We start from the raw sequence: 144,179 nt of genomic DNA, 5'->3' as shown, positions 1-144,179 counted from the left end.
GATTGACTCATTCCATGTATCAAGCATGAGCTGGGAAAAAAGAAGAAATACATAATCCATCTTGATCGTTAATATACAAAGTACCATAAATACACATATTTAAAAAATTTTTTGCAGGGGGCAATGGAGAACTTTCTTTTATTTGGGGGATGAATCTGGAGTTTGGAGTTCAGATGATTTAAGACTGAAATGAGTGTGAGTCTTGGAAAGATAGGGGTAGGCATTTTGAGAGCTGACCTAGGGTAAAAAAAATTTAAGTACAAACACTAAAAAAAAAAAAGTCAAATTCTTAGGCCTACATTCACTTGAATTCTTCAAGGAAGCAGTGTTATTAAATGTGGTAAAGAATACATGGTAAATAATAGTAAAGAATATGTGTTTCAGAATCAAACATCAAAACATCAAAATTTAGGTATGTGAATAAAAATGAACAAATAAGTGAAATTTGTGGGCTATTTTAAAAAGTTACAATTTAGCCAGCTGGTGTGGCTCCATGGTTGAGCGTCAACCCATACACCAAGAGGCAGCTGGTCAATTCCTGGTCACGGCAAATACCCAGGTTGTGGGCCAAATCCTCAGTGGGGGGCATGCAGAAGGTGGCCAATCAATGTTCTCTCCCATAATGTTTCTATCTCTCCCTTCCTCTCTCTATAAAAATCAATCAATAAAAACTTAAAAACAAAAAAAAGTTACAATTTATATATATTGATTATCACTAATAGTGATATTCTTCTGTTTGAAATCACTACTTTTGTTTATGACAAAGTTTGGTGTAGTGTGCAGTATTTAGTTCTAGAGTGACCTTATTCTTAATCAGAAACTGATTAAAATATGCATAACCAAAATAAAAAAAAATCAAACATGATTGGATTTGAATTACAGCTGTTACTATTTACTTGCTTTTCCATCTCTAAAATAGTGAAAATGATAGTATAAATTTCAAGAGGTTGTAAAAATTAAATATGGTAATACATGGAAAATGTTATTTCCCCTATAGTTCCAGGGTTGAATTTCAGAAACACTGGTATGGCCCTGGCCGAGTAGCTCAGTTGGTTAAAGCATCGTCCCAATAAGCCAGGTTTTCAGGTTTGATCCCAGGTCAGGGCACATATACCAATCAACCAATGAATGCATAAATAAGTGGAACAATAAAGGGATGTCCCCTGGCCCCCTGCATCCCCTCTCTCTCTCAAATCAATCAATAAAAACCCAGCAAGAGGCCCTGGCTGGTCTGGTTCAGCAGATAGAGCATCTGCCCGCACACCAAAGGGTCTCAGGTTCGATTTCCAGTCAAGAGCATGTATCTGGGTTGCAGGTTTGATCACAGGTCCTGGTCGGGGTCATCTGGGAGGCAACCAATTGATGTGTCCTTCTTGCATCAATGTTTCTCTCTCTCTTTCTCCCTCCCTCCCCTCCACTCCATTTAAAATTCAATGGAGTCTGGCCAGTGTGGCTCAGTGGTTGAGCGTCGACCCATGTACCAAGAAGTTGCCAGTTGGATTCCTGGTCAGGGCACATGCCCAGGTTGTGGGCCTGATCCTTAGTGGGGGGCATGCAGGAGGCAACCAATCGATGTTCCCTCTCACTGATGTTTCTATCTCTCTCTCCCTCTCCCACTAAAGTCAATAAAGAAAAAATAAAATAAAATTCAATGGAAAAATATTGTTGGGTGAGGATTAAAAAAAAAGAAAAAGAAAAAAATCCAGCAAGAGCTGTATATGTGAAGTAGAAAAACTCACTTAGTATCTAAATTACATTTAAAAATCTTCAAATCATCCTTTCTAAAGAATATTAGGGAAAACTTACCTTTCGAACAATACCGTCTTCTACATTTGATTTTTTATTGCCGCCCTGTTTACCCAATAAAGTAATCTCTAGTTGACAAAAAGGCTTCGGTAAAATATCACACTGTGTAAAGAATTTTCTCCATTCAACAATATATGCTTTTAGCAAAGCTGTATCATCTTGATGGCTTAGTACTCGCTGAAAAAAAAAAAGAATTGTACCAATATGAAATACAGGTGCTTTAAAGATTACTAGAAAATTTTTATGCTATAAATTTAAAATATTTTGTTTATTGTATAAACTACCTTATACCCAAAAGAAATCAAAACATACGTATATACCCAAGAGAAAATTAAAATATGTTCACATATCATTATAATCATTTCATGATAAATATATATATCTAATCATTGTGTTATATACCTGAAACTAATAAAAATGTTCCCTGTCAATAACACGTCAATTAAAAAAAGTGTATTCATTAGCTATCACCTTATCTTCCCTTCTCTCTGTCCTTTCTGCCACTCCTCAGCCCTAAGCAACCACTAATTTACTTCCTGTGCCAATATACATGCATCTGTATTTTATTCCTTTTTATGGCTAAATATTGTTTCATTTTATGGATGTACCATATTTTATGTCTGTCCACTGACAGACATTTGGGCTGTTTTCACCTTTTGGCTATCATGAATAATGCTGCTATACATATTTGTGAACAAAAAATGTTCACAAAAACTTGTGCAGTCACCAAGAACAAAGGAGAGAGGACTCAAACAAATAAAATAAGAAATGAAAGAGGAGACATTACAACTTATACCACAGAAATACAAAGAATCATGAGACTACTATGAACATTATATGCCAACAAACTTGGTAACCTAGAAGAGATGATTATTAGAAACATACAATCTATCAAGAGTGAATCATAAAGAAACAGAAAATCTGAACAGATTACTAGTAAGGAGATTCAATTAATAACAAAAACTTCAACAAGCAAAAACAAAAGTCCAGGACTAAATGGCTTCACTGGTGAATTGTATCAAGCATTTAAAGTAGAATTAATACCAATCCTTCCCAAACTTTTACAAAAAATAGAAGAGAAAGTACTTCTAAACTCATTTTACAAGGCCAGCATTTCCTCGATTCCAAAACCAGACAAGAACGTCACAAGAGAAAAATATCACAAGCCAATATCCCTGATACATGTAGGTCAAAAATCCTGAAAATATCAGCAAACTAAACTCTATAATTAAAAGGCTCACATATCATGATGAAGTGAATTTATTCCGGTGATGCAAGGATGGGTAAACATTGGCAAATCAATCCAAGTGTTTAACACCACATGGACAAAATGGACAAAAATCATATGATCATTTTGATAGATGCTAAAAAAGCATTTGACAAAATTCAACATCTTTTTATGAGTATAGTGAAAACATACCTCAGCATAATAAAGGCCATGTGTGACAAGTCCACACCTAATGTCATATTCAACGGTAAAAGCTGAAAGCCTTCCCTCTAAGGTCAGGAATAAGAAAGGATGTTCACTCTCACTAATGCCACCCAACACAACATTGGAAGTCTCACCCAGAGCAATTAGGCAAGAAAAAGAAATACAAGGCATCCAAATTAGAAAGGAAGGAGAACTCACCATTTCAAGATATGTAATTATATATAGAAAATCCTAACACCTCCACAAAAAACTATTACAATAAACAAATTTAGTAAAGTTGCAAGATATAAAATAAAACACCCCCAAATCTGTTGTGTTTCTATACTGTTTGTGGTTTTTTTTTTAAATAATATTTTTTCTTTTTTATTGATTTTAGAGAGAAAGGAAGGGAGAGATACAAACATTGATGAGTGAGAACATCAATTGGGATCAGGCCCATAATCTGGGCATGTGACCTGACTGGAAATTGAACTGGAGACCTCTTGGTGCATGGGTCAACACTCAATCATTGAGCCACATCAGCCAGGCCTGTTTGTGTTTCATAGCAAACTACCAGAAAGAGAAATTAAGAAAACAATCCCATTTACAATGTATCAAAAAGAATAAAATACCTAGGAATAAATTTAACCAGCAAGGTGAAAGACCTACACTGAAAATTATAAGACATAGATGAAAGAAATTAAAGACACAAGAATGAAAAGACAGTCTGTCCTCATGAATTGGAAGAATTAATATTGTTAAAATGACCCTGGCCGGTTTGGCTCAGTGGTTAGAGCGTTGACCTGCGGTCCAGAGAGACCCAGGTCCAGTTTCTGCTAAGGGCACGTACCTTGGTTGCAGTTTGTCCCTGGCCAAGGTTGGTCGTGCGGGTGGCAGCCACTCGATGTATCCCTTTCACGTCAATGTTTCTCTCTCTCTCTCTCTCTCTCTCTCTCTTTTCCTCTCTCTCCTTCCCATTCTACCTGAACAAAAAATGAAAAAATGTCCTCGAGTGAGGATAAAAAAAAAAAATTATAATTGTTAAAATGTCCATAAACTCAAAGTAATCTACAATGGGGAAAAGACAGTCTCTTCAATAAATGGTGTTTGGAAAATTGGACAGCCACATTCAAAAGAATAAAATTTGACCACCATACATAAAAATTAATTTAAATGGATTAAAGACTGAAATTTAAGACCTGAGACTATAAAACTCCTAAAAGAAACATAGGTGGTAAGCTCCTTTACATTAGTGTCGGTAGTGATTTTTTGCATTTGATACCAAAAGCAAAAATAAACAAGTAGGACTACATCAAACTTAAAAGCTTCTACACATCAAAGGAAAGTATCAACAAAATAAAAAGGCAATCTATTGAATGGGAGAGAATATTTGCAAATCATATCTGATAAGGTTCGATATCTAAAATAGATTAAAAACTCATACAACTTAGTAGCAAACAAAACAAAAACCCAATTAAAAAATGAGCAGAGGCCCTGTAGGTATGGCTCAGTGGTTGAGTGTTGACCCATAGACTAAGAGGTTGCCAGTTCAATTCCCAGTCAGGGCACATTACCAGGTTGTGGGCCAAATCCCCAGTGTGGGGCATGCAGGAGGCGGCCAATCAATGTTTTCTCTCATAGATGTTTCTTTCTCTCTTTCCCTCTCCCTTCCTCTCTCTCTAAAATCAATAAAGAAAAAAAAAATAAAAAAAAATAAAAAATGGGCAGAGGATCTGAATAGACCTTTTCCCAAAGAAGACATGCAGATGACCAAGGGGTACATGAAAAGATGCCCAATATCACTGATCATCAGGGAAATGATAACTCAAATCATAGTAGATACCCCTTCACACCTGGCTGAATGGCTATTATCAATACAAAAAAATAAGTGCTAAAGAGAATGTGGAGAAAAGGGAACCCTTGTGCACTGTTGGTAGGAATGTAAATTGGTGCTGGCACTACGGAAAATAGTATGGAGGTTCCCCAAAACATAAAAATAGAACTGCCATATGATCCAGGAACTCTACCTCTAGCTATCTATCCAAAGAAAATAAAAACACGAATTTGAAAAAATATATGGTCAGCCCCATCCGTATTCATGGGTTCTGCATCTGCAGTTGGTTGAATCTGTAGATGCAGAACCCACAGATACAAAGGACTGACTAAGGAACTTGAGCATCCATGAATTCTGGTATCTACTGCGAGGTCCTTGAATCAAACCCCCGTGGAAACTGAGAGAGGCCTAAATGCACCCCACGTTCATTGCAGTATTATTTACAATAGTCAAGATATGAAAACAACCTAAATGTCCATAGATAGATGAATGGGTAAAGAAAATGTGGTATGTATAAACAATGAAATATTATTCACCCATAAAAAAAAAAGTCTTGCCATTTGAAACATGCATGGAATCTGAAGAAAACGAGTGTCAGCTTGAAAAGAGGTAGTAGTCGTGAGGAAAAACAAAAATGATTTATGTGCCCTGGCAGGTTTGGCTCAGCGGTTAGAGCGTTCGGCCTGCGGTCCGGAGAGACCCAGGTTCGGTTCCCGCTAAGGGCATGTACCTCGGTTGCAGTTTGTCCCCGGCCCTGGTTGGTCATGTGGGTGGCAGCCACACAATGTGTCCCTTTCACGTCGATGTTTCTCTATTTCTCTCTCTTCCTCTCTCTCCCTCTCACTCTATCTGAAAAAAAAAAAATGAAAAAACTGTCCTCGGGTAAGGATAAAAAATAAATAAATAAATAAAAGATTTATGTGGGTGGGCTGACATATCGCCAAAAATAAATGGTAGGGGGGACATCTAAAGGACCTATTAAAAACTGAATTTGTTGCCCTGGCTGGTTTGGCTCAGCAGTTTGAGCGTCGGCCTGCGGACCAGAGAGTCCCCGGTATGGTTTCCGCTAGTGGCATGTACCAAAACAAACAAAAAACTGAATTCTTTTTTTTTCAAAATGTAAATTTACTGGGGTGACATTGGTTAATCTTTATATAAGTTTCAAATGTACAATTCTATAATACATTATCTGTCTATTGCATTGTGTGCTCACCACCCAAAGTTTAGTCTCCTTCTGTCAGCATATACTTGACCCGCTTTACCATTTTCAACCTTCCCCACCCACCTTTCCCTCTGGTAACCACCATACTGTTGTCTGTGTCTATGACTTTGTTTTGTTTATGTGTTGTTTTATTATCCTCTTTTAATTGAGGATAATAATGTACTGTCTTAAAAAAAATGTCACTGAGGGGGGGGAAAATAAATGGTAATCATTTCATTAAAAAATTTATCAAAATGTCAAGAGTCAATGTAATAATTAAGATTACTTCAGAATGTCCTACAATTAAAAAATATTTCTTATAACATTCTTTGAGTAAAACCTTAAAACAAATGTAATATAAAGATGCAGAACTTACTGCCTGTGCTTGCTTAATAAACTCAAGAATATCTTCTTTTAAAGCTTGATGAATTTTTGCTGGGCCTTTATCATCCCAGAGACAGACTGCATGCACATCCCTATAGAAACAAAGCGGGTAAACAAACATTAAGACTGGAACAAGAACAAAGACAAAACTCTTATTAAGTTCTGTTTTAATACAGTTTCCACGGACCATGCTAGACCAAGCTAAAAGTGCTTGAATCCATTCATATGAACCAAGCATTTTTTGGTACATTGTCTCACACATTCATTTGTTTATATTTTTATTTCTTTGTCATTCACTGTTTTCTTTAAATCTTTGCTAATTATTGCATAATATATATATATTTTTATCCTCCCTGAGGACACCTTTACTGATTTTCTTATAGAGAGAAGAAAAGGGAGGGGGGGGTGAAAGAGAGAGGGAGGGAGAAACATTGATGTGAGAGAGAAATATCAATGGGTTGCCTCCTGTAGATGCCCAGACTGGGGATTGAACTGAAACCTATGTGTGTACCCTGATTGGGAAGTGAACCTGAAACCTTTTGATGTATGAGATGATGCTCCAACTAACTGAGCAACCCAGCCAGGGCTGCATAAATATTTTTAACTATAAAAGTATAATCACATTCCCCAAAGTGAACTACTATTAATATTTTCTTGTACAAACCAAGTATAAATCCTATTAATTCCTGCTCTGGCTGGTTTGGTGTGGCTCAGTTATCTGAGCGTCATCCCATGCATCAAAAGGTTGCCGGTTCAATTCCCAGTCAGGGCACATGCCGGGGTTGCAGGCTCAATCCCCTGTAGGGAGTGTGCAAGAGGCAGTTGATCAATGTTTCTCTCTCTTTCTTCCTCTCTCTAAAATCAGTATAAACATTTTAAAAAATCTTAGTAATTCTTTAACATAATATATGTAAACTAGTCCATCTTTTAGAAAAAAGTAGTAATTTAAATCCCATTACAGAAAATCTCCTATACATTCATTACATTTACACATTAATTAGTCTCCTTTATTTAAAAAATACAAAACAAAAGCTCTCATAAACTGGCATATAAAAACTCTAAACTTATAAAGTTGACATATTTTACCCCAAGGACATTCATTACAGAAATATATTTAATATTAAATTTATTAATATTTAATAATGCAGATCAGGGAAACATAACACAAGGGTAGTCTTATATTGAGAATGCTTTTATTCAAAAAACACTCCCCAGTGACTCATTCAGTACCTTCTGGAGTCCCTGCTATAATAAATGTCAAAGAAATCTAAATATAACATCTCAGAAACTGTAACATTATAACAATGACCAAATTAGTTTGTTTTACAGTCAGATTCTTAGGAATATCATTATAACCCAAAGCTTTGTCTGCATATTAATTTGAACTTGCTTTTGTCATTTGTTAAATTCAGCTAATAGTGGCATCTGGCCCAGTGCCTGGGATGCAGTAAGCACATAAACATTTGCTAAATTACAACATAATAGTTAACATCTGACTGCTTAATATGTGCCACATTCTATTCTAAGCTGTTTTAACTCATTTATCCTTCACAGCAACTCTGAAGCAGTACTACTGTTATCGTCATTTTACAGATATGGAAACTGAGGCAATGAAAGATTAAAGAACATTCCCAAGTAATAGTCCCAAGATTACACAGCCAGTATATGGTAGAACCAGGCAACTGAGCTCCAAGGTTCACACCAAAGCACCTCCCCAAATTTACCCTTGTACTCCTCCAATCCACCCAACAAACAATACTTGAAGCAATCTTTATAAAATTAAAAAATCACATCATATTACCTCCACATTTAAAATCCTCCAACTGTTTTCCACTGCTCTTTAAAGGATTAAAGTACAAAATGGTTAATTGACCCCTATATATACATGGCTGCAATCTCACCTCATGACTAAAGGAATCTAGAGTTGAAAAAAGAAACTGATACAAAAAGATTGATTATAATTCAATACGTTTACAACTACTATGCATATAAACACAAGGTGTAAGAGGGTGGTAGAAGAATATTTTATGAAGAAATAACAATGAATAAAGAATTATGGATTATTATGGTGTTTGCAGTGAACTATAAACAAATCAATGTGGTCAGTGTGTTAAGTGGGGAGTGATAAGCAAGAAATTAGGCAAACTAACCTTATTTTAGGTCCCACGTTCAATCACAGTCCTATTGTACCCATTACTTAAATGTCGCTCTAATTTGGATACTTCCATCCGTTACCACTACCATATTCAAAATCACCATCATCCCGCCCAGGCCAGTTTGGCTCAGCGGTTAGAGCGTCGGCCTGCGGTCCGGAGAGACCCGGGCTCGGTTCCCGCTAAGGGCACGTACTTCGGTTGCAGTTTGTCCCCGGCCCTGGTTGGTCGTGCGGGTGGCAGCCACTCGATGTGTCCTTTTACGTCGATGTTTCTCTCTCTCTCTCCCTTCCTCTCTCTCCCTCCCACTCTATCTGTACAAAAAATGGAAAAATATCCTCGGGTGAGGATAAAAAAAAAAAAAAAAATCACCATCATCCCTTGTTTACTATAACAAAAACCAATATAAATTGACTGCTTACTATGTACCAGACACTTTACATATACTGACTCATGTTAGTGTAGGTTTTCCAAGAAGCAGATGGAATTAGAAGAACAGCAAGAGATTTATTGAAGTAAATGCTTATGAGGGAAAATGAGAAGTGAGCTACAGGAAGCTGGGAAGGGATAAGCCTACAATGCTGATCTTTTTTTTTTTTTTATCCTCACCCGAGGACATTTTTCCATTTTTTGTTCAGAGGGAGTGGGAGGAAGAGGAAGAGAGAGAGAGAAACATCGACGTGAAAGAGACCCATCGAGTGGCTGCCACCCGCACGACCAACCAGGGCTGGGGACAAACTGCAAACGAAGTACGTGCCCTTAACGGGAACCGAACCCAGGCCTCTCAGGACCACAGGCCGACGCTCTAACCGCTGAGCCAAACTGGCCAGGGCTACAATGCTGTTCTGATCCTCGCAGAGAAGAGTAGAAAGGAAGGTTGTGTAGTAAGAATTTCAGATTGCAGTGCAGTCCTAAGGAAGTTTGACAAAGTTGTTGGACAGTTTTGGAGCAAAAGTCACTCATCAGAGGAGATCCAGGCCTCTCTGAAGTAGGACTACTTTAGTATCCTTGCACATTCAGACCACTGCTGGGTACATGTCAGAAGGGCTTAAATGTGATTTGCATCTCATAAGGCAAGAGGGAATGGTGTGGTGAAGGATATAGGGTTGAGTAGCTCCAAAAACATCCTACCCAAAAAAGAATCAAACTTGATAATGATTTAGTACAAATTCCCTAGCTCCCTTTTCTCAACTTCCATGTATTTCATGTGTTGCTGTATAAGAGAAAAATGTCCTCAATATACTTTCTTACTCAAAACACAACACTACACACACAATAGAACATGTCAAGTCTCCTGGTCAATTTTCAAACACATTTTTTTTTTTTATCCTCACCCGAGGATATTTTTCCATTTTTTTGTACAGATAGAGTGGGAGGGACAGAGAGGAAGGGAGAGAGAGAAACATCGATGTGAAGGGACACATCGAGTGGCTGCCACCCACACGACCAACCAGGGCCGGGGACAAACTGCAACCGAAGTACGTGCCCTTAGCGGGAACCAAACCGGGGTCTCTCCAGACCGCAGGCCGACGCTCTAACCACTGAGCCAAACTGGCCAGGGCCAAACACATTTTAAGGAACATATTATAATATTCTTGAAGAATGTATTATGATAATATCCTTCAAGCCCTCCAGGTTCTACTTCCTAATCCATCCCTCCCTAGAAGTAACCAACCTGAATTTATTTTTTCCAAGTTTTACAACATGTTATGAGGATTTCTAAACTTTATAGAATTTTTTTATCCTCACCCAAGTACATTTTAGCATTTATCTTCTGATAGAGTTGGAGGGAGAGAGTGAGGAAAAGAGACAGAGAGAGAAACATCGATGTGAGAGAGACACATCGACTGGCTGCCACCCATACGACCCCAACCAGGGCTGGGGACAAACTGCAACTGAGGTACGTGCTGTTAGTGGGAACTGAACCTGGGTCTCTCTGGTCCGCGGGCCGATGCTCTAACTGCTGAGCCAAACCAGCCAGGGCCCAAATAGTAAGTTTTTCACTCAACATTACTTCTGATATTGACCCATTTATAGGTGCATATATAGTTCATGTACTTTATCTGTTATATCAAATGACGCTTCAACATAAAAAGAAAAAAGCAATAGTGAGCAATATACATATGAAGTTAAGTCTGAATGGTAATAAAACACTCTCTTGGAATATATAACCAAAGTACTTTTAAAATGGGACATGCTATAAGAGAAATTCTTTTTAAATACTTACTATATTAGAAAAATCAGGGAGTTGAGAAGTGAAAGAATAAAGAAGTGAAAGCTTTTCTCTTTTTTTTTCCTTTATTGATTTTTAGAGAGAAAGGGAGAGGGAGAGAGAGAAACATCAATGAGAGAGAACATTTGGCTGCCTCCTGCATGCACCCCAGTGGAGATTGGGCCCACAACCTAGGCATGTGCCCTGACTGGGAATCGAATTGTTGACCTCTTGATGCATGGGTCCACACTCAACCACTGAGCCACACCCACTGGGCAAGAAGGGAAAGCTTTCCAAAAGTTTCATGGGGACAGAGAAGGGATGGGAGAAGCAGCAAGTACAAAATATTCTAAAGATTTCAACTTCTTAGGCAGAATGAAAGTAAAAGGAAAATAGTATGACCTTGGTTTAAAAAAAGGTATTTTGCTTTTAATTAATAGTAATACCATATGCCTTTGACTGAGAGAGAGAAATAAGGAAGTAACCACTAAAGGAAGTAAACTTTCAAATTAACAAAAAGAAAAAGGAAAAAGTAGTATATAGTAAGTGATAAATGTACAGAAGTAGTAAAAATATCAGTTATAACATTAAACATAAACTAAATAAATTATGCCTTTCAAAAGGGCAAATATTATGATTCCACTTATGAGACACCTAGAATAGGCAAATTCATACAGACAAAAAGTTGAATGGAGGATACCAGGGGCTGGGAGGGGGCGGTGTAGGGAATTACAGTTCAATGGGTATGGGATAATGAAGAAGTTCAAAAATGGATATTTTTGATGATTATACAACATTGTAAGTGTACTCAATGCCACTGAACTGCACACTTTAAATATGTTTTTATTATTTTTTTAGAGTGAGAGGGAGGGAGAGATAGAAACATGGATGTGAGAAACATTGATCAGCTGTCTCCTGTACATCCCCCACAGGGGATCAAACCCGAAACCCAGGCATGTGCTCTGACTGGGAATCAAACTGGGACCTCACCAGTCAGGCCAGTTTTGTCTTTTTCTATTTGTTTCTGAGTTCAATATTCATTCCTTTTTTTTTAAAAAGATTTTTTAAAATTGATTTTTTAGAGTGAGGGGAAGCAAGAGGGAGAAAGAGAAATATTGATATGAGAGGAAAACATTGATGGGCTGCTCCAGGTGTGTGTGGGAGGCAGTCAATCAATGTTTGTCTCTCACATTAATGTTTCTCTCTGAAATCAATTAGAAAAAAGAGAAAGAAAAAGATTTTAATAATGCCAAATGATTGTGTAAGCAACTAAATTCTGTTTGGAGTACTGTGTTTGTGTTCTTCAGCTTCATAGTTGGTTTCTGTGGGACAATTTTTATCAGCTAAAACATGTTCTGATTTCCACTTTTTTGTAATTATTTTTGTATAGTTTTTGTATAGGAGAATATTTTCCCATTTATCATCAGAGTGGGAGGGAGGGAGGGAAAGAGAGAGAGACATTGATGTGAGAGACACACATCGAATGGTTGCCTCCCGCACAACCTGACCAGGGCTGGGGACAAACCAAAAATGAGGTATGTGCCCTTGACTGGATCAAAAACGTGACTCATTGGTTCCTGGGCTGCCGCTCTAACTGCTGAGCCCAAACAGCAGAGACACTTTTTAGTTTAAAAATTTTTTTTAATTGATTTTATTTATTTTTGTTACAGATGTTTCTCCTTTCCCCCCAATGACACCCTCCCCCTGATCCCGTCCCTGCCATAGCATTGTTGTCTACGTTCATTGGTTATGTATATATATATGCATATAAGTTCTTTGTTTTATCTCTTTCCATCCCCCTACTCACCTCCTCTGAGGTTTGTCAGTCTGGATCTATATTGTTCTTCCACTTATTGTGTTCATTATAGTCCAGAAATAAGTGAGATCATGTGATATTTGTCTTCCTCTGATTGGCTTATTTTTTCGCTTAGCATAATACTCTCCAGGTCCCTTTATGTTGTCTCAAAGGATAAGAGATCTTTCTTTCTTACAGCTGCAAAGTATTTCATTTTTATTGCTTTTACAGAGAGAGGAAGGGAGAGGGAGAGAGACAGAAACACCGATGAGACAGAACATCGACTGGCTGCCTTCTGCATGCCCCCCACTGGGGATCTTTCAAATCGATGTTTCTCTCTCTCTCTCTCCCCCTCTATCTGAAGATAAGTGGAAAAATGTCCTCAGATGAGGATTAAAAAACAAACAAACAAAAAAAGACTTTACTAGGTATAGGATACTAGGTTCAAAATAATTTCCCTTCAAATATTTAAAGAAAAAATTCCTTTTAACCTCCTGCATCCCATTTGTCCGATAAAATGAGTGGGGATAATCTGTTTTGTTTGGAAGATAACATTTTTTGTCTGCAAGAAGTAGGATTATTTTCTTTATCCTTGAAATTCTGAAATTCCTTGAGGATGTGTCTAAGCATGTTTAATTTAGCACATTCAATATGAATTCCTGTGCCCGGCTGGTGTGGCTCAGTTGACTGAACGTCGTCCTGTGCATTGAGAGGTCACTGGTTCTATTCCCAGTTAGGGCACATGCCCAGATGGCAGGCTTGATCCGAGAGTGCAGGAGGCAGCCAAATGATGTTTCTCTCTCATTGATGTTTCTATCTCCCTCCCTCTTCTCTAAAAATCAGTAAAAATGTATTTTTAAAAATATGAAGACTTGTAGGAATGGGTGTGAAGTGACAAGAATTTTAGTCCTGGGAAACATTCTTCTTACAGTTTGACTATCTACTATTTTTTTTTTTTTTTATCCTCACCCGAGGGTATTTTTCCATTTTTTGTACAGATAGAGTGGGAGGGAGAGAGAGGAAGGGAGAGAGAGAGAGAAACATCGACGTGAAGGGACACATCGAGTGGCTGCCACCCGCACGACCAACCAGGGCCGGGGACAAACTGCAACCGAAGTACGTGCCCTTAGCGGGAACCGAACCCGGGTCTCTCCAGACCGCAGGCCGACGCTCTAACCGCTGAGCCAAACTGGCCAGGGCTGACTATCTACTATTTATATCCTCTCCTTTTGAAATTCCTTTTTCATCCCCCCCAATGAAAAAGGAATTTCATACATACAGTGGGAGGGAGGAAGGGAGAAACACTGATGTGGAGAGACACATCAATTAATTGCCTCTTGCACGACCCCAGATGGGGCCAGGGATTGAACCCGAAACCCAGGTATGTGCCCCTGACCGGGAATCAAACCTGTGACCCTTTGGTCGGCAGACTGACAATCTATGACACTCTAGCTACTTAGCCAACCTGGCCACAGCTCTGGAACTCTTTTTAACAGAAGTTACCCTAATTCTAGATCTAGCTTCCATATTTATTAGTATTCCATAATTTGTCTTTGCTCTACATTCAAGGAGAACTCCTTGGTTTTATTTTTCAAATTACTAATTTGGTTTTTTGTTTTTATTAGTTAGCGGTTTTATTTTTTATTCATAAATCTCTATTTTGACTATTTCATTTTAGAAGTAATCTTTCATTTTATTCCTCTCTAATGATATAAACTGGATTTTAAAATTTTATTTATTGATTTTAGAAAGAGGAATGAATGGGGGAAAGGGGGGGAGAGAAAAAGAGAGAGGAAGAAACACTGACTTCTTGTTCCACTTATTTATGCATTCATTGGTTGATTCTTGTATGTACCCTGACCAGGGATTGAACTGGCATATTGGGATGATACTCTAACCAACTGAGCCATCCAGCCAGGACCTTGAGTTTTTTCCTAAACCTTGTATCATCTATTTGCTCTAACTCTGAAGAACAGCCTCTAAGATGATCCCCAATGATCCCTGTGTCCTGGTATTCATATCTGTGTACAGTTCCCTCCTATAGTGTATAAAGCATTTGTCTTTATGACCAAAAGCATATGGCAGAAGTTAAGATTTGTCACTTCCAAATTATGTTATAAAACACCACGACATCTATCTTGGGAGCTCTGTCTCTCTGGGGAAAACACACTGCTGCACTGGAAATGGTCTTATGAAAGGTTCCACATGGTGAGGAACTGAACAGCTAGTGAAGAATTGAGAGCTGCCGACAATCATGTAAGCCTGGGAGAAGACCAATCAGCCCTAGTTGAATGCAGGTCTAGATCTTTTGTCAAGAACTTGATTGCAACATCATGAGACACCGAAATAGAACCATGCAATTAAGCTGTTATTAGATTCCTGACCCTCAGAAACTATAACATAATAAATGTGGGTTTTTTGTTTTGTTTTAAGCTGCTAAGTTTTAGAGCAATCTGTTATGCAGCAACAGATAATAAACACAGACATAACAAAGAAGGCAGGGAGATGTGGGGCTATTATAATCATTCAGACAAAGACAGGGAAAAAGATAGCTGGGATGGAATGAAGTTCAAGAGATATTTAATAAAAATCTATGAAACCTAGTAATCAACTGGATATGAAGAAGTAAACACACACACACACACACACACACACACACACACACACACACACACAGGAGGTCCACAGTAGCTGATAGATTTTTGTCTTGAGACTATAAATAACACATTTTTATGACTCCAAATTTGGAGTACTTATGGAACTTAGAAGACAGACATATGCAGGAAACAAAAGGCCACATGAGTGTAGAAGTTTAACTCAGAAGAATAATCTGAATTGCTTATATAGAAATGAAAATTCAAGTAAAAGAAAATGAAAAAATGGAACTTTGGAGGGCACAAAGGATGAGTTAGCTGATATGACTGAGATGAAGCAGACAGGAGAAAAACCAGGAGAAAGTGTTGCCATAAAAACCAACTCACGGGGGACTCTGTAATACTTTCAACAATAAAGATAAACTAAAAAATAACAACTCAGTAACAACAAAAAAAAATCTTTTAAAAAATCATTTGTAGTAATGAGAAATTTTCTAAAAAAAAAGGTCTCACACATTGAAAATAATTTTAATTCTGGCTTCAATGTTACACCAGAGTCAAACCAAACAACATGTATCTAAAGCAGCAATTCTCAACTGAGGGAGGTACTGCCCCCACGAGACATCTGGAAACATATGAGTGTTTTTGTGTTTCAATAATGAGGGATGGGGTGGGAAGTACACAGGGAGTGTCCACTACTAGACTTCATGAGGGTGAAGGCTGAGTGCTAAACAACCCACCACATGCAGGACCATCTTTTATAACCACCCAAAACATCAACAGCACTCCTACTGAAAACAAGGATACAGATTATAAAAAAAGGGAGCAAATAGTCAGTGTAGTTTAATATCAATATATTGAATACATCAGATTTAGATATAAGCAATCTGTTATTAATATGGTTAAATAGTTTAAAATTTGGAAAGGTTTTAATTTATGTAGGTCTTGCAGTTTTGGTGATGGCATAAGATATCCAAGAATCCTAAAAGGACAACATGTAGAACAACCCTGGGTTAACTCCAAGGAGATCAAGAATTTTTAAAAACAGTATGTTGAACCATGATGGTGTGGCTCAGTGGTTAGAATGTCGGCCCACACAGTGAAGGGTCGCAGATTTGATCCCCAGCCTCTGTAGGGGTGTGTGTAGGAGGCAACCAATCCATGTGTCTCTCTCTCATCTATGTTTGTCTCTCTCCCCCTACCTTCTTCCCACTCTCTAAAAATCAATGGGGAACAAAATATATATATATATATATCCTCAGGTGAGGATTAATAAAAAACAAACAAAACACAGAAAACACCCTCAATATGTTGAGGTCACTGGCTGTGGCAAGTAAAAGGTTATTGACTACTTCTGCTTAGAAGTACACTTTAAACAAGGAACAGCATCACACTATGTACCTGTTCCCAGTCAAGAGTGCACACAGAACAAGCATTATTCTAGATGATAAACCATATTATCAACACATGGTTGCAAAGTTGACCCTTGGCTGGCATCTGAGAACTTGGATTTTAAGAATGTTATCACTATTTCCCGATAAGGGCTGTACCTATACTGTTTACATAAAAAATCTGATTTATGTTAAACACTTGCTTTTCGTCTAGGAGTCTGGAACTTTGATTCATGTCAGGCAGAGGCTGCCTATGTGACTAGCCCTCAGTAAAACCCCTGGGAAGAGTCATTAATAAGCTTCCATCGTAGAGAGAATTTCACAGGTGTTGTAACAATTAGTTGCTGAAGGAATTAAGTATGTATCCTATGTGATTTCACTGGGAGAAGATACTTGGTTTCCCCTGGACTTTACCACATGCATCTTGTTGGCATTTTGTTATGTCTTTTCCATTGTAATAAATCATAGCCATGAATACAACTATATGCTGAGTCCTATGAGTCTTCTGAGCTCAGCATTCCTGGAACCTGGGGTGGTCTTGAGACTGCTAACATGGTGGTGTCAGAAGTGGTATTCACTAGAACAACGCTGACTCACTGAAACATGGTGAAAGCATGTTTAGGAAAAGGATGAAATGGTAGGATCACAAACCTTTTCTGCTTGGGTGGCTGTGAAATAGCAGCTGAGCTGGTATCTGTTGTGAGAGGGAAGAGAGCTACCTATGAAAATTAAAAATGATAGCTCTAACTCTAGGTGAGTTGGCTTACTTAATTCCCTGGCTGCTTTTGGCCACATTGATTGAAAGGAGAGGAGAAAAAGCACAGCCTGGGTGATGCATTTGGTTTTTGTTCTCACCTCCACGTATGAGGAGAAAAGGCCCAAAAGTTCCAAAAGGCAAGCATTGGGTAGACTATGAATGTTAGTTTTGTGTTGCTCTTTCCTCCAAGCATGAAAAAATAATAGTTAAAATCAGATCCTAGGGCTAGAGAAAGCTTTAGATAAACCAAAGGAGAGGAGACCACTCCAACTTCTTCTTCAGTCTAATTTGCTGCTGCACCAACCCCTCCAATACCTCTTGTATTCCAGTCAAGATCTCCCAGCAACTATAATGCTAATGTTATAAATACTGAATTTTAACGCTAGAGTTTGAGTAAATTTCTAATGAGAAAAAAGGGGCAGAGGAAGTTTAAAGACATGGCTTTATATTTTGTGGCTATCACATCTGGATGTATGATAAATAACGATATAAAACATTATATGTTTGGCTCGGGCCAGTTTGGCTTAGCGGTTAGAACATCGGCCCATGGACCAGAGAGACCCAGGTTCGGTTCCCACTAAGGGCACGTACCTTGGTTGCAGTTTGTCTCTGGCCCCGGTTGGGGTCGTGTGGGTGGCGACCACTTGATGGTCTCTCTCACATCGATGTTTCTCTCTTTCTTTCTTCTTCCCTCTCTCCCTCCCGATATGAAGATAAATGCAAAAATGTCTTTGGGTGAGGATTAAAACAAAAACAAAAAAACATTATATTTGTACTTTCATAACTGTTAGATGGATCATATCAATCAGAAAAAGTTACAAAATAAAAAGTTAGTGAGACACAACCTCCTTGCCTTTCCTGCTGGTGAGGGGACTGACATGTATGTATTTATTTATTTATTTATTTGTTTTTAAGTTTTTTCTTTATTGATTTTAGAGAGAGAGTAAGAGAGAAGGAGAGAGAGATAGAAACATCGATGAGAGAGAATATCGATTGGCTGCCTCCTGCATGCCCCACACTGAAGAGATAGAAACATCGATGAGAGAGAATATCGATTGGCCGCCTCCTGCATGCCCCACACTGAAGAGATAGAAACATCGATGAGAGAGAATATCGATTGGCCGCCTACTGCATGCCCCACACTGAGGATTTGGCCCACAACCTGGGCATGTGCCCTGACCAGGAATTGAACTGGCAACCTCATGGGTCAACGTTCAACCACTGAGCCACACCAGCCAGGCAGGGATTGGAATTTAAACTGTTAAGTATTGGAAACAGAATAAATCTCTGTGATTAATGATATTTAATTTACTATTATTTTTACCTACTGGTGTCTCTGAGAAAAGGGAGATGACACAAAAACAGAGAAAATCTCCACATAGCAATACACTTTTGGGATTTTAAAAAGCAGTTTTTAGAGGAAACAATAGAGGCCACAAGTGGAGAGCAAGCTCTTGTAGCTTCCTTGCCCCTCCCGCAAAAGTAGACCTCAGGATCCCACTGGCTTGCCTGCAGCCATGGCCAACAAGGAAGCAGCCTTTGATGACGCAGTAGAAGAATGTGTGATCAATGAAGAGTACAAAATATGAAAAAGAACATGCCTTTTCTTTACGATTTGGTGTTGACCCATGCTCTGGAGTGGCCCAGCTTAACTGCACAGTGGCTTCCAGATGTAACCAGACCAGAAGGGAAAGATTTCAGCATTCATCGACTTGTCCTGGGGACACATACGTCAGATGAACAAACCACCTTGTGATAGCCAGTGTGCAGCTCCCTAATGATGATGCTCAGTTTGATGCTTCACACTATGACAGTGAGAAAGGAGAATTTGGAGGTTTTGGCTCTGTTAGTTGAAATAGAAATCAAGATCAACCATGAAGGAGTAAACAGGACACATTGTACACTGCAAAATCCTTGCATCATCGCAACAGAGACTCCATCCAGTAATGTTCTTGTTTTTGACTATACAAAAGATCCTTCTAAACCAGATCCTTCTGGAGAATGCAACCCACACTTGTATCTCCATGGACATCAGAAGGAAGGCTATGGGCTTTCTTGGAACCCAAATCTCAGAAGGCACTTACTTAGTGCTTCAGATGACCATACCATCTGCCTATGGGACATCAGTGATGTTTCAAAGGAAGGAAAAGTTGTGGATGCGAAGACCATCTTTATAGGGCATACAGTTGTACCTCGCCACTTCGTGCTTCGACTTTCGCAGCTTCATTCGTGGTTTCTTCAAATACATTCATTAAAATGTTGATCAAGACAGTGAAAATGACACAGCGTGCACTCGGTTGTCTGAGTCAATTATACACTCCTGTATTACAATTAAAGTTAAAAATACTGTACATATGGACTATAGGCCTACGTATTCGAGCACTCCAGGAATCCTTCAATGCCAGGTGCAACCGCTAGAGTCTGGAACAGATTAGTGGTGATAAATGAGGGACGACTGTACAGCAGCAGTAGATGTTTCCTGGCATCTACTTCATGAGTCTCTGCGTCTGTTGCTGATGGTCAGAAACTTATGATCTGGGATACTCATTCAAACAATACTTCCAAACCAAGCCACTCAGTTGATGCTCACATTGCTAAAGTGAACTGCCTTTATTTCAATCCTTTCAGTGAATTACTTCTTGCCACAGGATCAGCTGGTAAGACTGTTGCCTTGTGGGATCTGAAAAATCTGAAATTTAAGTTGCATTCGTTTGAATCACATAAGGATGAAATATTCCAGGTTCAGTGGTTGCCTCACAATGAGACTATTTTGGCTTCCAGTGGTACTGATCGCAGACTGAATGTCTGGGATTTAAGTAAAATCGAAGAGGAACAATCCCCGGAAGATGCAGAAGATGGGCCTCCGGAGTTGTTCTTTATTCATGGTGGTCACACTGCCAAGATATTTGATTTCTCCTGGAATCCCAATGAACCTTGGGTGATCTGTTCTGTGTCAGAAGACAATATCATGCAAGTGGGGCAAATGGCAGAGAACATTTATAATGATGAAGATCCTAAAGGAAGTATGGATCCAGAAGGACAGGGGTCTTAGATTCGTCTGCACTTGTAATTTTACACAGCCCTTTTTTCCCTTTCAACCCTGATATTGATTTAACACTGGTCTGAGACACAGACTTTGTTCAGCTATCCCTCTATAATAAGTACCATCAACAATACTATTAGCCCAAACCAAGGGTGTTTGCTAAATATTAACTGGGGACTTGATTCAGCAAAACCACAGACTTATATTTAAATTTTCTTCAGGAGTTTTCTAGTAACAAAGATCTAAAGTAATCACTGAAAGGCAAATATTGTGTATGGTTTTTTATTTTTCTTCATATGCTCTATCCCCAAGTTCTTCAGGCTCATTTAAGTAAAGGCTAGAAGTAAGGAATACAGCCAAGTGAGGTAAGTGTGTGAGCCATAAAGTATAAGTACTGCAAGATGTCATTTTTATTTAGGAATTAGGGGAGATTCAAGTTGTATAAATTCCTACTCTGAAATCTTCACACCTGACTTTTTAAGATGCACATTTCCTATGTAGACCAGTCTCCTCTCAGTTTCTTGAGTTAAGACAAAACTATGTGATCCTCTTTTCCATATATCTTTGCTTATTAGTATATTTCTTGAGCTGTTTCCATATTATTTCTTTCCTTTCTGTGACATGTTTTTTTAAAAAACCTTGGGATCACCAAAGTTGTAAAGGTGTATGTTTTTACCTGAGAGTTATACCACAGGTAGACTGTCCACTTAAGTTGAGAAGAGTGAATCGATAGCTTGTATTTGTTTTTAATATTAAATTAGTCCTAGATAAGAGTTGCTTTTTTTTTTTTAGGAGTTAGTCCTTGACCACTAGTTTGATACTATCTCTGTTTTGGGTGACTTATTTCACCAGCAGGCCTATTACTGTGCATAACTAACTGTGTAGGTACTTATAATGGTATAAATTGCTTTTCTACATAAAAAATAAAATAAAAAATGAAAAGCAGTTTGCCCTGGCTGGATTGGCTTAGCGGTTAGAGCGTTGGCCCACGGACTGGAGAGTCCTGGGTTTGGTTCCCACTAAGGGCATGTACCTCAGTTGCAGTTTGTTCCTGGCCCTGGTTGAGGTGGTGTGGGTGGCAGCCATTTGATGTATCTCTCTCACATTGATGTTTCTCTCTCTCTCTTTCCCCCTTTCCCCTCCTACACTATCTGAAGATGAACGCAAAAATGTCCTTGGGTGAGGGAAAAAAAAGGGGGGGGGGTTTAGCCCTAGCCTATTTTGCTCAGTTGTTAGAGCATCAGCCCTTGGACTGAAGGGTCGCAGGTTCGATTCCCAGTCAAGGCCACATATCTGGGTTGCAGGTTTGATCCCTGGCACTGGTCAGGATCATGCGGGAGGCAGCCAATCGATGTATGTCTCTCACATCAATGTTTCTCTCTCTATCTCCTTCTCTCCAATCCCCCCCCCTTGTACTCTATCTAAAATCAATGGAAAAAATATCCTCTGGTAAGGACTAACCAAAAAAAGAGGCAGTTTTTAGTTGCTACCGAGCTCTTTTGAAATCAGATATATGACCAAAGAAAGCAGTTTTTATTTGCCCCCTACTGGGGATCAAGCCCACAACCCAGGCATGTGCCTTGAACAAGAATTGAACCATGACCTCTCAATCTATTGAGCCATACCAGCCAGGCACTACCAAGCTCTTTTGAAATCAGATGTCTGATCCTTAGAGGCTGATGATCTTCCAGCCTCATACGCATATTTTTGAGTGGAATCATTTGGACTCTATAAGATGGATAAGATAAAACAGGCTTAGAAAAGTCTTGCCACTTGGACTTGGAACATGACTGTTCTGCTACCTCTTGGCTTTGCTGATGTTAAAGGAAAGTCATTGGCTTTTTTTGGAATCCTGAATTCACAGATCCTAATCGCCTGGATCTGAATCTAGGCTGAAACCTGACAATGTCTGGTATTGGGCTATTTAAACCTCAACACAAGCTGTACTGAACTAAAGCAGGCATATATTTTCAATGAATATGACTTTGACTTGAGGACTGCTGGTGATTTAAGACGCACTGTACAGCCATAAATTGAAAATGTCATGCACTCTGGTTGGACCACCTGAATCATTTGCAATACCCACAGAAAGGGGCTTATTCTCTGATGGGCCATCTGAAATCAAGCTGTTTCCTGATTCTATGTATCTGACACAGATACTAAGTACATTCCTAACTTGTGGTTACTGACAAAAGCTACAAGTTGGGACAGGGCACTCTACTCACTCCTTACAGACTAGATTTTCAGTCCGTCTCAGGGATCTCTCACTGCCATTGATTTGTGTTTTCAGCTTTCTGGATTAGTTGCAGTTTTCAACAATATATTAATAACCTGATTCTATTTCTCTTACCTTCACCTCACTCCTCCCTGTATACACACCTTAATTAGGCAACTTGGTTATTAAACAAAGATATTTTCAGAGGAACTAATCTTTTCCAGGTTGCTAACTAGATAAATGATCAGGACAAAAGGGGTGGGAGGTGATATAAACCTATTGTGAGTTTTTGAAAATTCAGGATTTCATCCAGATCAATTCCTAAACACAATAGGTCCTTCTAGTTAGGCTGCACAAAAATACCTTTCTGTACAAATGCTTTTGTTCCTCTTGCACGTCTGGATAATTGGGAAAAAAATAAAGTTTTCATTACTGCAGTGGACATACTGATTTCATAAGGGAGAAAAAACAAAACCCAGTATCATCAGGGGAGGAGAACATTAATGATTTTTGTTTTTCAGAACTATTCTTGAAAGCTTTCCCCTCTTCTTAAAGAAACAAAAACAAAAAAAACTCCTGGTGTTGACTTCCAACCTGCTGTGAATGCTTTGAAGTCAAATTGACTGCTGAGCTTCCAATCACAACTAACAGTGCTCTGAGACAGCAAGGAGTATCCCAACTCCTATACTTCCCACATAGAACACCTCTAAACTCTAGAAGAAAAGGCCTCCTGGGAAGAGGGCACACTGGGGGGCCTTCTTAACCTATGTACCTGACTAATGGATGTTTTGCTTAGAATACCCTAACAATTGTAAGCTATCTGTTTCCAAGGGTACTATGCACACCCACTGAGACTGTACTTCTTTATATGTATACACTATCATGTCACTGCTTGAACCCTGGGAAGTGTTCAGGCCTGCTTCAATTAATAGGCCAGAATTGTTCTTTCCTGAATTGATACTTCAGGCCCTGTAAAAAAGGTCCATAGAGAAACTGCAGAAGAAAGCCACCCACTTTTCTAAGATAAACTTCATGGTTAACAGGATTTATTTAACTAATTCCAGGACCTCTAAAAGGTGTAACTGAGATCAATACTGTAGGTTGGTCTTGCCTTGCCTATTAAAAATAGTTTTGCTATAAAGACATTGGGCTAAAGACCAAGAATTAACACAGCATACCTGAGACTATATGTCTTAGAAAAGTCTGCTTGGTCTGGGTTGGCATCTGAAAATTTGAGTGGTCAACAGTTCCCTACACTGACATAAAACTCCTGAAATGGTAAGAATGGCTGTGTCTAATAATTTGTCTGTATAAACAATATAAACAATATGGTTTACACTGAACACCTGTTCTCTTTTTCTGAAGGTCTGAATTTTTGGTACATGATAGGCAGAAACTGCTTATGTGACCAGCCTCCAATAAAAACCCCAGGTACTGCGTCTCCAGTGAGCTTCCCTGGTAGACATCACATGTTGTCAATCTTGTTGCCGGGGAAATTAAATGTGCCACATATGACTCTACTAGGGCAGTACTCCTGGCAGTATGTGCCTGTTTTCCTTAGACTTCACCCCATGTACCTTTCTCCCTTTGCTGATTTTGCTTCGTATCCTTTTGCTGTAATAAATCATAGCTGTGAGTAGGACTACATGTTCAGTCCTATGAGTCCTTGCTGATCACTAGGGGTAGTCTTGGGGACCCCCAACACCAGTAGCAATAATTTTAAACAAGTAAGCAGATCAATCTAGAGTAAACATTCCATTTGGATATAGAAATGCATTACCAAAATTTCCTTTATGATAACAAAAAGTTAAAATTGATGGACTACTTACGAAAACAGATCGAACCACTGCTGTTTTGTAACAGATTCCTGGCGTAAAAGCTTCAAAACAATTGGACGCATGGAATCCCATTTGTCTTCAAACTGAAGGGAACCTTTATTCTTCGGAAAAAAGAAAAGGATAAACAATAGTTTACTTTAAGTGCAGTTAAATAAAAAGTGTTTATTTTTATCTTTTAAAAGATAGCAAGAGAAATTTAAAAGAATCAGTTTTCCATAATGAAATCCCTAGAAACTTAATCTGGTATCAAGGAATCAAGAGGAATACAAGCATAAAAAAGAAAATCAATTGTACAAAACAGTACAGTGAAGAATTTGGTCTTGTCCAAAGTGAAGGTCTGGCTGGCCTTTGCCGTTGGCTTCTAGTAGGCAATCTCTGGGCCCTTGAAATGTTATGTCATTACTTGCCTGGTGACCTTGGGTCATACTGGATAATCTAACAATGTGATTTGGGGAGGGAACTAACCATACCAATATAATCTTAGGGTGGAACTGGCCAATCCAGAAACATCAACAATGTGATTTAGGGTGGGAACTTTGGTTCAACCAACCTGGAGACCAAGATTACCCATGTGAGCAATCAATCAATCATGCCTACATGACAAAGCCCTAATAAAAATTCTGGGCACCAAAGATTGGGTGAGCTTATGGCTGACAGTACTCTATATGCAATGTCACACACTGAGGTAAAGAGAGAAATAAGACCTGACTACACAGGAGAGGGCAAGGGAAGCTCTATGCTTAAAACCCTCCTGGACTCTACCTGATATGTCTCTTCCTTTGGGTGATCTTAATCTTTCCTTTCCTTGTAATAAATCATAACCATGAGTAGAGCAACTTTCAGTAAGATCTATGAGTTTTTTCTAATGAATTATGAAACCTTGTGCTGGTTTTGGGAACCCATCAAATATGTGGCTGGTGTCAGAAGTAAGGGTGGTCTCATGTATGGAGAATATGGCCTCTAATTTTATAGTTGCCCTAAAACTCCTCACAGAATGTATATTTAAAATCTAGCCCTGGCTGATTTGGCTCAGCGGTTAGAGCATCGGCCCACAGACCAATGAGTCACGGGTTCGATTCCGGTCAAGGGCACGTACCTCGGATGCAGTTTGTCCTCGGCCCTGGTCAGGTCGTATGGGAGGCAACTAATCAATGTGGCTCTATCACATTGATGTTTCTCCCTCTCTCTCTCTCTCTCTCTCGCTCTCTTTTTCCCCCTCCCTCTCACTCTATCTAATGATAAATAGAAAAATACCCTCAGGTGAGGAATAAAAATAAAATAAAATCAATACAAACTCTGAAAACTGAACAAAAAAACCCCCACAAACAGGAAGATACGCATTTCATAAACCTTAATTTTTAAAGAAGAAATGGAAACTCCAGACCAGTGGTTCTCAACCTTCCTAATGCCGTGTGACACTTTAATACAGTTTCTCATGTTGTGGTGACCACCAACCTAAAAATTATTTTCGTTGCTACTTCATAACTGTAATTTTGCTACTGTTATGAATTGTAATGTAAATATCTGATATGCAGGATGTATTTTCATTGTTACAAATAGAGCAGAATTAAAGCATAGTGATTAATCATAAAAACAATATATAATTATATATTGTGAAGTATTTATTTCTAATTACAAATAAATGAAATTCTGTCTTGAAGCATGGTGTAGCATGAGTAACAGTCTTAATATAACAACAGTAAACTATATTGCTTCATTTTGCGACAGTATGCGTAAAAAGCCAATGTCAGTGCAAAAGTTGAGATTGTTTCTTTCTCACCAGATCAGAAATCCTCCGGGCAGTCTTTGCAAGAGAACAATGAAGATCATCTTCCACAACAAGTCTACTTCTGTATTTACCCTTGATAACCAACAAGCAGAAAAATCCTGTTTCACAAAGATATGTTGTTGGAAATGGAAGAAGGTACAACACAGTCTCAGACAGAACAGGATATGGCTACAAACACTTGATCCAGAATTTTGTAACTGACATTGTAGAGAAATCAGTTTTCGCTGCATCGCTGTTAATAAGTTCAATGAACTACTCTTGTGCTGTCTCAGGAACATCTTCAACTTTGACTGTGAATGGGCTTCTGGCAAGTGCAAATGGAGTGTCAGGTAGATTTGGAAAGTACGATGAAATTTCGTCTGCAAGCATGTGCAAGTGTTCTTTCACAGAAATTATCATCGTAATCCTTTTGTCTGGTTCAATGTCATGTTCCTCAAAGAAAGCAGATAAGGTAGGCAACATGTAAATTTTACTTTCATCAATTTTTTTTTTGTGTGCCAAAACTGAACTTTCATTTGGAATGATGGGATCTTTTCAGATAAATCAAGGCATGTTGCATTTTGTCCTTGCAGTGATAAATTTAACTCATTCAAGATGGCAAAGATGTCAACCAAGTAAGCTATTTTCTGCAGTTTACTTTTATCGCTGAAAAGTGCTTTGAATTGCGGTCTTGCTTTCTGATTAAGAAACGTTTTGAGCCCTGGCCAGTTTGGCTCAGCGGTTAGAGCATCGGTCTGCGGTCCAGAGAGACCCGGCTTCAGTTCTTGCCAAGGGCATGTACCTCGGTTGTGGTTTGTCCCTGGCCCTGGGTGGGTGTGCAGGTGGCAGCCACTCGATGTGTCCCTTTCACATCAATGTTTCTCTCTCTCTCTCTCTTCCTTTCTCTCCCTCTTGCTCTACCTGAACAAAAAATGGAAAAATGTCCTTGGGCGAGGATTAAAAAAAAAAGGAACATTTTGAGTTCATCATGAAGCTCAAAAACACGTTTTAAAACTTTTCCTGTTGACAGAATTCTCACTTCAGTGTGAAATAGCAGAACACTGTTTGGCGCATCCAACTCGTTGCACAGTTGTGAAAACAGTCGACTGTTTAAAGTACTCGCCTTCACAAAATTGACCGAACTTATGAGGCTTTTCATTACTTCTTGGAACTCTTGTGGCAGTGTCTTCGTTGCTAATATTTGCCGATGAATCATACAATGAGGTCCAATGACCTTTGGTGACTCATTCAGTACCAAATGTTGAAATCCAGATTGACATCCTAGCATAGCTGGAGCACCATCTGTGCAAACACCACAAACCTTTTCCCAAGAGATCTTATGCTCTTTCAGAAATGAACCAACTGTGTCAAATACATCACATGCAGCAGCTGTCATTTCAAGAGGTTTGCAAAAAAGAAACTCATCTTTAAAGTCGCTATCATTAATAAACCTCACGTAAACCAGTAACTGTGAACAGTCTGCAACGTCTGTAGATTCATCAAGCTGGATGCTAAATACTGGAAGTGGAGCAGATTTAATTTCCTGGATTACCTATTCAAGAATATCAGCAGACATGTTATCTATTCTTCTCCGGACAGTGTCGTTAGATAAGCAAATTGCACTTAATTTCATAACAAATTTGTCTCCGATCATAACTCGAACAATGTCTTTGGCCACTGACAACAGTTAATCCTTAGCAATGATGTGAGGTTTCATAGCTCTGGTGATTCCGAGTCCCACCAAATATGAAGCTTCAATGGCTGCTATGTTTTGTTTGTAGTACTTGCCACCAGGGTCAAGTCTGGCTTTCTTGAGTCCATTAGCTTTACTTCTAAAATAGTTGGTATCCTTGCTGGCAAAGCTCAGATGCTTGCTATCAAAATGGCGTTTTAGTTCATTCAACTTCATAGATTTGGCTGATAGAACTTCACAACAAATAACACATTGCAGTTTCTCAATTCCTGCTGTAATTATTGAGGTAAAACCATACTGTAAAAAATCCTCACTATATTTTCTTTTCTTAATGTTCTTCTCTACACGATCCATTGTCATGGGATGGTTTGCTAATGAAAATAATATATAACAATAGCTTTAATAATACAAAAGATGATACATAGCATAGTTTAGTCAACACAGTTCATTAAAGTTTCCTATGATTTACCATTCTCTGTGTTGTTTTTTTTACATACCTGTTACTATCACAAGGGGGCAGTATTCACATCAACCACAGCTGAATATAAAAAGGCCAATCAGCATCTAGATTAAGTTCCCATGGTACAGATATTTTTTTTTGCAGTAGTTGATGGTTTTACAGTACATGATTTTACATTTACCCAGTAATTATAATTCATTAAGTGTCGTTTTACCTCCAATACTGCTGCTTTCAACACAGTAGCTGCTTTTAACAAAGCTGCTTTCTACACAGTAGCTGCTCTCTACACATGTGACTGGTCCGCATAAGTACATTATTGTGCCAACCCTGTCACACAGACCTCTGTTTGTATGGGGTGTATGTGATGGGGTTGGCACGATGATGTCATCACGCCGGGTACTTGTATGTGGGCCTATCTGTATGTGGGTGTATCTGCATGTGGGTGGACCTGCCTGGAGACAGAGAGAGGAGCGATGTCTCAGTTCCTAAGACCATAAAAATATGTGTTTTCCGTTACCCCTGTGAAAGGGTCATTCGACCCCCAAAGGGGTTGTAACCCACAGGTTGAGAACCGCTGCTCTAGACCGATCTAACTAGAGAACACAGACACAAAAATCTTAAATAGTAAATTAAATAAGTGGCATATCAACAGAATAATACCTCATAACCATGCAAAATTTGTCCCAGGAATGTGAAAGTGGCTTAATATTAGGGGAAAAAAAAAATCAATTCATTACATTACTAAAAAGAAAGAGAGACCCCATATGTGTTAATCATTAGTAATGTTCCTTTTTAAGTTAAATATGGCAATGGGACTTGTTTTCGCCCATAAATTTGAACAAAAATCATTAATTTTCCAACATACTAGTATCAGACACCTCTAAGAAACTTATTTTTTAAAATATATGATTGTTGTTGAGGGTGTTGCTCACTTGTCCTATATCAAATAAGGTTCATGTACTGCCTACACAGAATCTGCAAATTCCTGAAATTATAACCCAGAAGCAGTTTTTAAACACATGGTCTGACAAGAACCTACATCAGAATCACCAAGGACGATGATTACACATACAAATTTCTAAAATCTACCCCAGAATCTCTTGAGGTGGGTGAGTTTATAATTTGCATGTTTAGCAAATTCATGATAAAAGTATATAAAAATGTCGGACGGTTTATAACTCAAAAAAAGTTAGGAATTACTAATTAATATTAAACTCTTGAGAAAGCAAAAGTTATTTTACTATCTTACCCAAGGTACCTATTTAAAAAAATTTTTTTTTCCCCAGTCAATGTGACTTGGTGGTTGAGCATCGACCCATGCACCAAGAGGTTGCAGGTTCCATTCCTGGTCAGGGCACATGCCTGAGTTGTCGGCTGAGTCCCCAATAGGGGGCATGCAGGAGACAACCGATTGATGGTTCTCTCTCACATGGATGTTTCTTTTTCTCCTTTTTCCTTCCTCTCTCTCTAAAAATCAATAAAAAGAAAAAAGGTACAGAGGACTAAACAGGTATTTGAGATCAATTAAATATGGGTTAGGCTCTATAATTTATCAGCTATGGCCAAACAACAGAAAACACATTTTGGTTCTTCTGTTTGATGAAACATACAGGATTGACAGCAACATTTCCTCCTAATACCTAATTAAAAAAGAAATTTAATAATTAAATGTTTTCTATTAAGCTTTTATAATAGATTCCAAAATTGATACTCAAGCTGTTCTTTGACCTATTATTCTGTTTAACTCAAGAGTGCATCATTAAATCATAACTAAGCAGCAGGACACCAAACCTACTATCTACAAAACAGAATGCCTTATTAAGTGAAGGGACCTTCAAATTATGAACGATGATTTATGAATGTTTCCAATGGTTAACTGAAGGCTGCCTCATCTCTGTTAATATACTACAAAGTATCTTCTGCTTTAATTCTTTCATTACTCAGAACTCATCAACTGTTACCAAGTCTAGGATTATCCAATGGCTCTTTTTCACTAAGAAGATTTCAACATTTGCCATACCTCTGCCTCTCTACCATTCATTCCTTACAATACAACTAATTTCTTCACAGGCACTTTCTCACACAAATGGGCCGTGGGGAAGCCAGTAGGAGCTGGCCATGGAAGATATGTGGGGGAAGAGTGTTGCAGGTAGACCCCAATCCAAACATAGAAGGATGTTTGGTATACTCAGGGTAGAGCAAAGTAAGGACAGAGGAAAGTGCAGATGAGGTCAGAAAAACAACAGAGGGTTGGTTTCATGTTGCAGGGCCTTGAAGGCCATTATAAAGAAGTGAGATGGGGAGCCTTTATAAAATTTTGAGCCCTGGCCAGTGGGGCTCAGTGGGTTGGAGCATCATCCGGTGCACCTAAAGGAGGTGGGGTTTCAATTCCTGGTCAGTGCACATACCCAAGTTTGGGTTTGATCCCTGGTTGCGGTATGTACAGGAGGCAACTGATCAATGCTTCTCTCTCACATTGATGTTTCTCTCTGTTTCTGTGCTGCCTTGCCTAACATTCTATAAAACACTCTTGCTCAAAATGCCTCAGGAAGAATGCTCCACTGCTTGTGAAGTACTGTACTCCCTCAATCCATGAATTACTTTCCATTGAATAAAGAACATCAAGCCAGTTACTAAATTGTTTTAGTTTTGTGATTTGACATGTTCTAAAAGTATGGCATTGCCATAAACTGAATGTAAAAAGTACAGCTATAACAGTCTTAAAAAGGGAAGTTCAGGAATTTGGTTTTAGATATGATGCTTTTGACATATCTATTACACAGACATTTTAAGACTCTAAATAGGCAATTTAATAAGTAAATCTATAATTTAAAACAAATGCCTAATCAGAAAATGAAAATAGTGTACAAATGGAGTTTAAAACTTGTTACTAGATGAGCTCACTAAGGGAGTGATCATAAGCAGAGCAGAAAACCCAGGCCTGAGTCCTTAGGTATTCAACATTAAGAATTGGGGAGAAGAGTAAGAACTATGAAGGCAGACCGAAAGAGCAACCAGAGAGGTAGCAAGAAAATCAAGAGTATGGCATTCTGCAATACACATATGAAAAGTTGTTCAAGTCCTGGTCAGTGTGGCTCAGTGGTTGGAGTGTTGTCCCATGCACTGAAGAGTTCAATTCCCAGTTGGGGCACATACCCAGGTGGCAGGTTCGATCCCCAGGTGGGGCACGTGCATGAGGCAACCAACAGATGTTTCTCTGTCACATCGATGTTTCTCTCTCTCTCTCCCTCCCTATCCCTTCCTAACTCTCTAGAATCAATGAAAAACATATTCTCTGGTGAGGATTAAATAGAGAAAAATAAAAGTTGTTCAACATCACTAATCATCAGAGAAATGAAAATCAAAACCATAATGAGATACCACCTCACACCTGCCAGAATGGCTATCATAGATAAATCAACAAACAATGTGGAGAGTGGAGAAAAGGGAACCCCAGTGCAGGAATGTAGGCAGGAATGTAAATTGGTACCACCACTATGGAAAACACCATGGAGGTTCCTCAAAAAATTAAAAATGTAACTGCCTAATAACTCACTGATTCCACTTCTGGGAATACTTCCGAAGAAACCCAAAACACTAATTCAAAAGAGTATGTGCCACCATATGTTCGTTACAACATTATTTATAACAGCAAAGATATGGAAGCAGCCCAAGTGCCCATCAGTAGATGAGTGGATAGAAAAGTCATGGTACAGACTTCCCATCAAGATAGTGGTCAATGAGATACAAAATGGCAGCGGAGTGAATGGAAGCTACACAGACCATCTCCCAGAACCAAACTGATAACACAGACAAATCGACGGGAAAAAGCAACAGAAAAGCAGCTTGCAAGGACCATATAACCAGGGACACTGACTCAATCCTGGTAGGATTGCGAAGGTGCGAGACAGGGGCTGGGTGCCCACGGTCGGCAGCTTGGCAGCGGCCTTAGCTGGAAGCGCGCCCTCGGGTTAAAGTCCCAAGCAGCTCCACAGCGCAGAGCCAGGACAGAGGCTAAAAAAGCCACAGCCACTCACCTTGGGCTCTGGCAGAGGGAGGGCAGACTGGACTGGAACTGTGTGGGGACACTCGGGATTTGGAGAGCACTCAGATTTTGCTGAGTTGCTGCCACGAAGAACAGTGGCCAGGGCTCTGGGGAGAGGCAGGAGCCCCTCCCTCAGAGATCCAACCCCACCCTGTGGGCCACTGAAATGCAAATTGAGGCTCATTAACAACCAGCATCTGCCACACCCTTGGGAAATCCCCTTATGCTGAGCACCTGAGGGAGGTTTTCAATAAACTGACAACCCAAAACTCTTCAAGCAACCTTGACTGCTAGCCTCCAGGCAAAAAGCTAGAGGATAACAGTACCTTTCCTGGGCTAGCAACTTTAATCAGGAAAGACTTGACAGTAGTGTTTAACGTGGGTCCTCCCTTGTTTATCTAAACCCGGGAGAGAGAGCCACAAACAGCAGAACACCAACACCCACAGGGAAAACTTGACAGGCTCCAAAGCCCACTGTGATAGCCTAAATGGTGAAACACAGAAACAGAAGCCAAATGAAAGAACAAGAGACCTCCACTGAAGATGAGATCAATGTGGAGCAGTTAGGCAAGTTAACAGAGCTAGAATTCAGAGCCATGATCTTGAGGAAGCTGAACAGCATGAGTAAGGACATAGAGATGCTGAAAATAAACCATTGGAAATTAATAACCACCAAGAAGAGATAAAAAATGACATATCAGAAATGAAAAACACATTGGAAGGTCTAAAAAGCAGAGTAGAGGAAGCCGAGGACCAGATCAGTGAATTAGAATACAGGGTAGAAATAATCAACCAATCAGAACACCAAAAGGAAAAAACTATTAAAAAACAGGAAGACACCTTAAGAGAACTGTGGGACAACTGGAAACGTAATAATATTCGCATCATAGGAATCCCCGAAGAAGAAAATGAGCAAGGGTTAGAGAATATATTCAAAGAAATAGTGATAGAAAACTTCCCTAATTTGGTGAAGGATGAAGGCATTCAAGTTCAAGAAGCACAGAGAGCCCCAAGTGAGAAAAATTCAAACAGGCCCACACCAAGACACATAGTAATTAAAATGCAAAAAATTAAAGACAAAGAGAGAATCCTAAAAGGAGCAAGAGATAAGCAACAGGTTACTTACAAAGGAAAACCCATAAGGGTCTCCGCTGACTTCTCACAATAAACACTACAGGCCAGAAGAGAATAGCATGAAGTAATCAAGGTCATGAAAAACAAGGATCTGAATCCAAGACTACTCTATCCAGCAAGGCTATCATTCAAAATAGAAGGCCAAATAAAGAGCTTCCCAAACAAAAGAAGGCTAAGGGAATACATTGGCACCAAACCAGCACTGTAAGAAATGTTAAAAGGACTACTGTAATTAGTAGAAGAAATAGGAAGAAAAATATAACCTCACTAAACAAAAATGGCAATAAACAAGTACATATCAATAATCACTTTAAATGTAAATGGACTGAATGCTCCGATAAAAAGACAGAGTAGCTAATTGGATAAGAAAGCATGAATCAGCTATATGTTGTTTACAAGAGAGCCACCTCACAACAAAAGACTCACATAGGCCTAAGCACAAGCAGGGGGAACCAAAACAGCCTGGTGGTTCCACTAAGTTTAAAAGAGATTTCGGAGTTTGGGGAAGTCAAAGCAACGAAATTTTATGGCACATGAGTACCAGAAAAGGAGGAGCTGCACAGAGAGGAGCTATGGAGATACGTAGAGGGGTCTCCTAGAGCCTCTGACCGACCATTAACCTAGACACATGGTGAGAAAACTACCAGAGACTGGGGAAAGAACCATTAGAAAGGAGTAGACAGAACAATCCCCAGAGCCCACACAGTTTGTGTTCCCACTAGCCAGAGTAAAAATGTTCCTTAATGTGCTAGGCATTGGGTCAAGTCCTCAGAAAGATATTGCATCTACAGTGGAGCCAAAGTAGTCTTACCCTGAATGTTGTTACAGATCCACTCTATAACAAAACTTAAAAGCAAGCTTTGAAAGGATCAAACTTATCCCAAATAACTATGTCACAGCCAAATCCAAAAATACTTACAAGAAATATTTAAAAATCTAGCCCCTGGCCCTGTCTGGCTTGGCTCAGTTGGTTGGGTGTCATCCCATGCACCAAAAGATTAACGGTCCAATTCCCAGTTAGGGCACATGCTGGGGTTGTGGGCTCAATTCTCAGCAGGGGGCATGCAGGAGGCAGCCAACAGATGATGTTTGTCTCTCATCAATGTTTCTATCTCTTTCTACCTCTCCCTTTCTCTCTAAGGTCAATTAAAAATATATTAAAAAAGAGCCCAGCTGGTATGGCTCAGTGGTTAACACTGACCTATGCACCAAGAGGTCACTGGTTTGATTCCTGGTCAGGGCATATGCCCAGGTTGTGGGACCGATTCCCAGTGGGGGGGTGGGGGTGGGGGAGTCATGCAGGAGGTGGCCAATCAATGTTCTCTCATGGATATTTCTCTCTCCCTCACTTCCTCTCTCTCTAAACTCAATTAAGAAAAAAAATTAATTTACAAAAAAACCAAACACACAGAATTCTGAGCTTAAGAAATGTATAGCAAGTTTTACCTCTATACATATCAAGATTGTTATAACAGCTTCTTTCCATCCCCTCATCCTTCCTTCCTGAATAATTTAGTCCAAAAGTCAGATTTCTCACTGACAGAGAAGAAAGTTACATATATGGAAAGGGAAAAGGATAGAATTCAATTTAATGAAATTGGAGGGATTGGGGTGAACTCTCATGGGTTTTAATAATACAGAAATAGAAATAAGTATAGGGTGTATGTGTGTCCTAGTTCAGTCCACTGAGAGGACCTGAGAGGAGTGACACCCCAGTAGACATTACCATACCTAGCATCCAGATTTTTTTTTTTTTTTTAATCCTCATCCGAGGACATTTTTCCATTTTTTGTACAGAGTGGGAGGGAGAGAGAGGAAGAGAGAGAGGGGGAAACATCGATGTGAAAGGGACACATCGAGTGGCTGCCACCCACACGACCAACCAGGGCCGGGGACAAACTGCAACCGAGGTACGTGCCCTTAGCGGGAACCAAACCCGGGTCTCTCCAGACTGCAGGCGGACGCTCTAACCGCTGAGCCAAACCGGCCAGGGCAGCATCCAGATTTTGATTTCTCAATACCCTATTCCATGAAAAAGCTTCTTAGAGAATGTACTAATTCCAAAGTTGGGGTACGGATGATCCTGGAACACATTTTTGTGCCAGAAAGTTAGAAAGTATCTATTCAATCTAAGCAAAATAAATGGCAAGTAACAACTTGTAACACATTAAATAAAATATTTCTTTGGAAGGTGGGAGAATAATAGCCATTGGCTATTGACATGATTATATTCATGTATAAATGCACTGAAGGAAAAATTGAAAAAAGTCTAGCAAAAAGCTACTGCAATAGTGCACTGGGCAATAAATGATGAAACCCAAAACTGAGGCAATGAAACAGACAAGGTGATGCTAACGTAAGATGGTCATGAAACAGACTTTATAAGAATAAAATTATGACTTAGCCACTTGCCAAATGTGTGACCTTAAGTTACTTAAACTTTTGTGCTCCAGCTTCATCTACAGAAAATGGATATAATATGTATTTGAAAAGGCTGCTGTTATAAGGATATCTGTGTAAAATATTCATAAAAGTGGTTGACATAAACATATAGTGTTGACTATCATTATTACAATATTAGAACTACTACTGCTTCTACTTCTATAACAACAAGATTTGGTGATAATTAGATGTGGGAATGAGAGAAAGAATGTTGAAAATGACTCAATAAAAGCAATATTAAGGCCCTAAGCTCTTAAATAACTAGTATGTAGTCTCCCTTATCACCAGTACTCTCCAGTATAACCCAATATACAAAGGATACTAAATTCTTTTTTTTAATCCTCACCTGAGGATATATTTTTTCCCATTTATCTTCAGATAGAGTGGGAAGAAGGGAAAAGGAGAGAGGGAGGGAGGAAGGAAGAGAAACATTGATGTGAGAGAGACACATCGACTGGTTGCCTCCTGCACAACCCTGACCAGGGCCGGGGACCTGACTGCAACCGAGATATGTGCCCTTGGTTAGAATCAAACCCAAGACTCCTTGGTATGCGAGCTCACGCTCTTAACAGCTAAGCAACACCAGTCAGGCCATAAAGGATACCAAATTCTAAAATACAGATCAAACATTCAAAAGTTTTTCTTTTTTTAAATTTATTTTTGTTACAGATGTTTCTCCTTTTTTACCCTATTGACACCCTCCTTCCCATCCCCCCCGGCTTAGTTGTCCATGACCGTTGGTTATGCTTACATGCACATACGTTCTGTGGTTTATCTCTTCCCACCCCCCACAACCCCCTCTCCTGAGGGTTGTCAGTCTGTACCCTCGCCAACACTTGTTCTTTGATGATTTGTTGATGGCGGCCATTCTGACAGGTGTGAGGTGATATCTCATTGTTGTTTTAATTTGCATCTCTCTGATGATTAGTGATGTTGAGCATTTCTTCATATGTCTCTTGGCCATTTGTATGTCCTGTTTGGAGAGGTGTCTATTCAGCTCCTCTGCCCATTTTTTAATTGGGTTCCTTGTCTTCCTTTTGTTGAGTTGTATGAGTACTCTATATATTTTGGAAATTAACCCTTTATCTGATGTATCATTGGCAATGATGTTCTCCCATACACTGGGATGCCTTTTCATTTTTTTTTTTTTTTAATCCTCACCCGAGGACATTTTTCCATTTTTTTGTTCAGATAGAGTGGGAGGGAGACAGAGAGAAACATCAGCGTGAAAGGGACACATCGAGTGGCTGCCGCCTACACGATCAACCAGGGCCGGGGACAAACTGCAACCGAGCTACATGCCCTTAACGGGAACCAAACCCGGGTCTCTCTGGACCGCAGGCCGACTCTCTAGCCGCTGAGCAAAACCGGCCAGGGCTCCATTTTGATGGTTGTTTCTTTTGCTGTGCAGAAGCTTTTGAGTTTGATGTAGTCCCATGTGTTCATTTTCTCCTTTGTTTCTGTTGCCTTAGGTGATGTATCAGTAAAAATTCTGCTGTGTATGATGTCTGAAATTTTGTTGCTTACATTTTCTTCTAGAATTTTTATGGACTCATGAGTCACATTTAAGTCTTTTATCCATTTTGAGTTTAGTTTTGTGTATGGTGTAAGTTGATGGTCTAGTTTCATTTTTTTTCATGTAGCTGTCCAATTTTCCCAACACCATTTATTAAAGAGGCTGTCTTTACTCCACTGTATGCTCTTGCCACCTTTGTCAAATATTAATTGAGCATATTGCCTTGGGTCTATTTTTGGGTTCTCTATTCTGTTCCAGTGGTTTATATGCCTTTTCTTGTGCCAGTACCAGGCTGTTTTGATTAGAGTCGCTTTGTAGTATAACCTGATATCTGGTATTGTGATCCCATCTACTTTGTCCTTCTTTTTCAAAATTGCTGTTGCTATTCAGGAACTTTTTTGGTTCCATATTAACTTTTGAAATATTTGTTCTAGTTCTGTGAAATATGTCATTGGTATTTTTATTTATTTTTTATCCTCACCGGAGGACATTTTTTTATTTTTTGTTCAGGTAGAGTGGGAGGGAGAGAGAGGAACAGAGAGAGAGAGAGAGAGAAACATCGATGTGAAAGGAACACATCGAGTGGCTGCCACCCGCACAACCGACCAGGACCGGGGACAAACTGCAACTGAGGTACGCGCCCTTAGCGGGAACCAAACCCGGGTCTCTCAGGACTGCAGGCCGACGCTCTAACCGCTGACCCAAACCGGCCAGGGCTGTCATTGGTATTTTGATGGGGATTACATTGAATCTATAGATTGCTTTGGGTAATATGGACATTTTAATGATGTTAATTCTTCCAATCCATGAACACAGTATGTGCTTCCACTTTTTTATATCTTCCTCTATTTTTTTTTTTTTTTTCAATATCCCGTAGTTTTCTGCAAATAGGTCCTTTACTTCTTTGGTTAAGTTTATTCCTAGGTATCTTAATTTTTCTGCCACAATGGTAAATGGGATTGTTTTATCAGTTTCTCTTTCTGTGAGTTCATCATTGGTGTAAAAGAATGCTGTCGATTTCCTGACATTAATTTTTGTATCCTGCTAGTTTGCCAAATTCATTTATTAAGTCTAGTAGATTTTTGATGGAGTCTTTAGGGTTTTCTATGTATAATATCATGTCATCTGCAAATAATGACAGTTTCACTTCCTCCTTTCCAATTTGGATCCCTTTTATTTTTTCTTCATGTCTTATTGCTGTGGCTAAGACTTCCAGTACAATGTTAAATAAGAGTGGCAAAAGTGGACATCCCTGTATTGTTCCTGTTCTTAATGGAAATGTTTTTAGTTTCTGCCCATTGAATATGATGTTGGCTGTAGGTCTTTCATATACGGCCTTTGTTATGTCGAGATATGATCCCTCTATTCCCACATTGCTGAGTGTTTTTATCAGAAATGGATGCTGGATTTTGTCGAAGGCTTTTTCAGCATCTATTGATATGATCATGTGGGTTTTAATCATTCATATTGTTTATGTGGTGTATCACATTTATTGATTTGCGAATATTGTACCAGCCTTGTATCCCTGGGATGAATCCCACTTGGTCATGGTGAATAATTTTTTTGAGGTATTGCTGGATCCGATTTGCTAGTATTTTGCTCAGGATTTTGGCATCTATGTTCATCAGGGATATTGGCCTATATTTTTCTTTCTTTGTAATGTCTTTTTCTGGTTTTGGAATTAGAATTATGCTGGCCTCATAGAACGAGTTTGGAAGTCTTCCTTCTGGTTGAATTTTTTGAAATAGTTTGAGGAGAATGGGTGTTAGTTCTTTTTTGAATGTTCAGTAAAACTCCCCCATGAGGCCATCTGGGCCTGGGCTTTTGTTTGCTGGGAGAGTCTTAACTACCTCTTTAATTTCCTTAGTTGTTATTGGTCTGTTCAAGTTCTCTATCTATTCCCGGTCCAGTTTTGGAAGACTGTGTGTTTCTAGAAATGTGTCCGTTTCGCTTAGATTGTCGAATTTGCTGCCATATAATTGTTCATAGTAGTTGTTAACCACCTTTTGTATTTCTGTGGTGTCAGTTATTACTTCTCTCTCAAAAGTTTTCTTTAAAAAACATCAAATATGTCTGGCTGGTGTGGCTCAGTGGTTGAGCATTGACCCATGCACCAAGAGGTCACTGGTTTGATTCCTGGTCAGGGCACATGCCCAGGTTGTGGGCCAAATCCACAGTGGAGGGCAGGCAGGAGGCAGGCAATCGATGTTCTCATTGATGTTTCTGTCTGTCTTTCCCTCTCTCACATCAAATAATTTCCCTACACAATTTTTTCTGTGGGGGTAGGGTGTTGCAAACATGTGCTTGTTCTGCCTATTTGATAGTACAACAGGGCTCTCAGTTTCTGACCTGAGTGAATGGTTGTTGAAATCACCGCAGAAGAAATGCCAGGGGAGGAATGCATTTGAGTTGGATGGTTTAGGAGAGAAGATGACTTCAGTTTTGGATGTATTATCAGATAAAAACAAATACTGAAGTTGTAACTCTGAGCCTTCATGTCTTTTTCACTGTGTTCTCCTTTTCTCTTTATTTTATATAAAAGTTTATTTACTGTTACATTGCTTTTACTTAATGTCTCCCTCACAGGGCTGAGGGGGGGAAAATGTCAAGTTTCATCCTAGGATAGGATGAAAACAGTAAGAAAAAAAAGAAAGAAAAACAGATGAATAAATTTCAGCCCCCTTTCCTTGCTTTAATCAGTATTAAAATATCAGGATGTCTTAATATAACATGTTGGCTGCCCAGACCCAAATACAACATATACAGCTTTATTCGAAAAGTATTTCCTAATGAAAGAATCAGTTCTAAAACAGATTAATGGCCCTGGCTGAGTAGCTCAGTTGGTGAGAGCATCTTCCCGATATGCCAAGGTTGCAGGTTCGATCCCCAGTCAGGACACATACAAGGAACAGCAAGTTGATGTCTCTGTCTCTCTCTCCCTTCCTCTCTCTCTTTAAATATCAGTAAATAATAATAATAAAAAAAACAATATTGCCAGTAAGTCCCACAATCTCTTATTTGAAGCCACAGTTGTTTAAAAACAACAACCCAAAAAAACATGCATTAGGAAGAAAATAAATTACAGAAAAAGTTAAACTTTTTGTAATGTGTTTGGAGTGTGGGGAAGTGTTACAGGCCAGTAATGGAAGATGTTATATAGATCTTCCTAGAATATAGTATTACTTAAAAAAATCTGCACACCTCTTACTGAAATTCAAGAGTGCCTTTTCTTTTCTTTCTTTTTCTTTTTTTGTTAATCCTCACCTGAAGATATTTTTCTACTGATTTGCATAAAGAGTGGAAGCGAGGAAGGGAAAGAGAGAGAGGGAGGGAGGAAGGGACGGGGGCAGGGGAGAGAAACATTGATGTGAGAGAGACACATCAACTGGTTACCTCCCCACAACCCTGACCAGGGCAGGGGATCGAACCTGCAACCCAGGTACATGTCCTTGACCGGGAATCAAACCTATGACTCTGGTCTGTGTGCAGATGCTCTAACCACTGGGCATATCCTGCCAGGGCCAAGAGTGCTTTTTCAATTTCATCTACAATTCCATTTTATTTAATCCTAAGAAGAAGTAGACATATAATTGCTTAAGCAGAAAATTCAACACCATGTTAAAAAAATAGGAATACTTAAATAAACACATAAAAGTAAACAAAGAAAGAAAGTCCACTGGCTTGTACAATGTTTTAAAAGTAACAGAATCATTTTTATAAGACTCACTTATTTTGAAACAAATATTAACCTATTGGTTTCCCTGAAAATGTCCAGAAATCCCTATATAATATATGGAACAAAACACACCCCCATCAAATAGTAAGAGCAATATTTCTACAATATTTTATAATGATGTCAAATGTTGCTTTTAAGAGAAAATAACGTAGTTGTCCTGGCCGAATGGCTCAGCTGGTTGGAGCATCATTCCATATAGTAAAAAATTGCATTTTGTTTTTTTGTTTTTTGTTAATCCTCACCTGAGGGTATTTTTCCACTGACTTTTTTAGATAGAGGGGAAGGGAGGGAGGGAGAGAAAGAGAAAGGGAGAGGGAGAGAGAGAGAGAGAGAGAGAGAGAGAGAAAGAAACATCTATGTGAGAGGGATACATGGATTGGCTGACTCCTGCACAACTCCAAAAGGGGCTGGAAATCAAACCTGCAACCCAGGTACATGCCCTTGACCAGGAATCGAACCTGTGACCCTTTGGTCCATGGGCAGATGCTCTAACCACTGAGCTGAACCAGCCAGGCCTGATTCCCGGTCAGGGCACATACCTCCCTTCCGCCCTCCTTTCTCTCTAAAATCAATAAAAAAAACATATCCTTGGGTGAAAACAACAGAAAAAAGAATATACTTACACTGCTGTACATCACCTTGCTACATTTTCATGACAGAAGTGAAAGAAAAGTTATGGTGAAAGGAGAAGTTGAAGGCAAGACAAGAAATAATAACATCTATACAATTAATAGCAATTATTTTCTATCATTTATGTTTTTTCACGCCCATAACATTTGGACAACACAAGGAGTTTAGTTGTTTTAAGATTTGTATTTGTTCCCTCTTTGAAGTTCCTAATCTATTGATTACAGATTATATCCAATGATGGCATTCTAATAACTTACAAAAAAAATCCAATTTGTATGTGTTAGGTCTCTTACGTAAATTCTGAGGTCAGTTCTTTCAATGTGGGTTCCCACTAGTGCTCCCAGTTATGTGAGTAAAAAAAATTTTTTTCTTTATTGATGTTAGAGAGGAAGGGAAAAGAAGAGAGAGAGTGAGCCCTGGCCGGTTTGGCTCAGCGGTTAGAGCATCGGCCTGCGGTCCGGAGAGACCTGGGTTCGGTTCCCGCTAAGGGCACGTACCTCGGTTGCAGTTTGTCCCCAGCCCTGGTTGGTTGTGTGGGTGGCGACCACTCGATGTGTCCCTTTCACATCGATGTTTCTCTCTCTCTCTGTTCCTCTCTCTCCCTCCCACTCTACCTGAACAAAGAATGGAAAAATGTCCTTGGGTGAGGATGATAAAAAAAAAAGAGAGAGAGAGATAGAAACATCAATGAGAGAGAACATCAATTGGCCGCCTCCTGCATGCCCCCCACTGGGGATTGGGCCCACAATCTGGGCATGTGCCCTGACCAGGAATTGAACTGGTGACCTCTTGGTGCATGGGTCTACGCTCAACCACTGAACCACACTGGCTGGGCTCCCAGTTACGTGATTCTAAAACCACATTTGCAATCCCCCATTAAACAAAAGAACCACAATCTACAGTGTACATTTGAATAATGGCAATTCTATGTTCCAGCCATATCATCCTTTTAAAGTGTTCCTTAAATATGCCAAGCTCACGAGCATTGTACCTCAAGACCTCTGCCTAAAATGCAGATCATTCAGGTCTCAGCATTAATGTCACCTCAGAGACGCTTTCCTAAACCAATCTAAGAAAAAATGTCCTTCTCCCTTTCTTCTCTGCATATCCAGAGCCAAGTTCCTGAGCTAGCAGGAGAGTTGCTTTGATTTGCTATGAGACTGAAATTTTAATTCAGACTAAAGAGTAGTTTTTAAGAAGACCTAAAAGCTATGGGATCTGACTGAAATGTTTTAATGGCAGTGAAGGAAAATTCAATAGAACATAGTTGAAAGCACTATTTAGGGGAAAAAAATAAAATTATTTTCTGTTGTAAATAAGTAGGTAAAATAGTGTCCCATCTTCTGAACACTCGTGATTATACTGTTTTCAACACAGCCTTTATTTGCTATAAAAACTACTCATTGCCCTGGCTGGTTTGGCTCAGCGGTTAGAGCATCGGCCTGCAGTCCGGAGAGACCCGGGTTCGGTTCCCGCTAAGGGCACGTACCTCGGTTGCAGTTTGTCCCCTGCCCTGGTTGGTTGTGCGGGTGGTGACCACTCGATGTGTCCCTTTCACATCGATGTTTCTCTCTCTCTGTTCCTCTTTCTCCCTCCCACTCTATCTGAACAAAGAATGGAAAAATGTCCTCGGGTGAGGATGATAAAAAAACAAAAAAAAAACAAAAAACTACTCATTGTGTTACTAATAGTATCCAGCACAGGGTAGATGCTCAGGTATTAGTGGAATGAACAAACCCAGTTATACAGATGAAATATCCTCTTTGTTACTTGTATGTACTCTATGTATTATGATCAATGTCTTAACCTGATCTGTAACTTGTTGACTTGTTTACAGAGCCTATCAGGCACCAATTTACTCTACCTACTATACTGAGTCAAGAGGCAGATGACTTTCTGTAACACAACTGGGTTCACCAGAACCGTAGCAAAACACCTAATAAGAAACACCTGTCTTTGTCTACCTCCTTTCTCCACCCTTCCCCTCTGTCTACCACTTAGAAGCCTAGTGTCCTCTTGATACCCTTGTGAGTTTAAAATTCTCCTCTTCTAATTCATTGATAAGTGACTGATCTCTCAACGTTTATCTGGAACTGTGACTTCCTGTTAGTAGCTTTAATTAATACACATCACCTCCAGATTATGGTAACTATTCACTCATTTATTTTCACATACCATGAAGAATTCTCACACAGTTTACAGTAAGTGATTTCATCCATTATTTCCACTCCCACCGCTACCCATGATCAACATACATACCCCTGAATTTGTTTTCTTTGTAGGCTGTGAGTGTCAAATGTAACCATGTCTCTAGGACAAGACATTGGATCAAGGGAAGGCAGCCCTAGCAATCACTTCCCTCTCAGATGCCCATTTAGGAGGGCAATTTCCATCAACCCAATGAAACCTGAAAAGTAAGGTTCTACATAAATGAGGCTCTTATTTATGTTTAAATAGCCATTAAAAAGAATTATCCATGTCAACTACATTCATTGACAACATTCAAATCTTGGTATCACATCCATATTCCTTACCAAACATGTTCTTTTGCACTGGCTGTCCTGTTTCCTCTTCCTGAAACTTTTCCCTTAAATATGTACATGACTGTTCCCTTGCTTCATTCAGGTCTCACCTTGAATGTCATCTTTTTTTTTTTAATCCTCACCCAAGGATATTCCTCCATTTTTTGCACAGATAGAGTGGGAGGGAGAGAGAGGAAGAGAGAGAGAGAGAGAAACATCGACGTGAAGGGACACATCAAGTGGCTGCCACCCGCATGACCAACCAGGGCCGGGGACAAACTGCAACCGAAGTACATGCCCTTAGCGGGAACTGAACCCGGGTCTCTCTGGACCGCAGGCCGACGCTCTAACCGCTGAGCCAAACCGGCCAGGGCTTGAATGTCATCTTTTTTAGAGGCCTTCCTGGATCATTCTGTCAAAAATAATACCTATCAGCTTCCTTTACCCTGATTATTTTTCTTCATAACACTTATCACAGCCTGATCTTATAGTATATACTTATTTGCTTATTAGTTTATTGCCTCTCTTCCCCACAAAAATTTAAATTTACACATGGGCAAGAATTTGTCTACCTAGATCATCATTATCTAGTTGGAATTAGAAAATGCTAAATACTGCTTGGCCGGAGTGGCTCAGTGGTTGAGCATCGACCCATGCACCAAGAGGGCACCAATTTGATTCCCGGTCAGGGCACTTGCCCAGGTTGTGGGCCTGATCCCCAGTGGAGTGAATGCAGGAGGCAGACAATCGATGTTCTCTCTCATCGATGTTTCTCTCTCTCTGTCCCTCTCCCTTTCTCTCTAAAAAGAAATCAATAAAGGAAAAAAAACATTTTTTTAAAAGAAAATGCTAAATACTTGTTGAATGAATTTATTTTCCACAGACTTTTAAAGACTCTTGTTTGGTTTCAATGAACGTGTTTTCATTAGCACAAATGCCCCTCATTCATGGCCACCCCACAAATCAGATTTTAAATACACACAAAACAGAATGATGAGTAACAGGATTTATGTGTGAGAGACAAGAAGAGATTATGGGCCTAACAATGTATCTGTTCACATAATTTTCAAATATTCCTCACTATCTATGGAACTTGATTTCAAACTGCCTTGTCCAGCATTGAAGACCTTTCACTATCTAACCCTGACTTTCCTTTGCATTCTTGTCTCCCACTGTTCCCCATATTCTGAGCTACTCTGCTGCAAAGCTTTCAAGGAGAACCATTCATATAGAATGCAACACAGCACATAGTCCTGCTACACTGTACTCACACTGATCTAGTCTCCATTCCTGCCCAATTTTCTGCTAATCACCACCTACAAAAAGTCTACCCATTCTTCAAAATCCAGCTCCAATGCTTTCTCCATAAAACTTTTTTTGATCACCCCACCAGAAATTGTCTGTGAAGGACCATACAACAGCATGTGATAACAACCCTTGAAGAGTTCTTGCCTTAGAGAAAAATCATTAGTACTTTTTAATCTTTTAGTAGATGGTAAATTCCCAAATAGGCTAGGCATTGTTTACACATCTTTGTATCCTTCATGATGCCTTGCATACATGTCTAACAAAATTATTTTAATAATGAGTAAATTCTATACAACTCTGAATTACTCCTTGGCACTAGATGGTTAAGGAAGGCATCAACAGACTAATAAAGTCCCAGCACTAACGGGGCTTACAATCCAGTAAGTGAGATATGTACACAGATCCTGTAACTAATACATAAGGCATAATCTAAGTGCTATAAAAGACAGATGCAGCGCTAAGGTTGTGCAGAGTAGACAACAACTAATTGCAAATGAGAGCACTAAAAAGAAAGGAGGTATTTGGGCTGAGTCTTTTCTTTAATTAATTAATTTTTTTAGAGAGAGAGGAAGGGAGAGGCAGAGATAGAAACACTAATGAGAGAGAAACATTGATCAGCTGCCTCCTGCACACTCCCCACAGGGGATTGAGCACGAAAACCAGGTATGTGCCTGACCAGGAATTGAACTGGCAACCTCTTGGTGCATGGGACGATGCTCAACCACTGAGCCACACCGGCCGAGCTGGGCTGAGTCCTGATGAATAAATAAAATTTTAACAGGCAAATGTTGAGGGGAGGGGGCATTCCCTGATAGAAGAAACAGCAGCATAAAGAATCATAAAGACTCTAGTATGCTAGTGAACCAAAAAATAACCAGCCATGTAGGGAGGGAGAGGGAAAGAAAGAGAAGAGGGAGGAATTATGAATGTGAAGACCCAGCTGGAAGGATCTCAAAGAATTTGAACCATCAAAGGTTCAAGAAAGAAATTGATATGGTTGGTACTTTTTGGTCTAGAGCTCATATCAGAGTTGAGATAAAAATAGGGAAATCATGGGAGTTAAGCCTATCTCAGGGAAAAAAAGGACAAAGATAGAAAAGGCTAAAGACTATATCCCGAGAAGAGGAGGAGGTCAGTGAAAACCACAAGTGATTTGAGAGATGAAAACCAAGGAGGCAATGTCATAAAAACCAAAAGGGAAGCAGAGGTAGTCATCAACAATATCAGAAGAGAGGAGGAATGAGAAGGATCTCATTTGGCAGTGAGGAGGTTGCTAGAGCTCTTACGACTAACAGCTTCAATATAACTGTGTGAGGGTAGGGAGAGAGCCAAGTCACAGTAAGTTAAGAGAAAAGGTAAAGAAATATAAAAACAGCAAGCAGGGGCTGCTTTTTTAAGAACTGTGCTAGTGAATGGAAAGAGAGAAAAGAGCAAAAGTTTGAGGTCAAAGCAGAGCACAGGTTATATGAGGAGTTACATGGACTTTTTAAATTCCAAAAGAATAAAGGAGACTGAAACAAAAGAACAGGAGACATGCTGCCAGGTCCTGGGGGGTCGGGGTGGGGTGAAATGAATTCAGAACAAGTGGAAGGAGACAACGCATAAGGTGCCTTGGAAAAAAGAATACAGAGGAAGCCAGGAAAATTTGTGGTATTGACCAAGGAAGTTAAACACACCAAATAGCTTGACAGAGTAATGTGCTAAGAATTAAACAGGGTGGGGGAAAAAGGAGAAACATCTGTAACAAAAAGAAATTCATAAAAAAGTTAAAAAGAAAATAATTAAACAGGGCGATGCTCAGTAAAATAAGATTTAAATAATTGCTATTTGAAAAAGGATACTCAACTGGAAATAAAGAAAATGAGCACTAAAGGCCTAGGTGGTAACTGCAAAAAAAAGGAATAAGCAAAATTAAAGGTTAAAACAAAACTTCAAATAGTAATATTAAAAAGTTATAAACTCCCCAAGCAACTGATAATTGTATGTCAAAATGTACGACATTTGTATTATCCAAAAGATTCCCAAAATTCAGCAACAGTTCACTTTCTTTTTCTTTTTAATTTTAAATAGTTTTTTTTATTATTATTGAATTTAGAGAGAGAGAGAAAGAAAGGTTGAGGGGGGGAGAGAAAGAGACAGAGAGAGAGAGAGAGAGAGAGAGAGAGAGAGAGAGAGAGAGAGAAACATTGATGTGAGAGAGAAACAGATAGGTTGTCTTCCACATGTTCCCCAACTGGGAATGTACCCTGACTGGGAATTGAACCTGCCACCTTTTGGTGTACGGGATGATGTTCTATCCAACCGAGCCACACCAACCAGGGCAATAGTCCACTTTCTTTAAATAGAGAATACAATTATTATTGCAGTCAAATCCCAATATTTAAAAAAGGAGGTGGTTAAAAAAAAGTAGGTGGTTTTTATTGCATTGAGTTCTGATTTGTAAGTTTCACATCAAAGTTTTGAATCTTGTTATCTTTCATAACATATTAACTATTCCTCTGAACTCTGTCATCCACAATTTCAACAAACTTAATCCAAGTTACTGGCAAATGGGAAGAGGACATTTTCCTTCAGTAGGACCTAAGCAGCCTCCCTTCAGGGTTGATGATAATTAATTAGTTATCATCAGACTGCAGGTACACTTAGTTGTTTAACTGATAATGAACCAAATTCTAACTATATTTTTATTTAGCTCACATATCTCCATTCTGACCATAGGACATGAAAACTTTGTCAAATATGTTGTGGTGAAGCCCTGGTCAGTGTGGCTCAGTTGGCTGGAGAATCGTCCCACACACCAGAAGGTGGTGGGTTCGATTCCCAGTCAGCGCACATACCCAGGCTGCCGGTTTGATCCCTGGTTGGGGAGCATACAGGAGGCAACTGATTCATGTTTCTCTCCCCCTCTTCCCATTCCTCTCCTATATTTCTATACATACACACACATTTTCTGGTGAAATCTAACTGCACAATGTCCAAAGCATTTTTCTAATGAACCAGTCTATTAATTCTGTCAGAAAAAGGAAATGAGGTAAATCTACACACACCCTAACCAGCCTTGTCTCTAATCAAGGTACCACCAGCCTTGAATTTAACTGATCCTGTAAATTACATTACAGCTATACCCTGGCAGGATCACACTACATTTCTCCAGGAAGACTAACTTCCCACTTTTTAATTAGCTACTCCTAAATATACAAATATAAGGCAATATTCCCTCCCTTCATAAGGAGAGAAAAAAGAAAAAGAAGTTTTCTGGCCAAGTTACATATGTAAATTTTTGGTAACACAGATAAAAGAATTAGCTGGGGCTGGTGTGGCTCAGTGGAGTGTCAACCCATGGACTAAGAGGTCTCACTTAGATTCTCAGGGCACATGCCTAGGTTTCGGACTCCGTCCTCAGTAGGGGGTGTGCAGGAGGCAGCTGATTGATGTTTCTCTCTCACATTGATGTTTCTCTCTCTCCCTAAAAAAATCAATAAAAACATATTAAAAAAAAGAATTAAATACCTTTATAATGTCCATTATTTTATGTTAGTTGAACATATTTAAAATCATATTCTATATAAAATAATATTTAGAAATTCTTCCCCCTTCAACATTTAAAACTATTTTATTGAAAATTTCCCAGTGAAACTTTGGCATCTGTTTTCATGTTCACTAGAGTGACTGAGTCATTTAGTAGTTTTTCAAAGCATTGTTTCCTTCCTTTTATTTATAAAAGTTGTTCTGAGTACAGAACTTTTGAATCCTTGTTATCTTTTTAACCTAAATACGAAGTGCTCATTTTCTATACATTGAGGCAATTTTTTCATTCTATGGGTGTGTGCTGTACATGTAGATTCATAATCTCTACAAGTTAAAGTAAGCACTTATTAGTGTTGAATGAACTAGATTCAGACTTATACCTCGTCCAGTCAGTCAATCCTTTGCAAGGCTTTCTATGGGGTCAAATAAACCAACTCGCTCTTTTCTAGAGAATTTTTTTTTTTTTTTGGGAAAAAGACTTTCTATGTGCAGGAAATCAAGTAAAAAATTCACAAAGAGCTCTCACTGGTGTATCTCAGTGGTTAGAGCGTCAGCCAGAGCACCAAAGGGCACTGTCAAGGGCACATACCTCAGTTGCAGGTTACATCCCTGGCAGCTTGTTGATGTGTCTCTCTCACATCAATGTCTCTGTCTGTTTGTCTGTCTCTCTCTTCCACTTAAAAATCAATGAAAAAAATATCCTCAAGTGAGGATTAACAAACAAAAAATTTCATAAAGAATCAGGAATACAATTACTTCTTAAACACATTTCAATTAATAACAAGCTATTAATTGTTCCATGAGGACGCATTAACTGAAGTCTTTAGAAGTCAAAGTTTTCTTTCTGAACTAACATATTAGAACTTTGCTATACTGTTATAAAAGAAGAGTAGAATAGGATGGGTTACTCAATTCCCATGAACTATTTTTCTTAGAGAGAAAGCCAAGGGCAGTAATTCTAGTAATTTATGTATATTGTGTACTAATTGCCAGTCACTGTTTTAAGCATTTTACACTCATTAACTCAACCTTCACAATGCTATGAAACAGGTGCTATTAATAATTACATTTTATTGATGAAAAACCAGGCATAAAGGTTAAGAACATTGCCCAAAGTCACACAGCTTCTAAGCAGCCCAAATTGTCTAGTTCTAGGCCCCTCCTCCCTTTAAAAGAGGGCATATTGTCTCTTAAGTTAGTAAAAATATGTCTACATTTTAAGACAGTCCCATCTATCAGGCAGTCAACTAACATAAGTAGTCTAAAGAAGACATGAGAGAGTTTCTGTATATTTTAACATATTTTCTATTATCCATCCACACTGCCTGAAGGCAAAATGATGGTTTGGGCAGGAGTTCCTCATCCTTTGTACTTATGTTCCCTGAGATAATCAGACCCCCATTTCAGTAAATACTTTTAAGGCAAAACGTTCCTACACTAAACACAAGCATAGAAACAAACTAGTGTCTTGTCTTCCTCATTCTCCTCTCAAGATTTTAACTGATGACAGAATCTGTCCTCTGGGCCTACATTTCCTTTGCTAACCCAAATATATAAAACCAACCTGAAACCGTTTCCTTTGATAAGGTAACTTTCCTATGCCCCAAAACAACGGTATCACTAACGAAAAAAGGGTAAAATAGGAAGCGAGGACTGGGAGAACAGAAGGGTAAGCACAGCGTGCAGAAGAGAGAGCGGGGTCGCAGGCACTGCTGCCGTCTGACATGGAATTTTAAGCAGAGAAGGCGAACAGAAACTGAGGAGGTGGGGCAGTCATGAGACCTACGTTAGGCAGCATTTTCTTGGATTTTCCTTTTATGCATTTTAGACTCTCGTTTCAGAAGAAACTGAGACCCAAAGGATAGCAACTGCCTAGTCGGCCTAGTCGGCCTAGTCGGTGAGGGCACATGCACCTCCTTTCATGTCCCGCCCGAAGCCACCACTGGTGCCTTGCAAGCATCGTCCCCCCGTCAGCCCACAGCCGGGCCCTTCTCACACCGGTCAATGCGCGGGAGGGACAACCGGAGCCTCTCGACCCTAAGGCCAGAGACCCGCGTCCCGGTGCTCAGCGGCAGCCTCCTCGGCTTCCCTTCCGGTAGATACCTCCCACATATCCCACTGAACCTGAACCGACCCTTTCCCAAAGAGCCGAACCCAGCGGTCACGGAGTAAAAGCCAAGCAGGACTGAGGGTCTTACCTTTAAGAGATTAGACGTCGCCATGTTCCTTCAACTTAGAATCTCGCGAGGCGGCGCGAGATTTCACGGCACTCGGGACCAGGCCACAACTAGAGGCTGGAGTTCTCACCAGGTCCGACAGGCCCAGCGGCCCGCACCGGGGGTGTGATGGGAGCCGGGGCGGAGTGCCGACAGCGCTGACCTCGTCCCGGTACTTGGAGCTTTCTCACTCTCTCCCCCTACATGGTCACCGGAGCTGCTCCACACGAAAGAGTTCATGCAAACGCTCAGGGAGACGGCTTCGGCGAATGGTGAGAAGGAAACGGGAGCCGATCTGAATTGGAAAAGGAAGCATCGATTCCACGAGCTTCCCCACTCCTTCGGGTTAGCCTTTGTGGTTGCACCCGCAGCGGCCACCCGCAACGAATTTAGCTCGGCTTAGGCCCGGCGGCTCAGGTTCCTCGGCCGCATCACGTGACGCGGCGGGCGGGGGCGCGCTCGCGAGCAAGCGTGGGAGCTTGGGAGCCTGGAAGCCTTGGTGGGCCGGGAGGCGGCGAAGTGGCTGGGAGCGCGCCCTCTGCTGGCAGAACCACGCATCTTCCCTCCTCTCCCCGCCCCAAATCCGACGCTGTATTAAGGGAGGAACCTTATCCTGAATGAAATGCCTATAACAGCTGTCTTCAGTATGAACTGGCAAATAGAAGCCGCCCAATAAATATTTGTTGAGTGGATATATGAATGAATGAATGCACAAAAGTATTCACTATTCTATTCAAGAGTGTCTGGCACTGATATCTACAAAAGATTGATCAGGAAATGAATATTAATCTTGGATTTCCTGAAGCCATATTATTTTACAAGATTCTAAACCATAAGTTCCAAAACTTTATCCCTTCAGACCACAAGCCACTGGCCAAGAGAAGAAAATAATTTATATGTAGAACCTACAATATACCTGATAATGTATTATGCATATTTACCAACAGTATTCACTCACAATATGTTAGAAATAAATAAGAGCTATGGAGTAAAATAAACTAGGGAAGGGGGCTGAATTTTTTTTTCTTTATTGATATTTTTAGAGAGAGGAAGGGAGGAAAGGAGAAGGAGAGAGAGAGAAACATCAATGAGAGAGAACACCGACTGGCTGCCTTCTGCATGTCCCGCACTGGGCATGGGGTCCACAACCTGGGCATTGCCCTGACAGGGAATTGAACCAGTAACCTCTTGCATGGGTTGATGCTCAACCACTGAGCCACACTGGACAGGCTGAAGTTTGAAATTTTAAATAGTGATCCAGGTAGGCCTCACTGAGCAGATGCCATTTGAGCAAAGACTTGAAGGAGGTAAGGAAGAAGGCCAGGCCTATGTGGGAGAAGAGCATCCCAGACAGAGGACTCACAGGTGGCAGATTGCCCAGAATGTCCAAGGACCAGGGAGAAGGTTGGTGTGTTCAGAGCATAAGATTGTGTAGGGCTTGCCCGGCCAGTGTGGCTCAGTGGATTAAGCACCATCCCATGGACTGAGAGGTCCCAGTTCCATTCCTGATTGGGGCACATGCCTGGGTTCAGGCTCGATCCCCAGTAGGAGGTGTACAGGAGGCAGCTGATCACATTGACGTTTCTATCTCTCCCTTCCTCTCTAAAAAAATCAGTAAAAATATTTTAAAAAAAAAATAATTGTATAGGGTTATGTCGACCACTGTAAAGCCTGGTTTTTATTCTGAGTGAGATGGGGCATCATTGCAGGCTTTTGAACAGAGAATTGGCATGACCAGACTCCCATTTTATCATGTTTACTGTGATTATTGCATGGTGAATAGAAGCAGAAGGGTAATTTAGAAAGTTTTTGTAATATTTCATTAAATCAACACAACAATTATGCCACTTAGGTGTCTCCCTTTTACCAATGACATAGTAGAGAGCAATCTAGGCACTATTAAATAATGAGTAAGTGGAAAAACAAGTGCTCAGAGGTGCTGTGCCTGTAATGTCCTAGCAGAATGTTAACATAGGGATGATTTTTAGCTGTCATCTTTGTTCTACAGATGGGAAAAATGAGGCTCAGAGAGGTGATCTGGCCAAGGTCACTCAGCTGGGTCGGAGAAAGGGCCTTGTGCAAAGTAACCTTTATATAATTATGGTTCCCCTTTTCAGTGAAACTAGGTTATCTTCTATCGTAGTCCAACTCTTCTTTAGTCCAACATTTTAAATTATAATTTAAAATGTAAGAGTCTAGATTAAATTATAATCAGCTTTATGTACTCTAAAAAAACAAAAGGTAGGTGAGAAGCTGTGACATGATGAACGAATGAATGAAGGACCCTACATAAAGAATCCAATTAAGCATTTAATACTTGTCTGAGGACCTACTACAGGCATACCTCATTTTATTGCTCTTCACTTTATTCCATTTCACAGATGTTGCTTTTTTTTTTTTGCAAATTAAAAGCAAAACCCTCCACCAAAAAAAAAAAAAAGATTCCTACTTGCTTTATTGTGGTGGTCTGGAACCGAACTCACAAAATCTCCAAAGTACAGCTGTATGTACTAGGCATTGGAAATACAAAAAATAAATGAGACAGAGAACCTTGTCCTCATCCTCTGGGAGCTTATAGTCTTATAAGGGAGCCAGATATTAAGCATAGTTACACAAATCAAATATTACTTAATTGGAATTGTGATAAACACTACAAAGGAAAACTACAGTGTTCCCTTAAGAACATATGGTAGGGAGGGGGACTAATATCCTAATTGCCATCATTCTATGGTCACACTCTGAACCTGATGGCTATTTTTGAAAACTCAATTTCAAACATCCCACTCTAATTACTTTCTCCTAATACATTTGTTCTAGCAACATCATTTCTATGATATGGACTTCAGTGAATTCTCCATTCCATTGACCCCCACCACTTCCTTGTTATCTATCATCCCCTCCTGTTTTCACTTTCTTCCTCATCCAATTTAGATTCTAGGGTCCATCATTATAAGAGTGTTTAAATATTTTAAATGCTTGAATATTTAATTTAAAAATAGAGAACACAAACAACATCCTACAAAATTCAGGAGGTGCTAAAAGGAATCCAGTTAAAAGTAAGCCTTCTTTCAAGGGTAATGTAATATTCTATTTATTTATTTATTTTTATCCTCATCCGAGGACATTTTTCCATTTTTTGTACAGACAGAGTGGGAGGGAGAGAGAAGAAGAGAGAGAGAGAGACAGAGGGAAACATCGATGTGAAAGGAACACATCGAGTGGCTGCCACCGGCACGACCAACCAGGGCCTGGGACAAACTGCAACCGAGGTACATGCCCTTAGCGGGAACCGAACCCGGGTCTCTCGGGACCACAGGCGGACGCTCTAACCGCTGAGCCAAACCGGCCAGGGCTGTAATATTCTATATTGTGGTAGGGATTTGGGTAATTCAGGTGTATGCATTTGTCAAAGCTTAACCCATGTACCCTTAAGATTTTTGTATCTTATTCAAAAGAAAAAATAGTGAACAAAATTTGAAATTTAGTTAATGATATTTATGCTAAATAATTTAGGGATAAATGAAGTTATGTTTCCAATTTACTTGAAATGTATCAAAAAATTAGATGGATTGATGGTTGCATATAAAGGTTGACAAAGCAAGGATAGTAAACTGTTAACAGAATCTATGTGGTGAACATACTTACGTCCTTCGTGTAAAATCTTTTGGCTTGTCTGTTTAGAATTTTTTATAATTGAATGTTTAAATTTTTAAAAATAGGCCTCCCTGACCTGGCTGGTTTGGCTCAGCAGTTAGAATGTCGGCCCACGGACCAAAGAGTCTCAGGTTCCATTTTGGTCAAGGGCACGTACCTTGGTTGTAGTTTGGTCCCCAGCCCTGGCCAGGGTCATGTAGGAGGCAACCAGTTGATGTGTCTCTCTCACATCAATGTTTCTCTCTCTCTCTATCTCTTCCTCCCACTCTGTCTGAAAATATCCTCAGGCGATGATTTAAAAAATAATAAATATATAAATAAAATAAAATAAAACAGGCCTCCCTTCCTTCACAGTCCCTCAGATACACATTCTGTCTTCTCACAGAAAACTGCAGTTGTAAGTTTCTTGTGCATTCCTGGGATATTCTGTGCATATGGAAGTATTCATGTATGTGTTCTTTTTCTCTCTCTCCACACATGATGGCATACTGCTTACGCTTTCTTTTTTTCCCCCCTAATTTTTATTAATTTATTTTCGTTACAGATGTTTCTCCTTTCCTTTCCCAGACACCCTTCTCACCATCCTACGCCAACCCCCGCAGCATTGTTGTCTGTTCATTAATTATGCGAACATGCATATAAGTTCTTTGGCTCATCTCATCCATCCTCCCTGCCCCCTCCTCTGAGGTTTATCAGTATGAACTATACTCTTTTCTATCTCTCCAGCTCTGTTTTGTTCAGCTTTTTTTTTTTTTCTAGGTCCCTACATGTCGTCTCAAAGGACAAGAGATCTTTCTTTCTTAAAGCTGCATAGTACTCCATTGTGTATATGTACCACTGCTTTTTTATCCATTCGTCTACTGATGGACAGTTGGGCTGTTTCCAGATCTTACCTATTGTAAATAGTGCTGCTATGAACATGGGGGTACATATATTCTTCCTGATCGGTGTTTCAGGCTTCTTAGGGTATATTCCTAGAAGTGGGATCACTGTGTCAAATGACAGTTTAATTTATATTCCACAAATATGTGAGATCATGTGGTATTTGTCGTTCTCTGACTGGCTTATTTCACTTAGCATATTACATTTGAAGTCCATCCATGTCATCTCAAAGGAAAAGAGATCTTTCTTACAGCTGCATAGTATTCCACTGTATATATGTCCCACAGATTTTTTATCCACTCATCTATTGATGGACATTTGGGCTGTTTCCAGATCTTAGTGATTGTAAATACTGCTGCTATGAACATAGGATTACATATATTCTTTCTGATTGGTGTTTCAGGCTTCTTAGGATATAGTCCTAGAAGTGGGATCACTGGGTCAAATGTCATATCAATTTTTAATTTTTTGAGTATACACCATATTGTTTTCCATAGTGGATGCGCCAGTCTGCATTCCTACCAGTAGTGTACTAGAGTTTTCCTGCACACACTTGCCAACGCTTGTTTCATGATTTGTTGATGGCTGCCATTCTGACAGGTGTGAGGTGATACCTCATTGTTTTTTATTTTTTTTTTGAGGTTCTTTGCAGATGTAATTTTTTTTTAAATTTTATTTTTGTTATAGATGTTTCTCCTTTTTTACCTCATTGATACCCTCCTCCCTATGTCCCCCGCCCCATCCCCGGCTTTCTTGTCCATGTCCATTGGCTGTGCGTACAAGCATATAAGTTCTGTGGTTTATCTCTTCCCTCCCCCCTCTACGCCCTCTTCTGAGGGTTGTCAGTCTGTACCCTACTTCCATGTTTCTGGGTCTACCCTATCCCTAAGACTGTTATGTTCATTATATTCCACAAATAAGTGAGATGATGTGGTATTTGTCTTTTTCTGCTTGGCTTGTTTCACTTAGGATAATATTTTCCAGGTCCCTACATGTCGTCTCAAAGGACAAGAGATCTTTCTTTCTTAAAGCTGCATTGTACTCCATTGTGCATATGTACCACTGCTTTTTTATCCATTCGTCTACTGATAGACAGTTGGGCTGTTTCCAGATCTTACCTATTGTAAATAGTGCTGCTATGAACATGGGGGTACATATATTCTTCCTGATCGGTGTTTCAGGCTTCTTAGGGTATATTCCTAGAAGTGGGATCACTGTGTCAAATGACAGTTTAATTTTTAATTTATAATTTTTTGAGGTAACACCATATTGTTTTCCATAGTGGCCGCACCAGTCTGCATTCCCACCAGCAGTGTACTAGAGTCCCCTTTTCTTCACACCCTCGCCAACACTTGTTGTTTGATTTGTTGATGGTGGCCATTCTGACAGGTCTGAGCTGATACCTCATTGTTGTTTTAATTTGCATCTCTCTGATGATTAGTGATGTTGAGCATTTCTTCATATGTCTCTTGGCCATTTGTGTGTCCTGTTTGGAGAGGTGTCTATTCAGCTCCTCTGCCCATTTTTTAATTGGGTTCCTTGTCTTCCTTTTGTTGAGTTGTATGAGTACTTTATTTATTTTGGAAATTAACCCCTTATCTGATGTATCATTGGCAATGATGTTCTCCCATACAGTGGGTTGCCTTTCCATTTGAATGGTAGTTTCTTTTGCTGTCCAGAAGCTTTTAGGTTGATGAAATCCCATGTGTTCTTTTTTTACTTTGTTTCTGTTGTCTTAGGTGATGTATCACTGAAAATTCTGCTGCGTATCATGTCTGAAATTGTGTTGCCTACAGTTTCTTGTAGAATGTTTATGTATTCATGGGTCATATTGAAGTCTTTTATCCATTTTGAGTTTATTTTTGTGTATGGTGTAAGTTGATGGTCTAGTTTCACTTTTTTTCATGTAGCTGTCCAATTTTCCCAACACCATTTATTAAAGAGGCTGTCTTTACTCCATTGTATGCTCTTGCCACCTTTGTCAAATATTAATTGAGCATAATGTCTTGGGTCCATTTCTGGGTTCTCTATTTTGTTCCACTGGTCTATATGCCTGTTCTGGTGCCAGTACCAGGCTGTTTTGATTACAGTAGCTTTGTAGTATAACCTGATATCTGGTATTGTGATCCCACCTACTTTGTCCTTCTTTTTCAAGATTGCTGTGGCTATTCGGGGTATTTTTGGTTCCATATGTACTTTTGAAGTATTTGTTCTAGTTCTGTGAAATATGTCGTTGGTATTTTGATGGGGATTACATTGAATCTATAGATTGCTTTGGTTAGTATGGACATTTTAATGATGTTAATTCTTCCAATCCATGAACACGGTGTGTGCTTCCACTTTTTTATATCTTCCTCTATTTCTTTTCCCAGTGTCCTGTAGTTTGCTGGGAATAGGTCCTTTATTCTTTTGGTTAAGTTTATTCCTAGGTATCTTAATTTTTTTGCTGCGATCGTAAATGGGATTGTTTTATCAGTTTCTCTTTCTGTGAGTTCATCATTGGTGTAAAAGAATGCTGTCGATTTCTTTTTCTTTCTTTCTTTTTTTTTTTGCCAACCTTTCTTTATTAATCTAACAAATAATTTCTCTCACAATAGCAACTGCGGTAAAACCCTCCACAACAGTAGCCAACCCCGTCGTGTTCTGTGGTCTTCTGATTAATGTAGTACAGACATTCGCAAACTACAGAGCCACACAAGTCTGCAAGTCTGATAAATTCTGACATGTTAGGAATAAACTATATTCTAAATAGCTTCATTAAACTTTCCCTTTTCCCTTAAATTTTTCTTTTTTATCATTCATGCTGCCCACTATTTTTTTCTCTAAACTCCATTAAATCCTAGATTTAAATATGGCCAAAGATAAAACAACAATATTGAGATGGGCATCAACAAAATAGCTGAGTTTTATCAGAGTCTAAGCGACTTAAAGCTATTCTCTAAAAAACAATTTATCCACCCAAGGCAAACATGGAAAAAGTTAAAGTCAAATCTTAGGTTCTTCACAGCTGACCTGTCAGATACATGGGAACATTTTCAAGGCTCGAAGTTGAAGTCTAAATACCAAAAAGTTAACTGTCACTAGTGGAATGTCCACCAGCTGGAGACCCGAGACACACACAGCCGTGTGTTCAACTTGCAGGAGAGAGGAGGCCTGAGCTGGTACAAAACAAGTTAACCAAGTTTTAGCCCTAGTCAAAGATAACAAAATGTTATCACACCTGTGTTATAATAACCTGTAAGTAACTTCTCAGCTTAAATTGTGTTGACTCTTAACACTAGATCAGGTTAACAGTTCTGCAGTCTCAAAAGGATAAGCCCCGCCCCACCAGTGTGGTTCAGTGGATTAAGCATCATCCCACAGACTGAGAGGTCCCAGTTTGAATCCTAATCAGGGCAGTGCCCAGGTTGCAGGCTCGATCCCCAGTAGGGGGCGTGCAGGAGGCAGCCAATAGATGTTTCTATCACTCGCTCCCTTTCTCTCTAAAAAAAAATCAACAAAAACATGTTTAAAAAAAAAGGATAAGCCATCGTAACCAGTTTTCTGCAGACTAATTTTGCCAGCCAGATATCAGTGTGGTCCGCCCCGAGGCTGTCGCACGTGTGATCATTACCAGACGTGCATTCGACAGATGTTCGCGGACAAAGTTCAAGGCTGTGCTGAGTGTTCGGTGGACCCAATGCTGACATTGCCTAACTGCCCGTAGCTCCCTCACTCCCACCAACACTTCTATTCCTATACGGAGGCCGAAGTATATCAGGACTGTTGCTATAGGGTTATTTTTCTACATTATGGTCCCACTTCTGCTAAATTACTCTTACAGTATCTTTTTGGAACTCTGAAATATTAAATTCATTGAATAAAAATTTTCAATTTTATTCCTCAAATATAATACAATTCTGATGTTAGGGCAAGTTAAATTAGACAAGTGATCTCCACTCAATATTAATGTTGTAAAGAAGTTCAACTAAACTTTCTTTAGAGAGGCGAGTTTGAACTTCCCTAAAAATGGTACATGATCTTTATCTGTGTGTGAATCTAAAGTCTGTCCCTAATGAAATTACCTGTAAGTTAAAAACAAAAATTTAAGCAGACAGTGGTTAAATATGTTAACAGGTATGCTGGGCACTAAATTCAAAGTTTTTATTTAACTTATATCTGCTTATTTTTTTTTTTATCCTCACCCGAGGACATTTTTCCATTTTTTGTTCAGGTAGAGTGGGAGGGAGAGAGAGGAACAGAGAGAGAGAGAGAGAAACATCGATGTGAAAGGAACACATCGAGTGGCTGCCACCCGCACAACCAACCAGGGCCGGGGACAAACTGCAACCGAGGTACATGCCCTTAGTGGGAACCGAACCTGGGTCTCTCAGGACCGCAGGCTGACGCTCTAACCGCTGAAACCGGCCAGGGCATATATACTTATTTTTGATTGAGTTAAGTATAAAGGCCCAGTTAATCAACTCATTAGATTGGTCATGGCAAGACACCTGAACTCTAACAGGATTTAAAAAGCAGTTGGTCTTGTGGTAGTTTCTCTGGTAATCACACATGCGCACGCGCGCATGCACACACACACACAAGTTGGTAGAGCACTCTGCATATAGGATCTCCCCCTTCATCTCGTGTAATTCACTGTCACAATCTGCAGTACTTTGAAACCCATATAGTTGAACACAACCAAATTAGAGATGTCTGATAAACTCTTATAAAGTATTTGAGAATTTTAGCTGTATTCCCAAAAAGATCGATTCTAAACTATAAAAAAGGAAAATTCATATAAAATCACAACAGATTTAACAGACGTCTTTGGAAAAAAATCAAATTCTAACTCATTTTTCCATTTTTTTCAAATATGACTAAGGGAAAAAGGTGGAAGTAGTAATCTTTACATCGTTAGAAAACCAGGAACTGAGCAGACGGGGAAGAGACGACTGGACAGTATTTTGTCCTCACCCGAGGACATTTTTCGGTATTTTGTTCAGATAGAGTGAGAGGGAGAGAGAGAGAGAGAAACATCAACGTGAAAGCGACACATCGAGTGGTTGCCACCCACACGACCCAACCAGGGCTGGGGACAAACTGCAACCAAGGTACATGCCCTTAGCGGGAACCGAACCCGGGTCTCTCCGGACTGCAGGCCGACGCTCTAACCGCTGAGCCAAACCGGCCAGGGCTGGACAGTATTTTGCACTCCACGGACGCGCAGAGCCCGCGTGTGCCAGCGTTGAAACCTGTCTTCATTGAGGTTTTCCAAGAGGGACAGCGAGCCTGCTGGGGAGCATCTGGCCTGCACTAACAGCTAGCTGTCTTCAGTGCAGGCCTTCATGACGTCAACCACGCTGCTCTTGCAAAAATCACTTACTGTAAAAGAGTTTTCAGTGCCAAGAGGTGGGGCTATGACTGATGATGAGGGATTGAATCCATGTGCCCATTGAGCTTTATCTCATTGTCGAGAATCTGAACGAGCTGCTGCATAGAGGGCAGATGGCCAGACTCCAGCTTAGACCACACGGGCACATCATTCAAAGTTATCTCAAATGCACCTGTTGACATACACTGGTTCTCAATCATGTTGCTCAAGAAGAAAACCATCATACATGCATAGATCTTATTCTCCTGGCCCCACTGCCAGACGCTGGGCGCTTGCATGCCTAAGACAGCAAACGGGTCCTTGCCAACAATTATCAAGCCTATTAATACTAGTTTGAAGACTGACAGGAAAGATGCTATGTGTCTATATATTGGTTGAGAGAGGTAATTCTCTCTTTCAATGCGGATGTCTGGGTACCGCTGGCTAATAACCCGCATGTACTCCTCAAACACCCACCTATAACCTCAGGAAACACAGATCTGGAACTTGAGCAGCAGCCCCGTGGCGTACTGCACCTTTAGTCGCTTGCTAGGCACGCTGCCCAGCTCTGCCAAGGTGTCACTCCGGGCCAGCGCCGACACCGCCACCAGGAGCAGCAGCAGCAGCCTCATCGTACCCGCGCCCGCCACGTGCTGTCGATTTCTTGACATTAATTTTTGTATCCTGCTACTTTGCCAAATTCATTTATTAAGTCTAGTAGATTTTTGATGGAGTCTTTAGGGTTTTCTATGTATAATATCATGTCATCTACAAATAATGACAGTTTCACTTCCTCCTTTCCAATTTGGATCCCTTTTATTTCTTCTTCATGGCTAAGACTTCCAGTACTATGTTAAAGAAGAGTGGCGAAAGTAGGCATCCCTGTCTTGTTCCTGTTCTTAAGGGAAATGCTTTCCATTTCTGCCCATTGAGTATGATGTTGGCTGTAGGTCTTTCATATATGGCCTTTATTATGTCTAGATATGATCCCTCTATTCCCACACTGCTGAGCGTTTTTATCAGAAATGGATGCTGGATTTTGTCGAATGCTTTTTCAGCATCTATTGATATGATCATATGGGTTTTTTTTTTTTTCTTTTTTTTTTTTTTATCCTCACCTGAGGACATTTTTCCATTTTTTGTTCAGGTAGAGTGGGAGGGGGAGAGAGGAAGAGAGAGAGAAACATTGATGTGAAAGGGACACATCGAGTGGCTGCCACCCGCACGACCAACCAGGGCCGGGGACAAACTGCAACCGAGGTACATGCCCTTAGCGGGAACCGAACCCGGGTCTCTCGGGACCGCAGGCCGACGCTCTAACCGCTGAGCCAAACTGGCCAGGGCTGATCATATGGGTTTTAATCCTTCATTTTGTTTATGTGGTGTACCACATTTATTGATTTGTGAATGTTGTAGCACCTTGCATCCCTGGGATAAATCCCACTTGTTATGGTGAATAATTATGATGTATTGCTGGATTTGATTTGCTAGTATTTTGTTCAGGATTTTGGTATCTATGTTTATCAGGGATATTGGCCTGTAGTTTTCTTTCTATGTAGTGTCTTTTTCTGGTTTAGGATTATGCTGGCCTCATAAAACGAGTTTGGAAGTCTTCCTTCTTGAATGTTTTTAAATAGTTTGAAAAGAACGTGTGTTAGTTCTTTTTTGAATATTCAGCAAAACTCCCCCATGAAGCCATCTGGGCCTGGGCTTTTGTTTGCTGGGAGAGTCTTGATTACCTCTTCAATTTCCTTAGTTGTTATTAGTCTGTTCAAGTTTTCTATCTCTTCCTGGTCCAGTTTTGGGAGACTGTGTGTTTCTAGAAATTTGTTCATTTTGCTTAGAGTGTCTAATTTGTTGCCATATACTTGTTCATAGTAGTTGTTAACGATCTTTTGTATTTCTGTGGTGTCAGTTGTTACTTCTCCTCTTTCATTTCTGATTTTGTGTGTTTGGGTTCTCTCTGTTTCTTGGTGACTCTAGCTTAGGGTCCATCAATCTTGTTTATCTTTTTGAAAAGCCAGCTCTTTGTTTCATTGATCCTTTGAATTGGTTTTTTTGGCCTCTATGTCACCTATTTATGCTCTGATCATTACTATTTCCTTCCTTGTACTTGCTGTGGGGTTTTCATTGTTTGCTTTCTAGTTTTTTAAGTTGTGAGGTTAGACAGTCAATTAGAAATTTTTCTTGTTTTTTGAAGTAGGCCTGTAGTGCTATGAAGTTCCCTCTCAGAACTGCTTTTGCTACATCCCATAGGTTTGGTGTTTTTGTGTGTTCATTTTCATTGGTATCCACGAAGTTTTTAATTTCTTCCTTGATCTCCTTGGTAACCCATTCATTGTTTACTAACATGCTATTTATCCTCCATGTGTTCAAATGTCTTTGCATTGATTTCTTGTTGCAATTGATTTCTAGTTTCATGCCATTGTGATCTGAGAAGATGCTTGATATAATTTCAATCTTCTTGAACTTGTAGAGATTTAGTTTGTGTTCTAACATGTGGTCTATCCTTGAGTATGTCCCATGTGCACTTGAGAAGAATGTGAATTCTGTAGTTTTGGAGTGTAATTCTCTCTGTATATCTATTAAATCCATTTGGTCTAGTGCTTTATTTAGAGTCTCTGTCTCCTTGCTAATGTTTTGTCTAGAGGATCTATCCAGTGGTGTCAGCAGGGTTTTGAAGTCATCTGCTATTATTGTATTGCTATCGATTTCTCCTTTGAAGTCCTCTGGAAGATTTTAATACGTTTTGGTGCTCCTATATTGGGTGCATATATGTTTATCAAGGTTATATCTTTCTGTTGGATAGATTCCTTCAATATTATGCAGTGGCCTTCTTTGTCTCTAGTTATGGCCTTCATTTTGAAGACTATTTGATCAGATATGAGTATTGCTACTCCAGCTTTTTTTTCCTTTCTGTTTGCTTGGATGATTTTTTTCCATCCCTTCACTTTCAACCTATGTGAGTCTTTTTGTTGTGAGGTGGGTCCCTTGTAAACAACATATATGTGAGTCATGCTTTCTTATCCAATCAGCTACTCTGAGTCTTTTTATCGGAGCATTCAATCCATTTACATTTAAGGTGATTTTGATATGTACTTATTTATTGCCATTTTTGTTTAGTTTGGTTATATTTTTCTTCCTATTTCTTCTCTAAGTACAGTAGTCCTTTTAACATTTCTTGCAGTGCTGGTTTGGTGCCAATGTATTCCCTTAGCCTTCTTTTGTCTGGGAAGCTTGTTATTTGACCTTTTATTTTAAATGACAGCTTTGCTGGGTAGAGTAGTCTTGGATTCAGATCCTTGTTTTTCTTTTCTTTTTTTTTTTTTTTTAATCCTCACCCGAGGATATTTTTCCATTTTTTGTACAGATAGAGTGGAAGGAAGAGAGGGGAAGGGAGAGAGAGAGAGAAACATCGACGTGAAGGGACACATCGAGTGGCTGCCACCCGCACGACCAACCAGGGCCGGGGACAAACTGCAACCGAAGTACGTGCCCTTAGCGGGAACCGAACCCGGGTCTCTCCGGACCGCAGGCCGACACTCTAACCGCTGAGCCAAACTGGCCAGGGCCAGATCCTTGTTTTTCATGACCTTGATTACTTCATGCTATTCCCTTCTGTCCTGTAGTGTTTCTGTTGAGAAGTCAGTGGAGAGCCTTATGGGGGTTCCTTTGTAGGTAACCTGTTGCTTATCTCTTGCTGCTTTTAGGATTCTCTCTTTGTCTTTACTTTTTGGCATTTTGATTACTATGTGTCTTGGTGTGGGCCTTTTGGGTTCTTCTTACTTGGGGCTCTCTGTACTTCATGAACTTGAATGCCTTCTTCCTCACCAAATTAGGGATGTTTTCTGTCACCATTTCTTCGAATATATTCTCTAAACCTTGCTCAGTTTCTTCTTTTTCAGGGACTCCTATGATGCGAATATTAATACGTTTCCAGTTGTCCCACAGTTCTCTTAAGCTGTCTTCCTGTTTTTAATTTTTTTTTTCCTTTAGGTTTTCTAATTGGTTGATGTTTTCTACCCTGTCTTCTAATTTACTGATCCAGTCCTCAGCTTCTTCTACTCTGCTGTTTATGCCTCCCAACGTGTTCTTCATTTCTGATATGTTATTCTTGATTTCTTCTTTGTGGTTTTTAATTTCCAGTTGGTTGATTTTCAACATCCTATGTCCTTACTCATGCTGTTGAGCTTCCTCAAGATCATGGCTCTGAATTCTAGCTATGTTAACTTCCTTAACTGCTCCACATTTATCTCATCTTTGGTAGAGGTCTTTTGTTCTTTCATTTGGCTTTTGTTTCTGTTTTTCACCAATTTGGCTATCAGAGTGGACTTTGGAGCCTGCCAAATTTTCCCTGTGGATGTTGGTGTTTTGCTGTTTGTGGCTCCCTCTCCCGGGTTTGGATGAGTGAGGGAGGACCCACGTTAAACACCACTGTCAAGTCTTACTTTCCTGGGTAGTTTTGCAAGCCCAGGAAAGGTTCCATTATCCTCTAGCCTTTTGCCTGGAGACTATCAGTAGCGGTTACTTGACGAGCCTTGGGTTCTCTGGTGAATGAAAACCCCCCTCAGGGTTCAGCATTTCTTCAGAGTGAGGCAGATGCTGTTGTTATTGAGCCTTAATTTGCATTTCTTTGTCCCAGCTGGGTGGGGTTAAATTTCCGAGGGAGGGGCTGCTGCTTCTCCCCAGAGCTTCAGGAAAGAGCATGATTGCCATCGTCCTGCGTGGCTGCAACTCAGCAAAAGCTCTGAGTGCCCTCCAAATCTTGAGTTTTCCCACACAGTTCCAGTCCAGTCCACCCTCCCTCTGCTGGAGCCCAAGATGGATTGTCTTTGGCTAATCTAGTGATCTGTCCTGGTCCTCTGTGCTGTGGAGCCGGCTTGCGATTTTAACCCTGAGGGCACTGCTCACAGCTAAGACCGCTGCTGTCCGCGGGTTCTCAGCCCCCCTCTCGCACCTCTGCAGACCTACCATGCTCAATTCAGGTTCTGGTTACACGGTCCTCTCCAGCTACTTTTCTGTTGCTTTTTCCCGAGATTTGTCTTTATTTTAGTTTTAAGTCTAGTTTGATCCTGGGAAATGGTCTGTGTAGCTTCCATTCACTCTGCTGCCATTTTGGAATCCCTTTAAGTCCATTTTAAATACATACAGTAGCCAGCCAGAAAGTCAAAGCTTCTGATGTGTAATAAGCAAGGGATAAACAGCTTTTTCACATATAAATATAGTATGTAAAGTTTAATGAATGTGTAAGAACGAGGAGGTGCTGAGTAACCAGAAGAGTGTGGGTTTATTGAGGGAAAGACCTGCTGGGCTACCTCTAAGGAGAAAATAGCAACCGGCTCGTCCAGACTAAGGATTTTTAAACTTAGGGCTGGGGTGGGTGGTCATTCAGCTGAGGAGTCGTGGTTGTCCTTGATTGGTTGGGGCTGGGGTCTCCTGAGTTCTTGATTTTTCGGGGCTGGGGTCTCCTGAAACTTGTTTTTCTTGTCGAGCGACCGTTTGCAGCTTTGGGTGGGTTAGGGTAGTTCTCTCATTCTGTTCTGTCTGACTGGAGTGATGGGTTTTTGGTTACCTGGAATGAGAGGCATAGGGCAAGGTTAAATGATAAGAGGCTTGGGGCATCAATATAAAAGTAAAAGATTTAAGAGGCTTAGGGCAGTACTGTGGAAGTTAGAGCTAACAGAATGAACTATATGTATATTGATTAGGAAATTGGTATAAAGTTAGACAGGGCATCCAGCGTTTACAAGATTTTGGATTGGATGTGTGAGGACAGAAACATCCTCAAGAGATGATGGAGGAGGATGGTTTTCAAGGCCTCCCAGATCTATCACATGGGAAAAAAGAGTTCACCTCCTCAAAGAACTATATCACTTCCTGGCACCAGGAGGACCCATGGGAGCCAGCCCTAAGCCTAATCCTAACTAGAGTCTAACCACATCCCTATATCAATTTCTATCTATTCCTAAACCCAAAGATCTTTCTTTGCTGTGCCAGGGAATGCCACACATGGCCTGTGCTAAGGGCTGTGTTAGTTGTCTTTCTTGGGAGAGAGTATCTCAGAGGCATTGCCTTCCCCATATTGCCTATAACAGTCACTTGTACCTTAAGTCTTCATCAGCCCACAAAACTACTTTATTTTGATTACTTCCCCCTTTCTATGGATCAAGGCACTTCTGAGCTTCACTCCCTCCTCAGAAAATGGGGCCCTACACCAGATGAGTGGCTGAGGGCAGCACGAAAGTGAAGACCCCACTAGCAACTGTGTGAAACCAAAGAGAACCATCCTAAAATTTCCATGGGACCAGGCCAGGAGTAAAACTCCTTCAGTCCAATTTGTTCATATTAATTTGCCAATGTTTTCAATAGCAGATGTGAGGTTTAAGAAGACATGAGTAAAGAAGATAGAAAGTTATTGTCTATGATGGAAGGAGAGTGAAGGGACAGAGGAAATGCTTTGATTCCTGGGCAGTCCCAAATACTCAACTGAGAGCAGTAATCCTGAATTTTAATTGAGATTACTTGGCCTAGCTAGGCAAACTAAGTCACAGTAGGGTTCAGCAAGGTGCCCAAGGTCTCTCTGCTTGTGACAGGACCTGTTTGGTTTTATGTTATTATTTTTTAAATCTTCACCCGAGGATATTTTTCTATTTATCTTCAGGTAGAAAGAGAGGGAGAAACAGGGAGAGAGAGAGAAACATCAACGCACGACCCCAACTAGGGTCAGGGACGATCCGCAACCGAGGTACATGCCCTTGGCTAGAATTGAACTCCCGGTACTCATTGGTCTGCGGGCTGGTGCTTTACCACTGAGCCAAACTGGCCAGGGCAGGACCTGTTTGGTTTTAAAGCCACATCAGGTGCTGGAACTAAATAGGTATAGAATAGGATTTAACCCAGGCTATCGTTTTATTGAGGGAGGATGTTGCAGGGAGTTGAGCATATGTAAGAGAGAATGATGATTGACTATGGGATTAAAGCTGAATCTAGAGGGTGAAGAACAGCTCCATAATTTTGTCAGCCATCTACAATGTATCAGTGATTTTCGAGAATAAATTAGAAACACCAATTATGAGCCAATTGAGGACAAACATAAGGGAACAAACAGGGCTTAAAATATTTACGTTTGGTAGTAAAGCTATCCTGGAGAATATGTCTTGAATGGAAGACCAAGTGTCATATTTTTTCTCTACTCTCTGAATAAAACTTGCCCCTTAGTAATAGATGATGTGGCTGGAAAACCACAGACTTCCTTTAATTCTTGTAACTTAGAAGGGACTACGGCCTGGAATCTGTTCACTAGGCAGACACAAGAATCAGCTCCGACTAGCAGGGACATCCTGTTACATTTATCATTGATATGATTTCCCCCAAATTAACCTGCATGTTCAATAAAATTCTGGTAAAATACTTCATTTTTTAAAACTGAAGGTTGACAAGCCAATTAAAAATATATTTGGGAGATAAAATGTGGAAGAACAGCAAAAAATAATTAAAAAAAAAAAAAAAAAAGCAAAGAAGGACTTGCCCAAGTAGGTATTAACCCCTATTACATTAATTTTTTTAAATACTGGGTTTCTTTTATTTTTTAAAAGCACTTTTTATTATAGAAAATTTCATGAAAGTAGAAAAGATAGCACATGAAATTCCCATGTGTATACTGTATTACATTTCTATTGCTGTTGTAATAATTTACTATAAATTTAGTGGCTTAAAACAATACAAATTTATTCTGTTACAGTTCCAGAGGTCATAAGTCTAAAATCATGGTGTCAGCAGGACTGCATTTCTTCTGAAGGTTTCAGGAAAGAATCTGTTTCTTGTCTTCTCCTTCATCTGCTGGCTGTCTTCATTCCTTGGCTGATGTCTCCTTCTTCCATCTTCCAAGTTAGCAGCATAGTATCTTCTTTGTTTGACTGTGCTTCCCTCTGCTTCCATTGTGACATAATTCTTTTTTTTACTTTGACCCTCCTGCCTACCTCTTATAAGGACACCTGTGATTATACGGGTCCATCCTGGAAAAAATCCAGGGTAATCTTCCCATCTCAAGATCCTTAACTTAATCACACCTGCAAAATCCTTTTTGTCACATAAGCTAACATATTCACAGGTTCTAGAGATTAGTATATGGCCATCTTTGGGTTGGGGGGTGAGGAGGTGAGGGTGAGGCATTATTTTGTCTTCCATCTATACCAACAACTCATAGTTACTCTTGTCCCATGTATACTCTAACTTGCTTCAACCTATTACTTTGAAGCAAATCCCAGCTATCCTATCATTTCATCCATAAACATTTGAGGGTATATCTCTAAAAGGTAAGAAAGAGCTCATTTGAAAAACATGACTGGCCCTGGCTGGTTTGGGTCAGCGGTTAGAGCATGGGTTCTAGGACCAAAGGGTCATGGGTTTAATTCTGATTAATGGCACATACCTGGATTGCAGGTTCAAACCCCAGCCCAGGTTGGGGTCATGTGGGATGCAACCTATCTATGTGTCTCTCTCACATCAGTGTTTCTCTCTCTTCCTCCCTCCCTTCCCCTCTAAAAATCAATGGAAAAATTTCCTCAGGTGAGGATTAACAACAACAAAAAAGACTATACCATTATCACACCTAAAAAAATTAACATACCTTAATATCATTGTTTAGTATTCAGTTTTCTCTGATTCTCACATAATTTTTTATGGTTGAATCGGGATTGTACATGATCAAAACAACACATATGCTTGAAGTAGCCCTTAAGTCTTTTTAACTTAGAAGCTTCTCTGGTGGGTACTGAGATCCCCACACTGGTCCCTTCTGTGAAGGACTTACTGTCCCCGCTCTGCTGTTAGCCGGTGACATCCAGCTGTCAGTTCCTCAGAGATTGCCTCAGCTGCCAAGAGCCCCTCTCCCAGTGCCACATCTCTTCCCAAAAGCCCATCTCTGACAGCTTTTATCAACAAAAAGGATTGAAGGCCTGGGCATCTCAGCCAAACTTTGAGTTAGCTTCATTAGCTGGTGAGATTTATGAGGCATTTGAGGAATGTAAGCCAACTATATAAGGAGTAACTATAATAACTCTAAGGGCAATGACATTGGTTATTGTGAAGATAACCAATTTTGAAAAAAAAAAAAGAAAATCTAAGAGCATCCATTGCCAATTGGAAACTGAAGTGTGAAATCCAGAAGGTCTCCCTAATAGCTTACAAAGAGGCTTTCATCTCCTACAATGGAAGGATAGAGAAAACCAAGGACCAGGACTGAGACTTAATCATCAGAGTAGTCAAGCTCTAAAGAGAGTTAACTGAACAAGAATGGGAACATGACACATGGAGGGAAGGCATCTAGTTTGACACCTAGAAAATCTTGAATCACTAGATTTCCCTGGACCCTCTAAGGCCGGGAAACCCATACCTGGTAATTCATACAACACCATATTGGTCATTAACCTGTGGGGTAAAAGCTAGCACAGTGGGGAAGGCCAAGTAGTAGGCTCTGAAAGTGCACCTCTGCCTTGGCCAAGAGAATAAATGTGATATCCTGAAGGAGATGGTGGAAATTAGAGCTATTCTTAAAGATTTTAGAATTCAGGGATAGTAATTCTCATCACATCTTCATTTAATTCACCAGTCTTGCCCTTGAATACTCCAGATAGATTTTGAAGAATGACAGTAGACTACCAAACTCAATCATTTGCAGCACCAGTAGTACCAACCATAGCATTATCCCAGATGTGCTGTCTTTGCTATAGTAGATTAACACAGTCCTAGATACATGGCATATGGGTTTTGATTCTGTGAATACATTTTCCCCTATCTACATCAGGAGAGAGAATCAAAAACAGTTGGCACCTGGTATGGACAACACTAACATGTATAGTTTTGCCGTAGGACTATGTTAACTCTCCTGTCCTTTGTCATACTGTAGTTCAGAGATCTAGACTATCTTAATATCCTGCACAACATCATTTGATTAATTGATAAATGAAATAATTTTCGATAAGTGACTGGCTATTATGCTGGAAACCTATACCTCAGAGGTGGGAAACAGACCCTGTGAAGATTCAGGAACCTTTCACAAAAGTAAAATTTTTTTTTTTAAATCTTTATTGTTGAATGTAGAATGTATTACAGATGTTCCATATTTTTCCCCCATTGACACCCTCCTCTCCACTCCCGCCCCCCTCCCGCCTTTTCCCACACTGTTGTCTGTGTCCATTGGTTATGCATATAAGTTCTTTGGTTTATTTCTTCCCACCCCCCCAACCCCTATCCCTTTGAGGTTTGTCAGTCTAGCAATGAATTTGTACTTCTTAATCTCTTCACCTTTTTCACCCATTCCCCCAACCCCCCTCCCATCTGGCAACCACCAAAATGTTCTTTGTATCTATGAGAATGTTTCTGTTCTACCTGTTCATTTTGTTTGTAGATTCCATTGTCGATAGATATGTATTCATTGCCATTTTGTTTGTTCACATATTTTATCTTTTTCTTCAAAAAGACCCTTCATCATTTCATATAATAACGGTTTAGTGGTAATGAACTCCTTTAACTTTTTCTTGTCTGGGAAAGTCTTTATATGGCCATCGATTCTAAATGACAGCTTTGCAGGATAGAGTAATCTTGGTTGTAGGTTCTTGCTTTTCATCATTCTGAATATTTCTTGCCACTCCCTTCTGGCCTGCAAAGTTTCTTTTGAGAAATCAGCTGACAGCCTAATGGGAACTCCCTTGTAGGTAACTAGCTGCCTTTCTCTTGCTGCTTTTAAGATTCTCTCTTTGGCCCGGCTGGTGTGGCTCAGTGGTTGAGCATCAACCCATGCACCAAGAGGTCGCCGGTTCAATTCCTGGTCAGGGCACATGCCCAGGTTGTGGGCCAAATCCCCAGTGGGGGGCATGCAGGAGGCAACCAATCGATGTTCTCTCTCATCAATGTTTCTATCTCTCTCACTTCCTCTCTCTCTAAAAAAATCAATAAAGAAAAAATTATTTAAAAAAAAAAAAAAAAAGCCCTGGTCAGTTTGGCTCAGCGGTTAGAGCATCGGCCTGCGGTCCGGAGAGACCCGGGTTCAGTTCCCGCTAAGGGCACGTACTTCGGTTGCAGTTTGTCCCCGGCCCTGGTTGGTCGTGCAGGTGGCAGCCACTCGATGTGTCCCTTCACATCGATGTTTCTCTCTCTCTCTCCCTTCCTCTCTCCCTCCCACTCTATCTGTACAAAAAATGGAAAAATATCCTCGGGTGAGGATAAAAAAAAAAAAAAGATTCTCTCTTTGTCTTGAACCTTTTGCATTTTGATGATGATGTGTCTTGGTGTGGGCCTATTGGGGTTCATCTTGTTTGGCACTCTCTGTGCTTCCTGGACTTGTATGTCTCTTTCCTTCACCAAGTTAGGAAAGTTTTCTGCCATTATCGTTTCAAACAGGTTTTCGATTTCTTGTTCTCTCTCTTCTCCTTCTGGCACCCCCAAGATGCGAATGTTGGCATGCTTGAAGTTGTCCCAGAGGCTCCTTACACTATCCTCATTTTTTTGGATTCCTTTTTCTTTTTGCTGTTCTGATTGGGTGTTTTTTGCTTCCTTATATTTCAAATTGATGGTTTCCTTCTTGGATTTACGTACTCTACTATTGAATCTTTGTAAATTATTCTTTATCTCAGTTAAAGCCTCCTTCGTTTCTAACTGTGCATCGATCATTTCTGACTGGTCTTTTTTTATGCTCTTGAGGCCCTCACTGAGTTCATTGAGCATCCTTATAAGCAGTATTTTGAACTCAGCATCTGTTAGGTTGCTTATCTCCATTTCGCTTAGTTCTTTTCTTGGGGTTTTGTTGTTCTTTCATTTGGGACCTGTTTCTTTGTCTCCTCATTTTGGCTGCCTCCCTGTGTTTGTTTCTGTGTATTACTTAACGAGCGGTATGGGGCTAGCTGAGACCAGATGCTGCTCGTTTGAAAGAATTTAGGAAAAACCGGAAGCAGGATCCAAGACAGGCCAATCCTATGGTTAAGCAAGTGGCAACAGCTTGGGTGGGCCTGAAAGTTGGGTGGGTCGGGGCCTCAGGGAGTCTCCAGGGCGGGGCTACCAGTGTGAGCCAAGTTGCTGGAGTCCCTGATATGGCGGCTGTCTGCTGCTCCAGGGAAGGAGGGCTCACCAAAGAAACAAAGGCCTCTACAGCACGTTTGTCCCGGAGAAAGCCCTCTCTCCAGCCCTCGTTCCACTGCCAAACAGCTCAGTTCTTCCCTTTATGTCTCTGGTGCCCCTGGAGCTGCCTCCCCTCCAAGCTTAGAGGGAGTGAGTCCGAAAAGTTCGTGCGTGGGCCCTTTAAGGAGCTGCCTGGGGCTCCAGCTGCTTCAGCTTCCCTGAGCCTCAGTTCCCACTGGTTTTTCCAGCCAGAAGTTATGGGGACTTCTCTTCCTGGCACTGGAACCCTGAGCGGGGCACCTACTCAGTCCTCAGGGAGGACCTTCCCAGCTGAGGTAGCCTCCTGATTTTTATCCACCACACGTGGGTGTGAGACCAGCCCGTCTCACCCCCGCCACTCCTGGCGCCTCTGCCCCTCTGCCCCTCTGCCCCTCCTACCAGTCTCGATGCAGCCTCTTTAATTTTGTAGTTGTAGGACTTCCATTCAGCTTGATTTAAGGCGTTTTTTTTCCAAAAGTAAAATTTTTTTAAGGGTCAAGTGATCAGATACATGCTGAGAGATTCCATATAAACTAAAGAACAAATTGTTATACCTTACTCCTCTTACCATGCAGGAGGAAGAGCAAATCCTGGTTGGCCTCTCAGGTTCTGAAGACAACCTAGTCCCCAGGAGACAATACTTCTCTGACCTATATACCAGATTTCCAAAAATGGAAGTGGTCCAGATTGTGGTGCAAGTGGCCTTACTGCTTGGACCAAAAATCAGCAGACCCTGTACCATTAGACATATCAATGGTGAGAAAGACACACTGTGGAGTTTATGGTAAGACCTAATGCGAGAATCATAAACAGCCCCTAGGGTTCTGAATCAAAGCTGTTCCTTCTATAGCAGACAATTATATGCCTTTTTCCAAAATTACTTCTGGCATGATACTTTGCACTAGTAGAGGTGAAATATCTAAGGCACCAAGTGACCATGTAGCTACAATGACCCTTCATTAGTTGGTTTCCATTAGAGCTGCCAAGTACAGCAACACTTTTATAAGATAAAGATGATGCATCTAGTCTTGAGCACAAGGCAGACCGGAAGCAGAAGCAAGCTGTGTAGGCAGGAGGCTTGGAACCCTATGCCATCCAAAACTATTGCACCAGCATCTCTTCCTTCACTTACACCTATGGCCTTATGACCTCAACTGATGGAGGAGAAAAAGGGCCAGGCTTGATTTCATGATGGACTGGCTCAGTATGTGTGTGCAGGCCAAAATGGACAGAAGTTGCACCAGCCTTGAAAGACAGTTGTTAGAGAAAATTTCCCTACAAGTAGAGCTTTGAGTGGTGCACTTTGACAAAGATACTCTCTTTGGCCAAACTTTAGTGAGGTTCCTCTGAGTCCAAGTAGGCCTCTTCCTTAAGCATGTCCCAGTTTTAGCAAGAACCCTGCTAAGTCAGGTTAGCCCAAATTCCCAACTCTTGATATATGATCAAATTACTCATCCCTTATCATCTCCCAGGTGAAATCTGGTCTCTCTGGCCCACCTTCAGCAGAATCCTATTAGATCTGTTTAGCCAGAATCCCCTGATACTTCCTCTTAGTAATTTTCCACCCACTGGTCCCACCCTGCTGCTTGGCTATAAATTCCCACTTTTCCTGGTTGAATTTGGACTTAAACTCAGTTCTATAGAGAGGATTCTTTTCCTCCATTGCAGTGGTTGATGAGTAAAATCTGTTTTTACTGCTGTAATTACTGTCCAGTTCTGGCTTTTCTCTGGCAATTTGGTCATTCACTTTATGTTGAGAGAGAAATGGAATGAAGTTACAATATACAGACTCCTTTGCAGTGGTGAATGGCTTGGTTATCTGATTAGGGATGTGAAAGTCGGATGATTTAGGACAAAAATCTGTGATAGAGGCAGAGGATGAACATATGGGAGTGGGCACAAAGCACGAAGGTCTTTTTATTATGTCAATGCTGACAAGAGCAGCCACCTCAGAAGTTGCACTAAACCACCCTGTCATTAGCCACCCAGTTCTGGCATGAAAGACACATAAGTGAAGTGGTCATGGTGGTAGGAATGAAGGCTGTGCTTAGACTCAACAGCATGGGCTCCCATTTATTAAGGCTGAATGTCCACCACTGAAGGTTGAATCTATCTGCAGAAGAGACCAACAGAGTCTTTGATAAAATATCATCCCTTGAAGATAATTGATCCCTTAGTGGCAAGCTGACTAGACTGTTAATTCTGGCAGGAATAGACACATGTACTGGTATGGGTTTGCCTTTCTTGAAATGACTCAGCACAACATGCCATGTATTACTACATCAGACTAGTGACCCACTATCCTCTACAGGTTTGGAAGTTTGTTACATGAATGATCTCTAGGTCTTTTCACTGCCATCTCCTCTGCTGGGAAGAAACTCTTTCATGTCTGCCTCATTTCTTTTAGTTGGTCCAATTATTCCTCACTCTCTGGTTGAAGAAGCCTTCTCTGACTATGAAAACTGCCTTAGGTGCTCTCTTTTGTCCATCACAGCACTGTATCCTGAGCTCTCAAGCTGCGTTACAGTAGAATGGCTTTTCTACTCTTTTAGATAACAAGTTCCTCTAGAGTGAGCCTACCTTCTTTTCTTTGTTGACACTTCTAATCCTAATAGTGCCTGGCACAGCATAAATATTTTAGGAAAAATTTATTGATCATCTAAACTATAGCTAACTTTTATTATGTCATTTAAATGTACTATAGCCCTGGCCGGTATGGCTCAGTACTTTAGAACATTGGACAATGCACCAAGAGGTCGTGGGTTTGATTCCCGGTTAAAGGCACATCCCTGGGTTGCTGGTTCCATCTCTGGCCCTGATCCAGGGCATGTTGGGGAGGCAGCCAATTAATGTATCTTTCTCACGTTAATGTTTCTCTCTCTCTCTCTTTCTCCCCCCCCCCCCGCCACCTTCCAGTATCTCCAAAAATCAATAGAAAAAATATCCTCAGGTGAGGATTACACCCAAAAGTACTAATAACAGTACAATATTACTTGTATCAGTGAATTTCTTGTTTTGTTGACAAATCCCCATATATTTAAAACTGTACTACAGATTTTTACATGTGTAATATTTCCTAAAAATGAAATTATATAAGCAAATTTAGGTTAAAAATATCCTGAGGGGTGCCTGAAGGAAAATGGCGGTGGCCAGGACCAGAGTGAGGGTGAGTGTGTGAGAGTGTGAGCAAGTGTGAGAGAGAGTGTGAGTGGATGTGAGTGTGGATGAGCAACCTCCAGCAGTGCAGAAATGTGGGGCAGAGTGTTCCTGTGCTGTGGCTGGGGAGTAGCCTGCTATTGTGGTAAACGGCTTGTCAGGGTACTTCTCCCTGTGCAGCTGGAAGGAGAAGATCTTCCCCACCATTTTGGAAAACCCCTGGTCTTCTCTGGGAGGAGGCAGTGGGGAGTGGCTAGGGCCGAGTGACCTGAGTCCACCAGTGCGCCTTGCACCATCAGACCAGTGGACCCCACTGGTTTAACATGAACCAGTGCACAGTAGTGGCGCTGTCAAGGTGCCTGATGCAGAAGCTGCGACCTGCCGGGAACTGAGCACCATGCCCCTCAGCTGCAGCCTGATTGAAGCTGAGCACTATCCCCCAAGGCAGCAGTCTGATTAGAGCGAAGCACCTTCCTCAACAGCAGCAGTGACTGGGTGGGAGTGGAGCTACACCCTCAACAGCAGCTGAGGCTCGGGAGTGGACATCCATCCCCAGGCAGCAGCAGCACAGATTGGCAGCTGAGACCCATCCCCAGCAGCATCAGCAGAGGCTGATCAAGAACGATGTCCCAGCCCAAGCAGCAGCAAGGCTTGGGCAGCCGAGACCCACCCTTGACAACTGCAGCAGCAGGTTTGGAGTGGAGCCCCTCCCCTAGCAGCAAAGTCCCGGGAGCCGAGCATCCTCAACCTCCAACAGCAGCAGAGGATGGGGAGGTGAGAGAATCCCCTGGCAATAGCAGCAGCTGTAGCAGCAAACCCAGGAGCTGACACTCACCCCCAGCAGCATCAGCAGCGACTGATTAGAAGCTGAACCCCACCAGGCAGCAGCTCACCCCAGCAGAGCAGCAGCGGAACCCACACACCCCAGCAGTGCACTAGCGGGACCCACACATCCCAGTTGTACATCAGTAGAACCCACATACCCCAACAGTGCACTGGCAAGACCCATGCACCCCAACACCCAGCCGGCTGGACCCACACATCCCAGAAGCACACCAGCTGGACCCACGCACCCCACAAGCACACCAGCTGGACTCATGCACCCCAGCAGTACCCACCATGGCAGACCCATACCAGCCACCAGTTGTCAGTACTCCAGGACCCACAGCAGGCAAGAGATGCCACACACTGACCTGCCTACACATTCCAACATCCCTCACTGGGCCTAGAACTACCAGACTGCTAAAATGGTGAGACAAAGAAACAACACCCAAATGAAAGAAAAGGAGGAATCACCAGAAAAGGAACTTCATGAAATGGAATAAAGCAATTTGTCAGATAAAGAACTCAAAGCATTGATTTTAAGGGTGCTCAAACAATTTAGTGAGGACTGCAAGCAACTTAATAAGCATTATGAAGAGCTCAGTGGGAACTACATCAGCTTAAAAAAAGAGGTAGAAGCTATGAATAAAATCCAGAAAGTTCTGAAAACCTAAAATTCTTTTGATAACTTATTTGGAAGCAAAAATATCTGACCTGAATGCATTAGATTTTGTCTTTTTTAAAGTGTGAATATTCATACATTTTGCTGCATATCTATCAATAATTGGATTATGGGGTTCTGCCCCACAGTCCGCCAGGGTATTATGTAATATATAAGACATTTCAGATGTTTGATTCTTATTTGCACTTCATTTGTGAACACACACACATACATTTAATTGCAATTAAATAGTTGCTTTGTTTTAAAAGCACCACTAAAGATGGTTCACTAAAGATGGATAACGTAAAAATCCTAGTTCTCATTCTCATTCTTTTATTCATTACTTAAACAAAATAACACTGATAACATACTTCAAAAAGTTTATACCATATATTTCTTCCACTGGCAGTCAGTCTAAAAAAAATAAGATATGATTGCAACAAAACATGTTTTTTCCATGGACTGGAATGTATAAATTAAAACCATGTATATGGAACTCAAATTTAATAGGATTAATTCAACATAATAACCATCACTTAGAAGTCACTAAATGTCACAATGTTTTAGGCAATATTAAAAAAAAAAAAAAGACAAAAAATTTACCCAGAGACATAACAATTAGGAACACTAATTTTTAAAATCTTAAAGAATGTTCTTTTCATTTACTCTATACCATGATTACATCTGGTAAGTGAACTAGACAGTTTAGTGATTAACAGAGATTGTTACAGCTCATCACTCGTGTGTCTACTTTCATTCATTATTAAGATTATAGAAATACCAAGTCATGCAGCAGTTCATTCAGGTTTAGAACAGTTTGTTAGTTATTCTAAGATAATGTGAAGATTGGCTGCTCAGTAAAGTTTAGTGAAAACATTTGGATTTAGAAGGATTCTGAAGCAGAGATAGCTATGTACTGGCTATAGAATTTCCAAGTTATCTTCTGGTTGGGAATGTGTTCTATATTAAAATATAAATGATCTAAATATGAAGCCTTTAAAGTCTTCCTTTTTCTTTTTTCTTAAAGATTACGTGTTTCCTTTGCATTTCTAACTAAATCTCTCCAGTCAGGTACTTGGAAAAAAATGAGATACTTATGAAATGGGCCTTTAGTTTTTCAAATCCTTCTCATTATGACAAATCTAAGGAAATTATTCAAATACAGTGTACTTTTTGAAGTCAATAGAAACTTTGTAATTACTAAGGGCAATATAAAATTACTAAGGGCAATATAAAATCTGACCAAAGCACTCTTAAAATGATTTTATTAATCCATAAATTCAGTTTTTTGATGATGTAAAGTTGGATAAATAGATTGGTAAATTTATCTTAAAAATAAAGACAGCTTTGGTTGCCACACACATAGATATCATGGAGTACTTTGCAACTGTTGGAAACCTAGAGTAAACTCTCGTTTCCAGGCTCAAGAAATCTTGTTTGCTACTATTACATATACAAAGGCCACATTTAACAGCACTCTGGTTATGCCCTCGCTTGTTTGGCTCAGCGGTTGGAGCATTGGCCCAAGGACCAAAGAGTCAAGGGTTCAATTCCAGTCAAGGAAATGTACCTTGGTTGCGGTTCAGTCCCTGGCCCTGGTCAGGGTCATGTGGGAGGCAAATAATCACTCTCTCTCACAATGATGTTTTTTTCTCTCTCTCTCCCTCACACTCTATCTGAAGATAAATGGAAAAATATCCTCAGGTGAGGATTTAAAATAAGTAAATAACTAACTAAATAAAAGCACTCTGGTTACATAATCATTTTGGTTTAAGCTCACCATTTAATGAACCATCACATCACCACAGGCACTAAAAGTGTTAATGCAACTCAAGATGAGCAAGTTCTGTCAGGGACAAGTTTATCATATGATTGGATAGATTAAAAAAAAATTTTTTTTTTTAATGCAACCCCCCACCCCTTCCCTGCGGCCAGGCCCATGTTTCTTTTTGGATAGATTTTTGTTTCTTTATTTTATCACATTCATTTAAAATATTTAGAAATTAACTTCATCATTTAGTAGTTTAAATTTTTAAAATTTAAATATATTTCAAATTAATAATTTCAATTATATCTGATTCATGTATATCTGACTTCTAAGATGCTTAGTCAAAACATTTTGCCTGGAACAAATATTTGTACTATTTTGGCATTATTATCCATAGTCTCTATAATGATATGTAAGAAAATAGGTCAGCTATTTTAGATAGATAAATGGATAGATAGATATACATCTCTCTCTCTCTCTCTCCATATATATACATATATATATATACATATATATTTATATATATATGTGCAACCCCCCACCCCTGGGTATATATATCTGGGTAAAGATGTCTGACTAAGGTTATAGATGTGTTTGGCAATCTTGTATAAGAACTCAGATCTTTGTAGTCATTGTTCATATTTAAATTGTTTTACCACAAATAGTTTCCTCTATAACATCAAAATGATTAGCCCAATTTAGTAGTTTGTGGATTCAGTTAGATCACACTTCCCCTTTTCTTCACCACACACACAGATATACACACTCAACAGAGCATGGTAATGGAAAGAATGCTGACCAAGGTGTAAGAAGAACCAGAGTTCTAGGCTTGCTTCTGCTCATGTGTGACCTTGGTCATTATCAACTTTTGGGGCCCTGCCTTCCCATTTGTTCCTTCTGATTTCTTAATTCTACTCTGAATCTTGGAACACATCATACCCTTTAGCCCAAATATTAGTCTCAATTAGTATTACAAAGGGTGTCCACTGAAAGTTAATTCACATTTATATTTTTGCTGTTTAACTTTATAAGTAGGCACAGGTGACTATAATTTAAACTGCTGTTAGATATTCAGTTTTTGAGTTTATGCCATTTTGGACTGATGAAAAATTAATATAAGATTTTAAATTTTAACAGTAAAAATAGATTACTTCACATTTTAGGGGACAGGTATTTTCTTATTTGGTCAATTATTATTTGAACTCACTCAAGTAAAATTAATCTAAGGATATCAAGAAAATGTTGACAATATAAATTTTCAAAAATTTATAGTGATATTATAATTTATATTCTCTCATAGCACTATTAAAAATATTTCCATGAACCTAGAAAATGTACAAATACTAAAAAATATAATTAAATATATATTTGAGGATGCACAAAAACTAGATTCAAACATGATGTTTGCTTCAATTAAGTCTCCTGGGATTTCCCTTTCTCTCATTTCAACTGTGGAGGAGCACTATTTCAGGTCAAGAGGGCAGAGGGTATACATCAAACCAAGAATTCTTCAAGGTCCATGAAAACTTAAACCTTCTGCACTCTCTGCAGAATGTGGGAATGCAGGGAAAGAATGTGGACAAAACCAAATTTTCACCCATTGTAAATATAATAGCCTGTGGTGAGCAGCTGATACCATTCTCCCTTGTGTATGCTGTTTTCTCTATTTACGAAGCTTTTTCATATGATTCCATTGATTCTTAGATAATTTCATATAATAATTCCATAAGTGGGCCTATTAGCCTCATTTTACAGGTGAGAAAACAGATGCTTAAAGTGGCTATGTATAGCAAAGGCAAGCTTAGAACCCAGTGTTTTAAAATTTTTATTTCTTCTTAAATATTCTTTCTATCATACCACTCTGGTTTTCAAACAAAATGAAGCTACATTTTAACATTTTAACAGTAAAAACTTAATGATTCAAAAAGGCAGCTTCATGGTGCCCCTCTGTGACAGGAATGGTTTACAGAACAGGATAGAAATGTACATTATAAAAAAATTTGACATTGTCATGAAAATATCCCTTCCAGGAGGGGAGTTTAACCAGTAAGTTAAAAATTAGAAAAATCAGAAGTCATTTTGCAGTCTTAACTCATTATTTCATCTTTAGTTTAACTGATGAAATGTAAAATACAATTTGAATGCTAAATGTACCATAAATCTAACCAATTAACCAGAAAAATCTTTCCAACACGTTTCTTGTATTGGAAACAGGAAAATTTAGAAATTCACTTGGATAAAGAAGCTATTACTAAAAACATTCGATGGTACAATATTCGCAAATCAATAAACGTTATACACCACATAAATAAAATGAAGAATAAAACCACATGATCATATCAATAGATGCCGAAAAAGCCTTCGACAAAATCCAGCATCCATTTCTGAGAAAAACGCTCAGCAATGTGGGAATAGAGGGATGATATCTTGACATAATAAAGGCCATATATGAAAGACCTACAGCCGACATCATACTCAATGGGCAAAAATTAAAAGCATTTCCCTTAAGAACAGAAACAAGGCAAGGATGCCCACTTTCGCCACTCTTAAATATTTAACATTGTACTGGAAGTCTTAGCCGCAGCAATCAGACAGGAAGAAAAAATAAAAGGGATCCAAATTGGAAAGGAGAAGGTGAAACTGTCATTATTCGCAGATGACATGATACTATATGTAGAAAACCCCAAAGACTCCATCAAAAAATTTACTAGACTTAATAAATGAATTTGGCAAAGTAGCAGGATACAAAATTAACGTCAAGAAATCGATGGCATTCTTATACACCAATGATGAACTCACAGAAAGAGAAACTAAGAAAACAATCCCACTTACCATTGCGGCAAAAAAATTAAGATACCTAGGAATAAACTTAACCAAAAAAATAAAGGACCTAATTGCAGAAAACTACAGGTCATTGAAAAAAGAAATAGACGAAGATGTAAAAAAGTGGAAGCACATACCCTGTTCATGGATTGGAAGAATTAACATCATTAAAATGTCCATACTACCCAAAGCAATCTATAGATTCAACGCAATCCCCATCAAAATACCAATGGCATACTTCACAGAATTAGAACAAATACTTCAAAAGCTCATATGGAACCAAAAAAGACCTCGAGTAGCCACAGCAATCTTGAAAAAGAAGAATAAAGTTGGAGGGATCACATTACCAGATTTCAGGTTATACTACAAAGCCACTGAAATCAAAACAGCCTGGTACTGGCACAAGAACAGGCACATAGACCAGTGGAACAGAACAGAGAATCCAGAAATGGACCTAAGGCAATATGCTCAATTAATATTTGACAAAGGTGGCAAGAGCCTACAGTAGAGTAAAGACAGCCTCTTTAATAAATGTTGTTGGGAAAATTGGACAGCTACATGAAAAAAAATGAAACTAGACCATCAACTTACACCATACACAAAACTAAACTCAAAATGGATAAAAGACTTAAATGTGACCCATGAATCCATAAAAATCCTAGAAGAAACTGTAGGCTACAAAATTTCATACATCAGACGTGGCAGAATTTTCACTGATACATCTCCTAAGGCAATAGAAACAAAGGAGAAAATGAACACATGGGACTACATCAAACTCAAAAGCTTCTGCATAGTAAAAGATATAATCATCAAAACGGAAAGGCTACCCACTGTATGGGAGAGCATAATTGCCAATGATAATCAGATAAGGGGTTAATTTCCAATATATATAGAGTGCTCATACAACTCAACAAAAGGAAGACAAAGAACCCAATTAAAAAATGGGCAGAGGAGCTGAATAGACACCTCTCCAAACACGGCTAAGAGACATATGAAGAAATGCTCAACATCACTAATCATCAAAGAGATGCAAATTAAAACAACAATGAGGTATCACCTCACACCTGTCAGAATGGCCGCCATCAACAAATCATCAAACAACAAGTGTTGGCGAGGGTGTGGAGGAAAGGGGACTCTAGTATACTGCTGGTGCAAATGCAGACTAGAGCAGCCACTATGGAAAACAATATGGTGTTACCTCAAAAAATTAAAAATTGAACTCCATTTGACCCAGTGATACCACTTCTAGGAATATATTCTAGGAAGCCTGAAACACCAATCAGAAAAAATATATGTACCCCCATGTTCATAGCAGCACTATTTAAAATAGCTAGGATCTGGAAACAGCCCAAGTGTCCATCAGTAGACGAATGGATAAAAAAGCAGTGGTACGTGTACACAATGGAGTACTATGCAGCTGTAAGAAAGAAAGATCTCTTATCCTTTGAGACTACATGGAGGGACCTGGAAAGTATTATCCTAAGCGAAACAAGCCAAACAGAGAAAGACAAGTATCATATGATCTCACTTAATTGTGGAATATAATGAACATAAGAGTCTGAGGAATGGGTTCGTCCCAGAGATGTGGCAGTGGGGTACTGACTGACAATCCCCAGAAGAGGGGTGGTGGGGGAGAGATAAACTACAGAACTTATATGCATGTATGCATGAACATTGGACATGGACAACAAAGCTGGGGACAGGGCAGGGAGGGGGGGGATCAGTGGGGGAAAAGTGAGAAACATCTCTAACAAAAATAAATTAATTAATAAAAAATTCTATATTTACCTATATTGATAATTTTGACAGTAGTTCAAGGTAAGTTGCATTTAATTAATGGTAAATTGCATTTAATTTTTGGAAAATGTCAGTATATAAATAAATTTGTTTTTCTTGTCTAAGGACAGTATACTATAACATCAAAACATCTGCTGATAAATTCATGGTCCTTTGTTTTTATTTTAAATATTTGCAATAAAATAATCTGAATCCTTAGAATAGCTTCATAAAACATAAACTTTTCGGGAGCAATAAATCAGAGAACAAAAATGAGTATAAAACTTATTTTCTTATGTTCAGGCAAAATTAAGGGAATAAAAACTCCAGAGAATGGTTAAAAACCTGGCACCTTAAACAAGGAACTATTTTTAGTCTGGTTGATACCTCCGAGATTGTTTTGTCAGTAAGTGAATGGCTCTAAGTCCCCTTTACTATTCAATACTAATAAATTAACCCAAGAGAGTGTGATTCCTGATAAAATCTTTTCAGTCAAACTATGTATGCACACACACAAAAAAACCATTTCAAATTGTCTAGAAAAATGAGTAATATTGACATATTTGGGCATTAAGTTTGGCTATAAGCTAACAAAGTGAGAGAATGGCAGTAATTTGGTAGTTTAAAGAAAAAGTTGTCTGCCTTGCCTGATATTTTAGCAAAATACCCAATTTTGTAGTGTAACAAGTAAGCATAGTGCTCTGAATCAAACAGACACCTTACAAAATAGTGTTCACATGGGTTTCTCACTTTTTTTTAATGCTTTCATTGCATCATTTTCCTGTTGATGTTGATATTCATCCTGAAACGATATCTGATCTGTTGCTGTTAGTTCTTTGGCATGTTTGAACTCAGCAGAAGCACTCTTTCCTGGGCTTCACTGCTTCCTCAGAAGAATGCACAGTATTCGGAACAAAACCACTTTTAACTCCTTCCCAGCCATCCTGAATACAAATCTCTCCCCTTTTGATAAGTTCATATATGTCTCTTGTCAAGATAGTGAAGGATTCCTCAACATTTGTAGCATCTTTTGCTGAGGTTTCTATATACTTCATGCCACAGTCTGCTGACAGTTTTTCAGCTTCTTCCCTTGTAACTTGACGTTGTGAAGCTAAATCACATTTGTGTCCCACTAGCAGAAATACAATCCGAAATGGTTGTACGTACATTTTTGCTTCTTCCAGCCAATCTTTCACATGTTCAAAAGATTGTCGGTTAGTAATGTCAAATACTAAAAATCCACCAACTGAGTTTCGGTAATAAGATCGAGTTATTGATCTGAAAAATAAGTAGAAAGAAAGGTTGTAAAAGGACAAGTTGTTCTTATTCCTCCTTTTCAAACCCCGTAGCACCATAATAAAATTTGAAGATACCTTAATGTGATTGAACTAGAATTTATAAAATAAGTATAAAGTGTCTTAAGTAAACAAAAATATTCTGTGAAACTAATTTGCAAGCCAGTTTCAATCACTAACAAGTTATTTTTAGATAGACAAATAAGCACTTATATGGTATGTCATCTTGCTGTATTTTAGGATTATTTTTTAAGTATCTGAAAGAATAATTATTGCATCAGTGTAGTTAAAAATAGGCACGCAGAGCCCTGTCTGTGTGGCTCAGTGGATTGAGTGTTGTCCCATGGATTGAGAAGTCCCAGGTGGATTGATTCCAGGTCAGGGCACATGCCTGGGTTTCCGGGCTGGATACCCGGTAAGGGGCGTGCAGGAGGCAGCCCATCGATATTTCTCACATCCACATTTCTATCTCTAAAAAAATCAATAAAAACATATTTTTAAAAAAATAGGCACACAGGAAGATTTGGTGAAGGGCCGAGGTTGCTAGCAAGCCAGATCTTAAGAATCTCTCCCAGTCATTTAACCCCTTTCCATCAGTGAAGTAAGAAACAAGAGCAAATTTGTTAAAATGTTACTTACAGGTATAGTCCTATGCTATACCTATTCAAGAAACAAAAAGTTGTTTGGCCCTGGCCAATTTGGCTCAGTGGTTGGAGCATCGACCTGCAGAGCAGAGAGTTGCGGGTTTGATTCCTGCTAGGGGCACTTACCAAAAAAAAAAAATTATTGTTTGGATGTGAGATGAGATATGCTAATGATTTTTTGCCTCTCCAGATCTAGTCTCTCCTTTCTGGGCCACAAGAAGCTGACCCTTTCAGAAAGCTTTCCCAGACTCCCTTGCCATCTGATTTGCAGTGGGGGTTAGCCAATGGGAGGTGCCTGCTGGAGACTGGAAGAAAGGGAGGACAGGTATTGACACCTCCCAGCCTCCACTGGGGCTGTGACTTGGCAGTGGTTGTATTCTTCAGCTTCTGGTCAAGGTCCTGCTGGGTCATTCCACTCCCATGGCTATGCTTTTCACCAGGTTCTGGTGATTTCATCCCTTTCCCTTGGCCCTCTGGCCAGGTGCTTAGTGACTTTGCACTGTTGCTATCCTTGAATAGCTTCACCATCCTTTGTTTGTGTCCTTGACCTTTCTGACATTTCTGTAAATTGTTACTTAATTAGACACTTTTCAGTTAACTTTTCAAGTGTGTTATTTGTTTCTGACTGAATCATGAGGCAAGGTGGCAAGACCATATACTGTTTTATATTTGTTGCCTTTACATATGTTGTTTTCTGTACCTAGAATGTCTTCTATCCTTTTTTACCTAGAAAACTTCCATTTCTCTTTCACCAGATCAAAAATCATATATATGAGAAGGCTTCCCTGCCATTGACCTCTCTCCCTCCACCTCTTAGGCATTCCTCTTATATTGCATTAGACCTTTAGCATACTGCCATTATAATTTTTATATCAATTTTCATAATGTTCTGATTGGAGTTGCTGGTATGCCTCCCACTAAATTTAAGACTTCTTGAGGGTCAAATATTTTTCATTTATGTATCTAACAATCTTATTACCTGGCAAATAACAGATCACTTAATGTTTGTTATACTGGGTTAATTAATTTTATTGGAGGAAAACCGCTAAGTGTTATATGAACCAGAGATTTTGTGTATCTCAGTTTCCAAGTTGTCAGTGATTTTGAGCATTGAGATCATCCATAAGCAAACTCATCTGTTACTTGCTAATGCATGAGAGATTTTTGTGGAGGACCACTGGGTTATTTGGTACTCTCAACTTCTGCATACCTTCATTATCCTTATTGTTAAAATTAGAGCTCAGTTCTGTGACCTGATACCACAAGTACCATTTGTTGTGGGAGTGTGAAGAAAGTATTTTACCTCCCTTTTCTTGCCATTTCTTCTGCTTTCCTATTTCTCCTCAGAATTCCCACCAGAGATATTCTCAAGTGATTATATATTTAAAAAATTTTTCTCAGTGACTACTGCATTATAGAGCCATTAACAATATAAAAAAACCTACCACTATCTTTAGCAGGTGACAAATAATGCAGTTCATTTAAGTAGTTTTTTTTTTTTTTTTTTAAATTGAGGGATAATTAATTTGTTATTGTTTTGCTACTCATCTTTTAAAAATTATCTTTATTGTTAAGAGTATTATAGATGTTCCTCCTTTTTTCCCTCTACTGACACCCCCCCCACTCCCGCTGCTACTACTCATGGTTTTTTTTTTTTTTATCCTCACCCGAGGGTATTTTTACATTTATCTTCAGATAGAGTGGGAGGGAGGGGGAGAAAGAGAGTGAAACATCCATGTGAGAGAGACACATCTATTGGTTGCTATCCGCACGACCCCAACTAGGGCTGGGGATGAACCGGAACTGAGGTAAGTGCCCTTGGCCGGAATTGAACCTGGGACACCTTGGTTTGCAGGCTGACGCTCTAACCACTGACCAAAACCAGCCAGGGCACTACTCATCTTTATATGTGTGAATTTAGGCAGATGTACAATGCCTTAAGAGAAACCTAACTAAGGTTATGTTATTAAATTGAAAGCTTTAATTTGTTTAGTACCAAGTCTGCATTACTTTTGTTCCCCATCCTACTTAATTTACCATCAGTATAATTTTTAAAAACATGCTTTTGCCCTGGCTGGTGTGGCTCAGTTGGTTGGAGCATTAGCCTATATATAAAAAGGTGGTGGGTTCAATTCCTGGTCAGGGTATATACCCAGGTAGCAGGTTTGATCCTTGGTTGGGCATATACAAGAGGCAACTGATCAATGTTTCTCTCATCCTCTCCCTTCTTCTCTCTAAATCAGTTAAGAAATATATCCTCAGGTAAGGATAAAACAGACAAACATGATTTTATGTTTTAAAACTCAACACTGAAATGCAAGTATATTAGGCAGAGGCATGTCTTACACTGTAGGAAATACCATTTTCTTGTACCTTGCATTTAATTTTGAAAACCTTTGGAATACAGTTGGCAAATAATTCTATAACATAAGATTATAGCAAACTATATGCAACTATGCTATAGAACAGCCCCTTATTAATGATTAGTTAAAATATAGGGTCTCAATATGACATCTGCCATTTTATATACAAGAAGTTGGTCTCCAGTTTCCTTGTTCGGGTACAGATATTAGGTTTACAATTCTAGGATGGTTAGGATTCAGATTCAGATATAGTTGTCCTGGGGGTAGGATTTCCTTAAAACAATTGGGCATCTCTGCCAATAATCATCCAGGACAGTAATTTTCAATCTTTTTTTAATCTCATGGCACACATAAATTAATTACTAAAATTCTGTGGCACATCAAAAAATACATTTTTTGCTGATCTGACAAAAAAGAAAAAAAGGTAAAATTTTGATTGATTCACACCGAATGGCTATTGTTGTGTTGGCTGTGGTCATTTTTTTATTTGACAATCTAAGGGACAAGAGGTCAGTGCCCTTGACTAAATAGTCAGGTACTTCATGTTTAAAAAATTCTTGCAGCATCCTGGTTGAAGACCACCGATTTAGGGGAAGAAAGAGGCCCTGAGACTGAAAATTGGAACTTGAAAAGGGGCTCTTACAGAGAGAGAGCATCTGTCTTTCTTTGGATCTCCTCTTGAGTCAAGACACTTAGATCTCTAGAAGTTCTTGAAGGTATTATAAAAAGTAGGGAACAAATACTAAAAGAACCAGGTATTTAGGGCTCCCTGTAAAGAATGCAAGAATTGATGATGAGTAACAATTCTTTATAAGCAATGACATCTTGTTGCATGTTACTTTATATCTATTTCCTTCTGGGCTTTGAAAAGTCTCATTAAATGAATGGATAATTTTTTTTTTTTTTTTTTTTATCCTCACCCGAGGACTTTTTTCCATTTTTTGTACAGATAGAGTGGGAGGGAGAGAGAGAGGGAAACATTGATGTGAAAGGGTCACATCGAGTGGCTGCCACCTGCACGACCAACCAGGGCCGGGGACAAACCGCAACCGAGGTATGCGCCCCTAGCGGGAACCGAACCCGGGTCTCTCCAGACCGCAGGCGGACGCTCCAACTGCTGAGCCAAACCGGCCAGGGCTGAATGGATAATTTAAAAAAAGGGAAAAAATAGGGAAGAAGAGAAGGGAGAAAAAAATGAATGGATTACAATCTGGTCTCAGGTATGTTATGGGAGTACAGTTATGAAACTACACCCTGGCAATACTGGTAAAGGGGATACAGCACCCTCTGAACTCAGTGTAATGGTGGTATGATGGGGAAGGTGAATTATGAAGGGAAAGGGGTCAGGGTTATGAGCTGTTAGCCACACTTTGTCCCTCTGAAGTGGAAGATCTGATTTTGATTATATCTGTTGTTTTTCTTTTTATCCTCACCCAAGGATTTTTGCATTTATCTTCAGATAGAGCAGGAAGGAGAGAGGGGGGAAGAGAAAGAGAATCATCAATGCGAGAGAGACACATCGACTGGTTGTCACTCACACTACCCCAACTGGGGAGGGGACAAACCGCACCTAGGTATGTGCCCTTTGTGGGACTCTCTGGACCACAGGCTGATGCTCTAACCACTGAGCAAAACCGGCCAGGGCTGATTATATGTGTTAAAAAAAACCCTACTTGTTCTTTTATACTGAGAAAGTTACACTATTAGCAACTACTATCCCATTTTTAAAGAATAGTCATCTCTTAGAATGTTTTCTCCTCCTCTTTGCCTTGACTAAAACCAGTTTGTCCCTGAGAACACAGCTTTCACTGCGGCATGCTCATATTGCTCATTCTGTAAGCTCAGAATAAGGTGGCATTTGTCTCCCCAGTGCCACTTCCAGATAATTATTCTCTCCCAACCTTGTAAAAAAAAAAAAAAAAAAAAATCCCCTGCTCCTTTGTGGCTATGCCATCTGGCTCATCTACTGTCATCTGCCAACTGCTTGGTCATTCTCCATATACTGCAGCTGTTTTATTTTTCTTTCTATCTCAATTCCTGTCATTCTGCTCACTGTTTTCAATATCCATTTAACAGTCTGATGTCATCTCTAAGTTTCTTGACTTCCTCATCTCTAATGAGCTTTCCCCTCCATTCTGCCTCTCTCATCTACGTCCTTTCACCATCAGAAATACCCGTTACCTCCAAAACCAAAAATTTAATCTTTTTTATCAAGATCTCACAGCCCACCAACATGTTTTTACTCTAATTCTTTTTTTTATTATTGAAAGTATTACAGATGTCCCCCTTTTTCTCCTGCTCCCAATCCCCTCCTGCCTTCCCCAACCTAAGGTCTGTGTCCACTGGTTGTGCATATATGCATATAAGTTCTTTGTTTATCTCTTCCCACCCCTCTCACCCCCCATCCCTCTGAGGTTTGTTAATCTGTTCCCTACTTCCATGACTCTGGATCTTTTTCAGTCGACAGCTTATTTTGTTCATTATGTTCCATAAATAAGTCCTATGATAATTCTTTAATTTCATTAAGATTTGTAATCCACTGACCAACTCTATCACTTTCTTTCCCTCAGTACCCTATCTTTACCTTCTTCTATATCTCAGTTCTATGAAACATCACTGTAATTGTTCTCTCAGAAATAGCTCAGTTCCCAAGCCACTCTTCATATCTTCTGTCATATCCATTTGGGAAAACTATATCTAGATCAGTCAAGCATGCAGCTGAATGTTTCTGAAAAAAATTACTCAACCAGGCAGGCTGGTGTCACTGTGAATTAATTATAATCAGTCCCAATGGGCATGCAGCACTGCCAAGGAATACTGCTGGTATCAAGAAAAAGTCTTATTTCTTCACATTTAGGTTTCTACAACAGAAAGAAGCAGAATTTCCATTCAACCTTCCTCTCCCCACAAGAAAACTGGAGGCACATTTTACTTCTCTTATTAGATTCCTCTATAGGAGGAAACATGGCTGCTCTGTCTGGTTAGTCTTTCTCAGGCTGGTGGGCAGAATCACTGTGTGTTCTAGGTTAGTACTCTTTCTCTGGTCCTTGGGCCAATGCTTTAACCGCTAAGCAAACCTGCCAGGGCTAGGTTAATACTCTTGTATAGTATCCTTTTCCTCTCTTTTTCACTTTCTGAATCCTTGATATTGGTTTGCTAACCATGAGAGGCAGGTTGCCATGTCTATGCTCATCACTGAATACCCAGTGGTTCCTAAGTGCCTTGCACATAGTGGGACCTCAATACATTCTTAGTGGGTGAATGGTTGATTTGGTAGGAACCATGAATACAGCTGATGGGGAAACAGGAGAAATGACAGAGGGAGTAAGAAAGTTTGAGGGAATGAGATAGTAGCAGTGCGTAAAAAAAAGAAAGGTACCCAACACTGGGTCACTAAGTTGCTATGAGCATGTCACTGTCAGAAGAGGATGGATCAATATACATCTATGCATCCTAAATATATATCCCATGAAAATACAGTGGCCAGTAATCTCTGTGAAGATTCTTGTGGGGAGGGGGAATCCCTTAATCTGGCATGCTGACAAAACCTCTCTAAAGGCAAGTTGTAGTTATCTTATGCCCCCTACTTTGTGGACAATTTTGAATTTTGGAGGATAATTGTATAATATTTGGATGTACCTCCCTGACCCAAAAGGCTACCAGCTTTAATAGGGCTGAAAGCAAGGGAAGTCCCTTCAGCTGGTCCATGCTACAATGCAAGCAGCTTTGCCACCTGGCCTATCATCCACCAGGGTCAATGGTGCAGGCCTGAAGTGCCTATAACAGACTGGTATGCTCTTTCAAGCCTTGAGAGGTTCCACTAGACAATTACAGGAGTGGCATTTTGGAATAAAGGCATGCTTTCATTGTCAAGAGCTAGTTCACTTCTGAGAAACAATTTGTGGCTTACAACCTTTCTTTGACAAGAGAGCACATAAATGCCTGGCTGTGGAATGCCAAGCGACCACAATCTAAGTGCTCACCAAGAGCTCTGTGTTCTCTGGCTCCTCAGATTGGAACTTGGTCACCAGCAGAAGTCATTTTGTTTCTCAGAAACAAGAGAGGTTATTTAATATTAAAATATATATATATATATATATATATATATATATGCAGGAATAGGGGTGGAATCTGCAGGGATCTAGAGTAACAAGGCTCAAACACCCAGCATGCCTACTCCTGCAGCATCCTCTCAGTGTATGACTTTCTCTGGATTGCCCTATAACTAGAGGAAAAAAAATTCAAGTCTTCCTTACAGATGTCTTGAAACAATATGCTGGCATTGGTCAGCCTCAATCAACATGAAGTTCAGCGGAAAAGAGAAACCCTCCATTTGTGGAACTTGTCTTAGAGGAAGGGATGGAGAGATGGAGGTAAAAATCTACACTAATTCATGAGCAGAGGATAAGGGTTTGGCATGTTGGAAAAAACAAGATTGGAGGACTGATAACAAGGAGGCATTGGGGAAGAGGTATGTAGATGGATCTAGAGTATGGACTCAAAGTGGTCATGCTGAAGAGATGGAGGCTGTGACTAGGCTCAACAGAGATTTTCTTTTATCTGGACTGTCACTGATTAATACCCAATTTTCCAGGAACTACTGACACCTTAGATATGGTACTTAACTCTGGAAGGGCCATGATGGAGGGGACATTGATATGTTATCACTGTAACAGACATTTAATCTGGACTCAAATGATATTAGCACCACCATCCATGAACTTATGGAATGCTTTATATAGCCATGGTATCCCATACTTTGATACAGATCAAGGACTTCACTTAACAGAGGAAGAGATAGGGAAATGGGCTGATGCCATGGAATTCATTGATCTTGTCACTGTCACATAGAGGCATCTTGCCCTATAAAACTGTGGGATGGGTATTAAGATTCAGTTATGTCCTGGCCAGTTTGGCTCAGCGGTTAGAGCGTCAGCCCACAGACCAGAGAGTCCTGGGTTCAGCTTCCACTAAGGGCATGTACCTTGGTTGTGGTTTGTCTCTGGCCCTGGTTGCGGTCATGCAGGTGGCAACCAGTCAATGTGTCTCTCTCACATCGATGTTTCTCTCTCTCTCTCTCTCTCCCTCCCTATTTTCCCATTCTATCTAAAAATAAATGCAAAAATGTCCTTGAGTGAGGATTAAAAAAAAAAAAGATTCAATTATGCCCATGTCCAGATTTGTAAAATTTTGGTATGATACTTCAGGATGTCTATGTTCTAAACCAGTGAGGAACAGAGTAGATGGTAATTTTTCCCCATAAATAGATGCTATAGTTTGGGAAACAAGGGGTGAAAGTGGGGTGATGGTGCCTCTCACAATTACACTTAATGAGTCACTAAATATTTTTTGTCACCCCCAACCCCCATAACTCTAAACTATGCTGATATAAAGTTTTAGTATCCAAGGGAGAAATATTTTCACTACAGAACTATGTGATGCTTCTACTGAATTAGCTGAGGCTGCCAACTGGCCATTTGGGGATTCTTAAGGCAGCAGGTAAACAGTCAAAAAAGGGACAACAGTATCATGGAGACCTTCTGTAGTTCTTGCTACCCAGAACTCCTGGGATCTTCTGGCTCATTCCAAGCCTGGTCCCTCCAGTTTCCCATCAAGTCTCTGTGCCTCAGACATGCTTGTAGTTACTTTCATTTTTTATTAAGGTCCTTAAGCTGGTTTTGTTGCTGGCAACCAAAGACCTGATTGATTCAGTCTGGATATATTTTATAACAAAAGAATGACACAAAGCAAAGACACAAATATTTTAAAACTTTCAACAGTTTCAAGAGACCAAAATTAATTATTTAAAAAAATTATTGTGCTGAAAAACACATGAGATCTACCCTTCTTAACCATGTTTAAGTGTATGGTTGAGTATTATTAACTATAAACACAATGATGTATAGCAGATCTCTAGAACTTGTTCATCTTGCATGACTATTACTCCATACTCACTGAACAACAGCTCATCTTCTTCTCCTCCCACCCCTTGGAAACCACTATTCTACTTTCTGATTCTATGAGTATGAACTACTTTAGATATCTCATATAAGTGGAAGTATGTGTCCTTCCTTCTATAACTGGCTTATTTAGCATAAGGTCCTCAAGATTCATCCATGTTGTAGCATATTAAAGGATTTCTTTTTTAAATGGCTGAATAATATTTAATCATATGTATATATCACATTTTCTTTATTCAGTCACAAAGCTTATTGTTATATGTATATTTGCTTTAGAAAAGAAAAATGATCACCTTGTTTATTTAAATGATATTGAGAGCACTGAAGTTTGCTTAGATTGACAATGAGTTACTCAATAAAGGATCAGTGCAATCAAGTGTGAATGATATCCCTTGGCAAATTTGAAACTTTTTTTTGACATAAATGACGTGATTACTGAGATTCTGTTTTTTAAAATCCTCACTCAAGGATACTTTTTTCCATTTATTTTCAGATAGAATGGGAGAGAGAGAAACATCAACATGAGAGACACACATCGACTGGTTGCCTCCCACATGACCCCCTGACCAGGGCCGGGGCCGAACTGCAACCGAGGTACCCACGACTCTTTGGTCCGTGGGCTGATGCTTTAACCACTGAGCCAAACTGGCCAGGGCAAGATTACTGAGATTCTAAAAATGTAAATGATATCTCAAATTAAACAGTTATCTAGTTTCCTGGAAGGTTCATAAAACAGGATGCTGTTGTCATATGAAGGACAAAAGTTCATAGGCCCTAGAATGCTCAAGATTATTCATATTGCCCAGCTGGTGTGGCTCAGTGGTTGAGCATAGACCCATATACCAACAGGTCACTGGTTCAATTCCCGGTCAGGGCACATGCCTGGGTTTCAGGCTCCATCCCCAGTTCTCTTACGTTGATGTTTCTGTCTCTTTCTCCCTCTCCCTTAAAAAAAACTTTTTTAAAAAAAGATTATTTATACTAGTTACTTATATATAAAATTTTATCTGAAAGTGGCAAGATTATATATACCTTACATGCTGTTATTATGAACTTGGTTGGATGTGCACAGGCCTCTTAAAAAAGTAACAAAATATAGAGCACTTGCTGACTTACTTTGGTAAAGTGAACCAGATATTCCATCCTGGAAATGCCCTTCTTGTGGTTTTGCCAATTGTAAAATAGGCATTTAGAGGATAGAAGCACTTTGATGCCAAAGGCTATTGGCAGCAAGCAGCCTATGAAAGCATTAGTCTTGTGAGAGCCTCTGTTCACCATAATATTATGCTCCTACGACACTTCTGGGAATAGTCACTGTGTTGATGCTTTATTTACCTGCTTCACTTGCCTTGTAATCTGGGCCTTCCAGACTTTCAGGAGACTAAACAAGTTTCCTCATTCCTTTATTATTACTGATGCTAACAGTCCCTCCTCCCCTTACTTAAGATTCTGAAACTTGAAGCTTATAACTTACATTATTATACATACAAACATTAAAATAATTTTTTTTTCATAATCCTAGGGTCTTTCCATCAAAATTCAAGTTTGTGGTTGTGGAGGCTATATAATACAATAAGACACAATGGGCCATATTCTCTCTCTGAATATGGGAATTTATTCCCCTGACCATCTTGTATTTTCCTTTTATGAAAGATCATCATTTTATGATAGTGAGTCCTTCTTATCACCTCCAGCATGCTCTATTCACCATTTATCCTCTGTAGCAATAAACACATTCTGATATCCTATCTAGTGTTTCCAGCTTATTTGGTTTTAGCATTTCTCCGTGAGAGCAAGGATTTTTGTCAGTTCTTTTGAAATGCTATATCCCTAAGTATCTAAAACAGACTGGACACACATGAATCTTACCAATATTTATAAATGAATAAAGAACTAGGTCAAGTCCAGCCAGTGTGGCTCAGTGGTTGAGTGTTGACCCATGCACCAAGAGGTTGCCGGTTCGATTCTTGGACAGGACACATGCCCAGGTTGTGGGCCCAATCCCCAGTGGGGGGCATGCAGGAGGCAGCCAACTGATGTTCTCTCTCATTGATGTTTCTCTCTCTCTCTCCCTTTCACCCCCCCTCTCTCTAAAATCAATAAAGAAGAAAAAAAAAGAACCAGGTCAATAAGTTCAGATTTTGTCAGACTGTGCCCAGCCAGCAAATGAATGCTGAGCAAATGGGAAAATAACAGAGAGAAAACCAAAAAAAGCTTATCGTCTTTTGATATTTATAGTACAAATCTGTGAAGTCCAAAGGAGAGAAATAAACTGAATAATTACATACACTATAAACATATAGGTGAAATAATCTACATTTTCTTTAAAAAAACAAAAAACAAAAAAACCTGCCATATTTGCCCTGGCTGGTTTGGCTCAGCAGTTGGAGCGTCGGCCTGTGGACCAGAGAGGCCTGGGTTCGGTTCCCGCTAGGGGCACATACCAAACAAAACAAAACAAAACAAAACAAAACAAAACAAAACAAAAAACTGCCGTATTTAAATAGGAAATAATTCAAATTGTACTTTGCAGTGGATTCTGGAAGGCGAACAACTTGTGTGTGAAAACTGAAATAATTTAGAAATTAATAAGAAATGTTTCTAGCTTCATTAATTGACTATAGGTGATAATGCAAGGATGCTTATTTTCTATTGGGTATTTTACCAGAAACTGTACAACAGATTTCACTTATTCCAAAGCTTTCAGGAATGCTCTTGCAGAACAAAGATGAGACGATAGCCAGCTTTTGATGATTATTTTATTTTCCATATCACATAGTGCATTATGTTATCTAACATAATTAAATAATATTTTTCTTGGTTTATAATTCTCCAACCATTTTTTGTGATTTCTGTTTGTTGGGCTTCCTCTATACTGTTTTCTTTCATGTGCTTTGGTATCTCTCTGCACATTGTGGAATTTATAACTGATGTTTATCCTTTCCTCATTTTGCTCTATATCTGAAATTATGTTTTTTATTTTAGGTCCTTTGAATAGATTATGTTCTTTTCCTTTTTTCTTTCTCTAAGTTCGTGTTTTTATCAATGTTATAAGTACACACCTACTTTTCCTATTCCCCTAACCTGCCAATATCACAGTATCATAATTTTAGAAAGATTAACAAACAACCTACCTCTCGATATGAAGAATGTTAAAGAATCTGGGCTGTATTTTAAAACCATCACATGAGACTTGTGCTCAAATCCACTGATCACAGTTAGGCACATGATTTTGCTAAATGCAGAAGGAAGAGCAACTCATTTCTCTTGTGTCCGGAAGAGGCTACAAATACGAGTGAGCATTAAGTCTCTACTACATCTTTGTCTTCCTTCCTTCCATCCTTTTTTTTTAACTAAGTTTTTCATTGTAGTTTTCAACAATCCAACCCCAAACCTTCTACCAGTTGCCTTCTTTTAGGAAGTTCATTCACATTAATTTTTCTGCGAACTTCCTCTTCCTGAAGAAGTCTCTCTACAACCTTTTGCCCTGCTCTAATCTGGCCTGGTTGTCCTTGGTATCTACAACAGAGAGATCATCCTAGGATCTTTCTTCACAATCTTCCTGGGAATTTGTTTTGTCTTTCTTCACAGGTAGTTCCTCTTCATTCCTGATTTATTCCTTTATTTGTATATGTGTGTGTGTTGATGTGTGTGTAGCACAACCTCAAGTAGCTTTCTAAATAGATGAATGAAGTAATATTTTGAAATCTTTCAAGTTTGATTTCTGCTCTCACAGCTGAATAATAGTTTGGTCAGATCAATAATTCCTTCAGATTTTTGAATTAATTTATCCATTGTCGTCTAGCTTCAACTATTATTTTAGGGAAGTCTGAGACCAATTTGATTCCTGATCCTTTGTTTTCTTAACATAAGTCATTTTATTTTTCAATTACAGTTGACATACAATATTAGTTTCAGGTGTACACCCCAGTGATTAGACATTATATAACTTGCTAAATGATCATCCCAATAAATCTCATACCCATCTGACACCATACATAGTTATTAGAATATTATGGACTATATCTCCTATGCTGTACTTTATATCCCCACGAGTATTCTGTAACAATATTTATTAATCCCATCACCATTTTCATCTATCCTTCTAACACCCCTCCCATCTGGCAACCATCAAAATGTTTTCTGTAACTATGAGTCTTTTCTGTTCTGCTTGTTCATTTATTTTCTTTTTTAGATTCAATTGTTGATATGTATTTATTGCCATTTTATTGTTTATATATTTTTTATCCTTCTTCTCCTCCTCCTTCTTCTTTTTAAAGAAGACCCTTTAACATTTCATGTAATACTGGCTGGTGGTGATGAACTCCTTTGGTTTTTTTCCTATCTGGGAAGCTTTTTATATGTTCTTTGATTCTAAATGATAGCTTTCCTGGGTAGAGTAATCTTGGTTGTAGATCTATGCTTTTCATCACTTAGGATATTTCTTGCCAGTCCCTTCTGGCCTATACAAAGTTTTTGTTGAGAAATCAGCTGACAATCTTATGGAAGCTCCCTTTTAGGTAATTATCTGCTTTTCTTGATGCTTTTAAGATTCTTTCTTTATATTTATTTGGCATTTTAATTATAATGTGTCTTGGTATGGACCTGTTTGGGTTCATCTTGTTTGAGACTCTCTGCACTTCCTGGATTTGTATGTCTATTTCCTTTACCAGATTAGGGAAGTTTTCTGTCATAATTTTTCCAAATAGGTTTTCAATTTCTTGCTCTCTTTGTTCTCCTTTTGACACCCCCATAAAGTGAATGTTGGTACTCTTGACGTTGTCTCAGAGGCTCCTTTCACTATCCTCATTTTTTTTGGATTCTTTTTACTATTCTGATTGAGTGTTTTTTGCCTCCTTATATTCCAAACTGCAGATTTGATTCTTGGCTTCATCTACTTCAGTGTTGATTTCCTGTAAATTATTCATTAAAGTTAGTGTATCCTTCATTTCTGACTGATGATTTTTTTTATGGTTTCCATGTTTTTTTTTTTTATGTTGTTGAAGTTCTTTCTAAGTTCATGTACTCTTCCACTAAATTCACTGAGCATCCATATAACCAGTGTTTTGAACTCTGCATCTAGTAGATTGCTTGCTTGACTTCATTTTGTTTCGATCTTTTTCAGGAGTTCTGTTCTGTCCTTTTGTTTGGGACACGTTTCTTTGTCTCCTCATTTTGGCTGCTTCCCTGTGTTTGTTTCTGTGTGTTAGGTAGAACTGCTATGTCTCCTGGGCTTGGTAGAGTGGCTTTGGGCTTAGTAGAGTGGCCTTATGTAGTAGGTGTCCTGTGGGGTCCAGTGGCACAGCCTCCCTGATCACCCAAGCTGGGCACTCCAAGTATGTACTCTTTCCCCTGTGTGTGGGCCATGTACACCCTTCTGTTGTAGTTGAGCCTTGATTGCTATTGTTGGCACATCAGTAGGAGGGATTTACTTCCAGGCTGATTAGCTGCAGGGGCTGGCTTTGACCACTGTGGAGGATCAGCTGTGCAGGGACTCACTTCACAGAGCAGGACTTTCTTCATCAAGGCTCTGATGCCTGCTGAGTCCAGATCTTGAGTGTGTCGCTTGTGGAGGTGGTTGGGTGGTGCTTCAGCATGGTCTGAAGCTGTATACTGGGTACACTGGCTCGGGACCTCCTGGGAGATGCAGAACAAGGTCAGCTTCCACCTGTGTTCTGCCCAGGGACACCCTGAATGAGCTAGAAAGTGATCTGCAGATAGCTGCTACTTGTCCTGGGCTTGGAGGTGCCTAGGTGAGGGCACATTGTGAAACAAGGCCAGCTGGTTTTAGTGCTGGATTTGGGGCTACTTAGCAAGAGGGACAGGGCATGCTGAGGCCAGATGCTGCTGGTTTGAGAGATTTGGGGAAAGTCTGAAGTATGAGCCAAAACAAGTGATACATATGAAAAAGCCACTGGAAACAGCTTGGGTGGACCGGAGTCTCAGGTAAGAACCAGGGTAGGGCAAACAATGTGAGCCAGGTTGATGGAGACTCAAATGTGGCACCTGCCTGCCTGCTCTGTGAGGGAAGGGCTCAGAAAAGGAACAATGGCCTCTGCCAGCTGTGCTGTCTGGGAAAGTTACTCCTGCATTTCTCACCTTGATGCCAGGCAATTCAGCTCCTCCCTGTATGTCACTGGAATCTTTTGAGCTGCTGCTGCAGCACTGGAGCTCAGAGCAAGTGAGTCCATGTGCAGGCCCTTAAGAGGAACTGCCTAGGACTTCAGAAGCCCTCCATCTCACTCAGCCACAAAGACCAGCCACAAAGATCTGGTTTTCATGGCCAGAAATCAGGATAACTTCTCTTCCTGGCACTAGAACTCTGGGATGGGGGGACTGGTGTGGGGCTGGGACCCCCTCACTCCTAAGGGGGGACCTTCGCAGTCAAGATATGCTTCCCAGCTTGGGTGATCAGGGAGGCTGTGCCACTGGACCCTTCAGTGTCTTCCTAGTTCCTACCAGTCTCTATGTGGCTTCTTCTTTAAATCCCTAGTTGTAGGACTTCCATTCATCTAGGTTTCAGGTGGTTCTGAATGATGGTTGTTCTGTCGTTTAGTTGTAATTTTGATATCCTTGATCTTTTTGTTGTTGTTGCTAAGCCTCACCTGAGTATATTTTTCCAGTGACTTTTTAGATAGAGTGGAAGGGAGAAAAGGGAGGGGGAGAGAGAGAAACATTGATGTGACAGAGTCACATTGATTGGTTGCCTCCTATATGACCCCAAAAGGGGACTAGGGATCAAATCTGCCACCCTTTGGTCTGCAGGTTGATGCTCTAACCACTAAGCCAAATCGTCCAGGGCTTCCTATTATCTTTCTGAGGAAATTAAGAGCGGATTTATTGTTTGTTTGTTTTAACATTCCCTCTCTCTTATTAGGTTTATCTCTGGTTGCTTTTGATCTCTGTTTGTTTTGGTTTCTAGGTTCATATTACAAGAAATATTCCCAATTGAGACTAAAAACCTCACTGTAAAATGTTTAGACTGGATTACTTAGTTGAGGAAACTCTGATGTTGGTATCTTAAGTCTTTCATCTTGCCCTGGTCCAATTCTTCAGAAATGATTTCACCAATGTCCTGTTTAAAGGGTGAAGGCCTGACTGCCAGCATTCTGGGAGCTGAGTGGCAGAAAGGACTAGACAGACTTAGCATCCAGCATGCATACATTTATTGAAAATCCTCAGTTTTTGTGTGTGTCTTTGTTTTATTCTTTTTTTTTTAAATCTAAAAAAGACATTTATTAATGTTTGTGTTAACATTAAATTCACTTTTTTTCCTCTTTTTTTTTTATTGATTTTCTTTTTTTTTCTTTTTTTTTTATTGATTAATTTTTGTTACAAATGATTCTCCTTTTTCCCCTCCACTGATTCCCCCCTCACCTTCCCTCCCTGCCCCTTCCCCCGATTGTTGTCCATGTCCACTGTTCATGCATACATGCATATAAATTCTGTTGTTCATCCCTCTCTCACCTCCCCACTCCTTAGGGGATTGTCCTCAAACTGTTATGTTCATTATATTCCAGAAATCAGTGAGATCATATGAAATTTGTCTTTCTCTGTTTGGCTTGTTTCACTTAGGATGATACTTTCCAGGTCCCTCCATGTAGTCTCAAAGGATGAGATCTTTCTTTCTTACCGCTGCGTAGTACTCCATTGTGTATATGTACCACAGCTTTTTAATCCATTCGTCTACTGATGGGCACTTGGGCTGTTTCCAGATCTTAGCGATTGTAAATAGTGCTGCTACAAAGATGGGGGTACATATATTCTTTCTAATTGGTGTTTTATGCTTCGTAGGGTATATTCCTAGAAGTGGGATCACTGGGTCAAATGGGAGATCAATTTTTAATTTTTTGAGGTAACACCATATTGTTTTCCATAGTGGCTGCACCAGTCTGCATTCCCACCAATAGTGTACTAGAGTCCCCTTTTCTCCACACCCTCGCCAACACTTGTTGTTTGATGATTTGTTGATGGCGGCCATTCTGACAGGTGTGAGGTGATACCTCATTGTTGTTTTGATTTGCATCTCTCTGATGATTAGTGATGATGAACATTTCTTCATATGTCTCTTAGCCATTTGTATGTCCTGTTTGGAGAGGTGTCTATTTAGTTCCTCTGCCCATTTTTTAATTGGATTCTTTGTCTTCCTTTTGTGGAGTTGTATGAGCACTCTATATGTATTGGAAATTAACCCCTTATCTGATATATCATTGGCAATTATGCTCTCCCATACAGTGGGTAGCCTTTCCTTTTTGATGATTGTATCTTTCGCTGTGCAGAAGCTTTTGAGTTTGATGTAGTCCCATGTGTTCATTTTCTCCTTTGTTTCTATTGCCTTAGGTGATGTGTCAGTAAAAATTCTGCTGCGTATGATGTCTGAGATTTTGTTGCCCACAGTCTCCTGTAGGATTTTTATGGATTCATGAGTTACAATTAAGTCTTTTATCCATTTTGAGTTTATTTTGGTGTAGGGTGTAAGTTGATGGTCTAGTTTCATTTTTCGGCAAGTAGCTGTCCAATTTTCCCAGCACCATTTATTAAAGAGGTTGTCCTTACTCCACTGTATACTCTTGCCACCTTTGTCAAATATTAATTGAGCATATTGCCTAGGGTCCATTTCTGGGTTCTGTATTCTGTTCCACTGGTCTATATACCTGTTCTTGTGCCAGTACCAGGCTGTTTTGATTATGGTGGCTTTGTAGTATAACCTGAAATCTGGTATTGTGATCCCTCCAACTTTGTTCTTCCTTTTCAAGATTGCTGTGGCTATTCGAGGCCTTTTTTGGTTCCATATGAACTTTTGAAGTAATTGTTCTAATTCTTTGAAGTATGCCGTTGGTATTTTGATGGGGATTGCGTTGAATCTATAGATTGCTTTGGGTAATATGGACATTTTAATGATGTTAATTCTCCCAATCCATGAACAGGGTATGTTCTTCCACTTTTTTACATCTTGCTCTATTTCTTTTTTCAATGACCTGTAGTTTTCTGCGAATAGGTCCTTTATCTCTTTGGTTAAGTTTATTCCTAGGTATCTTAATTTTTTTGCCGCAATGGTAAATGGGATTGTTTGCTTAGTTTCTCTTTCTGTGAGTTCATCATTGGTGTATAAGAATGCCATAGATTTCTTGACGTTAATTTTGTATCCTGCTACTTTGCCAAATTCATTTATTAAGTCTAGTAAGCTTTTGGTGGAGTCTTTGGGGTTTTCTATGTACAGTATCATGTCATCTGCAAATAATGACAATTTCACTTCCTCCTTTCCAATTTGGATCCCTTTTATTTTTTCTTCCTGTCTGATTGCGGTGGCTAAGACTTCCAGTACTATGTTAAATAGGAGTGGCGAAAGTGGGCATCCTTGCCTTGTTCCTGTTCTTAAGGGAAATGCTTTTAGTTTTTGCCCATTGAGTATGATGTTGGCTGTAGGTCTTTCATATATGGCCTTTATTATGTCTAGGTATGATCCCTCAATTCCCACACTGCTGAGCGTTTTTATCAGAAATGGATGCTGGATTTTGTCAAAGGCTTTTTCAGCATCTATTGATATGATCATGTGGTTTTTATTCTTCAATTTATTTATGTGGTGTATCACATTTATGGATTTGCGAATATTGTACCAGCCTTGCATCCCTGGGATGAATCCCACCTGGTCATGGTGGATAATTTTTCTGGAGTATTGCTGGATTCGATTTGCTAGTATTTTGTTCAGGATTTTGGCATCTATGTTCATCAGGGATATTGGCCTGTAGTTTTCTTTCTTTGTTGTGTCTTTTTCTGGTTTTGGAATTAGAGTTATGCTGGCTTCATAAAATGAGTTTGGAAGTCTTCCTTCTTCTTGAATTTTTTGAAATAGTTTGAGGAGAATGGGTATTAGTTCTTCTTTGAATGTTCGGTAAAACTCCCCTGTGAAGCCATCTGGGCCTGGGCTTTTGTTTGCTGGAAGAGTCTTGATTACATCTTCAATTTCTTCTGTTGTTATTGGTCTGTTCAAGTTTTCAATCTCTATCTGATCCAATTTTGGGAGACTATGTGTTTCTAAAAATTTGTCCATTTCGCTTAGATTTTCGAATTTGTTGCCGTATAATTTTTCATAGTAGTTGTTAACGATCTTTTGTATTTCTGTAGGGTCAGTTGTTATCTCTCCTGTTTCATTTCTGATTTTATGTATTTGGGTTCTCTCTCTTTGTTTCTTGGTGAGTCTAGCTAAGGGTCCATCAATCTTGTTTATCTTTTCGAAAAACCAGCTCTTTGTTTTATTGATCCTCTGGATTGTTTTTTTGGTCTCTATGTCGTTTATTTCTGCTCTGATCCTTACTATTTCTTTTCTTCTACTTGCTCTGGGGTTTTCTTTTTGTTTACTCTCTAGTTCTTTAAGTTGTGAGGTTAGGTAGTGTATTAGAGATTTTTCTTCTTTTTTGATGTAGGCCTGTAGTGCTATAAACTTCCCTCTCAGAACTGCTTTTGCTGCATCCCATAGATTTTGTATTGTTGTGTCCTCATTTTCATTGGTTTCCAGGAAGTTTTTGATTTCTTCCTTGATTTCCTCGGTGACCCACCCATTCATTGTTTAATAACATTCTATTTAGCTTCCATGTGTTAAAATGTCTTTGTATGTTCTTCTTGCAATTGATTTCTAGTTTCATACCATTGTGGTCTGAGAAGATGCTTGATATAATTTCAATCTTCTTGAACTTGTAGAGACTTACTTTGTGCCCTAACATGTGGTCTATCTTTGAGAATGTTCCATGTGCACTTGAGAAGAATGTGAATTCTGTAGTTTTGGGGTGTAATTCTCTGTAGATATCTATTAAATCCATTTGGTCTAGTGCTTCATTTAGAGTCTCTGTTTCCTTGCTAATTTTTTGTCTAGAGGATCTATCCAGTGATGTGAGCAGGGTGTTGAAGTCCCCTGTTATGATTGTATTGCTATCGATTTCTCCTTTGAAGTCCTCCAGAAGATTTTTTAATATATTTTGGTGCTCCTATATTGGGTGCATATATGTTTATCAAGGTTATATCTTCCTGTTGGATAGATCCTTTCAATATTATGTAGTGGGCTTCTTTGTCTCTAGTTATGGCCTTCAATCTGAAGTCTATTTTATCGGATATCAGTATTGCTACCCCAGCTTTTTTTTCTTTTCCATTTGCTTGAAAGATTTTTTTCCATCCCTTCACTTTCAATCTATGTGAGTCTTTTGTTGTGAGGTGGGTTTCTTGTAAACAGCATATAGATGAGTCTTGCTTTCTTATCCAATCAGCTACTCTGTGTCTTTTTATGGGAGCATTCAGTCCATTTACATTTAAGGTGGTTATTGATATGTACTTATTTATTGCCATTTTTGTTTAGTGTGGTTCTATTTTTCTTCCCATTTCTCCTGGTAATTACAGCAGTCCTTTTAACATTTCTTGCAGTGCTGGTTTGGTGCTAATGTACTCCCTTAGCCTTATTTTGTCTGGGAAGCTCTTTATTTGACCTTCTATTTTGAACGATAGCCTTGCTGGGTAGAGCAGTCTTGGATTCAGATCCTTGTTTTTCATGACCTTGATTACTTCATGCCATTCCCTTCGAGCCTGTAATGTTTCTTGTGAGAAGTCAGCTGAGAGCCTTATGGGGGTTCCTTTGTAGGTAACCTGTTGCTTATCTCTTGCTGCTTTTAGGATCCTCTCTTTGTCTTGAATTTTTGGCAGTTTGATTACTATGTGTCTTGGTGTGGGCCTGTTTGGGTTCTTCTTACTTGGGGCTCTCTGAGCTTCTTGAACTTGAATGCCTTCTTCCTTCACCAAATTAGGGAAGTTTTCTGTCACTATTTCTTTGAATATATTCTCTAGCCCTCGCTTACTTTCTTCTTCTTCAGGGACTCCTATGATATGAATATTATTACGTTTCCAGTTGTCCCACAATTCTCTTAAACTCTCTTCTTGTTTTTTAATCTTTTTTTTCTTTTGGTTTTCTGATTGGTTGATTTCTTCTAGCCTGTCTTCTAATTCACTGATCCGGTCCTCAGCTTCCCTTACTCTGCTTTTTAGACCTTCCAGTGTGTTTTTCATTTCTGATATGTCATTCCTCATTTCTTCCTGTTGGTTTTTCATTTCCAGATGGTTTATTTTCAACATTTCTATGTCTTTACTCATGTTGCTCATGTCCTTACACATGCTGTTGAGCTTCCGCAACATCATGGCTCTAAATTCTAGTTCTGTTAACTTGCTTAACTGCACCTCATTTATTTCATCTTCTGTAGAGGTCTCTTGATCTTTCATTTGGCTTTTGTTTCTGTTTCTCAACATTTTCGTTATCACAGTGGGCTTTGGAGTCTGTCAAATTTTCCCAGTGGGTGTTGGTGTTTTGCTGTTTGTGGCTCCCTCTCCTGGGTTTTGATGCTCCAGGGAGGACCCACTTTAATCCCGCCAAGTCCCCTGTTCTCCGGGAGTCTGTGTGGCTCCAGCCGAGAGTTTAGCAGGCAATAGCGTTACGAGGGCCCATGCAGGGTGGCAAGGGAGGCGGTGGGAATAATTTCCTGCTGAGTTCCCTGGTCCCGCGGAGTTCCCTGGTCCCACCGTGTTCCCTGGTCCAGCTGAGTTCCCTGGGGCCCTCGAGTCTGTGCGGCTCCAGTGGAGAGTTTAGCTGGCTACAGAGTTTCCAGGGCCCATGCAGGGTGGTAAGGGAGACAGTAGGATTAGCTTCCCACTGAGTTCCCCGGTCCCATTGAGTTCCCTGGGGGCCACGAGTCTGTGCAGCTTCAGTGGAGAATTTCGCTGGCTACAGAGTTTCCAGGGCCGTGCAGGGCGGGAAGGGAGGCGGTAGAATTAACTTTCCGCCGCGTTCCCCGGTCCCGCCGAGTTCCCTGGGGGCCAGGAGTCTGTGCGGCTTCAGCGGCTACAGAGTTTCCAGGGCCGTGCACGGCAGGGAGGGAGGCGGTAGAATTAACTTTCCGCCGCGTTCCCCAGTCCCACCGAGTTGCCTGGGGTCTGCGAGTCTGTGCCGCTTCAGCGGCTACAGAGTTTCCAGGGCCCTGCACGGCGGGGAGGAGGCGGTAGAATTAACTTTCAGCCGCGTTCCCCGGTCCCGCCGAGTTCCCTGGGGTCTGCGAGTCTGTGGCTTCAGCGGCTACAGAGTTTCCAGGGCCCTGCACGGCGGGGAGGGAGGCGGTAGAATTAACTTTCAGCTGCGTTCCCCGGTCCCGCGGAGTTCCCTGGGGTCTGCGAGTCTGTGGCTTCAGCGGCTACAGTTTCCAGGGCCGTGCATGGCAGGGAGGGAGGCGGTAGAATTAACTTTCAGCCGCGTTCCCCGGTCCCACCGAGTTGCCTGGGGTCTGCGAGTCTGTGCGGCTTCAGCGGCTACAGAGTTTCCAGGGCCGTGCAGGGCAGGGAGGGAGGCGGTAGAATTAATTTTCCGCCGCGTTCCCTGGTCCCGCCGAGTTCCCTGGGGGCCAGGAGTCTGTGTGGCTTCAGTGGCTACAGGGCCTTGCATGGCGGGAGGGGAGGCAGTAGAATTAACTTTCCGCCTAGTTCCCCGGTCCCTCTGAGTTCCCTGGTCCCGCCCAGTTCCCTGGGGGCCAGGAGTCTGTGCACCTTTAGTGGAGAGTCTAGCCGGCTACAGAGTTTCAAGGGCCATGCACGGTGGGAAGAAAGATGGTGAAATTAACTTCCCCTCTAGTTCCCTGGCCCCTGCCCAGGCCGCTGCAGACCCTGGGCTCTTGGTCCCCTCTCCTGTCCTCGCAAGCCTACCAGGACTGAGTGGGTGTTTCTGGTTAAGTGGTCCTCCAAGGTGTCCTTCGGCTGCCCTTTCCTGATGGTTTGCCTTTGTTTTCGTTGTAAATCCAGTTTGGTCTTGGGAGACGGTCTGGGTCCCTCCATTCACTTCGCCGTCATTTTTTCCTCCTCCTGTTTTATTCTTTATTTCGTAGCCCTACCAATATGACCCTTCACCCAGGCCCACTGTTCCAATGGGCACTGGCTTTGTAGACTTACACACTATGTCTGTGTCCAAAGTCATGACTGAATTCTCCTTCCTATTAATTTTCAATTCTCTACCTTATTTTCTGAGAATCTGGAAGTATTTTTATTTATTTGTTTGTTTGCGTCTGTATAAAGGTTCCCTGGCAGGAGAACATGAATATGATTTTAAAAACAACACTCTGACAATAGGCAATGCATAGGGGAAAAAACCCCCCCAAAACCAGTATTCAACAAAGAGCTGGGTTTTGTTTTGTTTTTTTAAAGACAAACAATATTGAAGGGCCTTAGCTAGATTCACCAAGAAACAAAGAAAGAGAACCCAAATATACAAAATCAGAAATGAAAGAGAGGTAACAACAGACACCACAGAAATACAAAGGATCGTTAACAAATACTATGAATAATTATATGGCAACGAATTCAACAATCTAAGTGAAATGGACACATTTCTGGAAACACATAGTTTCTCAAAACTGGACCAGGAAGAGACAGAAAACTTGAATAGACCAATAACAACTAAGGATATTGAAGAGGTAATCAAGACTAATCCAGCCAACAAAAGCCCAGGCCTGGATGGCTTCACAGGGGAGTTTTACTGAACATTCAAAGAATAACTAACACCCATTCTCCTCAAACTATTTCAAAACTTCAAGAAAGACTTCCAAACTCATTTTATGAGACCAGCATTATTCTAATTCCAAAACCAGAAAAAGACACTATAAAGAAAGAAAACTACAGGCCAATATCCCTGATGAACATAGACACCAAAATCCTTAACAAAATACTAGTAAATTTGATCCCGCAATACATCAAAAAAATTATTCACCATGACCAAGTGGGATTCATCCCAGGGATACAAGGCTAGTACAATGTTCGCAAATCAAAAAATGTGATACACCACATAAACAAAATGAAGGATTAAAAACCACATGATCATATCAATAGATGCTAAAAAAGTATTCAACAAAATCCAGCATCCATTTCTGATAAAAACGCTCAGCAATGTGGGAATAGAGGGATCATATCTCGACATAATAAAGGCCATATATGAAAGACCTACAGCCAACATCACACTCAATGGGCAAAAACTAAAAGCATTTCCCTTAACAACAGGAACAAGACAAGGATGCTCACTTTCACCACTCTTATTTAACATAGTACTGGAAGTCTTAGCCACAGCAATCAGACAGGAAGAAAAAATAAAAGGGATCCGAATTGGAAAGGAGAAAGTGAAACTGTCATTATTTGCAGATGACATGATGTTATACAAAGAAAACCCTAAAGACTCCATCAAATATCTACTAGACTTAATAAATTAATTTGGTAAAGTAGCAGGATTAACGTCAAGAAATCAACAGCATTCTTATACATCAATGATGAACTCAGAGAAGGAAACACTGATAAAACAATCCCATTTACCATTGTGGCAAAAAACTTAAGATACCTAAGAATAAACTTAACCAAAGAAGTAAAGGACCTATTTTTCAGAAAACTACAGGACATTGAAAAAAGAAATAGAGGAATATATAAAAAAGTGGAAGCACATACTTTGTTCATGGATTGGAAGAATTAACATCATTATAATGTCCATATTACCCAAAGCAATCTATACATTCAATGCAATCGCCATCAAAATACCAACAACATATTTTACAGAACTAGAACAAATACTTCAAAAGTTCATATGGAACCAAAAAAGACCCCGAATAGCCACAGCAATCTAGAAAAAGAAGAACAAAGTAGGTGGGATCACAATACCAGATATCAGGTTATACTACAAAGCTACTGTAATCAAAACAGCCTGGTACTGGCACAGAAACAGGCTTGTAGACCAGTGGAACAGAACAGAGAACCCAGAAATGGACCCAAGGCAATATGCTCAATTAATATTTGACAAAGGTGGCAAGAGCATACAATGGAGTAAAGACAGTCTCTTTAATAAATGTTGTTGGGAAAATTGGACAGCTACATGGCAAAAAAATGAAACTAGACCACCAACTTACACCATACACAAGAATAAATTCAAAATGGATAAAAGACTTAAATGTGACTCATGAATCCATAAAAATTCTAGAAGAAAATGTAGGCAACAAAATTTCGGATACCATACACAGCAGAATTTTCACTGATACATCACCTAAGGCAACAGAAACAAAGGAAAAAATAAACACATAGGACTACATCAAACTCAAAAGCTTCTGCACAGCAAAAGAAACAACCATCAAAATGGAAAGGGAACCCACTATATGGGAGAGCATAACTGCCAACGTTACATCAGATAAGGAGTTATTTTCCAAAATATATAGAGTACTCATACAACACAACAAAAGGACGAAAAAGAACCAGATTTAAAAATGAGCAGAGAACCTAAATAGACATCTCTCCAAACAGGACATACAGATAGCCAAGAGACATATGAAGAAATGCTCAACATTATTAATCATTTGAGAGATGTAAATTAAAACAACAATGGGGTATCACCTCACACCTGTAAGAATGGCCGCTGCCATCGACAAAGCCTCAAACAACAAGTGTTGGCGAGGGTGTGGAGAAAAGGGGACTCTAGTACACTACTGGTGGGAATGCAGACTGGTACAGCCACTATGGAAAACACTATGGTGTTACCTCAAAAATTAAAAATTGAACTTCCATTTGACCCAGTGATCCCACTTCTAGGAATATACCCTAAGAAGCCTGAAACATCAATTAGAAAGAATATATGTACCCCCATGTTCATAGCAGCATTATTTACAATAGCTAAGATCTGGAAACAGCCCAAGTGCCCATCAGTAGACGAATGGATAAAAAAGTTGTGGTACATACACACAATGGAGTACTATGCAGCTGTAAGAAAGAAAGATCTCTTATCCTTTGAGATGACATGGAGGGACCTGGAGAATATTATCATCGCTCCGCACCGCAGCTCAGCCCGCCACCACCACCGCCTTTGAGCAGAAGATGGCTGTGCCTCCCATGTATATTGACCTAGGCAAATCTGCCAGGGACGTCTTCACCAAGGGCTACGGGTTTGGCTTAATAAAACTTGATTTGAAAACAAAATCTGAGAATGGACTGGAATTTACAAGCTCAGGTTCAGCCAACACTGAGACCACCAAAGTGACGGGCAGTCTGGAAACCAAGTACAGGTGGACTGAATACGGTCTGACGTTTACGGAGAAATGGAACACGGACAATACACTAGGCACGGAGATCACTGTGGAAGATCAGCTTGCACGTGGATTGAAGCTGACCTTTAATTCATCCTTCTCACCAAATACTGGGGGAAAAAATGCTAAAATCAAGACAGGGTATAAGCGGGAGCACATCAACCTGGGCTGCGACGTGGATTTCGACATAGCCGGGCCTTCGATCCGGGGCGCCCTGGTGCTGGGTTTTGAGGGCTGGCTGGCTGGCTACCAGATGAATTTTGAGACAGAGAAGTCTCGAGTGACCCAGAGCAACTTTTCGGTTGGCTACAAGACTGATGAATTCCAGCTTCACACTAATGTAAACGACGGGACAGAGTTTGGTGGCTCCATTTATCAGAAGGTGAATAAAAAGTTGGAGACTGCCGTTAATCTAGCCTGGACAGCAGGAAACAGTAACACTCGCTTCGGAATGGCAGCCAAGTATCAGATCGACCCTGATGCGTGCTTCTCGGCTAAAGTGAACAACTCCAGCCTGATAGGGTTAGGATACACTCAGACACTAAAGCCAGGTATCAAACTGACACTGTCACCTCTGTTGGATGGCACGAATGTCAATGCTGGTGGCCACAAGCTTGGTCTAGGACTGGAATTTCAAGCATAAATGAAGACTGTACAGTTGTTTAATTTTAAACTATTTTGCAGCATAGCTACCTTCAGAATTTAGTGTACCTTTTAATGTTGTATGTCTGGGATGCAAGTATTGCTAAATATCACATTAGACCTCCAGGTTAAAGATGATTCAGCTTTAAAGTGTTACCCTTTCAGAGGTACAAAAGAAACCCAATTCCAGAACAGGTCCTTTCAGCTGTAGACTTTGGGGAACTTGGCAGCCCCTCTAGAGATGTTAGGTTTCTTTTTTATCTAGAAATGGCTGCAAGTGGAAGCTGATGACTTGTAAGCACTTTGTAAATTTGTATTGCTTAAATGTATGAAATTGTGACTTCCTGAGAACTGAACTTTGATTTCCTACCCTAACTGAGAGAGGCTCACTGTTTGATGGTGTTTACAAACTCATCTAACAGGACTTTTTTTAGACATCTTCACAACCTATTTTCACCCTCTTTTGCACCAAAAGTAGTCTGCAGGGTGTGGTAGTTGTTTCTTTTGTGCCATTTTGGGGTGGAGAAGGTGGATGTGATGAAGCCAATAATTCAGGACTTAATTCCCTCTCATGTTGTGGTTTTTTGCCCTTGCATCAGAGTATGAAATAGCTTCTAAGAACTCCAGCTGCAAGCTGGGAAGAGTCTGTGACTGTAATCACATGGTGACAACGCTCGGAACCTAAATTAGACTTCTGTTGTATTTTCGCCACTCGGTTTATTTTTTAGCAGTTTAATGGGTACATTTTAGAGTCTTCCATTGTGTGGAATTAGATCATCCCTTTCAAATGCTGTAATTAACATCACTTAAAATAAAACGTGAATAAAAAAAAAAAAAAAAAAAAAAAGAATATTATCATAAGCGAAACAAGGCAAGCAGAGAAAGACAAATATCACATGATCTCACTTATTTGTGGAATATAATGAACATAACAGTCTTAGGGATAGGGTAGACCCAGAAACATGGAAGTAGGGTACAGACTGACAACCCTCAGAAGAGGGGGTCGGGAGGGGAACAGATAAACCACAGAACTTATATGCATGTATGCATAACCGATGGAGACGGACGACAAAGCTGGGGAAGAGGTGGGGGGATGGGGAGGAGGGTGTCAATAAGGAAAAAAAGGAGAAACATGTGTAACAAAAATAAATTAATAAAAAAAAAAAAAACAGTGTTCAGACATCACTGCAAATAAATACCTCAAACACATGAAGTTATCATAAATGTAACATGATTCAATTCCAAGAAACGGAACTCTTTTATTCTTACTACTTATAATTTGTCCTTAATTTTGGAGGAGAGAGGACGCTTTTTCTTCTTCTTCTTTAAATATCAACTTGACCATTTACACAACCTCACCCAGCAAATTGGAAAGAACACAGACCTGGTTTGCTAAGTTGGTTTAACAAGTTCTCTTTCCTGATATCCACAGTGACTAATTACCTCAAGCAAGACAATACATAACATCCTTTTCTCACATTTGCAAAGAATACTATCGCTATCCCTCTTCCCACTGCATGAGGCCAACAGCACTGGCTTCCTTGCCACCCAAATGGGGCATGTTATTTACACTGTTAAAGCCCTTACCTTTAACAAGGGAGCCCAGACTCAGCTATGCCTGGTCTTCCAGGCAGAGGCTCTATGTCTAGTTATTTTCAAAGAATAAATTTTCATTTTTTTGCTAATGTGGGGGGAGAGAAAATTACCTGGTGTGTGGAATGGTGGAGGAGATGTGAGGATCCAATCTCTCTTAAACAAGCTGACCAGCAATGATCCTTACTTTAGCTTTCTCACTCCAGAAGTATCTGGTGTCACCATTTCCTGAGTCTTTAGGGGATTTAATGATAAATACAGGGTTGGTTTTTAGTTTTTTCCACCATTAGCTTAGAAGTCAGTTTTCTTGAATCTGCTAATTAATTTACCTAATTCCTCCATCTGCTTTCCTGCTTTCCAAATTTCATTGCTGTTGTTTCCTTACCTATTTTCATTTAAGGGTTTATGGTTAAAAATAAACAAACAAACACAGCAAAACTACTATCATTTTAGCAAGATTTCAGAGAAAAAAGCTAAAATAGATACAGGTGTTCAATCTGATATCATTACTGAAAGCCACTTCTTTTTCTAGTGTTATTTGTTCCTATTGTTATTTCTCTTACTACTGACATATCCTTCATGTCCCAGCATCAAGGACCACCCTAGACACAGATGATGAGTCCTCTCTTTGTTCTGCCAGTGAAACTTATTTTAGTAGTTACTAGCCTTTACTGCAATTGTTTTATTATTACTGTATCTTTCTTTGCCATGAGTCTGTGAGAAAGACCACTAATTGGCTCTCAGTATCTATTCTCATTGTTTTCCTTGAATAACACAACTCCATAAGTTCTAGATGGCACATGGCAACACACTAGAGACTATATTCTCCATCTCTCCCTCTCTCACTTTTAAACTCATCTTTATTGTTGAATGTATTGCATATGTTTCTCTCCTTTTTCCCCATTGACCCCCTCCTCCCCAATTCCACCCCCCTCCTGCCTTCCCCACACTATTGTCAGTGTCCATTGGTGATACATATATGCATAGAAGTTCTTTTGTTTGTCTCATCCCACCCTCCCTTCCCCCATTCCCTTTGAGATTCATCAGTCTAACAAACAATTTGTACTTCTTAATTCCTTCATCTTTTTCACCCATCCTCCATCCCCCACCCATCTGGCAAGCAACAAAGATAGATATGTATTAATTACCATTTTATTGTTCATATTTTTGTTCTTGTTTGCCTTCAAGAAGACCCTTCAACATTTCATACAATACAGGTTTGATGGTGATGAATTCCTTCAGCTTTTTCTTACCTGGGAAACTCTTGATATGTCCATCGATTCTAACTGATAGCTTTGTAGGATGGAGTAATCTTGGTTGTAAGTCATTGCTTTTCACCACCTTGAATATCTCTTGCCACTTTTCTGGCCTGCAAAGTTTCTTTTGAGAAATCAGCTGACAGTCTTATGGGAGCTCCTTTGTAGGTAATTAACTGCTTTTCTCTCGCTGCTTTTAAGATTCTTTCTTTGTATTAAACCTTTGGTATTTTGATGGTGTTGACCTCTTTGGGTTCACCTTGTTTGGGCCTCTCTGTATTCTCTGTTTCTCTTGCTGTAGTTTTGGTCATGTAACTAAGTTTGAATCAATGGGACATGAGAAGTTATGTGTGCCCACTTGCCCTAGGCTTCTTCTTTCTCCTTCCTACTTGCAAGGAATTGGCAATGACTAGAGAACCCTGAAAGCAGATGTGGAGGCAGAGCCACCCTGATAGCCCAGAACTGCTCATTCTGAACTATTATATAGGACAGAGAAACAATGTTCTATATTATTTAAGGTACCATATTTGGGCAGTCTGTTTATTACAACATAGTCTGGACTCTACCCAGTATAGAGACAGCATGAACCTGGAATGTGAGAGTATATATTATTTATTTTTATATCTAGTGCCTGACAAACAGTTAAGCTGAATAAATGCATGGATTTCCACAAGTAAATAAATTTCCTGGTTGATTTTAGTTTCTCCAGAAAAAATAGGGCAGTGTTTAAGGACTAGAATGCTACTTTACTTCAAAGTAGCCATAGCCATTATTTACATGTAGGTTTGCTTGATTTTCAAATTAAGAGTACAAAACATAAATTAAACCAGTTTTAAACATTAACTTCATATGAATATTTTGAAGGGGCAGAGGGAAAAACAGAGACATGGGGAACCAGAGGGATAAATAACGAGATAAGCTGCAAAGAAATGAGAGTTAAAAAGGAGAATACTGAGATCCAAATGGCGGCAGAGTGAACGGAAGCTACACAGATCCTCTCCCAGAACCAAACTGGTATTACAACTATAACACAGACAAATCAATGGAAAAAAGCACAGAAAAGCAGCTTCCGAGGACCATATAACCAGGGACACTGACTTGATCCTGGTAGGATTGCGAAGGTGCGAGACGGGGGCTGGAAGCCCACGGTCGGCAGCTTGGCAGCGGCCTTAGCTGTGAACAGCGCCCTCGGGTTAAAGTCCCAAGCAGTTCCACAGTGCAGAGCCGGGACAGAGGCTAAACTAGCTACAGCCACTGACCTTGGGCTCCAGCAGAGGGAGGGCAGACTGAACTGGAACTGTGTGGGCACTCAGAGTTTTTGCTGAGTTGCTGCCACGCAGGACGGTGGCCATATTGCTCCTTCCCAGGGCTCTGGGGAGAGGCAGGAGCCCCTCCCTTGGCGATACAACCCCAACCTGTGGGCCATTGCAATGCTAATTTAGGCTCATTAACAACCAGCATCTGCCCCACCCTCGGGAAATCCCCTTATGCTAAGCACCTGAGGGAGTTTTTCAATCAACTGACAACCTAAAACTCTTCAAGTAACCTTGACTGCTAGCCTCCAGGCAAAAAGGTAGAGGATAACAGTACCTTTCCTGGGCTAGCAACTTTAACCAGGAAAGTAAGACTTGTCAGTGATGTTTACGTGGGTCCTCCCTCACTCATCTAAACCCAGGAGAGGGAGCCCCAAACAGCAGAACACCAACACCACAGGGAAAACTTGACAGGCTCCAAAGCCCACTGTGATAGCCAAAATGGTGAAACACACAAACAGAAGCCAAATGAAAGAACAAGAGATTTCCACTGAAGATGAGATCAACGTGGAGTAGTTAGGCAAGTTAACAGAAGTAGAATTCACAGCCATGATCTTGAGGAAGCTCAACAGAATGAGTAAGGACATAGAGATGCTGAAAATAAACCAATTGGAAATTAAAAACCATCAAGAAGAGATAAAAAATGACATATCTGAAATGAAAAACATATTGGAAGGTCTAAAAAGCAGAGTAGAGGAAGTTGAGGACCAGATCAGTGAATTAGAACACAGGGTAGAAAAAAATTAACCAATCAGAACACCTAAAGGAAAAAACAATTAAAAAACAGAAAGACAGCTTAAGAGAACTGTGGGACAACTGGAAATGTAATAATATTTGCATCATAAGAGTCCCCAAAGAAGAAGAAAAAAGCAAGGGTTAGAGAATATATTCAAAGAAATAGTGAGAGAAAACTTCCCTAATTTGGTGAAGGGAGAAGGCATTCAAGTTCATGAAGTACAGAGAGCCCCAAGTAAGAAGAACCCAAAAAGGCCCACCCCAAGACACATAGTAATCAAAATGCCAAAAATTAAAGACAAAGAGAGAATCCTAAAAGGAGCAAGAGATAAGCAAGTTACTTACAAAGGAAAACCCATAAGGCTCTCAGCTGACTTCTCACAAGAAACACTACAGGCCAGAAGGGAATGGCATGAAGTAATCAAGCTCATGAAAAACAAGGATCTGAATCCAAGACTACTCTACCCAGCAAGGCTATCATTCAAAATAGAAGGTCAAATAAAGAGCTTCCCGGACAAAAGAAGGCTAAGGGAATACATTAGCTACATTAAGGGAATACAATGCAAGAAATGTTAAAGGACTGCTGTAATTAGCAGGAGAAACGAGAAGAAAAATAGAACCACACTATACAAAAATGGCAACAAACAAATAAATATCAATAATCACCTTAAATGTAAATGGACTGATTGCTCCAAAAAAAGACACAGAGTAGCTGATTGGATAAGAAAACATGACTCATCTATATGTTGTTTACAAGAGACCCACCTCACAATAAAGGACTCGTATAGGTTGAAAGTGATGGGATGGAAAAAAATTTCCAAGTAAATGGAAAGCAAAAAAAAAGTTGGGGTAGCACTACTCATATATGATAAAATAGATTTCACAAAATGAGGGCCATAACTAGAGACAAAGAAGGCCACTACATAATATTGAAAGCATCTATCCAACAGGAAGATATAACCTTGATAAACATATATGCACCCAATATAGGAGCACGAAAATATATTAAAAATCTTCTGGAGGACATCCAAGGAGAAATCGACAGCAATACAGTCATAGCAGGGGACTTCAACACCCTGTTGACAACATTGGATAGATCCTCTAGACAAAAAATTAGCAAAAAAACCCCACAGAGACTCTAAATGAAGCACTAGACCAAATGGACTTAATAGATATCTACAGAGAATTACACCCCAAATCTACAGAATTCACATTCTTCTCAAGTGCACATGGGACATTCTCAAAGATAGACCACATGATAGGACACAAACTAAATCTCTACAAGTTCAAGAAGACTGAAATCATATCAAGCATCTTCTCAGATCACAATGGCATGAAACTAGATATCAAATGCAACAAGAACATGTAAAGACCTTTAAACACATGGAGGCTAAATAGCATGTTATTAAACAATGAATGTGTTACTGAGGATATCACAGAAGAATTTAAAAACTTCCTGGAAACCAATAAAAATGAACACACAACAACACAAAATCTATGGGATGCAGCAAAAACTGTTCTGAGATGGAAGTTCATAGCACTATAGGCCTAACTCAAGAAACAAGAAAAATCTCTAATTGACTGTCAAACCTCACAACTTAAAGAATTAGAAAGAAAACAAAATGAAAACTCCAGAGCAACTAGAATGAAGGAAATAGTAAAGATCAGAGGAGAAATAAATGACATAAAGACCAAAAAAACAATTCAAAGGATCAATGAAACAAAAAGCTGGTTTTTTGAAAAGATAAACATGATTGATGGAACCTTAGGTAGACTCACCAAGAAACAAAGAGAGAGAACCCAAATACACAAAATCAGAAATGAAAGAGGAAAAGTAACAACTGACACCACAGAAATACAAAAGATTGTTAACAGCTACTATGAACAACTATGTAGCAACAAATTTGACAATCTAAGCAAAATGGACACATTTCTGGAAACACAGTCTCCTAAAACTGGACTGGGAAGAAATAGAAAACTTGAACAGGCCAATAACAACTAAGGAATTTAAAGAGGTAATCAAGACTCTCCCAGAAAACAAAAGCCCAGGCCCAGATGGCTTCACATGGGAGTATCACCGAACATTCAAGAAAGAACTAACACCCATTCTCCTCAAACTATTTCAAAGACTTCAAGAAGAAGGAAGACTTCCAAACTCGTTTAATGAGGCCAGAATAATTCTAATTCCAAAACCAGAAAAAGACACTACAGGAAAACAAACAAACAAAAAAAACTACAGGCCAATATCCCTGATGAACATGGACGCCAAAATCCTGAACAAAATACTAGCAAATCGAATGCAGCAATACATTAAAATAATTATTCACCATGACCAAGTGGGATTCCTCCCAGGGTTGCAAGGCTAATACAATGTTTACAAATAAATGTGATACACCACATAAACAAAATGAAGAATAAAAACCACATGATCATATCAATAGATGCTGAAAAAGCATTCGATAAATCCAGCACCCATTTTTGATAAAAACACTCAGCAATGTGGGAATAGAGGGATCATATCTCGACATAATAAAGGCCATATATGAAGGACCTACAGCCAACATCATACTCAATGGGCAGAAACTAAAAACATTTCCCTTAAGAACAGGAACAAGACAGGGATGTCCACTTTTGCCACTCTTATTTAACATTGTACTGGAAGTCTTAGTCACAGCAATCAGACATGAGGAAAAAATAAAAAGGAATCCAAATTGGAAAGGAGGAAGTAAAACTGTCATTATATGCAGATGACATGACATTATACATAGAAAATCCTAAAGACTCCATCAGAAACCTACTAGACTTAATAAATTAATTTGGCAAAGTAGCAGGGTACAAAATTAACGTCAAGAAATCGACTGCATTCTTATACACCAATGATGAACTCACAGAAAGAGAAACTGAAATAACAATCCCATGTACCATCATAGCAAAAAATTAAGATACTTAGGAATAAACTTAACGAAAGAAGTAAAGGACCTATTTGCAGAAAACTACAGGACATTGAAAAAAGAAATAGAGGAAGATATAAAAAAGTGGAAGCACATACCCTGTTCATGGATTGGGAGAATTAACATCATTAAAATGTCCATACTACCCAAAGAAATCTATAGATTCAATGCAATCCCCATCAAAATACCAATGACATATTTCACAGAACTAGAACAAATACTTCAAAAGTTCATATGGAACCAAAAAAGTCCCCGAATAGCCACAGCAATCTTGAAAAAGAAGAACAATGTAGGTGGGATCACAATACCAGATATCAGGTTATACTACAAAGCTACTGTAATCAAAACAGCCTGGTACTGGCACAAGAACAGGCATATGGACCAGTGGAATAGAACAGAGAACCCAGAAATGGACCCAAGGCTATACACTCAATTAATATTTGACAAAGGTGGCAAGAACATACAGTGGAGTAAAGACAGCCTCTTTAGTAAATGGTGTTGGGAAAATTGGACATCTACATGCAAAAAAGTGAAACTAGACCATCAACTTACACCATACAGAAAAATAAACTCAAAATGTATAAAAGACTTAAATGTGACCCGTGAATCTATAAAAATTTCAGAAGAAAATATAGGCATCAAAATTCCCAACATCATACGTAGCAGAATTTTCACTGATACATCCCCTAAGGCAACAGAAACAAAGGAGAAAAAGAACACATGGGACTACATCAAACTAAAAAGCTTCTTCACAGCAAAAGATACAATCATCAAAATGGAAAGGCAACCCACTGTATAGGAGAACATCATTGCCAATGATATATCAGATAAGGGGTTAATTTCCAATATATATAGAGTGCTCATACAACTCAACAAAAGGAAGACAAAGAACCCAATTAAAAAATGGGCAGAGGAGCTGAACAGACACCTCTTCAAACAGGACATACAAATGGCCAAGAGACATATAAAGAAATGCTCAACATCATTAATCACCAGAGAGATGCAAATTAAAACAACAATGAGGTATCACCTCACACCTGTCAGAATGGCCGCCATCAACAAATCATCAAACAACAAGTGTTGGCGAGGGTGTGGAGAAAAGGGGACTCTAGTACACTGCTTGTGGGAATGCAGACTGGTGCAGCCACTATGGAAAACAATACGGTGTTACCTCAAAAAATTAAAAATTGAACTTCCATTTGACCCAGTGATCCCGCTTCTAGGAATATACCATAAGAAGCCTGAATCACCAATTAAGAAGAATATATGTACCCCCATGTTCATAGCAGCACTATTTACAATAGCTAAGATCTGGAAACAGCCCAAGTATTCATCAGTAGACGAATGGATAAAAAAGCCATGGTACATATACACAATGGAGTACTATGCAGGTGTAAGAAAAAAAGATCTCTCATCCTTTGAGATGACATGGAAGGACCTGGAAAGCATTATCCTAAGTGAAATAAGCCAAGCAGAAAAAGACAAATACCACATGATCTTACTTATATATGGAATATAATGAACATAACAGTCTGAGGAATACGGTAGACCCAGAAACATGGAAGTAGGGCACAGACTGACATGCCTCAGATGAGGGGGAGGGGTGTGGGAAGAGATAAAGCACAGAACTTATATGCATGTATGTATAACCAATGGACATGGACAACAAAGCCCGGGACGGGGCGGGGGGGGGGGCATGGGGAGAAGAGTGTCAATGGGATAAAAAAGGAGAAACATCTCAGGACCGCAGTCCGGCGCTCTAACCGCTGAGCCAAACCGGCCAGGGCGAGAAACATCTGTAACAACAAAAACAACAACAAAATTATAAAAATAGGAAGGAGAGCCAAAGGAGAAAGATGAGAGGAATCTATGAGTGGGGACAGACAGACAAAGGAAAAATTAAAATAAGAAGGTGAAGGAGGGGTAAGACACATGGGGAAGAAAAAGTTACGCAGCAGAAGAGGAGGTAAAGGAAAAGAGAAGAAGCAACAGGCAGGGGGTGACGGGTGGCCTAGTATACTCAGCGGTATTAGAGGCACCCTCAAATTTTTTAGGGGGAGTGGGAGAGGGAAGGCTATCCCTTATATAATACTGCTTACAGCCCTTTGCTAAGTTAGTTTGCTGATAACTAAGGTCTGTAGGTCTTTTATTGCTCCAAACCGCGAAAGTTGAGCGTTTCTGCTCAAAGAATGTGACCAAAGCAACTCATTATGGCAGTGTCTCTCAAAATATACTCCTTAAATCACTAGTTATCATAGATTTTCACATTTTAAAAATAGCCCTTCCAATAAATTTGGAAAGTGCTAGTTTAATCAAAGTTAAACAGATATCTTTGCCACAACACTTCTTAGAGCCTTAATGATATACATCTAAGAGAATGCTATATGAATACAGGATTTCCAAACTTGTTTGATCACAGAACCCATCTTTTATAACAAACCCCAAGGGATGAGTGTTCTGCAGAACATGCTTTGAGAAGCACTGCATTAGGAGAACATTATTTTCTGAGTTTTATAACCAGTGGCTATAACTATAACACCTCAAAGATCAAACAACATGAAAGGAAAAAGGAAAGGCCAAATTTGGTTTGAAGCCTCAAGGTTTTCTATTCCATTTCTTTATCTCATTTTATTTTCAGATTGCCCTAACTTTTTTTATGGGAAAAGTTTGAATTGTACTACCTAATATCAAACTGTAGTACAAGGCCATAGTAATCAAAACAGCATGGTACTGGCATTAAAAAAACACAGAAATATATAGCAATGGAACAGAACAGAAAGCCCAGAAATAAACCCACAACTTTATGGTCAGTTAATATTTGACAAAAGAGGCAAAAATATACAGTGGGCTAAAAATAGTCTATTCAATAAGTGGTATTGGGAGAAAATTGAACTGATACATGCAAAACAATGAAACTAGACCTCCTTTTTTCACCACACATAAGAATAAACTCAAAATGGATTAAGACTTAAATGTTAGACTTGAAACCAGATGAAAGAACAAGAGAACTCTATCAAAGATGAGGTAAATAAAATGCAGCTAAGCAAATTATCAGAGGTAGAGCAGAGCCATGATGAGGAAGCTCAACAGCATGAGTAAGGACATCAGCACCATGAGTAAAGATATAGAAACACTGAAAACCATCCAAGTGGAAATAAAGAATGACATAGCAGAAATTAGGAACACACTGGAAGGACTAACCAGCAGAGTAGAGGAAGCTGAGGACCAGATCAGTGAATTAGAAGACGGCAGAAAAAAATCAACCAATCAGAAAACCTAAAGGAAAAAAAATTTAAAAACAGGAAGACAGCTTAAGAGAACTGTGGGAAAACTGGAAACATAATAACATTCGCATCATAGGAGTTCCTGAAGAAGAAGAAAATGGGCAAGGGTTAGAGAATTTATTGAAGAAATAGTGACAGTAAACTTTCCTAACTTGTTCAAGGAAGAAGGCATTCAAGTTCAAGAAGCACAGAGAGCCCCAAGTAAGAAGAACCCAAAAAGGCCCACCCCAAGACACATAGTCATTAAAATGCCAAAATTTAAAGACAAAGAGAGAATCCTAAAAGCAGGAAGAGATAAGCAACAGGTTAGCTACAAAGGAAACCCCATAAGGCCCTCAGCTGACTTCTCAACAGAAACCCTACAGGCCAGAAGTGAGTGGCATGAAGTAATCAAGGTAATGAAAAGAAAAAAAGGATCTGAATCCAAGATTACTCTACCCAGCAAGGCTGTCATTCAAAATAGAAGGTCAAATAAAGAGCTTTTCAGACATAGAAAGGCTAAGGGAATATATTAACACCAAACCCACTGCAAGGACTGCTGTAATTAGTAGACAAAATAGGAAGAAAAATAGAACCACACTAAACAAAAATGGCAATAAATAAGTACATATAACTTATCACCTTAAATGTGAATGGTTTGAATGCTTCGATAAAAAGACACAGAGTAGCTGACTGGATAAGAAACCATGACTCACATATATGTTGTTTACAAGAGACCCAGCTCACAACAAAAGACTCACATAGGTAGAAAGTGAAGGGATGGAAAAAAATCTTTCAAGAAAATGGAAAGGACAAAAAAGCTGGGGTAGCAATACTCATATCTGATAAAATATATTTCAAAATGAAGGCCATAACTAGAGACAAAAAAGGCCACTACATAATATTGCAAGGATCTATCCAAGAGGAAGACATAACCTTGGTAAACATATATGCGCCCAATATAGAAGCACCATCATATATTAAAAATCTTTTGGAGGACTTCAAAAAAGAAATCAACAACAATACCATCATAGCAGGGGAATTCTATACCCTGCTGACATCACTGGATAGATCTTCTAGACAAAAAATTAACAAGGAAACACAGACTCTAAATGAAGCACCAGATTAAATGGATTTAATAGATATCTACAGAGAATTAGACTGCAAAACTCCAGAATTCATATTCTTCTCATGTGCACATGGGACATTCTCAAACACAGACCACATGTTAAGGCACAAACTAAGTCTCTACAAGTTCAAGAAGATTGAAATCATATCAAACATCTTCTCAGATCACAATGGCATTCAACTAGAAATCAATTGCAACAAGAACATGCAAAGACATTTGAAAACATGGAGGCTAAATACCATGTTATTGAACAATGAATGGGTTACCATGGAGATCAAGGAAGAAATTAAAAACTTCCTAGAAAACAATGAAAATGAACACACAACAACATAAAATCTATGGGATGCAGCGAAAGCAGTTCTGAGAGGGAAGCTTATAGCACTACATGCCTACCTCAAGAAGCAAGAAAAATTTGTGCCCTGGCCAGTTTGGCTCAGCAGATAGAGCGTCATCCTGTGGTCCAGAGAGACCTGGGTTCAGTTCCTGCTAAGGGCACGTACCTCAGTTGCAGTTTGTCTCTGGCCCTGATTGGGTCATGCAGGTGGCAGCCACTCAATGTGTCCATTTCATATTGATGTTTCTCCCCCCATCTCTCTCTTCCTCTCTCTCCCTCCCACTCTATCTGATCCAAAAATGGAAAAATGTCCTTGGGTAAGGATAAAGAAAAAAAATTCTATTAGACTATCTAACTTCACAACTTAAAGAACTAGAGAGCAAACCAAAAGAAAACCCCAGAACAAGTAGAAGGAAGGAAATAGTAAAGATCAGAGCAGAAATAAATGACATGGAGACAAAAAATCAAAACAAAACAAAAAACAACAACAACAACAACAACAAAAAAACAATTCAAATAATCAATGAAACAAAGAGCTGGCTCTTTGAAAGGATAAACAAGATTTATAAACCCTTAGCTAGACTCACCAAGAAACAAAGAGAGAGAAGCCAAATACACAAAATCAGAAATGAAAAAGGAGAAATAATAATTGACACCACAGACATACAAAGTATTGTTAACAAATATTATGAACAACTATATAGCAACAAATTTGGCAATCTAAGTGAAATGGACAAATTTCTAGAAACACATAGTCTCCCAAAACTGGACCGGAAAAAGATAGAAAACTTGACAGACCATTAACAACAAAAGAAATTGAAGATGTAATCAAGACTCTCCCAGCCAACAAAAGCCCAGTCCAGGAAGGCATCATGGGGGAATTTAACCAAACATTCAAAGAAGAACTAATACCCATTCTCCTCAAACTATTTCAAAAAATTCAAGAAGAAGGAAGACTTCCAAACTCGTTTGATGAAGCCAGCATAATTCTAATTCCAAAACCAGAAAAAGACACTACAGAAAAAAAAAAAAAAAAACAACTACAGGCCAATATCCCTGATGAACATAGATGCCAAAATCCTGAACAAAATACTAGCAAATTGAATCCAGCAATACATCAAAAATATTCACCATGACCAAGTGGGATTCATCCCAGGGATGCAAGGCTGGTACAATGTTCGCAAATCAATAAATGTGATACACCACATAAACAAAATGAATGATAAAAATCACATGATCACATCAATAGATGCTGAAAAGCATTCGACAAAATCCAGCACCCATTTCTGATTAAAACGCTCAGCAATGTGGGAATAGAGGGATCATATCTTGACATAATAAAGGCCATATATAAAAGACCTACAGCCAACATCATACTCAGTGGGCAATAATTAAAAGCATTTCCCTTAAGAACAGGAACAAGACAAGGATGCCCACTTTTGCCACTCTTATTTAACATAGTACTGGAATTCTTAGCCACAGCAATCAAACAGGAAGAAAAAATAAAAGTGATCCAAGTTGGAATGTTGGAAATGTAACTGTCATTATTTGCAGATGACATGGTATTATATGTAGAAAACCTCAATGACTCCATCAAAAATTTACTAAACTTAATAAATGAATTTGGCAAAGTAGGAGGATACAAAATTAACGTCATGAAATTGGTGGCATTCTTATATACCAATGATGAACTCACAGAAAGAGAGACTATAAAAGCAATCCCATTTACCATTTTGGCAAAAAAATTAAGATACCTAGGAATAAACTTAACCAAAGAAATAAAGGACCTTTTTGCGGAACACTACAGGTCATTGAAAAAATAAATAGAGGAAGATATAAAAATGTGGAAGCACATACCTTATTCATGGATTGGAAGAAATAACATCATTAAAATGTCCATACTACCCAAAGCAATCTATAGATTCAATGCAATCCCCATCAAAATACCAACGACATACTTCAGAGAACTAGAACAAATGCTTCACACATTCATATGGAGCCAAAAAAAGACCTTGAATACCCACAGTAATCTTGCAAAAAAAAAAATAAATAAATAAAATAAAAGAACAAAGTTGGAGGGATCACATTATCAGATTTCAGGTTATCCTACAAAGCCACTGTAATCAAAATAGCCTGGTACTGGCACAAGAACAGGCATATGGACCAGTGGAACAGAAAAGAGAACCCAGAAATGGACCCAAGGCAATATGCTCAATTAATATTTGACAAACGTGGCAAGAGCATACAGTGGAGTAAAGACAGCCTCTTTAATAAATGTTGTTGGGAAAATTGGACAGCTACATGCAAAAAAATGAAATTAGACCATCAACTTACACCATGCACAAGAATAAATTCAAAATAAATAAAAGACATAAATGTGACTCATGAATCCATAAAAATCTTAGAAGAAAATGTAGGAAACAAACTTTCAGACATCATATGCAGCAGAATTTTCACTCATACATCACCTAAGGCAACAGAAACAAAGGACAAAATGAACACACGGGACTTTATCAAACTAAAAAGCTTCTGCACAGTAAAAGATACAATCATCAAAATGGAAAGGCAACCCACTGTAAGGGAGAGCATAATTTCCAATGAGATATCAGATAACGGGTTAATTTCCAATATACATAGAGTGTTCATACAACTCAACAAAAGGAAGGCAAAGAACCCAATTAAAAAATGGGCAGAGGAACTAAATAGACACCTCTCCAAACGGGACATGCAAATTGCTAAGAGACATATGAAGAAATGCTCAACATGCCCTGGCTGGTTTGGCTCAGCGATTAGAGCATCGGCCTGTGGTCCAGAGAGACCCAGGTTCAGTTCCCGCTAAGGGCATGTACCTCGGTTGCAGTTTGTCCCTGGGCCCTGGTTGGTCGTGCAGGTGGCAGCCACTCGATGTGTCCCTTTCATGCCGATGTTTCTCTCTCTCTCTCTCTCTTTTCCTCTCTCTCTCCCTCCCACTCTACATGAACAAAAAATGGAGAAATGTCCTGGGGCGAGGATAAAAACAAACACAAAAAGAAATGCTCAACATCACTAATCATCAGAGAGATGCAAATTAAAACAACAATGAGGTATCACCTCACACCTGTCAGAATGGTGGCCATCAACAAATCATCAAACAACAAGTGTTGGCGAGGTTGTAGAGAAAAGGGGACTGTAGTATACTGCTGGTGGGAATGCAGACTGGTGCAGCCTCTATAGAAAACAATATGATGTTACTTCAAGAAATTCAAAATTGAACTGCCATTTGACCCAGTGATCCCACTTCTAGGAATATACCCTAAAAAGCCTGAAACACCAATCAGAAAGAATATATGTACCCCCATGTTTGTAGCAGCACTAATTTATAATAGCTAAGATCTTGAAACAGCCCAAGTGTCCATAAGTAGACGAATGGATAAAAAAGTTGTGGTATATATGCACAATGGAATACTATGCAGCTGTAAGAAAGAAAGATCTCTTATCCTTTGAGACAACATGGAGGGACCTGGATAGTATTATCTTAAGCGAAACAGAGAATGACAAGTATCATGTGATCTCACTCATCTGTGGAATATAATGAACATAACAGTCTGAGTAATGGGGTAGTCCCAGAGATATGGAAGAGGGGTACAGACTGACAATCCCCACAAGAGGGGTGGGGGGGGAGATAAACCACAGAACTTATATGCATTATGCATGAACAATAGACATGGACAACAAAGCTGGAGACAGGGCAGGGAGCGGGGGAGGGGGATCAGCTGGGAGGGGGGGAGAAACATCTGTAACAAATAAATTAATTAATTTAAAAAAATTAAAGTGTTGATTGCTAATTTCCCTGCAACCCTCACAATGCCAAATCCATCAAACCTTGTTCCTGGACACATGGTAGCCCATTCTAAGTGTGGCCTTAGAATTAATTTCTTCTCAATGAATAGAGAGCTGAAGTGTTGTGTACCATGTTAGTCTCACTTGCGTAAAAGGAACATTGCTTGGTTTAGACCCTTTCTTTTCCCTTTCCTTGAGCTGAAACACAGCATCCACAAAGATGATTATGTCCTAAGGATAAGAGAAAAATGAGAAGGAAGATACCTGAATGATGGCCTGGAGGACAGCTACTCCACCAACTTGGACTACTTACCTTAAGATTGTTACACAAGAGAAATAAACTCCTATCTTTAATGACAGAAATTTTAACTCTTCTTAATACAGTAATTTAACATTTATCCTCACTAAAACACAATGTTACTAATAAAAACTTAACATTTGAGTATTATATTACAACTTACAGTATGCTTACATATATATTAGTTTTCTAAACCAGAGATTATCTCATGGCAAATATAAACTACTAAAATTCTATGGCACACCATAAAACATATTATGTTTTTTGCTGATCTGACAAAAAAAGTATAATTTTGATTTATTCACATCGGATGACTATTGTGTTGGCTGCTGTCATTATTTGACAATCTAAGGGGAAAAAGGTCAGTGCCCCTGACTAAATAGTAAGGTATTGCACATTTTAAAAATTCTTGTGGCACACTGATTGAAAATCACTTGCCTAAACCTTCTTCATTTTAATTTTGTTCCCTTTTATTTTTTTGCAAGTAGTTATTGTCTGGTGGCATGTTAATCTGAACATTGAAAAGAAAGCCTTTATTAGTCTATTAGACCTTAATAAAGCTGTAGGGAAAAAAAAAGAAAACTAAGGCTAATTATAGTTATAATTATTGGCTCACTATTTTGTAACTTATCTGTCTGTGTTTTCAAGCTATACACCAAGCTGTCTAAAGAAGGTTCCTTTTTGTTAGTTTATATCTAATCACTAACAAACCTCCAAATATAAAATTTCCCAAATTCTTAATGGTATAATTACAACTGACAGAAATATTATCTTTGTGAATTATAGTGTCTTTCTATGAAATAAATGTTTAAGGATATCTATTATTCAAAAGAAGTATCCATATTTTCTTGAAGATACAGAATGATTTAACAGTAATTGTTTTAAGTGCAATTGTATGATAAACCATTCTGCTAAATGAGAGAAAATCAAGTGTTTGGAGGTAGCTACTTAAATGTGTATGTATTTATAAATATATCTTTGGTAAAGAGTCAGATAAAATAAAGTATGACTCGTCAGTAAGCATTTCCTAAATGTCCTTGCATTATGGGAGTTACTGTCTAGTTTTAATAATGTATATAAAATGAATTACTATTTACATTCTTCTTAAAGATAATGATCTATTTAGCAGAATGGTCTTTAGGATCTAACTAATTATCCTTTACTCTCTTGTCAATAAGTTCAGGAACTACTACTATTAAGGAAGCAATTAGATACAATAAAATTTTACTACCCAAGTTTCTTGGTTGCAATTCACAGTAGATGCTAGAAGTTTAAAACATTAAAAACACGTTTTTATTATACAGTCATCCCTCATTTATCATGGTTAATTCGTTCTTGCACCTGGTGCTGAAGGATTCCTGGGGTGCTCGAATATGTACAGTAATTTTAATTGTAATTGTAATACAGGGGTGTATAATTGACTCAGACAAGCGAGCAGGTGCTGTATCATATTCACTGTCTTGATCAACTTTTTAATGAATATATTAGAAAAAACCGCGATAGAGTGAAGATGGGAAAGTCGAAGCACGAAGTGGCGAGGGACAACTGTATTCACTTTAGAGGGATGGAGTAAGAGCTATTAGTAAATGCTCTTTTCTGACCCTGAAATATCTTAGAGTTTATATCTGATTTCGATATAAATCAGAAAAAAAAGTGAAGAAATTTGCAATCCACCTTAGAATGGTAAAACTGCAAGGAATCTTAAAGATCATGGCTCCTTCATTTCACAGATGAGGAATCAAAAGTTTGAAAATTATTTTAATTAAAGGAAGCTTCTTGAAGATGAAAAAATTTCTTCATGAAATTCTGGGCATTGTATAATTCAAATCAATAACCTATAACACCTTTCTGAAGGGCTGGCCTTACCATCTTTCCACTTCATGCATAGGAAAAGTAAGGTAAAACAAGCTAAGTAGTTCAATTATTATCTTTATGAATCAGTGTCATAGCTGGGAATGGAAGCCAAAACTTTTAATGCTGGAACACTCTCACAAAAGTAGGCTGATCTCATAGGCTGATGCTGGCTGGGGGTGACGGGAAGCCATGTTTAGGAAGTCCTCTCATGAAGTGCTGTATTTCACAAGCCCGGAACTTGCTGAAAACTGCAAAATCCTTCTTTATAGATTAGAAATCTTAAAAAAAAAAAATTCCCCCAAACTACAATATATCAGATTCTCCACCTTCCTCTAAAAAGTGTCCTTGAATCCTAGAAATTTAAAATGTGCTCTGTATCTGGTTCAACCTTGAATATCTAGGATATGCATACAATCACATTTAGTTTTGATTTATGTAACATGAGTCGCCTTTGTGAAATCCTTTCAGGGTCTCAGCCAATATTTAGAATGTGAGTACTCATTTGAATCCCTCCTCTGTTTAGATGTGTATATTCTGATGTATTATCACCTTGGAACATTATAAATACAATCACGTTCAAGTTCCGACAAATCTCAGTATAGCTCTTTTTCCCACCAAAGCACCAGTGATGACAAACTTTTTAAAGAGAACTCAACCCTTAAACAACAAAAAGAAGCAAAAAACCCTCAGCTGTGTCAGTGTTCTTGATGTTACATCTAGTTGTTGTACAAGCCATATTCCCACGGGTTATGCCCAGTATTTCTGAAGACCATATTCAGTGCTGTGGGTGTCCAAACCATTACCGCATCCATCGCCCTCATGCAGTGAGTAACCTGCGCTGGAGCACTGCTTGCTGTGAAGCCAAAGGGATTAATCACGAATCTGGGAACCCTACTTTGCAGTTCTCCCCGGCCGCATTGAGGGGAAGCAGCTTGGTTAAAGGAGGAAAAGCGAGCTCGGAGGAGGATGGCCGGGTGAGGGTGTGCGCAGCAAGGGACGCTGAGTTTCGGGAGAAGGCAGAAGAGGGGCTGAAGAGTTGGGGATCAAAATACCAGCAAGGGCAGACAGGGTTGGGGAAGAGGGGGTCGGGGAGGGTGACCCTGGTTCAGGTAGGCAAAGAAAAGACTGAAAGTGGGCACAGGAAACCGGCACCGAAGAAAGAAGTGAGAAATTGCGGAGGAGGAAGTGGTCCCTGGAAGAGGAGGGGCAAAGGGGAAGCGAGAATGGAGTGTTTGCACTTTCGAGAGGGAAAGGCCAGAGAGCCTCTCCGGACTAGGGCTCCCACGGCCAACGCTTGGGGAAGGGGCACCCGGGCGGATGGAGGGGGCGGCAAAGTCCCTGATATCCCCGGGTGTCCTGGCGCCAGAGACCCTACCTGAAGCGCTCCTGCCCCGCCGTGTCCCAGAGCTGCAGCTTGATCCTCTTGCCCGGCTCGATCTCCAGCAGGCGAGAGAAGAAGTCCACTCCGACTGTAGGGTCGCAGGCGGGGGAACGCAGCCCAGGGAAGCGGCCCTGGGTGAAGCGGTGCAGGAGGCACGACTTGCCAACGGTGGAGTCCCCGATCACGATGAGGCGGAACTGGTAGATCCAAATTGTTTCCATCACTCCCGAGCCCCTCCAGCCACGGGGTCACCCCACTCATGCAACTGCCACCGGACAAGTTCCGCGGCGGGAACTGTCCCTTCAGCACCTCCGGGTGCCCGCCCTCTGGCTTCCAGCATATTCCTGCGGCTGTGGCCGCAGCCTGGTCTCCGCCTTCTCTGGAGGGAGAGGCGGGGCCCAGCCCGACCTCGGCCCCGGGGGCGGGGCGGGGAGAGCAGCACGAGGCAAGGGAGACAGGCCAGCTGCACAGGGCTCCCGCCCGGACTTCTGTAAATCACTCTCCCGCAAAGCTCACTGGGCGCCCACGGGAGAGTGGGTGTGGTGAAAGGATGTGACAGAAGCAATAACCAATGAAAATGAAGCGATGTTCTAACTCCGGGTCGGTCAGCCAATGAAAAGTGAGAATAATTTTTTTTTACACGCGTCAGAGCGGTCTTGTCAGATTCCGGCTCAGATTTTGGAAGCCTGGAGGCCATAAACTGGGCCACGGCTTTTACTGCTGCTTTAATAGATTTGATCAGCACTGTGGCCTTCGTTACTTCTCAGGTTTCTGAAGATTCTAGTTGCGGCTTCCTGCTCTCTAGTCCTGCTGAGCGTCACCTTCGAAACGTTTTAAGGAAAGGAGTTTGAGAGCAGGATCGAAATAAATCTGTAGAGCAAGTTCTGGATACTTGTGTAGGGGCCTTGGCCATTGCTCCTGCCACCAGCAACTTTTCCTCACTGCTTTCAGTACCACAGAAATGTGAGAAGAATGTCAGGTATCATCTCCATTCTCTCTGGGGCCCTCCAGCTCCGGAAAAGAGGATAGGCAAAAGTGAAGTATTGGGATGCTCAAAAAAATCTCATTCCTCTCCTTTCTGTAAGTCAGAAAAATCCTAAAGTGGTCTCAATTTAGCTTGTCTGGTCCCAGATCTAAATAAACAAAGCAAACTTAAATTCTGGTGAGCTCTTAATACTTTCTCATGCCTTTCTTAAAACTGGAAAATAGTGGATTCGAAGTTTATCTTTTAAAACAGTTTTAAAGTATATTTTTGCCAAAATAGAATTTTCAACAATTTCACGTTTTTCTCATGCCCAAATCTAAACTTGTACTACTGTTATTATCCTTAATTTCTTGTTTTGGAGGAAGAAGATAGGTTTATTCCTCTGCCACCTATGATTTTAGCACTTTTCTCCAACAGTAAATCTTTATTTCATAGCATTTGTACCTTAAATCTCCCCCTTTCTAATTGTTTTTACTCCTCAGCCTATAAACATGCTCAAGTATCCACAATCCTAAAACCAAGCAAACTATCTCTCCATTTTTCCTCTCCTTTAGATTTTTGCTTCCTACATTCTCCTTTTCAAACACTGGGAAAAAACAATTTAGCCCTGGCCGGTATGGTTCAGTTGGTTGAACATCATTCCATGCCTAGAAGGGTCACCGTTCAATTTCTGGTCAGGGCACATACCTGGGTTCCCTACTTGATCCCCAGTTGATGTTTCTCTTTCACACTGATGTTTCTCTCTCTCCCTCCCTCCTTCTCCCTTCCTCTCCCTCTAAAGTCAATAAAGACATTGGAAAAAAAAAAAAAAGCCAGTGTGTGGGTATCCTCCAGTGCACCAGAGGCTGTGGTCCATTCCTGGTAAGGGGCATGCAGGAGGCAGCCCCATTGATGTTTCTCTCTCTCTCCCTAAAAAATCAATTTAAAACATTAAAAAATAATAAACTATTCTTAAAAAAGACCCCACAAAACTATTTATTCTAATTTCTCACCCATCAGTTAGTCTTCAACAACCCTCTCCAAGTCTGATACACCTTGAGATTGCTTTTGATAAGTTGGTCAGGGACTTTCCAACACAACTGCATCCTCCTGTCATGTCCCCCCACCCCACCTCCTCCATCTCTCTAATTATCATTCTTCTTTTTTAAAAAGGATATTTAATTGATTTTTTTAGAAAAAGGGAGAGGGAGGGAGGGAGAGAGAGAGAGAGAGGGAGGGAGGGAGAGAGAGAGAGAGAGAGAGAGAGAGAGAGAGAGAGAGAGGGAGAGAGAGAGAGAGAAATATCCATCAGCTGTCTCCTGTATGCTCCCTACTGGAGATGAAGCCCAAAATCCAGTCATGTGCTCTGATTGGGAATCAAACTGGCAACCTTTTGGTATTTAGGAGGATGCCCAACTGACTGAGCCACACCAGTCAGGGCTAATTGTCATTCTTCTTGATATCCTGGTAGCTTTTTTTTTTTTTTTTTTTTTAATATGTTTTTATTGATTTTTTTTAGAAAGAGGGGAAGGGAGAAAGAGATATAAACATTGATGTGAAAGAGAAACATCTGTTGGCTGCCTCTTGCATGCCCCCTACTGAGAATCAAGCCTGAAACCTGGGCATGTGCCCTGACCAGGAATTGAACCTGGACCTCTTAGTCCATGGAACAATGCTCAATCCATTGAGCCACACCTGCCAGGCAACCTCCTGGTAGCTTTTGTTAAATATATTCTGTTGCAAAACGCTGAGTGGATGACCCAACTCTTAGCCAGTTATTCTAGTCCTCCAGTTAGGGATAGCCAAGTGAAAGAGTTCAACCAATGAGGCATAAATAGGGTTTCTGGCAATGTTTCTGCTTTTCTGATAAGAGACTTGGCACCCTTACTGCCCTTCACCCTTTCTCCTTTCTTTTTCCCTGATGGACTTGTTGATCTGCTATAGCAGCTCTTGACATCTTGTTGTTTGTGACAAATAAATTAATACCTGTTAAAGCTACTGGTGGTTGGATTTTCTAAAATTACAACCTGAAAACTCTCATTTCTTGGCTTTTATAAAAACATTTTCTCCTAGTTTCCTGTTCTTATTAAACTTCTTCACTGACTTCTCTCTGTGACCCATTTTTTATATATTGACATTCCTAAGAGATCCATACTTCTTCTCTTTACCCTTTTCCTTCCCCCTCCCCCACTTTGAGCTGTTTCTGGTGACGTTTCTGCTCCACTGACTTCCGTTACTCCATTACCCAAACCATATGACCTCCCCACAACCTCAGCTTTGTCTTCAGATCCACATTGTCAACTATCTCTCCTCTTAGATATGGGATACACATTCAGACTCAACACATCCGTGTTGGTTAGTTTCTTTGAAATAAACTCCAGTTAGGGGAATATAAAAAGATGAGTGAACTTATCATAAGGATACAGAGGTATTTTTGTAGACTCCACAAGAAGGAATGCAGCTGGTATTAGAAATGGATTGGAACTAGAAAAGGGAAAGCTGTAAGGAACCCAAGCAGCATGCCTCTCTGTCTCTCATATTTACTTCCTTCTAACACCTGCTTAATTCTTATCTCTCTGCAAACCAGTTTTTTTTTTTTTTTCCTGCTGTTTGGTCTATATGGAAGACTAAAGTTGCTGCAGTTTTCATGTTCGCTATCTAGATACATATGGAGACTAATTTCTATTACTCTGTAGAGACAACCTAGTTGTTCCAGTTTGGAACTGGTGTTCATACAAAAGAGATACGGCCCCAGGCAGTTCCTCTGAAAGGGCCTGCACACGGATTTACTCGGACTTGCTCCTTTTAAGTTCAGGGGAAAGGCAGCTCGAGGGGCACCAGAGACATACAGGGAAGAACTGAGCTGTTCGGCATTGGAGTGAGGGCTGGAGAGGGGGCTTTCTCCGGGACAGACTTGCTGTCTGTCAGAAGCCTTTGCTCCTTGGCTGAGGCCCTCCTTCATGAGGCAGGCAAACAGCCGTCATATCTGGGACTGCAGCAACCTGGCTCACACTGTTTGCCCCGCCCTGAGGCCACCAAATTTTCAGGACCACCCAAGCTGGTGCCAGTTGGTTAACTATAGGATTAGCCTGTCTTGGATCCTGCTTCAGGTTTTCCTAAATTCTTTCAAACAAGCAGCATCTGGCCTCAGCTAGCCCCACATCGCTCGTTAAATAATACATAGAAACAAACACAGGGAGGCAGCCAAAATGAGGAGACAAAGAGACAAATAAAAGAGCAGAACAAAACCCCAGGGAAAGAACTAAGCAAAATGGAGATAAGCAACTTAACAGATGCTGAGTTCAAAATAGTGCTTATAAGGATGCTCAATTAACTTAGTGAGACCCTCAGTGAACTTAGTGAGGGCCTTAAGAGCATAAAAAAGGACCAGTTAGAAATGAAGGATGTACAGTCAGAAATGAAGGAGGCACTAACTGAAAGAAAGAGTAATTTATAGGGAATCAATAGTAGAGTAGGTAAAGCCAAGAAGCAAACCATCAATTTGGAATATAGGGAAGCAAAAAACACCCAATCAGAATAGCAAAAAGAAAAAAGAATCCAAAATAATGAGGATAGTGTAAGGAGCCTCTGGAACAACTTCAAGCGTGCCAACATTTGCATCCTGTGGGTGCCAGAAGGAGAAGAGAGAGAACAAGAATTTAAAAACCTATTTGAAACAATAATGGCAGAAAACTTCCCTAACTTGGTGAAGGAAACAGACATATAGTCCAGGAAGAACAGAGTCCAAAACAAGATGAACCCCAAAAGGCTCACATCAAGACACATCATCATCAAAATGCAAAATGTTCAAGACAAAGAGAGAATCTTAAAAGCAGCAAGAGAAAAGCAGATAATTACCTACAAAGGAGTTCCCATAAGACTGTCAGCTGATTTCTCAAAAGAAACGTTGCAGGCCAGAAGGGAGTGGCAAGAAATATTCAGAGTGATGAAAAGCAAGAACCTACAACCAAGACTACTCTATCCTGCAAAGCTGCCATTTAGAATCAATGGCGATATAGTTTTCCAGACAAGGAAAAGCTAAAGGAGTTCATCACCACCAAACCATTATTACATGAAATGTTGAAGGGTCTTCTTGAAGAAGAAGATAAAAAATATGAACAATCAAAATGGCAATGAATACATATCCGTCGACAATTGTATCTACAAACAAAATTAACAAGCAGAACAGAAACATTCTCATAGATATAGAGAACATTTTGTTGGTTGCCAGATGGGTGGGGGGTTGAGGGAATGGGTGAAAAAGTTGAAGAGATTAAGAAGTACAAATTGGTTGCTAGACTGACAAACCTCAAAGGAAAGGGGGGTTGGGGGATGGGAAGAAATAAACCAAAGAAGTTATATGCATATATGCATAACCAATGGACACAGACAACAGCGTGGGGAAAGGCAGGAGGGGGGCGGGAGTGGAGAGGAGGGGGTCAATGGGGGAAAATGAGGAACATCTGTAATACATTCAACAATAAAGATAAAAAACAAAAAGAGAGAGATATGGCCAGTGGGACAGGAACACACAGCAGGCCAATCCCTTTGGATGGAGAATATGTGGTATTAACAGTCCTGGAGAAAAAGTAGGTCAATGCCTTCCCTTTGTGTCAAAAATATATTCTCTATAATGTCCAAAAGTGAACTCAGTAGCTTTCTTGCCATATTTTCTTTTATTTTTTCATTAATTAATTTTTGTTACAGATGTTTCCCCTTTTCCCCCCACTGATTCCGCCCTTCCCCTCCCTCCCTACCCTGTCCCCAGCTTTGTTGTCCATGTCCATTGTTCATGCATACATGCATATAAGTTCTGTGGTTTATCTCTCCCCCACCATCCCCTCTTCTGGGGATTATCAGTCTATACCCCTCTTCCACGTCTCTGAGACTACCCCATTCCTCAGACTGTTATGTTCATTATATTCCACAAATAAGTAAGATCATATGATACTTGTCTTTCTCTGTTTGGCTTGTTTCACTTAGGATGATACTTTCCAGGTCCCTCCATGTAGTCTCAAAGGATAAGAGATCTTTTTTTCTTACAGCTGCGTAGTACTCCATTGTGTATATTTACCACTGCTTTTTTATCCATTCGTCTACTGATGGACACCTGGGCTGTTTCCAGATCTTAGCTATTGTAAATAGTGCTGCTACACACATGGGGGTACATATATTCTTCTTGATTGGTGTTTCAGGCTTCTTAGGGTATATTCCTAGAAGTGGGATCACTGGGTCAAATGGAAGTTCAATTTTTAATTTTTTGAGGTAACACTATATTGTTTTCCATAGTGGCTGCACCAGTCTGCATTCCCACTGGCAGTGTACTAGAGTCCCCTTTTCTCTACACCCTCACCAACACTTGTTTGATGTTTTCTTTTCTTAAATGTTTACAGGTTGGTTAATGGCTGTAGTATCTATTCTAGCTCCCTAGACAAGTGAGAGCTTGTGGTGTTGAATTTGGAGACTGGGGGTTTTTGTTGTGTATCCACCTTGGACTCCTCTCTTTCTTTGGGCATATTCAGCCATTCATTAAATCCCATTCCTTTTACCTCATCAATATCTTTCAAATTTATGATGCTTCTGAATGCCCCACTGTCACTGCCTTTGTTCAGTCTCAGCACTTCAGACTGTACTGCTCAATAGCCTGTGTTAGTTTCTGGGGGCTCTGTATCAGAGTACCAGAAACAGTCCTGGCTGGTATAGCTCAGTTGGTTGGAGTGTCGTTCGGTACAACACAATGTGGCAGGTTCAATTCCAGGTCAAGGCACACACCCAGGTTGCAGCTTCAGTTCCCAATTGGGGTGCATATGGGAAGCAAGTAATCGGTGTTTCTCCCTTTCTCTCCTTCCCTTCCTTTCTCCCTAAATTCAAGTTAAAAAAAAAAAAAAGTGCCAGAAACAGAACAGCTTAAAATACAGTTGGTCCTTTGTATGTGTTGGTTTCATAGCCACAGATTCAAGCAACCTTGGATTAAAATTATTTGCATAAAAAAGTTATCTTGTGGCTGACATATACTATGTAGTTAGGCCTAGGATGGCTGCATCTGTACTGAACATGCACAGACTTGTTTTTCCTTGTCATTACCCTAAACAATATAGTATCACAGCTATATACATACATTTACATAGTATTAGGTATTTATAAGTAGTCTAATACCTAAGATTATAAGATGCTTTAAAGTATATAAGAGGATGTGTTTGGATTATATGCATATATTAAATCATTTTATATAAGGGACTTGAGCATCCTCGAATTTTGGTATTGAGGGGCTCCTGGAACCAGGAGATATCAAGGGACAACTGTAAAAGAAATTTATTGTCTCACATTTCTGGAGGCTAGAAGTCCAAAATCAAGGTGTTGGCAGGGTTGGTTGCTTCCAAGGGTTGTAAGAGAGAATCTGTTCCATTCCTCTTTCCTAGATTCTGGTAATTTCCAGCAATCTTCGGCATTCCTTGGAGTGTAGATGTACCACTCCAGTCTTTCCCCTTCACATGGCATTTGTTGTATCTCTTCACATAGTCCTACTTCTGTGCATGTCTGTGTCTGTGTCCAAATGTTCTCTTTTTTATAAGTACACCAGTCATATTGGACTGGGGCCCACATTAATGACTCCATCTTAACTTGATCATCTATCTGCAAAGACTATTTTCAAATAAGGCACATTCTGAAGTACTGAAGGTAGGACTTCAACATATCTTTTCTGGAGAATAAAATTCAACCCATAATAGCCTGCCATTTAGTATCTATCTACATTGCTTCTAGAATTAGTTTATTAAAACACCTTTGATGATTCATTCACCCTAGGACAAAGTCTAAATACCTAATTATGTCACATATGACCAATCATAATGTGGTATCTATGAGCTAGGTAGTGATTTCTCTAAATGAAATGCTATTTATGTTATACTTCCTCCTCCCCCACAAAGTTGTTGTTTCCTCTCCTTATACCCCATTTACCCTTTATCTGGTCAGCCAATTTCTATTTCTCTTTCAAGGCACAGAACAAATATTATCTTCCCATTGTAGTCTTCCTAACCATCTCTACCCCCAAGGAAAATCAATTTCTCCCTCATCGGTGTCCTACAGCAGTTAAGCAGAGTATGCTGTACATATCTTCTATAATATATCTCATATTGAATTATGGCTAATGGTTTGACTCTCTCTCTTGCTGGCTTGTAAGTTCCTCAAAGCCAGAGGGACTTATTAACTCATTGTTATTTCCCCAATACACACACCACTAGCACATAGTAGTGCTCTATAAATTCTCACTGAGTGGAAATAAACTGTTAACCATAAGTCTCCATGAATCTTAACCTCTATATCTGTGTAGTATGTATATAATCTGATGAGCTTCATGATGAACTAAAATTAAGTTTATTATTACTAAAATTTGGCTTTGAATAATCTATGAATAACCTTAATTTCAAGAATATTTAGATATGCATGCAGAATACAAATAATTTAACATTATAATTAAAATGTTATGTTATGTTTGTGTTTATAGAGTGTAAACTTAGAAAATAAGGCAGGTAGGTAGAAAACGCTAAATTTAAGAAAGCTGCTTAAGCCCTGGTCAGCTTGGCTCAGTAGTTAGAGTGTCGGCCTATGGACCAAAGGGTCACGGCTGCAATTCCAAGTCAAGGGCATGTGCCTTGGTTGCAGGTTTGATGCCTGGCCCTGGTCAGTCAGGGTCATGTGGGAGGCAACCAATCCATGTATCTCTCTCACATCAATGTTTCTCTCTCCCTCCCTCCCTCCCTCCTTTCCTCCCTCCCACTCTACCTAAAAATCAATGGAAAAATGTTCTCAGGCGAGGATTAAAACAAAACAAAACAAATAAACAGAACAACAAACAAAAAAACAAAAAGGAAAGCTGCTTAAGCTATTACTCAGAATATGCTAATATATATATTTTTAAAGTGAAAATCTGGAAAGAGCTGGAAAGGAGGATCTCACTTTTTTTTTTCTTTATTGATTTTTAGAGAGAGAGGAATGGAGAGAGAGAGAGAGAGATACATTGATGAGAGAGAACATTAACTGGCCACCTCCTGCATGCCCGACTGGGAATCTGGCCCATAACCTGGGCTTGTGCCCTGACCAGGAATCAAACCAGCAACCTCTTGGTGCATGGATCAATGCTCAACCGCTAAGCCACACTGGCCAGGTAGATCTCACCTCTTTTTGTTTATTGTTTAGGAGTTGAGACCTGTGTTCAGGTCTAAGCATTGCCACTAAATTTTTTATTTTTATCTTTTATAAATCACCCAATTCTCTTTGGGTTTCTGTTTCCTCATCTAGACTGTAAAAAGGTTGAGCAACATCCATGTTTTTGAAACTGAGGGTAATAAAATCAATTTAGTGGGTAACTACCAGAATTCAAAACAAAACAAAACACCAGAGGACATTATACATAACAGGGATGTTTGTTTCCCAAACTTTTGTTTCAATGATATTATGTGTGTATATGTGAGTGTGTATGTGTTTGTGGGCGTGCGTGCGTGTGCACACACTTGCACACACTCTGGGTCAAGATGTAAAATTTATTTCTTTTGGATCAAAGCAAAAATTTTCAAAAGCCAGTGAGCTAGATGATCTCTAATGCATTTTCTGGCTTTGAGAGTCTCTTAAACTGCTCAGAAATTCTCCATGTGCTCTTTGTGTTTGTTACATTAAACATTAAGAAGTGCTTTATATATTCAGCATGGGTGTTATGATATACAAATGAGAGAACACCAAAAAGAATCTGCTTCTCTCTCAATCTTCATCACCTTAGTAAATGGAAGCATCCTTCTTTTAGAGTTTGTATGAGAATATGAGAAAAAAATTTCTGGGTATGGAAAGTAGAGATGGGTTTTATCAGTTATAATTTTGTATTTATAAATTCAGTGTTTCATAATCTTTTGCTACCAAGGATTATTTGATAATATATTAAATTTAATGCCCAAACTAGATATTTTCCTAGTGGTTCCACTAGAGAGTCATGAGATAGACTATTGTGGAGTCCATATGAAGTGATTAAGATCCTCGGTACCCTGAATATCCTGAGCCTCACAATCAGAGACCAAAGTTCTGATTTGAACTGGTTAACTACCCTCATTTAACTCTTATTTAATGGTCTAATGGGACTGTTTGAGTCAAATAGAGCTTTTCCAGAGTATGTGAATAGTGTGAATGGAAATAATTGCATAAAATTAGAAGTCAGCTTAGAATATATGTTCATGCTATTCTCAATACTCTAAAAAGTTATTTGTGTCTTTACAATTTTTTTTCTGACGAGGACAGGCCATCCAAAGTGAATTAGAAGTCACTTTACACTTTTATCCTCACCCGAGGACATTTTTTTCCATTTTTTGTTCAGATAGAGTGGGAGGGAGAGAGAGGAAGAGAGAAGAGAGAGAAACATCGACGTGAAGGGACACATCGAGTGGCTGCCACCCGCACGACCAACCAGGGCCGGGGACAAACTGCAACCGAGGTACGTGCCCTTAGCGGGAACCGAACCCGGGTCTCTCTTTACCGCAGGCCGACACTCAAACCGCTGAGCCAAACCGGCCAGGGCCACTTTACACTTTTAAAATGTAATAATAATTTTCTTATTTGTGTGGGCATTATTTTTATTTAGTTATATTTGTAGTAAGAGGCATCTGAGTGGTAGAATTTTCTCTATATACTTCTCTGTATGTCAAAGATAAGACTTTACAGCCATTGCATTAGTAAGGCCATTATCATCTCTCAGTTGGACCTATGTCCAATTCCATAGCCTACCTCTAATACAATGAGCTCATATAAACATCAAGAAGTTTAAATGACCTGAACAAATATGCGGGAGAAGAAAAAAATCCTGAATTGACAAGAGTTTAAACTTACAATGGCTGGAAAAAAAGATCCTAAATAATTACATTAAATCAGTAGTTGGAAAGGAGGCTAAAAATAAAGGCTAACATTGGGTTGTAAAAGGATAAAGTTATTGTTCATTTGCATGCCTGAGGCAGTAGATTGAAGCCATCTTGTCTGCTGAAAAACACTCCAATAAACTATGTACATTCATTCAGACGCAACATGCACATGAATCTCAGGACTTTTATGAGAACTGCGGACACAAGTGGTAAATGAAAAATCTACAATATGAATAGCTGCACTTTTTCATGTTATCTCTCTGAAATGCCCATTTTGGACTTCTTACATCAGCCAGTTGTAGTCTTGTGAATGTTCCGGTTTGCCTTTAGTGCTTCAGAAGTTGTTCAGGTTGCACAATTTTGGCTCACTCTGCCTTCTACATATTTTCCACATCTGTCTCCTCTTTGCCTTCTCCAATACTGTTTGCCCTGATTTTGATCCTAATCTCTTGATAGAGTTGCTACAAGCTCAATTCCTCTTGTTTTACCCACCCCTGTTTTGCCCATCTTTTACTTAAAGAATCTTTCTCACATATACAATAATCTAATCATACTATGCCTATCCCAAACTATTTAAAATTCCCCTGTATGTACATATACACACTACTTAAAGAATAACATTTAAATTAATTAGGATGGCATAAATGATGTGTTTTAGTCAACACTGGATTTTCCTTCTCCTACTG

At 39.7% G+C, this 144,179-nt stretch overlaps 3 protein-coding genes and 2 pseudogenes across 3 annotated transcripts in view; 2 read left to right on the top strand and 3 right to left on the bottom strand.

Annotated features, from left to right (window-relative positions):
* Window positions 1-52,269, bottom strand: part of CUL5 (cullin 5) — a 108,561-nt gene extending 56,292 nt beyond the window's left edge. Inside the window, exons 1-5 of the mRNA XM_036257696.1 lie at window positions 51,615-52,269; window positions 24,626-24,735; window positions 6,629-6,728; window positions 1,807-1,983; window positions 1-30 (exon numbers count right to left, since the gene is read on the bottom strand). The exon at window positions 1-30 is cut by the window's left edge and continues 112 nt beyond it. Coding sequence (XP_036113589.1) covers window positions 1-30; window positions 1,807-1,983; window positions 6,629-6,728; window positions 24,626-24,735; window positions 51,615-51,638 — 441 coding nt within the window. The 5' untranslated portion in view covers window positions 51,639-52,269. The remainder of the gene's footprint in view (window positions 31-1,806; window positions 1,984-6,628; window positions 6,729-24,625; window positions 24,736-51,614) is intronic.
* LOC118627520 lies at window positions 19,056-20,590 on the top strand (annotated as a pseudogene).
* Window positions 52,270-61,565: 9,296 nt separating the features above from the next.
* LOC118628432 lies at window positions 61,566-62,153 on the bottom strand (annotated as a pseudogene).
* A 22,695-nt stretch (window positions 62,154-84,848) lies between these two features.
* Window positions 84,849-132,931, bottom strand: RAB39A (RAB39A, member RAS oncogene family). The gene is made up of 2 exons (XM_036258566.1): window positions 132,628-132,931; window positions 84,849-85,958 (listed from the first exon to the last, which is right to left on the bottom strand). The coding sequence occupies exons 1-2, from the start codon at window positions 132,852-132,854 to the stop codon at window positions 85,532-85,534; spliced, it is 654 nt and encodes a 217-aa protein (XP_036114459.1). The 5' UTR covers window positions 132,855-132,931; the 3' UTR covers window positions 84,849-85,531.
* Window positions 111,824-112,708, top strand: LOC118627971 (voltage-dependent anion-selective channel protein 1-like). The gene has a single exon (XM_036258565.1). The coding sequence runs from the start codon at window positions 111,857-111,859 to the stop codon at window positions 112,706-112,708; it is 852 nt and encodes a 283-aa protein (XP_036114458.1). The 5' UTR covers window positions 111,824-111,856.
* Window positions 132,932-144,179: the final 11,248 nt, after the last annotated feature.

Source organism: Molossus molossus, unplaced genomic scaffold, assembly GCF_014108415.1.
Source record: "Molossus molossus isolate mMolMol1 unplaced genomic scaffold, mMolMol1.p scaffold_m16_p_13, whole genome shotgun sequence".
NCBI lineage: Eukaryota > Metazoa > Chordata > Mammalia > Chiroptera > Molossidae > Molossus > Molossus molossus.
This window is presented reverse-complemented; position numbering and strand designations above follow the sequence as displayed.

Bases quoted from the DNA above. Each gene is read 5' to 3' on its own strand.
- LOC118627971 (XM_036258565.1), top strand. From the start codon at position 111,857: ATGGCTGTGCCTCCCATGTATATTGACCTAGGCAAATCTGCCAGGGAC.
- RAB39A (XM_036258566.1), bottom strand. From the start codon at position 132,854: ATGGAAACAATTTGGATCTACCAGTTCCGCCTCATCGTGATCGGGGAC. The intron at 85,959-132,627 runs GTAGGGTCTCTG...CTTATTTTTCAG, and splicing joins GCGGGGCAGGAGCGCTTCAG to ATCAATAACTCGATCTTATT.